General features: G+C 43.7%; 3 protein-coding genes across 7 annotated transcripts in view; all 3 read left to right on the top strand.

Moving 5' to 3' along the window:
- Window positions 1–41,759, top strand: part of TACC1 (transforming acidic coiled-coil containing protein 1) — a 68,102-nt gene extending 26,343 nt beyond the window's left edge. Inside the window, exons 3-13 of the mRNA XM_081333760.1 lie at window positions 1,408–2,494; window positions 13,951–14,011; window positions 15,487–15,694; window positions 20,887–20,945; window positions 23,782–23,922; window positions 28,979–29,055; window positions 30,387–30,430; window positions 32,202–32,362; window positions 34,294–34,400; window positions 35,666–35,786; window positions 38,426–41,759. Of these exons, the coding sequence (XP_081189886.1) occupies window positions 1,408–2,494; window positions 13,951–14,011; window positions 15,487–15,694; window positions 20,887–20,945; window positions 23,782–23,922; window positions 28,979–29,055; window positions 30,387–30,430; window positions 32,202–32,362; window positions 34,294–34,400; window positions 35,666–35,786; window positions 38,426–38,494 (2,135 nt within the window). The 3' untranslated portion in view covers window positions 38,495–41,759. The remainder of the gene's footprint in view (window positions 1–1,407; window positions 2,495–13,950; window positions 14,012–15,486; window positions 15,695–20,886; window positions 20,946–23,781; window positions 23,923–28,978; window positions 29,056–30,386; window positions 30,431–32,201; window positions 32,363–34,293; window positions 34,401–35,665; window positions 35,787–38,425) is intronic.
- A 7,022-nt stretch (window positions 41,760–48,781) lies between these two features.
- On the top strand, window positions 48,782–126,126 carry PLEKHA2 (pleckstrin homology domain containing A2). Of its 5 annotated transcripts, none has more exons than XM_081333735.1 (13): window positions 52,914–53,060; window positions 77,842–77,926; window positions 78,516–78,679; window positions 82,485–82,541; window positions 83,819–83,867; window positions 87,510–87,607; window positions 100,068–100,175; window positions 106,840–106,980; window positions 108,705–108,773; window positions 111,373–111,443; window positions 113,277–113,340; window positions 121,111–121,188; window positions 123,112–126,126. In XM_081333735.1, exons 3-13 carry the CDS (start codon window positions 78,539–78,541, stop codon window positions 123,478–123,480), a joined length of 1,245 nt encoding a protein of 414 aa, XP_081189861.1. In that variant the 5' UTR covers window positions 52,914–53,060; window positions 77,842–77,926; window positions 78,516–78,538; the 3' UTR covers window positions 123,481–126,126. The 5 variants fall into 5 exon arrangements, with proteins under 5 accessions (XP_081189862.1, XP_081189861.1, XP_081189859.1 ...); XM_081333734.1 differs by lacking the exons at window positions 52,914–53,060; window positions 77,842–77,926 and adding exons at window positions 69,790–69,947; window positions 70,706–70,798; XM_081333736.1 differs by lacking the exons at window positions 52,914–53,060; window positions 77,842–77,926 and adding an exon at window positions 48,782–49,049.
- On the top strand, window positions 124,678–139,099 carry HTRA4 (HtrA serine peptidase 4; the record flags this gene model as incomplete). The annotated part of the gene is made up of 10 exons (XM_081333423.1): window positions 124,678–124,749; window positions 130,197–130,800; window positions 132,159–132,258; window positions 133,325–133,529; window positions 133,790–133,984; window positions 135,253–135,285; window positions 135,660–135,774; window positions 135,944–136,001; window positions 137,771–137,866; window positions 138,934–139,099. 10 exons carry the CDS (start codon window positions 124,678–124,680, stop codon window positions 139,097–139,099), a joined length of 1,644 nt encoding a protein of 547 aa, XP_081189549.1.
- Between the last annotated feature and the right edge of the window lie 5,080 nt (window positions 139,100–144,179).

Raw genomic sequence — 144,179 nt, 5'->3', positions numbered from 1 at the left:
TTTGGGAATGTCACTAACTTGGCCGTCAGTCACTGCAAGAGCTTGGCAGTTGGTTACTAGACTATTGTTCTATCTCACAGATCATTCTAGATTTTGCTCTGAATTCTGTTTCCATCGTGTCTGAGAATTGTAGGGAAGGGTGCCTTTATTTTTCCACATCTGTAAGATCTCAGCCAACAATTTCCAAGAAGAGGAAGAAATACGTTCTTAGCTTGCCATTCGGGAGCCAAGCCCGATCTTCGGGATGAGATAAAAGAGTATAGAAAGGTGTGGGTATAAGAAGATTATAGTTACAGTAGGTTAGAAAAACACACTCTGAGATGGCACATTTCTATCTGAACTGTACTATTATGGCTCCCACATTTAATATTCCTCTTATAAAAGACTAATAATTCTTCATAATTATAATCATCATCATCTCTGCAAATCTGCAGAATCAAGAAGCAGGCTAGGCTGGAGTCTATTTCTCTGGCTTGGTAATATTTTTTTTAGTAGATAGATTTTTATAATCTTTTTATACATGAATTTTGTCTGTAGCTTAAAGTGTGACAACACAAAATACAGATTGCTGCAGCTCCAGTACAGTGTTGGATGAAAAAGGATTCTGTGTCAGAGGCCAGAGTTTAAAGATATGCCTTGTTTGAAAACTATTGATCCATACTCTAGAAAAAGCGTAACTGACCCAACACAAAAATGTGCGGGTTTTGATGTTACCCACTAGGGTTGGAAAACTTTGATTAAAATTGGCACCTTACATGGCAACTGTCAAGACTCTCTGTATAAATGGGGCAAAATTTCCTCCCCTGAATGTAACTGTGGTGTTCCTTGCCAGACACTGGGTCATACAATGGTTATCTGTCGTTTGAGAGCTTATACAAGAGGAAAAGCAGATTTTTCTCCAACTAACAAATGCCGTGCTTAATTAGATAAATGGCCTAGATATTAAATGTCTATGGAGATTCTCAGTCATCCAGGTCATGGTTGTCAAAAGATAACTGGACTTTCTTTGTTTTTCCTTGAAGAAACTTCATCCAAGGGTTCTGAACTTGAAGGAGCTTCTTGGATGAGAAGTGAAACATCCTCAAGGTAAAACAAAGTCCATTTGCCTTTTGAAAAAATACCTTTGGGCCTAGATATTAATATACAGAACACTTATACATATGAACCAACGTATTTTAAAATGTAATTTGTAGCTTAATGTATAACTTCTTGAATCTTTTATACCTTACAAAATTGACCACACATCTCCATCTTGCGTGTGAATTATTATTATGCGTTCTTTCCATACAGCTGTTATCCTTGTATTTTATGCCATATGCGAAATAAAATTCTGTTGATCTGCTGGGTTTTTTTTCCCTATAGGAAACATATTTTAATCACCTCTCTGTTTCTCTCTCCTCCATGCAGCATCTCTAGAAGATCAGTTTGTCTCCAAAGAGTTGGAGGAGACATCAGCTTTGGCAGAGGATGAATTACAGACTGACTCAGCAATCGTGCAAACCAGTGGTCCATTTATATCAAAAGCCCACCTTGGAATTGATCAGGCGTCATCCCTGTCTTCTTCTGCATTAGATGCTACATCATCTACGGAGGAGAATATTGGTTCAGGGAGACTCAATCCAGACCATACTTCAGACACACTATCCCAAGAGGAGCAAAGGGAAATTTTGAAGGAAAGCCAAGAGACTCCCGTTCAGGAATCTTCAGAGGTCAAGTCAAGCGTTGAGAACATTGCAAATAACAAAAGCAAGCTCCCAAGGGCAAAGCCAATTGCTCTTCAAAAGAAAATGGGGGGAGAGACTCCCGAGACTGAAGTGACCACAGATAGCCCCCCTATTCCCAAAGCTACCTACCGCTTTGATCCAGAGGAATACGATGAGACCGTGAACCCATTTACGATGGGAGGCTCCAAATGTCCAAACTCGCCCCCTGCATCTCAGCCAGGTGCTGAACTTCCAAATAGTGACCCTAAGCATCCCAGCTCAGCAGGAGCTGGAGATTGCAAGACCCGGGCCGTGAAACTAGAGTTTGATTTTGCCGAAGGAGTGGAAAACGTTGAGCCCAAGAAGCTTCCACCAAGAAAAATGGGAAAGAGGCCTAGTAGTAAGTTGTCTCCTAAGAGACAAAGAGGACCTACCACCCGGCCTGTTGTAGGTCCTGAGGATGGAGAGAAGACCATAGTTCCTGATGTTTCAGTGGCACCTCTTACTAAGGATACTGCGGACACCAGCCAGTGGGTTGATCCTGCCTTAAACCCTTTTGCGGGCAGTTCTTCTTTGCAGGATTCTCCCACACTCACAAAACGTTCCTATCATGTGGATATGGCAGATACTTTCAAGTCAAGCAGCAAGACCTTGTCCACTGTAGGAGCCGATTCTTGTCCTTCCGCAGAGAACAGTCTCAATGAGATCTTGGAGTCACAAGCCCGAGAGGCTGCGGGGGATGATTTGAAGACAAGCTTGGTCCCCCAGAGCTCCAGGTCACGGCTGATAACGTGAGTGATAGGGGGGTCTCAGCAGGGGAGGAAAGAGGAATACTTGAGGCTGGTGAGGATCTAAGTAGGATTTTATCTCCTCCAGGCTGCAAGTAACTCAACCATTGCAACTTATGGGGCTTGCTTGGAGCGTAAGGTTATTGTTGTGCACATGGACCAAGTCCTATGTGGGACAACAACCTTGCCCACTTTGTACCATTGTGATCTGTCCCCTCCCAAATATGTGTATATTCCCCAATCAACAAGCGTTGCCTTCTCTCGACATTCCGCACCAAGCAAAACTCTTTCGGCAGACTTGCGATCACAAATGAATCCCCAATTTCCATGGCTAAGCAAGGCAATTATTAAGTACGTTTTGCCCCATCATACCACAGTTAGTGAATCACTGCAGCTGTTAAGTTAGGAACACAGTTGCTAATGAATCTGACTTCCCCATTGCCAGAAGCTTGCAAAAGGTTGGCCTCATAATCCTGGGACACTGGGATACTTGCCAGTTGCCAAGCATCCAAATTTTGATCAAGTGATTATGGGGATGCTTCAATGGATGTGAATGTGGAAAACAGTCATAAGTCATTTTTTTCATGGCCGTTGTACCTTTGAATGGTCACTAAACAAATGATTGTAAATCAAGGACTACTTCCACTGAATAAATCTGCAGACAGTTTGATGCTGCAGTCAGTCTTAATATTTTGGGGTCAAAGTAAGGAGAAGCATGGAAGTGTAGAAGATCACTGAAGCCAAACCCCTTACTATAACAGCCCCCAGCTGCCCATTGGGAGCAATTCATCCCCAACCCTCCAAAAATGATTTGATTATATGATTTCGTTTGAAGGGGAAAGTATTGTACACACTGTAACTCTGTGGAGACTTTGCCAGATTAACTGTTCCAATGATCTCTTTCCCAACTCATCTAAGCCAAAAGATGAGAATTCTTCCAGGTTAAATAACTCTTTTCTCAAACATGGCAGAAACAGCTTGCGATAGAAAGAGCAGGACACTCAGAATAGGAACTCGTTTGTAAATACATCTTTTTTTTTCTTGCGGCTAAAGGGAACGTATTTTTATATAAATATATATAAAAGAGTTGCTTTTTAAAAAAGTCATAGTTTGGTTTGAGAAGGCATATGCCTCTTCAGCACAGGTTCTGAACGTGTCAATGGGGCAAATACCAAAGTGTGCCTGATGACATCATCACACAAATGCTGTGACTTAGGTATCTTTTACTCCACTATTTCTTCACCTCAGCAACTTTAAGAGGTCTGGACTCTTAAACTCCCAAAATTCAACACCTGCCTCTTTAAGGATGCTCAATTTGGTGCTGGCACAGAAAACAGGATGCAGATATAAGCAGATGCCTTCTATGCTGGCACACCTAGTCAACCACACAATAGCTTAGTGCTTTGTGCAAACTTTGTGCGGTTACTTGGTGATTCAGTGTTATATAAATCTGGGTTAACTGAATCACCTTGATTAAGTTAACCCTGGATAAGGATGACAACCATAGACTAATAATTCATCCAAGATTAAAACTTTTCCCCCCTGAAATCTCCATCCTGAGATAGTTCATGTGGCCATGAAAGGCAGATTCTGTGGAATTTTGGGGGTCCTCAGAGGTTGGTTATTTGCCTTCAAATGTTTCATTACTCAACTAGGTAACATCTTCAATGATTTGGGTTAATGAAACATCTGTTAGCAGCAGCCAAGTTCAGAGGGCACCAAGAACTCCACAGTTCACTCCTGAGCGGCAAATGTTATCTTCTATTGGAAGGCAGATTCTGGTATACTCCAAGATGACAAGCTTTTAAATATTACAACATTCACTTAACGTTGCCAGGAAACGCTTGGTTATTTTTGATTTTAGCTCTCCTAATAATCAAATATAGCAGTATTGAGGGGAGATCATGTTTCAAATACTGCATCCAGTTTTTGTCACCACGATGTAAAAAAGATGTTGAGACTCTAGAAAGAGTGCAGAGGAGAGCAACAAAGATGATCAAGGGACTGTGGGCTAAAACATATAAGGAACGGTTGCTGGAATTGGGTATGTGTAGTTTAACGAAGAGAAGAATGAGGGGTGACATAATAGCAGTGTTCCAACATCTCAGGGGTTGCCCCAAAGAAGAGGGAGTCAAGCTATTTTCCAAAGTGCCTGAAGGCAGGACAAGAAGCAATGGATGGAAACTAACCAAGGAGAGAAGCAATCTAGAACTCAGGAGAAACTTCCTGACAGTGAGAACAATCAATCAGTGGAACAATTTGTCTCCAGAAGTTGTGGGTTGCTCCAACACTGGAGGTTTTTAAGAAGAGATTGGACAGCCATTTGTCTGAAATGGTATAGGGTTTCCTGCCTGAGCAGGGGGTTGGACTAGATGACCTCCAAGGTCCCTTCCAACAACAACTACTTCTTCTTCTTCTTCTTCTTCTTCTTCTTCTTCTTCTTCTTCTTCTTCTTCTTCTTCTTCTTCTTTTTCTTTTTCTTCTTCTTCTTCTTCTTCTTCTTCTTCTTCTTCTTCTTCTTCTTATTATTATTATTATTATTATTATTATTATTATTATTATTATTATTATTATTATTATTATTATTAATCCAACCTCTTCCACAAAAGTCCAGTAAGTAACCAAATCAGCCATTGTCTCTCAGTCCAACCTGCCTGTTGTTGTTGCACAATTCATTGGAAGAAGGAATGCAATATACAAGGCCTTAAGCACCTGTAAAAAGTAAAGGTAAAGGTTCCCCCGCACATGCGTGCTAGTCGTTTCCAACTCTAGGGGCCGGTGCTCAACTCCGTTTCAAAGCCGAAGAGCTACCTTCCCACCGTAGTGGTCCCTATTGTTCTACTTGCATTTGTACGTGCTTTCGAACTGCTAGGTTGGCAGAAGCTGGGACGAGTGACAGGCACTCACTCTGTTATGCAGCACTCGGGATTCGACCCGCCAAACTGCCGACCTTCTGATCGACAAGCTCAGCGTCCTAACCCACTGAGCCACCGCGTCCCTTAGCACCTGTAGGAAAAGCAATATAAAACCACAGTGATTCGCTTAATAAACACTATGGAAAAAGGTCATAAAATTGAGTGCAGCCACATGATGCCATTAATAACCACACCACTTAACAAATTTTCCAATCCCTGTTGTAAGTCAAGGTCTACCTATAATGAAATATGGAATAACACTAAAGGAAGATAGACCGACATACAAGGCATACCTGCTATTTCCTTACTCTGATGTAGTTCTTCAAAATGATCCTGTATTTTTTTTTTGTCATTTCCCCAAACAGAACTTTCCTTTTCTTCATTTTGCACACACGATTTAGAATCTAAAACCCCGGATGGCAAACAGCAGGCGTTATTCTTGCCTTAACTGACTTTGGGCTCACCTTGAACATGGCTTGGTCTCAGCATATAAATCACGCTCAATCAAATTTTGCACTATACAAACTTGCACTAATCCCAACCTAACTCTATGCGGGTTTTAAAAGAAACGGTTCATCATTCCTTTGTCTTTGAGATGAGACTTTTTAAACCCATCCTCTCTGGGAGAGAAAGCAGCCCAAACCTGAGGAGTTTTATTACCTTTGTCACCCACACTTCATAAATTTATTTGCCGCCCAGTTCTTGGTTCAAGACAACTCTGAGCCAACATAAAACATACAAACGCTCAACGATTCTAAATATAAAAACAGATTAAAATTGCAAAAATTAAAACAAACAAAAACAAGGATTTGGAGGGGACAGGCAGAGGTGCCTTCTCCACCTTCAGCCAACAAACGGCTTCTCCTTCAGGACCCCATGCCAGGCTTTCAGAATTTCCTGAAGACTAAAAGAAAGAGGGTAGATGTTCCTAAGATCAGAAAAGGCTGTTCCAGTATTTAATGTTCTCTTGGATCCCACCAGCCAAAATTCCTTGGCTGATGGGATTTGCAGTACTGCACCCTCTGCCAGCATGAGTGGGGCAGGCCAATCTTGTTTTCCTGGTGTCTTATCTTAAAGTCAACAGAAATGCTGCTGTCTTGTTACTGTCATGCAGTGACTTCCCCCAGTTGCCATATTTTCTCCCATAAGATCTGCCACATCAGGAGGACAATTGCTGTAGCTGGCTCCAAAGCTATTTCAATCCTAGCAAAAGTGCAACGTGCCAGGCTTTCCACCTTGGTAATAGCTCATTAGTATAATTGTGCACTGTGCTTGCGCATGGCAGGAAAGCAGTATGAGCCACAGCTTCATTGCGTGTGCAAAATACGTGTGAAAGAGAGAAGGACTGTTGCTTCGTGCGACATACAGTATTAGGGAGAAATTCTTTTCAAAAAGAATTTACAGACTGAAGCACAGGGGTCTTCAAATTTGGCTGCTTTAAAACTTGTGGACTTGAATTCCCAGAATTCCTCAGCCAGCAATGCTGAGGAATTCTGGGAGTTGGAAGTCCACAAGTCTTAAAGCGGCCAAGTTTGGAGACCCCTGCTGAAGCAGCTAACCCTTCCTCAATAATCTGTTCTGCTCCATTGAGATTGGTGGTTTGGGCAAAACATGAGGCTTAAGGAGAAAAGTCACCAGATCAAGTGATTAGTATTCATCTGAATTTGTGCAGCTCAACTTTATTAACCCTAGCTAAGAAAGTCAATGTGTTCCCAAATTCCGTATTGAGCTGGATAGATGTGACATCATTGGCTTGCTGAAATTAAAACCTCTGGGGATTAAGAAGCTTTTGAACAGGGAATCAGCCAGGTACACCATGGAAGTCAAGCAAGTTGTAAGTGTAAGCCTAAAATGTACTTATAAATGTGGTGTAGGAATCTAAATTTCTGATACTCCCATGCTACACCTTTGCTCCGCGAGCTGCATTGGCTGCCGGTTGCTCTCCGGGTGAGGTTCAAGGTGTTAGTGATGACTTACAAAGCCCTACATGGCATGGGTCCGGATTACCTACGGCAACACCTGAGGCCGGCGTCAACTTCCCTCCGTCCAGTGCGCTCCCACAGAGAGGGACTCCTCAGGGTGCCTCCGATCAAGGAATGCCGATTGGTGGCCCCCAGGGGGAGGGCCTTCTCTGTGGGCGCGCCAGACCTTTGGAACCGCTTGCCGGTTGAGCTCCGAACGGCCCCCGACCTTCGCTCCTTTCGGCGCGATCTCAAAACCTTTCTTTTTGAACAAGCTGGCCTGGTCTGACGGGATGGGGTTGGGTTTTATAATCGGTTTTAACTTTTAATATGTATTAATTTATTACGGGCATTGTAGTTTAATTACTTTTTAATTTTTGTATCCTGGTTTTTATTATGTATTGCCCTGTTCACCGCCCTGAGTCCTTCGGGAGAAGGGCGGTATACAAATTAAATTATTAAATTAAATTAAAAGTGAGGGAACGGCGACACATTTTTGAGGTCCTTGGAAATGGGCAGATATTGGCATGTCACATTTGTAAGAATGGGACCACTTTAACATCTGAAAGATCATGAGAAGGTCTAACAAGTCACATCACTGATCCAGCTAGCTTGGTCTTGTCTACATCAGGAGTTAGGAATCCTCTGGTGTTCCAGGCACTGCTGAACTACAGTTCCCAACATCTCTGCTTATTGATTATGTTGGCTGGGACTGATGGACATTGAAGTTCAAAACATCTGGAAAGCTTCAGCTTACTTTCTTCTGGTCCAAACGGGTTGTTGCTTTCCAGAGATAAGAGCTTATGGATGCAACTGGGTACCTGTTACCCTTGAATAACCTCTCTATGTAGAGACCAGGGCTCTTCAAACTTGGCCCTTTTATGACTTGTGACTTCAACTCCCAGAATTCCTCAAGTTTGAAGACCCCTGGTGTAGACTATACGGAAAGGTCTGGTCTCATCTTCTGCCTCTATAATCAAAACTATGCCCCCAGTTCACTGGTCTGATTTTAAGATTTGCATAAATTATTCACACTGCACACTGCATTCAGGTTTGTATGCTTGCAGTTTGGGGATTGCTAATAAAATTGAGGCCAAGCTACCATACCAGAATCCTAAAGCTTTCAGTCATCTTAGCCGCTGGCATCTTCCGCATTTCCATTTCTACTTTCTGGGACCTCCTTGGCCTTTGAGCCAAGAGTTTTACAGCCATTAACAAGTGGCTTTGTGCTATTTACAATGAAAGCTGGGGTTCTCAGAGACTTTAATTCCATCTGATGTTCATGCAGAACTGCGACATTTAGATACGGCTCTTGTAATAAGCTGTGACACTTCTTTTGAGGTCTCTTCTCCTAGTCCTAAATATGTCACGTTCTCTTCCTAGCGCATTTTCAGAGGACCAATAAGCATTTATTCAATAGGATAATACTGTATATATCTGGATCTTTCATGTATATTTTCTCCTTCCCTTTCATCTCTCTCCCTCTGCTTGTCTTTGTTTATTTCTGGTGCCTCAGGACTACAGAACAAGTGAAATTTCTCTGTTTTCTGTTGTAAGTAATTTTCTCTCCCTTTCTTTTCTTTTCTTCATTCCTTTTCTGGAAGGTTTTGGTATTCTCTTTCTTTCTCATTCTCTCTCTCCTTTTCTCTGTTGCATGTTGCTTTTGGTTGTTTTTTTTTTGCCTCCTGGCTTAAAAAAATAAAAAGAGTGTGTTGTCCTTGGCCTCCATTTAAAAGGCACAATTTCATCTGGCAGCTTTGCTTCCCAGTGGAACACGTAGGGAGAGATGACTATGCTTGCTGTTGATGGCACTGCGGTCTTTGATAGCAGTAATAACGTTTGATTTGATCTGATTTGATCTGCTGTTGATGGCATGCTTATTTGCAGTGGATGTTTGTGCCTGCAAAATTATCCCAGCTTGTAGTGTGCCCTTGCAGTCTCCCAACTGAGGGTACATCTCTGGCAACCCAATTTCAGATTGCTGTCAAGAAAATAATATGGATGTGCCCGTGAGGTCAAGCTCAATTGACAAAAAAATGCAGTAGCTTTTTCAAGATGGGTGGTGGTGAATAGAAGAGGAGAGGAGAGGAGAGGAGTGGAGGAGAGAAAAGAATAGGATAGGATAGGATAGGATAGGATAGGATAGAATAAATAGAATAGAATAGAATAGAATAGAATAGAATAGAATAGAATAGAATAGAATAGAATAGAATAGAATAGAATAGAATAGAATAGAATAGAATAGAATAGAATAGAATAGCGTGATGGAATAGAGTGGAGTGGAGTGGAGTGGAGTGGAATAGAATAGAATAGAATAGAATAGAATAGAATAGAATAGAATAGAATAGAATAGAATAGAATAGAATAGAATAGAATAGAATAGAATAGAATATAGAATAGAATAGAATATGGAATGGATGGAATAGAATAGAATAGAATAGAATAGAATAGAATAGAATAGAATAGAATAGAATAGAATAGAATAGAATAGAATAGAAAATAGAATAGAGTAGAATAGAATAGAATAGAATAGAACAGAATTATAATAGAATAGAATTATAATAGAATAGAATAGAACAGAAGAATAGAATAGAATAGAACAGAATATAGAATAGAATAGAACAGAATATAGAATAGAATAGAATAGAATAGAACAGAATAGAATAGAATAGAATAGAATAGAATAGAATAGAATAGAATAGAATAGAATAGAATAGAATAGAATAGAATAGAATAGAATAGAATAGAATAGAATAGAATAGAATAGAATTCTTTATTGGCCAAACACAATTCTTTATATGCCAAGTGTGAGTGGGCACACCAGGAATTTGTCTCTGGTGCATAAGCTCTCAGTATACATACAAACAACAAAGTAATAGGTTATAGATCATAAATCATAGTTACAATCATTAATCATAAGATAGAAACAACAAGTGATAAATCATAACATACCAATAGGAGAAGATAGTAGGAAAGATGAGAAGATGAGAAGAATAATAGCTATACAGCCTACTACATGGGTAAATATCTTTAGGCATAAGACAGTGTTGTGATGGCATGGGGAAAAAAACTGTCTTTGTATCTAGTTGTTTTGGCATGCAATGCCCTATCGCTGTGTCCTGAGGGGAGGAGTTGAAACAGTTTATGTCCGGGATGTGAGGGGTCTGTAGATAATCAACAACCAATCTCGATCAGTCTTCAAAAAATAAGCAGGATCAGATTTGGTTTATTATTAGATAGGACACTCTAGAAAGTATTAGATAGGACACTCTAAACTTGGGAGTGGAGGATAGGACCCATGTTCCAGAGAAGGCAATAACAAGCAATTCCTGTAGTGCTGCTGAAAAAACCCTGCATAACTGTGTTCAGGTAACTACCACAGGTTTGGTCTGAAGCTCATTTAGCTGACCCTCAAAAATTTGCAGGATTGTCAACAGATCTTTAAATAGAACAAAGATCTAGATAATCTCCCAGGTGCAACACAAGATTGGGAGATTGGGGGCTCTTGGAATTGGGAGAAGGCAGATTCAGCCCATCCTTGTCTCTAGAGCCTGTGTTGCAATCACATGACTGGGGACACTGCAGCAGCTGTAAATGGAAGGACCAGCTGTAGGTCACTTTCCCCCCCCCCAGCAGTGTCATAGCTTTGAATGATTGCTAAATAAATGTTCATAAATTGAGAAACTGCCTCTATTCGGTCCTGGGAAAGAGGAAAGGGTGAGAGGGGGAAAAAAATCAAACTAACCCGGCTTTGATTTTGTTTGGCATAAGATGAAGAGAAACTGTGATAGTCTTTCAAGATGTTGTTATTCTACCCCACAATAAAAAGGCTTTCCTAGAGTCACTGCTCTACCTGTTTCTTCCCTGATCTCTAAGAGCTGACAGGTAATCAACAGAATGAGGAAATTCAGCGTGGGGTTCTCCGTTTGATTGGGAGCTGCCCAGAGTTGGTTGAAAGATGGACAGCTATATAAATGTTTTAAATCAATCAATCAAGCTGGTTGGCTTAATGTACTTGTGTTATGAGAAACAGAGAGCAGATAGGGTTGTGTGTTGTTTTTTTTAGAGCTGGGGCAAAAATTGCATTTCCGGATCTTGCTTATAGCATCTCCTGACTTCAGGGCAGGGCAAAGAATGGGTTGCCACCGCTGCTGCTTTTGAAAGTGAAAATACAGGGCCGGTGAGAGAAAGCAGCTTTTGCAAATTGTGACAACTGAAATGAGAACAATGCTGTGGGTTTGTACAGGAACTGTGTGTGTTGTGGGGGAGGCATTGCTAACTGAAAAAAGCTCTCTCTCTTTCATCTCTCATTCTTTTTTTAAAATAAGTGTCTCAGCTTTTCTGAGAACGTGGCAATAGAAGCAAACACATTTGCCTTAATTTTCCTTTGGGCGAAGAGTATGCTTGGATGTACGCATGTGTAGAATCATCCAAAACTCCAGGTTATTTTCTTCAGGTTAAAATTTAGAATTTTCTGTGTAAGCAGAATTCAGTTCCATGCCGGCTTTGCACCCTGTTTTATTAATTAAGTTAACCATCATTTTATTGCTTAGGCATTATTGCAGGGAAACCGGTTGCTTGTTTCGCTTTAAAGACCCTTGAAATGTGTGGCCAAAGGATTCAAATCAGGCTGTGGTGGTTTATTCACTCCTTTGTCTTAATTGGCTGCTTCTGCTGAGCACATTTGCTTGTAAAAGAATTCCCATTCAGCTCAAGGGGGGGTGATGGCTTCATTAGTCTGCCTGTAATGCTTGGATTGCAAGAAATCACACAAGCAATTAATTCTCAGGGGCCCCTTTGCAAATGGACTTGTGATTACAAGGTCATTCTGCTTGCACTCTGTGGCTGCACAGGGTGTGTTCCTTAGGTGGCCATAACATGAACCAGCAAGGGCTCTCAGGAAAAAAGCTAGCGAGCAGCTGAAGGCTGGACTTTGCTTTTAACTACCTTCCTCCTTTCCAATTAATTTGATGGAGATGAAGGATGGCAACTGGAATAATTTGTTCTATTTGTTCAGCATTTGCTGGTCTTTGATCTGCAACAGCAGGGGGAAGGAAGTAGGGTTTGATGCAGGCTAATTTTTGCAAAATCTTAGTACGTTTCTTTGTGTAGGTGAAAGAGGTTGAATTGTTTGACTAGGCCACTTCGGGGCTAGGGGTCACGTGCGGAATTTGGAGGATGTGAGCCTACGCTCAAAATGGCTGCTAGGGAATATCGCCAGTTGCAAAGCACCAACTTGTTACAGGTGATCCTCCAGGTACAGCCACAATAGAGCCCACAATTTCCATTGCTAAGCGGGACCTTTGTTAAGTGAATTTTGCTCCATTTAGCAACCTTGCTTGCCTGCAGTTGTTAAGCGAACCACTCCGGTTGTTACGTTAGTAACACGGTTGTTAAGTGAATCTTGCTGCCTCATTGACTTTGCTTGTCAGAAGGTCGAAAAAGGGGATCACATGTCCCCGGGACACTGCGACCGTCATAAATATGAACCAGTTGCCAAGCATCTGAATTTTGATCATGTGACCCTGGGGGATGCTGCAAGGGTCGTAAGTGTGAAAAATGGCCATAAATCACTTTTTTCAGTGCCGTTGTAACTTCAAACGGTCATTCAATGAACTGTTGAAAGTTGAAAACGACCTGTAGTTTGCTAACTGCCAGCCCCATTCTAGGTGATTCTCCTATAGGATCCATCATCCTATCTTGCTGGATGATGGATCCTAGGAAAGTATATGGTGTAGGGCAGGGGTGGGGAATCTTGGCTCTTTTATGATTTGTGGACTTCAACTCCCAGAATTCCTGAGTCAGCACATGTGCTGGCTCAGGAATTCTGGGAGTTGAAGTCCACAAGTCATAAAAGAACCAAGATTCCCCATGCCTGGTGTGTAGGGAACAAAAATACCCCCCCTCTCCTGGCTAAACATGTATTTGTCCATTGGGGCTGGACAACGCCCTTCTTCTTTTAAACCCTGGTGGGCTGTGTCCCAAACTGGGGAAAGTCTGTTTAGTTTGAGCCGCTATTTATGAACAAAAGTCTGGTATCAATTATGGCTCTTTTAGAAATCCTTATTTTAAAAGCATGACAGGTTGACTTGCTTTGAGGTAGACGGTAGTTAGATTGAAACCGGAGGCAGATGTTTTGGGTCTTCTTTTCCAGAGGGGATGAAGGAAGACTCTGGCTTAGCATTGCACCCAAGTCCCATTTATCCTGAACATACATTCAACCTATCTTCAAAAATGAGAAACGCGCATTCAGCATTTGCACCCACATGTATTCTGTTGGTGAACAGGTCTGAATATCCTATATTGGCAGTGTGTCATTTGCTTTGTAGAACTTGCTCAAAGGCCTTTTCGTATTGGTTATTTCAGACCAAGAAGGGCATTCAGCAAACGGGGGGGGGGGGAATGGCTAGTGACTTTCCTTCCCGGCTGAACATCAGCAAATTCAGGATTTGCCCTTTATTTTGCTTCAGTTCCCCCCCCCCCTCTGGCTGTGTGTGTGTCTCTTCTCCCTTGCTTGCTCTCCTCTTTCCATGAGAAAACCGGAACATCTGACCCTAACCGATACATGCTTTCTTTTTTACAGGAGTGGCTGCAAGGTGAGAAAGTATGAATCTCATCCCTTGGCCCTGGATGCTTGCTCTCAGGTAAAGGTGTTCAGTTGCTCCCCTTTAGAACATGACTGCACTTGTCTTGGAGGTGAAGAACCAAATTGTGGTGGCTAGTTGTGTGCAGGAGCAGCCAGGAACAAACTTGCCGGCCTCAGAGGTTGGCATCGTAAATCTTCCTGAAGACGAGATTGGGGGCATCCATCAGTGGCTGGTACGATGAGTTAGAGAGGCTGGGTTGAAAAACTTAAACAATTTTTTCCAAAACTTATTCCTTTATTACCTGAAGCTTCTTATTGGATAGATTTGTTGAACTTCAAGGTCTGGTTATTATAAGTCCCTTCCTTCAGCACCATTATAACTTTGAATTGTTGCTGAACAAATGATCATAACATGAGGTCTATCTGTATTGTGGAACAGTATAATTGAATGATAGAACATACTGATCTGGACAGTAGGTAGTCCTGTGTGATATGTCTACATCTATATCTGTAATTATATTGTTTGTTGCAATGTTACCTACACGTCTTTGCTGGGTTAGACGTTTGAAAACCATTAAAATAAATTGCAGATTGTTCAAACAGCATTCATTCATTCATTCATTTGTTCATTCAGTTTTTATTCCACCCATTTCCCCTACAGTGTGAGTCATTAAAGTGAGCATTAAAACTCAACAATCTAAAATGTTGAAAGAGCAAATAATTAAAACAGAGGTTCTTAAACTGAGAGAAATTATCAAGGAGATACTTGGGCATATCCTGGGGGTAATGGAGCAATTTGTAATTTCTTATTTGTGAGTTGAGGATCAAATGTGGGGTCGTTGTTGCCGAGATGGTTGTATAAAATAACAGAATCTTGGATTGTTGTTTGTGGGAATAATGACATTATTGGAGACCAAGAAAAGGGGTAACCGGGTCAAACAATTTAAGCCAGTTAAACCTGGCTTAAAAAGATTTTCAAAACCCCAAGCTTGAAAAGATGGCCAAGCATATGTGTATTCCCGTTCACCAGCCTTGTTGTAGGAGATGACCAGGCTGAATCTGAGGGAGGGGTCAAGTACATCATCAGCCCCAAATCCCTTCGTGCCCACAAGAGATTAAGTCCAGCCCACCTTGAATTCTGTTGATTAAATTTCTACACATTTGAACAGCCTCAGTTTCTGATTTCTGGTGCCTGACACTTGTTGGTTTCCTGTATCATGTAAACCAAAATTATGCCATTTGCAGCAGGAAAAAGAGTGGGGTAGAAACTACATCAACTCTTCCTTCCAACCCTTGCTGCAGCCAACAGGGACACCTCCAGATATGTGAACTTTTAAGCTCCACAGAATTCTCCAGCCAGTGGGGCTGTTGCAGAGAATTCTGGGAGTCCCACAGAGGGAAGGTGCTGGGGTTGAGGATGGCTGAGCTTCTGAGATACAGACTGTCTGTGTAATCAGGTTCTTATTGCGTTGCGCTGCTTATATAGTCAAGGTTTGATTGTTCTCTGTTTTAACTGCCCTCTTCTTTATACAGGGTGAAGAGGAAGCAGCACTTATTTCCAAAATCCCAGATCTTCCCAGTCAGGATGGACATGCTACCGATGAAGAAAAACTGGCTTCCACCGGTCAGAAGCCAACTGATTTGGAGGTAAAAGGTGAGCCCGAGGAAGACCTGGAGTATTTTGAGTGTTCCAATGTGCCCGTGTCTACCATAAATCATACGTTTTCATCCCCAGTAGAAGGTATGGAAGCTTCTCTCATTATTTTCTCTCTCTCTCTCTCTTGCATTAACAGTGTAGTTCTTTCCTCTGTCTGCCTTCCAAATTTGCCGAGTCACAATTCCCATCGCTGGTAGCACAGTCGTTGGCTGTCAGCAAGGAAGTCTGCAAGTTCTTGTCCAACACATCTGGAGGACAGATGCTGCGGGAGGCTACTGTATTTCAATAATGCTTGTATTCTGGAAGGGCTGTCAGTTGTTGAGTGAAAAACTTTCAGAGTCATCGGATGCCTTTTTAATAAAACAAATGTACAGGCTGGATTCACTGAATGCGTCTATTCCCGAAGCCTTTAAGTGGGTATAGATTCACTAAATTGTTAGATATTGGCATGTGAGCAGACACACACAAACACACACCTGGAAAACCTGCATCAATAATTAATATAGCTGTAAAGCCTAAAAAAAAAGACCCAAAGGTGCTTTTTTCAAGAGTCAACTGGACTTTCTTGCTTTTTTCTTTGAAGACGTTTCGTTTCTCATCCAAGAAGATTCTCCAGCTCTGACTGGAAGGAATGGAAGGATTTATACTCTTTGCAAACAGCTGGTGGAAAAACAAAAAAAGAAAATTCAGTTTACTTTAGAACAGGCGTGTCAAACTCGCGACATCACGTGACTTTTCCCCCATTGCCGGCAATGGGGTGGGTGCGGCTTCGTTGTGATGCATCCGGCCCGCGGGCCGGCAGTTTGACATGCCTGCTTTAGAACATGGAATAATTTTTTTTTAATTGAAAAGTTTTAGAATACATTTTGTCTTTACCAATCCCCCCCTCCCCCCGCCCCTCCCTATCCCTCCCTACCCCTCCCCACCATTCCCCCCTCCCCCCCCCCGACTTCCCAGAGCTAAGTACAAGGTATAAAAAACAAAGAACAATCATAAACCTCCATATGCTAACAACAATAAACTCTTAAATCTATCACTCTCTAGCTCACATAGGATAACTACAAACAATATTAATATTACTTATATATATAAAAAAAGAAAAAATAGAAAAGAAAGGAAGACTTATTCAAATGCTAAATGAAACTTTTTAGTCCCATATTTGTTCTGGATATAATCAATCCATTTTTTCCACTCCATAATATAACGTTCTTGCGAATGATCTTTCAAGTAAGCCGAGATCTTTGCCATTTCCGCCAGAACATGGAATAATTTTTATCAGTGGCTAGAAAAACGAATTAGAGAGAAAGGAATGTGATATGTAATTCTGAATATATATTAGTAAGAAGAATAGATTAACTAACACTGCCTATGATAATTAATCATATTTATTATTGTTATCAACTATTATACCTATTATTGTTATTTACATACATGTACCCGACAATATCCTGTTTGCCAAATATTGAAAATGTTCCTGGGGGATACCCCAGCCCCAACCCCAACCTTGAACCCAACCTCCCCTTGACCCCAACCCTAACCCTGATCCCACTCTATTCCCAACCCTATAAAAACTAATAAAATTTTCAAAAAAAGAAGAATGCAAATGATGCGAATCCTTCCATTCCCCACCGTCCACTCCGAGCCGAAGAAGCTTCTCGGATGAAAAGCGAAACGTCTTCAAAGGAAAAAATGAGAAAGTCCAGTTGACCCTTGAAAAAAGCACCTTTGGGTCTCTTTTATAGGTTTTACAGCTGTATTAATCATTGATGCAGGTTTTCCAGGTGTGTGTGTGTCTGTGTGTGCCTGCTCACATGCCAATATCTAACAATTTAGTGAATCTATACGCGGTGGCTCATTGGGTTAGGACGCTGAGCTTGTCGATCAGAAGGTCGGCAGTTTGGCGGGTCGAATCCCGAGTGCCGCGTAGCAGAGTGAGCGCCTGTTACTCGTCCCAGCTTCTGCCAACCTAGCAGTTCGAAAGCACGTAAAAATGCAAGTAGAAAAATAGGGACCACTACGGTGGGAAGGTAACAGCGTTCCGTGCGCCTTTGGCGTCTAGTCATGCCGGCCACATGACCACGGAGACGTCCTCGGACAAGCGCTGGCTCTTTGGCTTTGAAACGGAGATGAGCACCGGCCCCTAGAGTCGGAAACGACTAGCACGCATGTGCGGGGGAACCTTTACCTTTACCTTATACCCACTTATTTGAGGGAACACCTGCTGCCGGCATCAAACGCCCTTCGCCCAGTGCGCTCCCACAGGGAGGGTCTGCTCAGGGTTCCGCCGGTGAGAGATTGCCGGCGGGTGACACCCAGGGATAGGGCCTTCTCAGTGGGAGCGCCTGCCCTCTGGAACCAGCTGCCAGTAGAGCTGAGGACTGCTCCCGACCTCCGATCATTCCGCCGGGGCCTGAAGACCTGGCTCTTTGAGCTCTCGGGCCCAGGCTGAGGAGTAAATTTTAACTGGGGTTTTAATGTACAGGGTGAATTTAATGCTTTTTAAATTGGTTTTAACTTTTGTATGTTTTGATTTTTAATTCCCTGTAAACCGCCCTGAGTCCTCAGGGAAAGGGCGGTATACAAATGCAAATATTATTATTATTATTATTAAAGTCCAGCTGCCTCTTGAAAAAGCACCTTTGGGACAATTCTGACCTGGATGATTGAGAATCTCCTTGGCCACCCAGAAAAGAGACTTCAAAAATGAGCCAAGGAGAGTTTAATATTTAGTTCTTCTCCAGCAAGATTTCAGATTGCCTCCCCCCCCCGACCCAAATCCCAGCAGCCTTTTTCTGACCGTTCCCAAGAGAATGCCGTCAGTTGTAGAAAGTCTAGCAGTGAAGAAATAACTCTTGAGGGTCTCACGGTGTCATTCTGGTTCCTTACGCTTGACACAAAAGCAGGCATGCTTTTAGCGGAATGCAGTCCCATCTCCTTCCCGTGCAGGGCAGGCCGTTTGATGGCTGGTGGCTACAGCAGCAGTTCTGAGAGCCGGTTGTGTGCACTCTCACAAAAGTGTTCATTTGAGAAGCTGAAGCAGCAGCCCGAGACAAATACAGGCGGTCCTTGACTCACGACCGCAATTGAGCCCAACATTTCTGTGGTTAAACGAAACGTTGTTAAGTGAATTTTGCCCCACATTACGACCTTCCTTGCCACAGTTGTTAAACGAATCACTGCAACTGCGGTTGTTAAGTTAGTCACACAGTGGTTAAGTGAATCCGGCTTCCTCATTGACTTTGCTTGTCAAAAGTTCGCAAAAGGGGATCACGTGACCCCGGGACCCTGCAAACGGTCGTAAATAGGAACCAGCTGCCAAGCGTTTGAACTTTGATCACGCAAACCACAGGGAGGTTGCGGCAGTCATAAGTGTGAAAAGCAATCATAAGTCACTTTTTTTTTACTGTGGTTGTAATTTTGAACCATCACTAAATGAATGAGGACTACCTGTAGAACAGTTACTGTTCTTCCAAAGTGGGGCTCAGAAAGAGAGGGAGTGGGGCAACAGGACCTGATTTGGGGAAGAGTGGTAACCTCCGATAAAAGAATCCATGACACCAAGGTTGTGGCACGACAGTCGTAAGTGTGAGTCCATGCCATCGGTTCCTTTTCCCAAGGCCGTTGTAACTTTGAACCTTTGTGAAATGAACAGGTGTAAGTCAAGGCTTTCCTCTATCGTGGAAGAGGAGAATATTTTGCATTGGACTGGAATATCTTTGCTCTGAATGCAGCAGTTCAGTTCAAAGCCTCGGTCTCTCAAAGGTGCTTTTTCAAGAGGCAACTGGACATTCTTGTGTTTCTTTGAAGATGTTTCGCTTTTCGTCCAAGAAGCTTCATCCAAGAAGCAAAAGGTCTTCAAAGAAAAACAAATGTCCAGTTGTCTCTTGCAAAAGCACCTTTGAGAAACCATGACCTGGATGAGTAAGAATCTCCATAGATAAAGTATGGGACAAAGCTTTCTTGGAAGTAAAAGACTTCTGAAAAAGGAGATAAATCAAAGATAACAAAGGAGAATTCTTTGGCTGCATCCTGGCAGACTGCCTTGCATTCCTTGTGTTTATCCAGTTGATAGGAATAAAAGGAGTTATGCGGGGCAGCTCTGTTCAGTCAAGCTTGTCTGGGGTGAGGCTGGCATTCCTGTCAATCAAGGGGAGTAAACAGCTGCTGTGGACAGATCAGCAGGATGGGGCATCAAAGATCAATGGAGCAGCTGGGAGAATGGACAACGTGACAGTGATTTTTCCTGTAGGAACTGTCTGGCAGGATTGCACTCAGGGGGAGAGGCTCACTTACAATCTCTCCTTTTTTTTTTCTACACGTGTTGAAATTTGCAGAAAATTTGATTCAGGTTCCCATGGAATTATTATTATTATTATTGTTGTTGTTGTCGCTGCTGCTTGAGGCACAAACATCAATCAGTGGTGTCCTGCTGTTTTCTATCCCATCAGTTGTGATAATGATGTGCTTAGAAGGTTTTCTGGGTATGCCTCGTTGGTGTTTCTGTAGGATGGTGTCCCTAGGTCTCAGAATTGGGATCATTGTCTACGGTCCCCTACCTCCATCTCTTGGTTTAAGAAGAGTCTGCCCCAAACTCTACTGACTGTCACTTGGAGCATTCCAATCTTCATTCAGTGAAAATCCTCCTTGACTTTCATATTCCTCTCTTTCAAGTAGTGTCATAGAGTTGCACGTTGTAAGCCTCTTTATAAATCCAGTTATTTCACCAGGAATGTTGTGATTCAGGGTCAGCCTGTGGGCTCGGCAGTTGGGTCGGATGACACAGAGGAGGAGGGGGGTGTTGAAGAGCTTGCTGAGGGGGTTGGAGAGCTTGCTGATGAGAGCCCTCAGCCAGGCCCCTCCCACCTGGTCACGACAGAGACCCAGCTGTGTGAGCCTGACAGCGTGGATGAAGATGACCCACAGCTGGCCCTGTTCAAGGACGCCCGACGCAGGAGGCAGTCAATCAGGAGTAAACAGAGGAAGGCAATGGGGCACCTCGGAAGGAGGCAGAGAGAAGCCACACCCTGAACTGTATAAAAGGGGAATGCGTGGGAGGGCTGGTTTGCTGAAGGCAACCGCTTGAATAGCTCCTGTTTCTTGGTTCGTGTCTTGTTTGCTTTTGTATCCATAAATTTGGTAGGCTTAGTTCCAGCCTCTTGCCTTCTTGTAAAAGGGGTTGTCCCTGCCTTTTCTGCAGGGCCGGTAGCAGGCTGGTACAGAACAAGGAAGTACCTTGTTGTCATAATGTGTAATCTCCCTATGTTCTTTTGCTGTAGGTTACGAGAAGGAATCTTTGTGCAAATTGGAAGAGAAGAATAACTCCAGTGAGATCTCAGTAAGCACAAGTATTGTTCTTATCCTTCATGTCCAAAATTGTGGACCACTCTTTCTGCTAAATTCCTTTCCCAGGATCTATTTTTACTACATTTTCATCTTTGCCTAGAACAGCAGAATACGTTGTAGTTCAATCGCTGCCTTCACCTTAAATGAAAATATGTTATGGTGATGACGTAAATGTCACACATTATGTCAGTTGTGCAATAATGTCCTTAAATAATGATATACAGGTAGCTCTCAACATATGACCACAATTGAGCCCAAAATTTCTGTTGCTAAGTGAGACAGTTGTTAAGTGAGTTTTGTCCCATTTTACAACCTTTCTTGACACCCTTGTTAAGTGAATCGGTACACATGTTAAGTTGGTGACATGGTTGTTAAGTGAATCTGGCTTCCCCATTGACTCTGTTTGTCAGAAGGTCGCAAAAGGTGACCACGTGACCCCACGACACTGCAACCATCATAAATACAAGTCAGTTGCCAAGCATCTGAATTTGGATTCCCTGACCATGGGGACGCCGCAACAGCTGTATGTGAAAAACGGTCATAAGTCCCAAGGAGCCTTGGTGGAGCAGTGGGCTAATGCCTCCTTAAGTAACACCCAGCTGCCTGCAATTAGTGCAGGTTCGCATCCCACCAGGCTCAAGGTTGACTCAGCCTTCCATCCTTCCGAGGTAGGTAAAATGAGGACCCAGATTGTTGGGGGCAATTAAGCTGACTTTGTAATAATGCCGCTTGGGGTGTGTGTGAAAGCCCTAATAAGCAGGCATATACATAGAATGAAGGCTATTGCTAAGCACATTGGTTTGTGCTTAAATTGTAAGCCGCCCTGAGTCTTCGAAGAAGGGCGGGATATAAATGGGATTAAAATTAAAAAAAAATTAAAAAAATTTTTCAGTGCCATTGAAGCTGTGAACAGTCATTAAATGAGCTGTTGCAAGTCGAGAACTATCTGTATATCACAGGGGACTTTGATCTGCTGCATGCCAAGTCGAGGTCTGAAAAACTGAGAGTTTGCTATATAAGAAAACTAAATATAGTATAATAAGACCAATGCAGGATTTTGCAAAGGATGTGAACATTTTTTCGGGGGTGGGTGGGTTAATAGCCAGTATTCCCAAAATGTTTGTTTTAAACTAAAGTTCTTTCATTTCATCTCTCTCATTTGCGAAATAATAATCTGGAACGAGACATGAATTAAGATGTCCTACCTTAGCAGAGACCTCTGCTGACAGCTGAACTGTGCTGCAGCTAGATTAGAATAGAGATTTTGCTTATTCTTAGATGATTCATTCCTAGCCCTGTTGGAACGGAATGGAAAGCAGCGTGGGACAAAATTGATCTCTGAATAGCAAGCAACTTCACTGTTATTCTGATCCCTTTTGTCCCAGTCCACTTCCCCAGAGTTTCCAACAAAAGATTGCGTGTTTGTTCTTAAGATAAATAGAAGTACAAAATAGACTGAGAGATGAGAGACCTTAGAAAGGGTGCAGAGAAGAGCAACAAAGACGATTAGTGGACGAGCAGTTGCAGGAACTGGGGAATAATCTAAGGAAGAGAAGGACTAGATCAGGGGTAGGCAACCTCGGCTCTTTTATGACTCATGGACTTCAACTCCCAGAATTCCTGAGTCAGCATAGCTGACTCAGGAATTCTGGGAGTTGAAGTCCATGAGTCATAAAAGAGCCGAGGTTGCCTACCCCAGGACTAGATGATATAAAGCTGTCTTCTAATATTTGAGAGGCTGTCACAGAGAAGCAGGGGTTGGCCTAGTCTCCAAAGGAAGACAAGAAGTAAAGGCTGGAAGCTTATCAGAAAGAGAGATGCAACATAAGGTCAATTGTATCAATGAGAACAATTAATCAGTAGAGCGGCTTGCCTCCAGTTATGGGTGCTCCATTACCGGAGGTTTTTAAGTGGATATTAGACAGCCATTTATCTGAAATGGTTAGGGTCTCCTGCTCAAGCAGGGGGTTGGACTAGAAGATCTCCAAGATCCCATGCAACTCTGTTATTCTGTATTCTGCATAAATGGTCAGTTGGGTATGTAATGTTTAGTTTACGTGATATTTGAGAATCTTTTGAAAAACCAGAATCTTATTTTTTGCAAATGATGTGGTCTTTTAAAGGGATATATTCCGTTCATTTCACAAAAAGGGTGACAGTCCTATCAAGTCCTATCAAGTCCCAGTCCCAGTTATCCTACACAAAGATTCAGATCCAGAATTCTAAATTTGGAATTAACTATGTGACGTTTATACAGGTATAAATCCAAATAGCTGGAGGAGATGACCAGGCTGAGCCCAAGAGTGGGATCAAGCACGGTCATCTCCTACAAAAGCATCCCTATCCCTTCATAGCATTTCGCATCTTCAAAACCCCAATAGATAGATCAATGTTGAGTGCTAGAGTTGTCCTAATGGCAAATTTGGACCAACCCAACTCCAGAATTCAAGGTTATTGTTTGGACTCTTGGTTTGGGCATCACCAATTCAGGCAGAACCTGAGTCACAAAACAACATGATAGTAACTCTGTCTGTTATCAAAAGAGGAGACAGGTAGCAATCATGTCTCTCACACACAAAAGAAAAGGCCATCTAACCCATTGCATATCTCAGGTGGGAGAAAAAGCCACAAGAATTTGAGCAGTGATTGCATTATCAATAAGACAGTGACTAGATGTCTTTCCTGTGGCTTCCTAACTTCTCTACAGTAAAACACTATGACAGGAAGTTTTGTAGGTCTGTTTAACAGATGGTCTGGCAGGAGAAACTGGGTAGAACTCAGATAAGGGCTGGTTGTGTTCTATTGTGATTCAGTCTTTCTTCTCACAGAGTAATCCTGAACTATGTCCAATGGAAAAGGCTCCTGGAAGTACACCAGCCAGCACGAGAGAAGGGGCTGAAAGCCCCCTGGATGCCATTTGCCTCAGTGAATCTGACAAGACAGCAGTTCTGACCCTGATCAGAGAAGAGGTAACAGGCTGATGATGGGATGTGGTCTGGAGGTTAGCAATATGGGGGCTCTTCTGTGGGAGTGTGCCAAGTTTTCAAGAAGTGCTTGATCAACAGGCATTGGGACAAGCAAAGTGCCCCCTTTTAAAAAAGGAAAAACTCTTGCATTTTTCAGAGACTAACACAGCTTTTTTGAAGGTTATCCCACACGTACTGGGTTGCATCTATGAATGGACAGCATCCTTGCTTTGCTTCACTGCCCACAAAATGTTAGGGTTTTAATGTTTTTATATTTTGATTGTTTTAATTTGGGCAATAATTTAATTCTTTTTTTAACTTTTGTATTTCTATTTATATGCCCTGTGCACCGCCCTGAGTCCTTCGGGAGAAGGGCGGTATAAAAATTCAATAAAACTTAAACTTAAACTTAAAATCACAGGTGGCCTTTAATTGCAGGTTGGGACAACAATGGAGATGGGTTTAACCCAGGGGTAGGCAACCTCGGCTCTTTTATGACTCATGGACTTCAACTCCCAGAATTCCTGAGTCGAATTCTGGGAGTTGAAGTCCATGAATCATAAAAGAGCCGAGGTTGCCTACCCCTGGTTTAACCAAATCAATTTCAACCAGCTCACTAAATACTGTTAATTATTCCTGGTGACTTTAATGCCTCAGCTTTTTGAAGGGTATCTCTCAGGCGTGAAGAATCGGGACCACATATTGAGTTCCGGTTAAGCTGATTTATTGCTCATGCTTATACGTAAGAATCTAGTCAACTGTCAGCACTAAATCAGTGCTGGACCTGGATCGCTTGTGAGAATGCAATGATTCTAGGATGATTCCTCTCTTGACCTCACACTGTCTCTGCTATTCCTTCTCCTACAGTATCAAAGGCGGGAGAGAATTGCATGCAGCCCTAGGACTGGAATTGGGGTATATATGGCTCAGAACAGAATCTCTTTGGATTAGCAAGTCATCCATAGTTTTTGAATTGTTGAGCTGACAAATGTTTTTTTGGAATATTGTCAGAATTCTGTAGGATTGGGGGAGATCATACTTCTTACAACTATTCTAGAAACTTGACTTCCTGCCCTACCTTGCCCTATAGAATTAGGATTTTCTATCTGCCTGTTTCTTTATTTGGGGAGAAGTCCTCCTTAGAACTGGGACCAAAATTCAGTTCTATCCTTGAGGACTGAAGGCTGATGTCAAAATTAGCCAAAGATATGAAAACTATTAGCAGTTTGATAATAATGGAGCCTGGGCCTATCAGTTACCGTATATACTTGAGTATAAGCCGACTCGAGTATAAGCCGAGACCCCCAATTTCACCCCCCAAAACTGGAAAAAGTTATTGACTCGAGTATAAGCCGATCCGCCGTTCTGCAAGCCTGAATACACAGGAATACCCTGTGTGGCCGCGGCTCGTCGGCAGGTCTCCGTTCCTCCTGCCGACCTTTGGGGAGGTTTGGGCGCCTCCCCAAACCTCCCCAAACGTCGGCAGGTCTCCGTTCCTCCTGCCGACCTTTGGGGAGGTTTGGGCGCCTCCCCAAACCTCCCCAAACCTCGGCAGGTCTCCGTTCCTCCTGCCGACCTTTGGGGAGGTTTGGGCGCCTCCCCAAACCTCCCCAAACCTCGGCAAGTCTCCGTTCCTCCTGCCGACCTTTGGGGAGGTTTGGGCGCCTCCCCAAACCTCGGCAGGTCTCCGTTCCTCCGCGCAGACCTGCCGACCTTTGGGGAGGTTTGGGCGCCTCCCCAAACGTCCCCAAACCTCGGCAGGTCTCCGTTCCTGTTTGGGGAGGTTTGGGCGCCTCCCCAAACCTCCCCAAACCTCGGCAGGTCTCCGTTCCTCCGCGCAGACCTGCCGACGTTTGGGGAGGTTTGGGCGCCTCCCCAAACCTCCCCAAACCTCGGCAGGTCTCCGTTCCTGTTTGGGGAGGTTTGGGCGCCTCCCCAAACCTCCCCAAACCTCGGCAGGTCTCCGTTCCTCCGCGCAGACCTGCCGACCTTTGGGGAGGTTTGGGCGCCTCCCCAAACGTCCCCAAACCTCGGCAGGTCTCCGTTCCTGTTTGGGGAGGTTTGGGCGCCTCCCCAAACCTCCCCAAACCTCGGCAGGTCTCCGTTCCTCCGCGCAGACCTGCCGACCTTTGGGGAGGTTTGGGCGCCTCCCCAAACGTCCCCAAACCTCGGCAGGTCTCCGTTCCTGTTTGGGGAGGTTTGGGCGCCTCCCCAAACCTCCCCAAACCTCGGCAGGTCTCCGTTCCTCCGCGCAGACCTGCCGACCTTTGGGGAGGTTTGGGCGCCTCCCCAAACGTCCCCAAACCTCGGCAGGTCTCCGTTCCTGTTTGGGGAGGTTTGGGCGCCTCCCCAAACCTCCCCAAACCTCGGCAGGTCTCCGTTCCTCCGCGCAGACCTGCCGACCTTTGGGGAGGTTTGGGCGCCTCCCCAAACGTCCCCAAACCTCGGCAGGTCTCCGTTCCTGTTTGGGGAGGTTTGGGCGCCTCCCCAAACCTCCCCAAACCTCAGCAGGTCTCCGTTCCTCCGCGCAGACCTGCCGACCTTTGGGGAGGTTTGGGCGCCTCCCCAAACGTCCCCAAACCTCGGCAGGTCTCCGTTCCTGTTTGGGGAGGTTTGGGCGCCTCCCCAAACCTCCCCAAACCTCGGCAGGTCTCCGTTCCTCCGCGCAGACCTGCCGACGTTTGGGGAGGTTTGGGGAGGCGCCCAAACCTCCCCAAAGGTCGGCAGGAAGAACGGAGACCTGCCGAGGTTTGGGGAGGTTTGGGGAGGCGCCCAAACCTCCCCAAAGGTCGGCAGGTCTGCGCGGAGGAACGGAGACCTGCCGAGGTTTGGGGACGTTTGGGGAGGCGCCCAAACCTCCCCAAACAGGAACGGAGACCTGCCGAGGTTTGGGGACGTTTGGGGAGGCGCCCAAACCTCCCCAAAGGTCGGCAGGTCTGCGCGGAGGAACGGAGACCTGCCGAGGTTTGGGGAGGTTTGGGGAGGCGCCCAAACCTCCCCAAACAGGAACGGAGACCTGCCGAGGTTTGGGGACGTTTGGGGAGGCGCCCAAACCTCCCCAAAGGTCGGCAGGTCTGCGCGGAGGAACGGAGACCTGCCGAGGTTTGGGGAGGTTTGGGGAGGCGCCCAAACCTCCCCAAACAGGAACGGAGACCTGCCGAGGTTTGGGGACGTTTGGGGAGGCGCCCAAACCTCCCCAAAGGTCGGCAGGTCTGCGCGGAGGAACGGAGACCTGCCGAGGTTTGGGGAGGTTTGGGGAGGCGCCCAAACCTCCCCAAACAGGAACGGAGACCTGCCGAGGTTTGGGGACGTTTGGGGAGGCGCCCAAACCTCCCCAAAGGTCGGCAGGTCTGCGCGGAGGAACGGAGACCTGCCGAGGTTTGGGGAGGTTTGGGGAGGCGCCCAAACCTCCCCAAACAGGAACGGAGACCTGCCGAGGTTTGGGGACGTTTGGGGAGGCGCCCAAACCTCCCCAAAGGTCGGCAGGTCTGCGCGGAGGAACGGAGACCTGCCGAGGTTTGGGGAGGCGCCCAAACCTCCCCAAACAGGAACGGAGACCTGCCGAGGTTTGGGGAGGCGCCCAAACCTCCCCAAAGGTCGGCAGGTCTGCGCGGAGGAACGGAGACCTGCCGAGGTTTGGGGAGGTTTGGGGAGGCGCCCAAACCTCCCCAAACAGGAACGGAGACCTGCCGAGGTTTGGGGACGTTTGGGGAGGCGCCCAAACCTCCCCAAAGGTCGGCAGGTCTGCGCGGAGGAACGGAGACCTGCCGAGGTTTGGGGAGGTTTGGGGAGGCGCCCAAACCTCCCCAAACAGGAACGGAGACCTGCCGAGGTTTGGGGAGGCGCCCAAACCTCCCCAAAGGTCGGCAGGAGGAACGGAGACCTGCCGAGGTTTGGGGAGGCGCCCAAACCTCCCCAAAGGTCGGCAGGAGGAACGGAGACCTGGGGAGGTTTGGGGAGGCGCCCAAACCTCCCCAAAGGTCGGCAGGAGGAACGGAGACCTGCCGAGGTTTGGGGAGGCGCCCAAACCTCCCCAAAGGTCGGCAGGAGGAACGGAGACCTGCCGAGGTTTGGGGAGGCGCCCAAACCTCCCCAAAGGTCGGCAGGAGGAACGGAGACCTGCCGAGGTTTGGGGAGGCGCCCAAACCTCCCCAAAGGTCGGCAGGAGGAACGGAGACCTGCCGAGGTTTGGGGAGGTTTGGGGAGGCGCCCAAACCTCCCCAAAGGTCGGCAGGAGGAACGGAGACCTGCCGACGTTTGGGGAGGTTTGGGGAGGCGCCCAAACCTCCCCAAACGTCGGCAGGTCTGCGCGGAGGAACGGAGACCTGCCGAGGTTTGGGGAGGCGCCCAAACCTCCCCAAACGTCGGCAAGTCTCCGTTCCTCCGCGCCCTGCCTGCCTGCTTCTTTCCGCTGCGGAAAGAAGCAGGCAGGCAAGGCGCGGAGTTTGGGGAGGTGCGCGCGCACCTCCCCAAACCTCCCCAAACTTCGGCAGGTCTCGGACGGCGGTGGCTTGGGAGAGGTGCGGGCGATCCCGGAAGCACCAAAGCCTCGGCCGCGCACAAGTCCTCGGTAAGTTTTTTTTGTTGACTGGAGTATAAGCCGAAGTGGAATTTTTCAGCCCAAAAAGTGGGCTGAAAAATTCGGCTTATACTCAAGTATATACGGTACCTTCTAGTTTTAGCTGGGATGACTTATAGTGCGCTGATACTTTTAATTAAGAAAAGTCTTCTTGTAACCAGAAGGAACATCTCATCATCTGGCAGACCTTCCCTAAGCAGGTCTACCCATTACTTACAATACATCATATCTAGATCTTCTGGAAAGATAAAAATGGGTAGCCCGGCATTTTAGCAAAGAATGAATCTCTTTATGTCCAACTAAACATCAGACAGAATCCACAGATGTATTTGCAGGTGACAGAGCTGAACTACCACTATGCATCACTGCAGCATAATGTGGTATCTCCTCCTCCCCCCGATAGCTTTGCCACATTTCTTTCAGAGGCGAGAGGGCTGCCTTCTCAAAACTAATAGCTGCATTTTGTATTCATGTTCTTAGATTATCTCTAAGGAAATTGAAGCCAATGAATGGAAGAGGAAATATGAAGGAAGTCGACAGGAAGTTTTGGAAATGAGGTAAAAAGAACTCAACCATGCTAATTCCATCCAGTTTCACATTGTTTACAAGTGCGCAGCCATAGATCATTATGGAAACCTCGTATAGATTGGAAGACTCATTTATTGACCGAGTTAATAGAGACTATTCATCATATTAAGGAATTTGCAATATAGTCAATTGTTTTCAGGTGCTAGAATTCAGGAGCTAGGACCAAGTTCAAAAGTACTACAAGTTTATTACATGCTACGTATACACAAGAATCTGAACTACTAACTGTCAAGGTGAATTGCCACCAGATAAGAGTCAACAGACTTCAAGGAAGGAGATGGACTTTGGTCTCTATGGGAGCAAAGAGACACCAAACGTATGATACGTTTGACCCCGTTCTCGGGCTCAGCCTGGTCATCTCCTACGATTGCAATCAGTTACCTTAACCACAATTTAAAGGCTGCCATGGCTTTGACTGGTTCTTATAATCTGAGAACAAAAATACTGACTCTTCAGGATAACATACTATGAATTCAAGACATTGAGGCTGTTTTCTGCATGGATAAATATAAAGACAGTGAAGCAAGGAGTAAGATCTTCAGCTGAAGATCTTCAATCTGAGTGTTGATTGGGGTAGTGAAAATGGAGCATTCTGAAGGATGATCGGAACTAAAAACCCACCATATTTGGATAGCTTGTCAGATTGAGGAAGGCTGGGATAGATTTTTAAGTTGCTCAGTCACAGAACTAACTGGGGAGCTCTTAGTCTAACCTCCAAGCATAACTTTTGAAAATCCTGGATTGGCCACTAAGAGAGAAGATAGGGAGACCAAATTTTATTGGGAGAGCCTGGGCAGTCAGTGTGGCCTCCCTAACAAGATTCCTACAAGGAGCAAACTGAAGAAGCATGCACTTTTCTTTTGAAAGGAAGTGGTACAAAATTAGACAAATACAGTAAGTGAATCAAATCCACCAAATATTCCAGCCTGCTTTGACATCTTGATTTGAAAACCAAACCAATTGATAGTGAAGCAGGTGCCCTTTTAATAATCCTTAAGTACCTTTACATACATTTGATTATGGAAGCTATTTGCAAGGAAAAGACACCAAAAAGTGATATTTGACATTCCTTCTCCAATCTGGTGGCTTTCCAGATATGCTGGGTCAAAATGTCTAGTATTCTGAACTGGCATGTCCAGTCATCTAGCACCAGGGTGAAGTAACTTGCCTAAGTAGGAATATACTGGGGGGAAAAATTGCTGGAAAGAACAGCATGTCCAATGCATTCGGGTTTTATAGGAGGAAGAGAAAATTAATGACATTTCCATTACACATATCTTTACTTCTCTTTCCTCTTTAGGAAGATTGTGGCTGAATATGAGAAGACAATTGCACAGATGATAGGTAAGCAACTGCCAAATGCCAGACATTCACCTGAAAATTAGTGGAAGGAACAAATAAGGAGGCCAGCATGATCAGGTTCATGCCTGCAAACTTTCAGCCCAATAATTGTTTTAGAGCTTCTTCTTGTGCTTGCAGAGCAGAGATGTCAAACCGCCAGCCCGCAGGCTGGATGCGTGCGTCATGGCGAAACTGCTCCTATCCCATTACCAGCCATGGCAAAAAAAAGGTCACGATACGTTGTGACACATCACACAACGTTGTGAGTTTGACACCCCTGTTGTAAAGTTTCTTCTCTAATTTTCATAATGTGCAGAAAATGGAGAGAGACTGTTTATACTTGTGATGCCTTGCTTGTAAGTAGATTCTGTAAGTGGGCTACAAATTAGGAGACAGAGCTAAGAGTAGGAAATGATGGGGTGGAGAAATCTGCACCAATCAAAGATAGAGGGTTTTTTTCCCCCTTTAGGTATAATTTAAGAACCTTGCCTATGACTTGTGCATGACTCAGACTGCATATTACTAGCTTTTCAGTACTTGGCTTGCTCATATTTGCAACAGAAGACATATCATCTGCTCTGTCAATCTCTTACTTGTAATACAGGTGAAGTACTAAACATAGAGTCCAAGGAGATCCTGTAGTTTGGAACTCGGTTAAAACTTATCTTTATCCGCCACTCTTTATATGTTCCACTCAGATTGTGGAATTGAAGTGAAAGAAATTCCTAGCTTGCGGATCAGCAGCCTATGCCTCCAGCATCCCCTTTGCACCTCCTCTGAATGGATGGGGCTGAATATTTTGTATCCTTTTCTCCCTGTGATATGTTTGTGTGTGTTTGTGTTAATGGACAAAACCGCTACTTAATTCTTGCAAAGGCTGGAGGCACCAACTGCATTCCTTAGAATCTGAATTTCTTTGAACAAGCAAGCTGATTTTTCTTTTCCCCTGTTTTGAGGGTGGATTGATCGGTTGAGCATCATGGTGGCCTGGTATTGAAAATGTTTGACTCCCACTTGGAAAGTCGAGAGTTCAATTCTAGCTAGTGCCAGATATTTTTCTCTTAGGGCACAAAGGAAAAAATATGTGCTGCAAACTCCACATGGTGTCAGGAAGAGCACCGGGCCAGTAAACACTCAGCTCCACCCACTCCCTTGATCTACCTTGAATTAAGGGATTGGAGCAGGGCTCCCCAACCCACGGTCCATGGACCAGTACTGGGCCGCAGCATGCCAGCAACCGGTCCACACAAACAAGCAAAGTCCTATCCGCGAGATGCAGGCAGCAAACAAAACCACGCCGCCTTTGGTCCACGGAAAAACCTCTCTCCACAGAACCGGGCCCTGGTGCCCTAAAGGTTGGGGACCTCTGGATTAGATGGTTGTAAAAAGGGAGGAGTTTTTTTTAGGGTGGTTTGATGGGTAAAATCCTTCTTTTTGCCAGCATAGCCACCAGATGTGGTGGATTTCCCCTTCCAGAATTCGCAACAGTGGCCAAGTAGATATAGAAACGGGTCGCTGAAGTCCACACATCTGGAGAATACCCACGTTTGGAAGGCTAGCTTTAAACAGATACTTTGCCTCTTAAAAAAGCTCTCGATAGGAAAATACATCTAAAAACATTGATTCCGCTCACTCTAGTGGCATAACGTTCCCTGCAACCCATAAAGGAAAGCGCCTCCTGAAGCTGATTGTTCTTTTCTGGTCTACTTGATGTCTCTTAGCTAAAGGCCTGTTGAAGCAGCGCTATCATTCCCCTTTGCCTTTGATTTCACAGAGGACGAGCAGAGAACTAACATGGCATCCCAGAAGGGTCTCCAGCAGCTGACAATGGAGAAGGAACAAGCCTTGTCTGACCTGAATTCGGTGGAGAGATCTCTGTCCAACCTATTCAGGAGATATGAGAATCTGAAGGGAATCCTGGAAGGTTTCAAGAAGGTCCTTTCTTTATTTGGAAAATTCTCTCTTTTTTTTTCTCTATGGGCTTTCCTTCACTGAAGGCCAGGGATGCACAATTTAAGGGCTCCCAGTGTATTGGTTGCAACACTGGAAATCTACACCCCCAGCCAAAATATTGTTTTTGATGTGACCGAAACATGGTGTTCTGTTCCAGCCTACGACCGGCCCTGTTTGAATGTCAGGGACAACCCCTTTTTATAGTCAACAGGCTGGAAAAACCCAACCAAATTTATTTACAAAGAAATCAAAAGTTCAAACAAGAGTTAAACCAAAAGTTCAAACAAGAGTTAAACAGGAACAACAGACCAGGACTCTAGCAGAAGATCTTCAAACGGTTGCCTTCAGCAACCAGCACCTCCCACACCTTCCCCTTTTATCAGCAGTCCCAAGGCATGGGACTCATTGCTTTCTCCTCCTCTCACTGAGTTGCCTCCTTGCCTTCCTCTGTTCTGCTCTGCTGGATTGCCTCCGGCTCCTAGCGTCCCTGAATAGATCCAGCTGTGAATCATCTATGTCCAATACCTCGTGCTCACACAGCTGAGTCTGAGGAGGAGCATGACGGGAGGGGCCAGGCTGAGAGTCCTGCAGTGCATCAGAGCCTCCCTCTGATACCAAAGGCTCTCCAAACCCCTCCTCCTCCTCCTCTTCAGAATCATCAGACTCAGCTGCCGGTATCACAGGCTGACGCTGAATCACAACACATGGGGAGTACTCATGTTAGGTACTGTTGATGAATTTAATTGAATTTGAACTATATTTTAATTGCAGGAGATTAAATATGGGTTTTGTACCAGTCTTCTTTCTGTTTTATCCTGGCCCTGTATGTCTTCTGGAGGCTGCCCATATAAATGCTGTTCTCTAGAGTTTTCAAGTTGCTTCCATCTTCTTGATAGCAACAGCACCTAGACTTATATACTGCTTCATAGAGCTTTACAGCTCTCTCTAAGCAGTTTACAGAGTCAGCATATTGCCCTCTGGGTCCTCATTTTACCTCATGGAAGGTTGAGTCAACCTTGAGCCAGTCAGGAGCGAACTCCTGGCTGTTGGCAGAGTTAGCATGCAATACTGCATTCTAACTACTGCACTTGATGGAGAGGAATTGTGGCTTGGTCCTAAAACTTTGGTTTTGCTTGGTTACGTCTTCTGCTTTATCAACCAGGTGATGGGCAATGAGAAGCAACTCAACCGCAGAATTTCTACCTTTTAGAAGAATATCCCGCCCTTCTCCGAAGACTCAGGGCGGCTTACAAGCTTAGCAGTAGCCTTCATTCTATGTATATGCCTGCTTATTAGGGCTTTCACACACACCCCAAGAGGCATTATTACAAAGTCAGCTTAATTGCCCCCAACAATCACACCGTTGCTACCTGGAATAAGCAACGAAGAATAAACCAAGTTGGTTTCATCCACAGAATGTGTTATTCCAAAATAAATCACACTGTTGCTACCTGGAATAAGCAACGGTGTGATTTATTTTGGAATAACACATTCTGTGGATGAAACCAACTTGGTTTATTCATTGGGACCACATTTTGGTAACTCATGGATTCATGTGTGAACTGAGCCTGTCTGTTCTATCTTATCTCATATTGACTCTTCTAACAGATAAAAGTTTTGTTGCTTCTCATTGCCCATCACCTGGTTGATATAGCAAGGACTTCTAATGTCCCTCCAACCTTAAGGAAGAATGGCTATAGGTCTGGAAGGAAACATCTCTCTTTATAAGATCCCATTTTCTGTTTCCTGAATCATTGGTTAAGGGTCCTCAATTAGAATTTGCGAGAGGCAGGCTGGAATTCTGCCCCAACTCCAAAATGTAACTTGTTGGGCTTTTTGCAGTGGGTGAATCGAAGCATTGTGGTTTCTGAGCGATGGTTCCTAGTCAAGCCGAGCTTTCCTTTTTCTTCTAGAATGAAGAGGCTTTGAAGAAGTGCGCTCAGGATTATCTCAATCGCGTCAAGCAAGAGGAGCAGCGCTACCAGGCCTTGAAAATCCACGCAGAGGAGAAGTTAGACAAGTAAGGCCAATAATGGCACTTTCCCTGCTTCGTGCCAATCCATACAGGTAGTCCTCGACTTACAATGGTTTCCTTAGTGACCATTCAAAGTTGCAACAGCGCTGGAAAAAAAGGACTTATGACTGTTTTCCTCATTTACGATCACTGCAGCATCCCTGCGATCATGTGCTCACAATTTGAATGCTTGGCTACTGGCTCATATCTATGACAGTTGCAGTGTCCCAGAGGGTCATGTGATCCCCTTTTGGCAAGCAAAGTCAATGGGGAAGCCTGATTCACTTAACAACCAGGTTACTAACTTAGCAACTGAAGTGATTCACTTAACAACTACAGCAAGAAAGGTCGTGAAAGGGGCAAAACTCACTGAACTGTCTCACTTTGCAACAGAAATTTGTGGTCGTAAGTTGAAGACTACCCATAACAGAATGCCTCATACAAAAAAAGGAGCTGGGGAAGTTTCAGGCTTGGATGCTTTCCTACTCAACACAACACAACTGCTCCTCTCACATGACGCAAAAGAAGAAAAGGCCAGTGGTTTGATCTTACATGTGAACTGAGAATGGGATACAAGTAATCCTTGTCTTATGATCACGACTGAGGCCAGAACTTCTGTGGCTAAGTAATGTCATCCTTAAAGGAGTCACACCCAATTTTACAACCTTTTGTGCTGCGTTCGTTAAATGAACCTGACTTTCCCCCATTGACTTACTTGTCAGGAGCCAGCCGGGAAGGTCCTAAAGGTTGATTATGTGACCCCAGGATGCTGCAGTTGTTGTAAGTCCATGCTGATTGCCAAGTGCCGAAATTTTGGTCACTTGACTGTGAAAATGCTTGTGCAACAGTCATGAGTACAAGGACAAGTTGTAAGTCAGTTATTTTCAACACCGTTGTAACTTCAAAAGTTTGCCAAAGAAGATTACCTGTACAGTGGTACCTCGGTACATGTCGTTAATTGGTTCTTGGAGGCAGGATGAGTACCAAAAATGATGAGTACCAAACAAATTATTCTGATAAGGAATGATGTAGTGAGTCACAAGGTAACCAACACCAACATGTTCACAAAACAAACGATGAGTACTGGGAGAAAATTTTCATGTCACAATGCACTGAGTACCAAATTTGATGAGTTTCAAAGCAGTTGAGTAAGAAGAGACTGCTTTATTCAACAAATTACAGCATTTTTCTTTTCACACCCATCCTCTCTCTCTCCCTCTCTCTCCCTCTTCCTCTTTTTTTATTCCTGTGGCCCCTCCCCTTTATTCCAGAGCCAATGAAGAGATTGCTCAGGTGCGTACTAAGGCCAGAGCTGAGAGTGCAGCTCTCCATGCCGGACTTCGCAAAGAACAAATGAGGGTCGAGTCTCTTGAAAGGACCCTCCAGCAGAAGGTGATTCTCCAGCATCTCCTATCATCTCTTTCTAAACTTCACTTGCTTTCCCTGCTGGTGAAGATGTGTCTAAAGTTTACTCCACGTTTCTCCTGGAATTGGGTGAAAACAATGACCATTGCATTTCAGAATGTTCAGCCTTGATGTGACTGAATACCACCTCAAGACACACCTACGGGGTTGAATCACTCAAGTTTTTTTTCTTGTTGTTATTAGCTGGTGGGGTGCCTGTGTATTATTGTGTCCATCAAACAAATTAAAAGCTCGAAAGATTTCCAGGGCTCCCTGCCGAATTACCATGAGAAAATTCAATGGGGAAGCCAGCAGGAAATCAAAAGTTGCTCCTGCTGAATCAGAATTAGAATTCCTGCTTTTTTGCCCATCCTTGCTCAGTCAGTTTCTCTATTTATCTAAGGAAAGATCTCTGAAACAGTGACCCATGGAGGCTCAGGTTGTCATTATTTACTTAAAGCTTAAAAAACTCTTGCCCTGTAGCTCACTTACGAAGGAATGCAGTTGCGTTCATCACAAACTTTAGATGAGAGCTGCTTTAGTTTCTGAGTCACTGCTGGGTTGCTGTGTCTTTTTTGTCTACACTTCCTGTTTTAGTGTGTCACATGAATAAATACAGGTAGTCCTCAACTTAATAATGGTTCATTTAGTCACCATCCAAAGTTACAGCACTGAAAAAAAAGTGATTTGTGACCTTTTTGGATGCTTGCCGCTGTTGCAGCCTCCCAATGGTCCCGTGATTGAAATTCAGATATTTGGCAACTGGTTCATACTTATTTAATTTAATTTAATTTATTAATATTTCTATACCGCCCTTCTCCCGAAGGACTCAGGGCGGTGTACAGGGCAAGAATAAAACACAGAAATTTACAAAAAATAAAAGATAATTAAATACATGCCCGATTAAAAATACAGTTAATACATGGTAAAAATACAGTTAATACATGGTAAAAAACCCCCAATAAAAATAGTAAAAAACCCCACCAATCCCCCCTCAGGCCAGGCCGGCTTGCGAAAGGAGCGAAGATCGGGCACCATCCGGAGCTCAACCGGTAACTGGTTCCATAGCTCCGGGGCGCCCACAGAGAAGGATCTCCCCCTGGGGGCCACCAGTCGGCATTCTCTGACCGGTGGCACCCTGAGGAGGCCCTCTCTGTGGGAACGCACAGGGCGGAGGGAAGTAGACGCCGGCAGCAGGTGTTCCCTAAGGTACTCCGGACCCCTGCCATGTAGGGCTTTAAACACCATTACTAGCACCTTGAATCTCACCCGGAAGACAACTGGTAACCAATGCAGCTCACGGAGCAGAGGTGTGACATGGGAGTATCGGGAGACTCCCAACACAACTCTCGCGGCTGCATTCTGTACCAGTTGGAGCCTCCGGGTGGTCCTCAAGGGAAGCCCCATGTAGAGAGCGTTGCAGTAGTCTAGGCGAGAGGTCACGAGCGCGTGAGTGACCGTGCATAGATCATCCCGGCTTAGATAGGGCCGCAACTGGTGCACCAGGCGAACCTGGGCGAAAGCCCCCCTAGTCACAGCCACCATGTGATCTTCCAAGGTGAGCCGTGAATCTAGGAGGACTCCCAAGTTGCGAGCCCTATCTACGGGGGGTAATAATTCACTTATGACGGTTGTAGCGTCCCAGAATCACGTGATCAGCTCTTGCAAACTTCTGACAGGCAAAGTCAACGGAGAAGCCAGATTGCCTCAACAAACCATGTTTCTAATTTAAGAACTGCAGTGATTCCCATTAACAACTGTGGCAAGGAAGGTCATAAAATGGGGGCAAAACTCACATCACAAATGTTTCACTTGGCAACATAAATTGGTGTGTGTGTGGGGGGGTGTCAATTGTGGATGTAAGTTGAGAACAAACTGTACAGAGCAACCCAGCCTCTCTTTCAAATGCAGTCAATGTACATCGGGGCATAATTTAGTAACTGTAGAAAAGTGAGTATTTTAAAAGATCATATTCATGGGCCTAGGCCAGGGGTCTTTTATGACTCGTGGACTTCAACTCCCAGAATTCCCATGCTGGCTCAGGAATTCTGGGAGTTGAAGTCCACGAGTCATAAAAGAGCCAAGCTTGCCTACCCCTGGACTAGGCTGCAGAAGTCACACAACCGTCTACCCAAATGAAGGCTTTAAATCAAATATTTTATCAAACAGAAATGAAATTTGAATTTCAAAATACCAGATTATTCTCATCTGCACAGCTATGTCAATTCAAATTGAACACTGAGTTCCAGAAACAAATTGCAAATTAGACCAACCCCCCCTCCCTTACCCCTCCCCGCAATTCTCAAAGATGGAGACTGGACCTTCACAGATTTTTATCTTACAAGTTACTTCTTTCTATCTCATTCAATAGTGATGGCAGGAAGCAGGTTGCAGAACTAGTTCTGAGCTTTGAGCACACTCCCACCCCGTATAATAGTGCTAAATGTGGGACATGTACAATCTGGTTGCATTTTGTACGTGGAGGAGAACTAAGATCAAGGAGAATGGGTTGGACTGGATGTCATGCATTATGGGGATAATTCTAATTTGCATCATCAGAGAAGGTTGTAGGTAATCAGTACTTCACTTCTGGGCTTTTATTTATCCATTTTCATTTATTTTTGCAGAACCAGGAAATTGAAGAGCTGACCAAGATCTGTGATGAGCTAATTGCCAAGTTAGGAAAGACCGATTGAGGACCCAACGTCTATCATCCGGAGCACCATCTTGGTTTCTCCCTGTTGTCTGTCTGTCCCTTCCAGCAAGCATCTTGCCTTATTTTCTTTCCAGAAATAATCTTTTCCTCCTTCACGGCAGCAAGAAAAAGCACATGCTTCTGTTATCAAAGGACTACCATCTGCAAGAGAACTGATGATTGCCCGGTACTCATTTCCTGCTGTGTAAAACCTCCTTTGCCTATTCAGCATTTGCAGGCTCTCCTGACTGCATGAAGCCAACGGATAGAAGCAGGGACACAATGTTGTTAGCTTTGCACAGAAGAGTTTCTGCACTTGGTTGAGCCTTTGGCCCACAGAAGCTGCTGTATCAGTGCCTCAAGGACAGTCACCCACGGAGAGAGCAGTGTCGCAGATACTCCGGTGTGAAGGGCAGCTTAATTGAGTTACGTTCCCCTGCTTGCATGGCAGCAAGGAGACAAGTGGAATACGACTTCAGCTGCTTCTAAAAGCACAAGGGGCAAAGCCAAGGCAGATGCCTTTGTTCCTCGAGGGAAAAATGCCCAAATGAAAAGGGATTTGCATTCCTGGGAGCATGGCATCTTTGCAAATCACAGTCAGCCATGGAGAAACGGAACTCCTCCCTGTCTTGACCCCCACGCAGCTTGAGGCGCCTCGATTCATGGGTGTCCTGAGCTACGTAGCTCTGAAAATATAGGCCATGAGAAATCCATGAGCCCTAAAGGCAGCCTTCAGAGTCCTGCGTGGTCGCAAGATGTGAGGATTTCGAGTTGAGCAGTTCTCCCAGCCATAGCGGCGCCAGATTGGGGTGTTTGGGATGTTGGAGTCTGCCTCTCTGAAAAGCACTTGGGATGGGGGAAGTTAATATAAGGTGCCACGAGTCTCTTAAAGATACAGCCAGCTGGTTTGGGATTTGACATAGTGCACTTTAAGGCAACAGCAAGAGGGTAGGGGTCCACAATTCACCTGAAGAGAACATGCACAGGGTGAACGTAAATGAAGAAGAGCAACTGTTAGAAATCCCTAAATACAACACACAGAAACCCACACAGAGACTCAGCGCTCTCTCTCTCTCTCTCTCTCTCTCTCTCTCTCTCTCTCTCTCTCTCTCTCTCTCTCTGTCTCTCTGTCTCTGTCTCTCTCTCTCTCTCTGTCTCTCTGTCTCTGTCTCTCTCTGTCTCTCTGTCTCTCTGTCTCTCTCTCTCTCTCTCTCTCTCTCTCTCTCTGTCTCTCTGTCTCTCTCTCTCTCTCTCTGTCTCTCTCTCTCTCTCTCTCTCTCTGTCTCTCTCTCTCTCTCTCTCTGTCTCTCTCTCTCTCCCTCCCTCCCTCTCTCTCTCTCTCTCTCTCTCTCTCTCTCTCTCTCTCTCACACACACACACACACACACACACACACCATTCCTTGTGTTAGCAGCTTTCTCTGTCCAGACAAAGAGCAGGGAATGGAACGCAGCGGCGAGCAAGTGAAGAAATACACGTCAAACCTCCTTGCTCCTTCCCATGCCTTTTTTCTGATATAATTTCAAAAAGTAAAATCATTTGCAAAGAACATTCCCTGCTCCTCGTAGCTGAGATCATTAAAATGGATACCTGTCCAGGAACTGCAATTGTTCTGGCAAGTTTTACGATGACCACAAAAATGTCATCTGCCAAGTGTTCTTGCCTTCGGGCTCGAGACCTTTTCAAATTTTCCCCTTTTATGGTGAAACACCAGACCCTCGCGATTAATCCACTAAGGAACTCTCAGAATTGATATTCATAAAGGCCCCAAGTTGCCCCAATCTAGATCTTGGAGCTGCCGGTCCCAGAACTGAGATTCGTAATTGCAACACATCTACAAGGTGCCATTTGAGATGGCTGGTGTGAACATTTTGTTGTATCATGTTGGCATTGGCTTCTCGCCTACTGTGGCTGTATCAAGTAAACAACGGAAATTTTTCTCTGCCTGCGGATTCAAAGCTTGTGGTGACCAGGTGTTGAAATTCATAGCACAGGTCCTCTATGGCTATTCCACTTGGGCTGGATTTGTCATGAAGTCTTGCTGCAGAAAGGGAGTTTCAGATATCAACCCATTTTGTGGATTGTTGTCTTAGTCACGCATGGAGAGAAGCTACACTAGGGAACCATCCAAAGCCACCATGCATGGAGAGAAAAGCTCCATTTCTGAGATCTATCAAAATGGTCTATATCTCTATCTTGCAACTTCCAAACATGTTGTGAGGGGTTTAGGCTACTTTTGCCAAGCTGTTGCTCTCCAGAACTGTTGTGTGGCAACGTCCACTATTCCCAGCCAGCGCTGGCTGGAAATAATTGGAATTGTGATGCAACACATCTAGAGAGGACCCAGTGAGAAGCTTTTAGCCCTCAGAGATACAGAATGAAATCTCTCATCTGGCCAATAATATAAACCCCTCTATTTCTGAAGGGGATGTGCCATTCCTGAGTAGGAACTCTACTTTCAAGCATGTCTGAAACTTCTCTCTCATACTGATGTCTCATGAGATTATCTTTCAACTGAAAATTGTCGTCCTCTGCATTTTGCTATCACACATCATTGGTCCAAGTACTGTGCTGCTGCTTCCCAATGCGGTTGCTATCGTCGAACAGAGCCGAGATACAGTCAAAAGTTTATACCAGGCCAAATTCCTTGGACCCAGTGCTTTTGGGATCTTGGCATATTGGATTTGAATCTGGATCTAGGAACTTTTGTTGGCATCATCAGGCAATAGATTCTGCCCCGTGGAATAGCATTTGGAAGACTTGTCTTGCTATAATTTGGGGAGACCTGTTTTCAGTTCCCATAAAACAATGGTCGTACAAATGAGGTGTTGGTCACTTTAGCAGCTGTACTAGTGGCATCCTTCAGCTGACTCAGGGATGGAGATCTTGTGGCCTTCAAGAGGTTCAGTGGAGTTGCATCAACCTCAACCTGGCAGGAATGATGGGAACTGCCTGCACAGGTTGGCCACCTTTGACTATAAGAAACCTGAAAGCAAGCAATCCTGTGTCTTCTTCCGGAGCTCCGTGGTTTAACACCATCCTCCAGCTGTTGGCTGGGTGTTCAGTGTTTGCACTTTTGTCTGTGGTGTGATTTGTGTAGGTGTGTGTCTTCACATGCACACTGTGCCAAATGCTCTCTTGTTTTGTGCCTCTGAAGCATGCCACTAAAGGGTGGGCAAAGAAGATTCCTAAGGAATGGTATTATTAACTATAATATGGTTATTATAGTTTGTTCAGATATGAAAATTGTGTGTGCGCGCATGGGTGTGTCTGTGTACATTATATATATATATATATATACATATATATATATATATATATATATATATATATATATATATATATATATATATATATATATATATATATATATATATATATGATATAGTTCTATATAGTGCTGGGGTGTGAGTGTGTGATTGAAGTCTGTAGACCTGTTGCACCTCATTATAGCATTGTGTGGCAAAATGCTACTCAGACTGGCTGCTCATTCTCTCTGTAAAATCTCCTCCATCTACAGCCGTAGCTTCTGCCAATTTATCATGTTTCCAAAACAATTTGAAAGAAGAGCCCTGCTCTTAACAATTGCATGCTTAAAAGCGATATGATGCACTGCAGATCACCGACACGCTTCGAGCGGCTCATCCTATGTAGGTGTCCCGCGTGATCAGTTCTCAGCCAGAAAGAAGCTGCAGGCTTGTATGCAGCAAACACCCAGTTTGTTCCATAATCATTCACATTGACTGAAGTCACACACACACACCACACACACACCTTGCCCTGTTCTTGTTTTTGAGCTGTCTAAACACTTTACAGAGCTTTGGCCGCTTAAAGCACACAGCTGCAGCCTCATAACTTGCAAGAGAGATTATAGGTTTATGATCATCTTCACGATGAAGGGGTTAGTAGAAGAGGTTGCTATCTCTACCTGAAACACAAAACTCGAGATGGGAAAGGGAGATGTTTTGATGGCCTGTTCCACATCACCACCTTGGCCTCTTCCATGCCTCTGGGGATTGAGACTCAGCATTATGTAGCCTTCTAGGCTTTGCAGCCCAACATTATTGAAAGGTTGCTGTATTACAGAAGTCAATGCTAGAATCTGTTTTTTACATGGAAAAGGATTTGTGGAAGGCAGGATGGGTCTGTGACAGCTCGCCATAGCCAACTCATCGTGGGACAACTTACTGCAGGACAAGGGTTACATTAATTTCAAAACATTAAAATAACTTTTAAAATTATTTCAAATAATTCAACTGAATTGTTGAGTTGTCCCATGATGAGTTGGTCGTGGCGAGTTGTCCTTTGGTGAGTTGGCCGTGATGAGTTGGCTGAGGCAAATTGTCCCATTCCAGGGCAGGACATTCTCCAAAACCATCCACCATAAATCTACAATGCAGGTTGTATCACAAGGACACGCGACTCAGTGACATTACTGAGTCAGTCATATATCAAGGATCAACCCTAGCTTTGGGGGGAGGGGAGTCCAATTTCCTGTATTATTTCTTGATAGCTGATTATGGTTGGAGGATCCACTTGAATTCCAGATCACAATGAATGAGGTCTCTTTCTTTCTGGCTCTTAAGCATCTCTTCCTTTCTCTCTTCTTTCTTGCAATCGCCTTTTGCACAAAGGAGTTATGAAGCGAGTTACTGCTATCCGCCTGGGTACAAATGCTGAGAGCATTTGCCTGTGCCAAAGGTTTATTTGGCCAAGAGCGCTCTAGTGACTGATCCAAGGCACCTTGCAAGCTTTTATGGAGGGGGGGAGGTCCTTTGTACAGAAGGCATTCATAACTTGCCAGCTTTACCTATTTGATATACAGTATATGATAATATCCCTTTTCTAAGGTACATATTTGTAAGAGTTATCCTCCCACCCCCATAAGATAAATTGATCATAATATATTTTTTCCCCATCCTCCCCACTGCCTGAATAAAACCAATGTTCTTTCCACTTGGCTATGATACATAATTTGTATGTTATTTATTTCTAATACAGACATCTACAGATTTTGATACCTGTATATACGCACTTAAAACTGTATGGAAAAGCATAACATCTACATGAAACAAAACATGGTACACCTCTCCACAAGGCTGAATGCGCACTTCAATTTTATGTGCAACTGTTTATGGCAGATGCAGAAATGTGGATACCCTTTTGAGTTAAATGCTTGCAGAAACATCTTTCTACTCTTGCTTTTTAAAGTTATTTTTCCCCACTCTTTCTTGCAAAACTCTTCTGCTCAAAAATATTCCTGGATCATCTTCTGTACATTTTATAGTTAAGATCTCCTGAGATTACTAATAATATTCAAATGTGGGAGCTGTGAAGATTATTTCTAAAGGGTCCTTGCTTCTTATTAATGGTCTCCATCTGTAGACATCTTTGTTAAGATCTTTTGTAAACCTGGGCATATCTATTGAACTATGCAAAATGGATTTGGCCATGATGTTTTCTAAACCATGATTTATGACTTAGGACAGTGGCCCTCAGCCTTTTGGGCACCAGGGACCAGTGCCACAGAGAGAGGTTTTTCTGTGGATCAGAGGGCTTGTGGTTTTAGTTGCTGATGGGGCTGTGTTTATTTGTGTGGCCCAGTTGCTAGCCTGTCGTGGCCCAGTGCCAGTCCAGAGATCAGGGGTTGGGGACCCCTGACTTAGGGTATTACACAAACCCAATCACCTTTCTGTTCACCAAATCACAAGCATGACGAATGAAGCCCCTTCCTCATTTAAACCATAAAAATAATGACCAGAGCATTGCATTCTCCATTTAAGATAGAAGGATTAATTTTCAAGTGGAATACGTTTTAAGAACTGCAAATGATACAAGATCTGTACAAAAATTAGTCTCCATCTCTGATGATTCTTGAAATTTAATCCCTTTGGGCAGAAGACATATTCGACAATTCTATCTTATTGGCCACTAAAATGGTAAACAAGAAACTTTATAAGCCAGAAAAAAAGAAAAAGGTGGCCCTTGACTTACAAGCATTCATTTAGTGACCGAACATACAACAGGACTGCAAAAAATGCATTACGACCGCTTTTCACATGACCTTTGCAGCATCCCCATGATCCCCTAATCAAAATCTGGGCCCTTGGCAACCTTCAGAAACTTATGACAATTGCGCTGCCCTGGAGTCATGCGATCACCATTTGATACCCTCCCAACTCGCTTCCGATAAGGAGTCATTGGGGGAAAATAAAATTCACTTAACGACCATTTTATAATCGTGGCAAAAGAAGATTGTAAAATGGGACAGGCCTCCCTCAACAGCTGCCTTGCAGAGCAATGGAAACGTTGGACTTGTGAACCTAAGTCAAGAACCACATCTTCACATGCTGTGCCAAGATCGCCAAGGAAAACCCTTTGCCCGTCTAAATTCAGAACATTGATAATTAGGAAGCTCTCTGTCATGTTTGCTTCTCCCTGGAGATGTTAATAATCTCCCTTCATAATTCAGTCGTAAGCCAAGTTTAACACTGCAGATGTGAATCTTCTCTGGGGGCTTTTTTCAGGGAAAGGGACAGACCAGCCAGGGATTCAGCTGGACAACCGTGCGAGGGCTCTCTTTAGCCAAGAAAGAACATGCAAGCACATTCCACAGGGCAGGATCACCAATATGGAAACTAGATTTGGCCGTCAGGTTCCAAGCCTATCTCTGTTTGTAGGATAAAGAGATGCCATCAGGGTTTTTTCTTTCATTTCTCAGCAGCAAAACCCAGGCAAAAGGGATATCATAATCCAGGTCCCATCTACAGTTACTCTTTTAAAAAAAAACAAACATGTTATTTTCCAATTTGCACATTTCATTAAAAGATATTAAGGTGCGGGCTGCAGCCTGGAAAAAAAAAGTGCAGCCAGATGGTCCTGATGCTACCCAACTCCATAGGCTGGACACAGCTTTCCTACAAGCATTCACAATCTTTTGCAAGATCCGAGACTTCTGTGGCTTTGAAAGATGACTAGTTAGGGAGGCGAATGGAAATATACTGTGGGGTCGTGGTCAAGATGGCACTGAAGACTTATATACCACTTCACAGTGCTTTACAGCCCTCTCTTTAAGAGATTTTCAGAGTCAGCCTCTTGACCCCAACAATCTGGGTCCTCGTTTTACCGACCACAGAAGGATGGAAGGCCGAGCCAACCTTGAGCCAGTGAGAATCAAACTGCTGTCAGTCGGCAGAATTAGCCTGCAGTACTGCATCCTAACCACTGCACCACCATGGCTCTTGTGCAGCTGGTAAAATGTGAGGCAGCAGTTGCTAGAAACATTGGAACTTGACACAGCCCTAGTTGTCAAAGTGTTCAGTCTAGCATTCCTCTCAGCCATGGAAGCCTGTGTAGGACTTTGGACAGCCCCTCTCTGGCACCCTGACGTCACGGCTGGCTAAGATGTAGGATTATGAGTGGGGAGACCAGGTTCAAGTCAATTTTCAGTGGAAAAATATCATAGCACTCTTGAGGTTTAGGGGTGGAAGTTTGCATTATTTACTTGGGGGTGCCAGTTGGTGGCACCTGGTCAAAGGCAACCAGGGAAGAGAGAGACCATTTTCAACACTTGCTGGAATTAGAAAAGTCTTCCCAAGAACAACATGGTGATTTTTTTTCCAACCCGAGTTCTTCCTTGTTTTGCACCTGTAGGCAAAATTTTGTCAGACTGGGGACTCTACTATCTGCCTCGACAATATAGTCGGTGCACTGAGGGGTCCTCGGTGCTCTCCGATCTTGGTGGTTTTCTTGCAGATGTTTCATTACCCAAACTAGGGAACACCATGGGTGTTAGTACTAGGAAGAGGAAGAGCAGAAGGAAGGAGTACTCCAGTGTTCCTCTCAGCCGTGGTGGGAACCTTCGTAGGACTTTGGACCAACCCCTCCCAGTCTTCCTGCGATATCATGGCCGGCTCATTTCAACCCTGAGCTACAAATAGTCTCCTTCATTGGTATTCTGTGAACTGTTGGGGAGAGGCTGTCTTCGTTCTTTTTTCTCTTACAGGGTATCTGGGCTGAGTTGCCTCTTGCTCCTCTTGCACTCCTGCCTCTTGAGGATCCACCTCCTTACTGCCTATCATCCCTTTCTCTCTCTTTCTTTTTTGTTGTTGTCCCATTTCCACCCCCAAAACGGCCTGAAGGGGTGACATGTAAAATGAGCAACTGCAGCAAGTGACATCGCAAGTCACCACATCAAATAATGTCCGTTGTGTTAATACGCATCATAACATCCTAGATTACCTGATGCCAATGGCTTGTTCCTCCACTCTGCCTGACCTGGATCCAGGGCTCTTTGAAGTTAAAATACAGCTCTGCTGTGGCCACAACTGAAAGTGTTATATAGCCCTAGCACCGCCTGCTGAGGTACGCATTTATTTATTTTAAGTTAAATCCCATCTTTTATTATTTTTATCAATAACTCCAAGGTGGGAAACGTACTTAGTACTCTTTCTCCCTCTGTTCTTCCTTGCAACAACAATTCTAGGACAGAATGACTGGCCCAGAGTCATCCAGCCAGCTTTCCTGGCTAAGGCGGGACTAGAACTCACCGTCTCCTGGTGATTGGCCCAGAGTCACCCATGCCTAATGTGAAACGAATGAACTCAAGCTATTGTGCGAGCAGAGGCAACATAGAAAAATCATCTTTGTCACATTACATCAGCTCGGCTGGTCAGGCAGGGAAAGTATGTTGCAGGCCCCATCAGTTAAAGAATTCCAACTGGCAGGATCTAGGCCAAGGGTCTTCAAACCTGGCCCTTTTATGACTTGTGGACTTCAACTCCCAGAATTCCTCAGGCCTGGCTGAGGAATTCTGGGAGTTGAAGTCCACAAGTCATAAAAGGGCCAGGTTTGAAGACCCCTGATCTAGGAAGAGAGTCTTTCTCTGCTGTTTCCCCAGGGGTGAGACAGACCCCCACTCTATTCTCCTGGCCTTCTGGAAAGGAGTTAAGACATGCCCTTGCAGCCTTCTATGAGGAGCCCAGGAGAACATGCAGTCACGGGGCTGCTTAGTCTCCCAAAAACGCTCTCTTCGCTTTCTAACTGATTTCATTCAATCTCTCGCCTCTTCTTAAACTTTTTTTTTTTAAAAAATGTTGTTTCACTTTTATTATATACTGTTCTATATTTTAACAGGTTATTGTACAATGCCCAAAGTCCCACTGCTCTTTAAGGGAGATGGATGGTACAGAAATAAACAAGTAAATCAATAAAACACTTGAATTCATTTGCTGCAGAAGCCTGTACGAAGGATTGCTTGGCTTGGGCTCCATATCTGGAATGAATTTAGGCATTTTAGCTTGCATGGCATGCCACCTACAATGTCCTGGCATCCTCTAGGCAAGGGTGGGCACTGCCAGAAGAGCAGATGGCAGTCCTGAAAGACCTGCCCCCTTTTTAGGTGCACTGCCAAAGATTTCAATCCACATGTGCATGCACACACAAACATTTTTTGGGGAGCCTTATTTTCTTTTAAACAATGTAAATATGTCTGCCAGTGGTGGAAAGGAAAAAAAAATAGAGGGGAACAGATTACAGCTTGGGAAGAAAAGCATGATCTAACATTAAAGTTGACCAGAGCTTACTAGCCAAGGAAAAAGGAAGGAGATGGGAAAGTTCCTTTTCATGGTGTGTGTGTGTGTGTGTGTGTGTGTGTGTGTGTGCACCCATCTGTACATACATACTTTGTTTCAATGTTTCACTTTTCTCTATATCCCTACCATGATTTTTCAAGCTTAACAACTTTAAATTATGTGGATTCCCAGCACTCTGATCTTTATTCTTTACCATCATCTTGAAAAATATAAAGGGACTATGTTTACAATAACATTTTTTTTTAAAAAAAATGTTTATTAGGGCCCAAGAAATAATGCTATGTCTTTAAAGTATATAGAATATTAAGTTAGTAATAGATAACGTTGATTTCATACTTGTGGAAATCCACCCACTTAGATTTTTGGAATCATGCTGATAAAAATCATAACAATCCCTTCCTTCCTTCCTTCCTTCCTTCCTTCCTTCCTTCCTTCCTCCCTGAATTTAAATCTAACCAGCTGAAAGGAATCATCTTTCCTTTCTTTTCCTCCTTCCCTTCCTGAATTTCAGTCCAATCTGCTGAAAAAAAAATCAGGATAATCTTTCCTTTCCTTCCCTCTTCCTTTCCCCTTTCTTCCCTCCCTCTCTCCCTCCTCCCCTCTCTTCCGGAATTTCAGCCCCACTTCAAATCTTCTAGGCATGAATGACCTTGACTTCTGCCTGACCAATTCTGTTAGATCCAAGCCAAAGAGGACTGATGGTTGCGTAGCAACTTAGCAAATTGGATCACATGCTCAAGCCACAAAAGAGACTTATGCAAAGATGAGCAGAAAGTGCTGTGTTCAGAAGCATGAATAGTCAAAACCCCCAAAGCCGCAGAGCCTTCTTTTCTTCCTTTTTATTTTTTTTTATTTTTTTCCCCCCAAAAGGGTGGTCGTCTTCACAGGCAGCCGTTAGACGCACAGATCTCTGGCACAACGGCCCAGTGGCAAGCAGAGCTTCAAGCAAAGAGGCTGCGTGTGGTAAGAAGCAAACTAACTTTCCAAGCTCTATAAATAGTTCTGCAGCATAATAACGTGTGATCTCTTCCTATCTGATGTTTGCAAGGAAAATATGCTTTAAAGGTAGATCTCCGGCAGTCACAAGATCTGCAAAAGGCAGCCTGCTTTAGATTTTAAAAGTATGGAACATGACGGTTACTAAGGAGGAAAGCAGGAAGTGATTTCTGAAAAAGAAAAAGAAAAGAAATTCAAAGGGAATCCTAGAGAACTGAACTCAAGTAAGGAAGCTGCATCTCCTCTAATAGGGAAGGAGAGGGGGCTCTTTAGCAGAATAAACGGGGTGGGGGGGGGAGAAAGTTCCTGCAAGTTCTGACATTGCAGTTTCCCAAACGTAGTGGTTTTAGTTCGTTTCATAAACCATGGTTAAATAACTGATTCGCTGATGTGGGAATCCAGGCTGAAATTCTGTTCTGTGTCCTGAACCCCTGTTCACTGCCATTAGCCAAGAAACTGATCTTGAAAGAAAATTAGGACATAAACTAATGCAAACCACACAAGAATCAGAGAATGGCAGGGGAATATATCAAAACACCCAAAACAGTTCTGACAACAAAGGTGACACAAGTTATCTCACCCCTGTAGCTTACGACTTCTCCTGTCGCATGATATGCAGGCGTGCATGTCAAAACTGTTGCAAAAAATAAGGAAGGATGCAACACAAAGGGTACGTTTTTAGAGCATTGATAATACCAACCTCCACCCTACTTAAGGTAATTTCTTCTGCTGGCTGCCTACAGGGCAACCAGACTGGCAAAATCCAGGGGTACAAGAGTTGTCACTCAGGGGTCACATTCTGGACATCTTTTGGGGGGCAGAAAATGGCTTCATTTTTGCAATCTGTCTCTAAAAGCAAAGTTTCCAAAAATGAGATATATTATTCATGCATATTTTGCCCCGGAAGTTATCCTCTTCCAGCAGGATAGATTTTTTTTCCCCTGGCCTTTCCCCCCCCCCTTCTCCTTAATTTTGCTGAGTCTTCTTGGCATATTGCCCTCTTTGGGATGTGCTGTCAGGAAAGCCAGTCTCCTGCTGGAAAAAAAGACATAGCTTCATAGGCCAAATTTTGCCTAGGGATGATTCCTCTAGTAACTCAGTTCACACATGGTGTTAAACTAAGTTTGATATCAGCCACAACGGGTTGAACTACTAGACAGATAATGCTATGCCCTTGAGTTTGATAAATAAATAATGCCTGTGTGATAAGCTTTATTGTCTGAGTTAATACAAACAGAACTAAATGTGCCTTAATGTGTTCCATTATACAAAAATGAAAAATCCATAGGCACTCAGTTCAAGCCACAATGTCATATGCATTGTAATCTCATTGCACAAGTGACGTAAATCCCATAGTATACAATACATGTGGAGACTTTTAACCAGTGGTGGGATTCAGCCAGTTTGCACCAGTTTGGTAGAACTGGTAGCTAATTTTTTGTTGCCCAGGCCCAGAATGGACTTCCAGAAGTGGCATCCACACAGAGAACTGGTTGTTCACATATTTGAATCCCACCACTGCCTTTAATGCTAGGAAAAGTGGCTAATATTGATGGGATAATTCAAACTTAAATAAAACATTAGTTCTTCTGCCACAGTAAATGTCAAATGGCTTCTCCATTTTCCTGCCAACTTTTTAATTTCCTATCAAGTTTACTTAGCTATCTGTCAAATTGCTGTTTAAAAGTGGGTAAAGACCACCATTAATAATTAGGATCAAAATGCAATCTGCCCAGGATACTTCTATCACTTTGCAGATTTAAAAAGTAGTAAACAAATAAGCAAATACATAAATATTTCTTCTAACAGCATAGCCATCCCTTTTTCAGATATCCCCACAATGCAAAAAAAAGTATCTATAGATTTTTAGTTTTTCCATCAAATGTTTCCTGGAAATGTTGTGTTAAGAAATAATACGTGTCAGAAAATTCTGGGCTATTTTTCCAAGCATTTATGGGGAATAGGAAACTTTCTAAAAGGAAACTTGAACTCGCTCTTTCCAGGCTTAATCCTGCACCCCAATATCAGGACCACCAAGGCTCTTTTGCTCTTAAGTCAGAGACAATGTTTACACAACTCCCATTCTATTAAAAAAAATGATTTACGAGCCACCACAGCTCAGTGGAAACCAAACAAGCCTATTATGTCTCAATTTGTTGTCTAAACTGGATAATCTCATTAAGGCATTGGACATTACAGGAAGTCCTCGACTTACGACAGTGCCTTTAGTGACTGTTCGAACTTCCAAGGGCAGTGAAAAAAAGCGACATGACCATTTTCACAATGACGACCATTGCAGCATCCCGGTGATCAGAGGATGAAAATTCAGACGCTTAGCATCTGGTTCATATTTAAGACAGCCGCAGCATCCCGGGGTCGTGGGATTCCCCTTTTGTGGCCCTTCCAAGAAGCCAGATTCACTTAACAACCGTGTGACTCACTTAATGACCGCAGCCATTCACTGAACAACTGCGGGCCCCAAGTTTTCTGTGGCTAAGTAAGACAGTCCTTAAGTGGCTTTTGCCCCATTTGACGACCTTTCTTGTTAAGCCGAGGACTGCTCGTCAAAAGCCAGGCTCTGGAGCCTTCCTGCATTCAGGGTTTGTTTGTTTGTTTGTTTTTTTAAAAAAAATCTCGGTTGGCTGAAGGGAGCCTCGTGAAAGAAACAGGCAGCGGCGGCTGAGCTCCAGCAGGGCTGCGGCAGCGCCTCCGAAAGTTTCCCCAAGTTTGGGGGCTCCGGCGCGAGCCGCTCTTCCTGCCGCGGAAGGCAGGATGCTCCGGGCTGCCCACCGTCGGGGCGTCGGAGTAGGAGGCCGCCGGTCCAGACCCAGCCGTGGCACCCAGGCAGTGGCGTAGCGTGGGGGGTGCAGGGGGGGGGCCGGCCGCACCAGGCGCAACATCTGGGGGGGCGCATTAGATGCATTTTACTTTAATTACATCAGTATTTTCATAACAAACAATACATGTGCTTAGGGGGTAAGGGTTTCTTTAACTAATCTAGTGGAAGAGACTCGAGTGCTAAAATCCACGGGTTAGGGGGCGCAAATTACTTGCCTTGCCCCGGGGGCTGACAACCCAGGCTACGCCACTGCACCCAGGCAGGGGATGGCCGAGGCTCCGCGGGCGCTCCCTGCACTCACATCCGGGGCTGGCTCTGGCGAATGGGAAGCGCAACGAACCCGGAAAAATCATCAGAATAATAATAATAATAATAATAATAATAATAATAATACTAAAAAAGAAAAGAAAAGCCGCGGCGGCCAAGGCAGAGGGCGATCCTCGGGGCCGACGCGCAGAGCCGGCGCTCGGATCTGCCCGGCCATGTGCGCGCGGGGGAGGGAAGGGGGGGGTCCCGCCGGCTGGAGCCTCCACGCCAGCCCCAAAGCCCGCAGGGCGGTGAGTCCGGCCGCCCGCGCTCGGACGGTGGGGCTGGAAGAGACGCCCCCGGGGGCTGGGAGAGCCTCGCGCGGGGGAGGGTGCGTGGGGAGGTGGGCAGCAGCAGCAGCAGCAGCCGGGCCGGGCGCGGAAGGCGCGCGGCAGCCGGTGGGAGCGTCACGTTGGAGAGGGCGGTTGCCCTTTTCGGGGAGGGACCGAGTAGATGGCCTTTTCGGGAGGAGGAGGAGGAGGAGGAAGAAGAGGAGGAGGAGGAGGGATGGGGTTGTGCGTGCTTGCGCGCGCCCGAACACACCCACCCGCGTCGGGGGCCGGAGCTGCGGGCGCGCCGCTGGAGGATGTGAAGGTGGCGCAATGGGTCGGGAGCCGAGGAGGGCCCGGAGTGGAAGATGAGCGGCCGGCCTTCCCTCCCGGGGCTCCGGAGCGGCGGTGGGCGCGAGCGGAGCCGAGGCTTCTGCGCTCCGGGCCGAAGGGGGCGCTTCCTGCCGGCCTTTTATTAAACCGGACCAGCGGAGAAGTCGGTGAAAGTCCGTCCGGGAAAGCTCTCTCGCAGTTTGCAACCGAGGAAGTGGGCTTAGGATTGGGGCAAGTCTTGGCCAAGTTCCGCTTGAGCCTTTTCTCTTTTTTCGCTTCCCAGCGAAGTCTTTCTAGAAGGGGAGGCTAAACTGCGCCGAAAGAGAGAGAGAGAGAGAGAGAGAGAGAGAGAGAGAGAGAGAGAGAGAGAGACTTGCAACCCAACGAAGGCGCAGAAGCTGAAGGACTAATTGGGCTGGCCTGCCTTCTCTTTGACGCCACTTTTCCAACCCCGACCCCGTGGCACGTTTTTGGTGCTGGAGTCTTGCAAGGGGAACCGATCTGCAGTCCCGAAAACGGGGCCTTCAGATCCTTTTAGAGACAGGGAACTTCCAGCCCAAAGTTTTGCTCCGGAGCTGAACTCTCTGCCAATACCTGATTGCTTGCTTGGTGTATTCAGCCTCCCCCCCCCCCCCCGTCAAGGAGCATCGCAGTCAGAGCTGGCAAAAGCCTGGACTTGCCAATTCTCTAGGTCTAGGGAGAGATATCAGGTGCACAAGTTGCGAATGTGCTGGATTGTGAGGCAAAAGAGGCTATTCTGCTGGTTGTGTTTGTTTGCTTTTCTAAGTGAAACTCAGTATCCTTTCGAGTAGGCTCAATATATATTCTGTTTGATGTCAGAAATGTGTGTGTGTATATATGTATGTATGTATATGTATATGTGTGTGTACAAACACACACACACACACACACACACACACACATATATATATATATATATATATATATATATATATATATATATATATATATATATATATATATACACACACATACACATATATATATATATATACATATATATACACACACACACACACACACACACACACACACACATATATATATATATATATATATATATATATATATATATATATATATATATATATATATATATATATATATATATATATATATATATATATATATATATATATACATATATATATGAATGATATATAAAAATGTTGCCTTCAGGTTGCTCAGTGCAGCTTAATGGTGCACACTGGAATTTAAGCTGATTTGCAGTCTGATAAAAAAAAAGTGGGTCACAGAAGCAGTTCCCCTGCAAACATTTATATGATTAAAATAAGAAGTTGGTCCTCAAATGCAGCAGGCTTGAGCCAAGAAGTATAAAAAGTTTGATCTAAAAAGTTTAAATGTTTGTTTGGTCGTTGTTCTTCTGTTTAATCGGAGACTTGCCTGGACATGCAGTTTTTGGTTTTCGGTTTTTAGAAGTGGTTTGCCATTGTCTCCTTCTTAGGGCTGAGAGAAAGTGACTAGCTCAAGGTCACCCAGCTGGCTTTGTGCCTAAGACTAGAACTCACAGTCTTCCAGTTTGTAGCTGGTTGCTCTAACCACTATACCAAACTGGTTCTCAAACGGGGTTCTGTTAACCCAGTTGATGGGCTTCCTATATATTATGAGAAAGAAAATTTATATAAAATTTGTGTGTGTGTGTGTGTACATACACACGCATATACATATACACACATATACATACAAACACACACACACACACACACACACACACACACACACTGCCCAGATTCTGTTCAAGAAAAGGATATCCTCACCCCGTATGGATAGAGATCACAAAGTTCATACCTGTGTTGAGATTGGGGTTCCCGTACGTATCCCTTCTTTGCCTGCCATTTTTATTTCCAGCAGAAAGAACATCTCTTTGAGCCAATTCATCCTTGGTTTGTTCTTTTTTTTTTAACCTTTTGGCAAGGCAGTTTTTTTGGCAAGGAAGCTTCGAATACGTTTTGGGATTCCTGTCCAAGGGGATTTTAAAGCCCTCTTCATATTTTCCCTGCTCTCTGACTCAGCCTCTTGCACATTCTAGTTTATATTGCGAGAAGGAAAATTTGGACAAAGAGAAAGAGTTCCTTTTTGAGACAAAAAAGCCGCCAAGGAGCCATAAGGCCGGCGGTGTCGATGTGAATGTGTTTGAATCTGATGGAAGGTGCAAATGGGTGTTGCAGGTTCCGTTCCGCTCTCTTTCGAAGCTACAGGTATTCTGAAATGGCAAATTACAGATAGTCCTCAATTTACAGCCCTTCATTTAGTGACTGTTCAATCTTACAGTGGCACCGGGGAAAAAGCAATTTATGACCATTTTTCTCATTTATGACTGCTGCAGCCGCCCCTTGGTCACGTGATCACGATTCAAATGCTTGGCGACTGACTCACAGGTGTGGCGGTTGCGGCGTCCCAAGGTCACTGGATTCCCTTTTGCGACCTCCTGACTAGCAAAGTCAATGGGGGAAGCCAGATTCACTTCGCAACCGCAGGGCTTCACTTAACAACCGTGATGAAAAAGGTCGTAAAACGGGGCAAAACCCGTTTGACAACGGTCTCGCACCGCAACAGAAATCTTTGCCTAAGTTGTAGCTGTAAGTTGAGGACTAGCTGCATGTTTTTACGATCCATGGGGTGAGGGGCAGTTTGCTCTGGGCTTTGTCCTTGTTCTCTATCTGACAGTTTGTCCGCCTGCAACGCGACCCGATAGCACCAAAATAGAACAGTTGTACGGTACCTTGAAACTTGCCAGCCTTTAGCTGTCTGGCACTTCTTTCCTTTCTCTGAGAACCAAAATCAGGACGTGTGCAACCCCTCCCGTGTTATCTCCGGCTAGATTAGGGCGGAAAGAGAAGTGGCTGGCCAGTCTAGGGCTGCACACCGTGTGAATGCGAGGATTTTGAGTTTTGCTCGCCAAAACCTGGGCCAGTTTCGACTGCTAGTCTGATGGTTTGGCATCACTTTTTTTTTTTTAAAAAAAAGCGTGCTTCTCTTTTGCTCATCAGATTGAACGTAGTCCTCGAATTACAACAGTTCGTTTAGTGACCATTCAAAGCTACAGTGGCCCTGGAAAGTGTGGCTTAGGACCGTTTTTCACACTTACCTTGCAGCATCCCCACAATCATGTGATCAAAAGTCAGACGTTTGACAACTGACTCGTATTTATGACGGCTGCGCCATCTGATTCCCTTTTGCGACCTTCTGACAGGCAAAATCAATGGGGAAGCCAGGTTCGCTTTTGCAACCAGGTTGTTAAACTTTGACCAGCAATGATCCCTTTTACAACTATGGCAAGAAAGGTCATAGACTGCAGCAAAACTCACTGAACAAATGTCTCACTCAACAACCTAAATTTTGGGCTTAATTGTGATCGTAAGTTGAGGACCACCTGGTCTGTTGGCAGCCAAGAAGAGGAGGCAGGAACTTTGTTTAGGACAGGGGTGTCCAACCTGGACAATTTTAAGACTTGTAGACTTCAACTCCCAGAATTCCCCAGCCAGGCTGGGGAATTCTGGGAGTTGAAGTCTACAAGTCTTAAAATTGGCCAGGTTGGACACCCCTGTCCTAAACAAATCCACGCATGGTTGGCTGGGGAATTCTGGGATTTGAAATCCACAATTCCTAAAGTTGCCCAGCTTGGACACCCCTGGTTTAGTACATATCCGGAGGCAGCTTCAAAATGCCCATCACTTAACAATTTGCAAAGGACAGCAAGCCCAAACCCTGGGCTCAAGGCTGGCTTGTGCTTTTCTTCAAGGGTTTGCTTTTTATTTGCAGACATAAAAGTTCTTGAGAGAAGACTGTCCCACAATAATAAATTCCCGCCTCCTTGTCGCTTTGCAGCTGTTTTATCTGAGGCTGTAAGGAGAAACTCTTAAATCCTTCCAGGTAATTCAGTCAAGAAGCACAATCATGAATCCTAGCTGGGTCTGTATTGTAAGGTTCCATTAACAGAATCTTGCAAGGACGGAAAGTATTTCTGCCTTTTTTTTACTCTTTGGGCAACTAGAGAGTAGGTCCTAGATCTCCTCTCCTTCTGTGGGATGAGAGATCTTTCTTTCTGATTGCCCAGTTTGCAGCTCCCCCCCTCCATCTCCCCAAGATCATTCACACATACAATGAAATCCACATACTGGGTTTATTTGTATTTCAGATGACTGAAGGGGAGGGAAGTTTCCAACAAATCTTGAATGCTGAAGACTCAACTGGTGGAGTCAGCGCGTGCGGAACTTAGCAAAACTGGTTTTGAATGGGGCATATCTTAGATCACGATTTAATAATTTATATCCTGCTTTATCTCCAGAAGCTCAGGGCAGCCTAGATCACAGTCCTTCCTCCATTTTCCCCCAGTTCTAGGGAGTCCTCGACTTACGACTTACGATTGGGACCGAAATTTCCGTTGGTAAGCAAGGCAAGTTGCTAAATCGGTTTTGCCTGATTTTTAAGGCCATTTTTTTCCCCGTCGTGGCTGTTAAATGAATCATGCAGCCGTGAAGCAAATCTGGCTTCAGCATTGATTTTGCTTGTCAAAAATAAGGCTGGGATGGTCACCACGTGGTGATCATAGGGCCCTGAGACGATGCAACCGTCATAAATACATGCCAGTTGCCCGAATTTTAATCACATGGCTGTGGGGATAATGCAACAGTTCTTAAGTGTGACGACTGGTTGTAAATCATTTTATTCAGTGCCACTGTAATTCAAGCAGTCACTAAATAAAAGAACTTCGAGGCATTTTTTTCCTTAAAGAATCTTTTATTCGAGAAACAAAGTATCATACATAGTTGAAGCCAAAAACTGAATTCCTCCAACCTGGGCACAAAGTAGCAAAGCGCAATTCCCTCCTCCAATTAACAGTCATAAATCACATTCCCCAATTAACTTGAAGCGCAGGCTTTGTCCCCAGCTCTCCTGCCCGCCAAATTTCTATCAACTCTGGACCTAATAACCTTAGGTTCCCACAGCTGAGTTATTATTGTTATGACTAGCTGGACTCTCATCCACATTCCCCCTCCCAGCATCAACGAACTCTAAAAGCGATAGAGAAAAGATGGCTACATTTCCATCTGTTGTCAAAGGAAGAACATCCGATGTTAGCAGCGTTGACATAAGGACTGCCTTTGTGTTGTACCGAGAGTGAAAGGAACCAGCTCAAAGTCACCTGGGCAGCTTGTATGCCTAAGAGTGGATTAGAACAGGGGTCCCCAACCCCTAATCTGTGGACCGGTACCAGACCACGGCACACCAGCAACCAGTCCGCACAAACAAGCAAAGACCCATCCGTGGGATGCAGGCAGCACACAAAACCCCCTCTGGTCCATGGAAAAACCTCTCTCCACGGAACCGGTCCCTGGTGCCCAAAAGGTTGGGGACCTCTGGATTAGAACCTTTTCTTAACTATCATGCTACAATGGAAGCCAGAACAACCTTTATGCAAGCAGCGGTTAAAAATGAATGAATGTCTTTCCTTTCCGTCAGGTATTGTTAAGGGGTCTCTCATAGTCTCTTGTCTTTTTTTTTATGCTTTCCATTTTTTTCCCTTTTCAGTTCATTTTGCTTCTTTAGTTCAGCCTGACAGGTAGAAATTTGACATGTAAAACTTAGTTGCATCTCCAGGTTATGGGGGGAAAAAAACAACCCTTCCATTTTTAACGTTCTGCTGTTTAACTTGCTACTTATCTTGCACCTTGCTACTTATCTTGCACCTGTTGAAGGAACAAAAACCCTGGTACCCATATATAATCTATAAATGCTTATCTGCTGCCTTGGGAAAACTTCTTTTAAGGTTGATAGGTAAACAGGTCTGGGCACGGATAGCCAAGAAAGATAATAGTTGACTTTTCTTCTTTAGATGTTGCTGTGGGTGCTTTGCAGCCAAACGAAGGTTGCTTTTGCATCCACATGTTCCACTTTCCTTCCCACTTTTTTCTGTCCTGGGCAAAGGTTAGTCGGTTTCTACGTGTGCGTTGCAGGCGCCTTCCTCCTTTGCAATCGATAAGTCACCGTGTGGTTGAACATTAGGAGAGGAAGCTGAGCAGACTGAAGTCACTTAGGAACTTGGCTGCGTTCCCTAGGATGAAAGAGGATTAGTTGAACTGCTGCGTTCATCCAAAAGTCTTTTTTTTTTTTGTAGCTGGAGGTTTCACTGCTTTGCCAACAGAGTGAAACCGTCTTTTCCCATTTGGCAGAATGACAGTAACAGAGTGGGAAAGGGACCTTGAAGGTCTTCTAGTCCGACTCTGCTTAAGCAGGAGACCCTATACCAGGGGTAGGCAACCTTGGCTCTTTTATGACTCGTGGACTTCAACTCCCAGAATTCCTGAGCCAGCACAGCTGGCTCAGGAATTCTGGGAGTTGAAGTCCACGAGTCATAAAAGAACCAAGGTTGCCTACCCCTGCCCTATATCATTTCAGACAAATGGTTGTCCAATCTCTTCTTAAAAACCTCCAGTGTTGGAGCACCCACAACTTCTGGAGGCAAGCCGTTTTATTAATTGTTCTGTCAGGAAGTTTCTCCTTAGTTCTAGGCTGCTTCTCTCCTTGATGAGTTTCCATCCGCTGCTTCTTGTCCTGCCTTCTGGTGCTTTGGAGAACAGGTTGAGCCTTTCTTCTTTGTGGCACTGGATATTGATATTGGAACACTGCTGTCATGCCACCCCTGGTCCTTCTTTTCTTTAAACTAGACACTTCCTCCAACTGTTCTTCATATGTTTTAACCTCCAGTCCCCTGATCATCTTTGTGGTTCTTCTCTGCATTCTTTCTAGAGTCTCAACATCTGTTTTGTATCATGGTGACCAAACGTGGATGCAATATTCCAAGTGAGATCTTACCAAGGCATGCAGTTATGACCTACTGGACTGCACTGCTCCCCACCCGCGTGAATTCAGATGTTCAGACCCCAGGCCCGTCTCTCAGATTTCTGTCCCCCGCAAGGGCCAAAATAGATACTCCTTGGAGATCTGCAAGTGGGAGGTGGGTACTACCAGATGATCTCCACAACAATTTTCCTCTGTCCTCTTCTCCTCCTTTTCCCTTTAACTTTTTAAGGCCCAGGAATTCACCACGGGGCGGCAAAAGGAGAAACTGCAGAGTGTAGGGAAACAAAACAGTGACATTAACAATATATGCACATAGTCCTCAACTTACAAGCATTTGTTTAGTGACCCTTCAAGTTATAACGGCACTGGAAAAAAAATACTTACAAACTCACAGTTAAAACTGTCACTGCATCCCCGAGGTCATGTGATCAGAATTCAGGTACTTGGCAACCAGGATGTATTTGCAATGGTTGCAGTGTCCCAGGATCGTGGGATTGCCAGTTGTGAACTTCACACCGTTTCCCATAAGCAATGGAGTCAATGGAGAAAACTCGGATTTGCATAACAATTGTGTGATTCACTTAACTGTAGTGATTTGCTTAACAACCACCTCATAAAAGTTTTAAGTTTAAGTTTTAAGTCTTAACATTGTTTTATTGTTGGGCTATTATTAATTTAATTCTTTTTAATTCTATTTTTATCTTAATTTATATTGTCTTTTAAATATTGCCCTGTAAACCGCCCTGAGTCCTTCGGGAACAGGGCGGTATAGAAAACTAATTAAATAAATAAATAAAATAAAAGGGTCATAAAACTGGGTGTAACCTAATAGAGAGTCATAAAACTTAACAACTGCCTTGCTTAGCAACAGGAATTCTGGCTTTGTGATCATAAGTCAAGAATTACCTGTACAATATTTTCAAAAATCTCTGAAGTTGGAAAACGCATCCATTTGAAAGCATCTGTTCATTTAAAAACAGAAACAAACATGTGATTATTTCAAGACCATTTGCGAACAGACAGAGCAGAAACTAGTGAAGGGGTGTCAACGATAAGATTGATTGGTTATGCGCCATCGTATCAATGTCAGCTCTTAGCAACCAGTTAGATTTTCTCCGCAATGATCAATCTCCAACTGGTCTTTCAATTCTTCCATCCCTCATAGCAACTGTAATTCAGTCCCCATGTCTTTCTATGTTTGTCCTCTTTTTCTTTCCATCTTCCCCAGCATTATAGACTGTTTGAGAGAGTTAGGCCTTCTCATAGTATGTCCAGAATATGCACATTTCAACCTGGTCGTTTGTGTCTTGAGTGACATCTCTGAGCTGGTTTGTTCTATGGTCCATTGAGAACACATAGAACATACAATGACAGAGTTGGAAGGGATCTTGGAGGTCTTCTAGTCCAGTCTCCTGCTTGAGTATGAGATGCTATATATACCATTTCAGTCTCTTCTTATAAGCCTCCAGGGATGGAGCAACTACAACTTCTGGAGGCAAGCCGTTCCACTGGTTAATTTTCTCACTATCAGGAAATTTCTCCTTACTTCTAGGTTGCTTTTCTCCATGATTAGTTTCCATCCATTGTTTCTTGTCTTGTCCTTGGAGAATAGCTTGACCCCCCTCATCTTTGTGGCAACCCCTCAAATATTGGAACACTACTATCATGTCTCCCCTAGTCCTTCTTTTCATTAGCCTAGCCTTAGACAAACCCAATTCCTGCAACTACTGTAACGCTCTCTACATGGGGCTGCCCTTGAGGACCACTCGGAGGCTTCAACTGGTGCAGAATGCAGCCGCGCGAGTTGTGATGGGGGCTCCCCGATACTCCCACGTAACACCACTGCTCCGCAAGCTGCATTGGCTTCTGGTTGCCCTCCGGGTGAGATTCAAGGTGCTGGTGATGACCTATAAAGCCCTAAATGGCTTGGGTCTGGGATATCTGAGGGAACACCTGCTGCCGGCATCAAGCTCCCTTCGTCCTGTGTGCTCCCACAGGGAGGGTCTTCTCAGGGTGCCGTCGGCAAAGGATTGCTGGAGGGCGACACCCAGGGGGAGGGCCTTCTCTGTGGGCGCGTCTGCCCTTTGGAACCAGTTACCCGTAGAGCTCAGGACTGCCCCAGATTTTCGTTCGTTCCGCCGGGACCTGAAGACCTGGCTCTTTGAGCTTTCCGGCCAGGACTGAGAACTTTTAATTTTTAACCTATTGTAATTGGGGTTTTTAATTAGAGTTAAGGGTTTTAGATTTAATCAAGGATAATTTAATTTATTTTAATTTGTTATTAACTTTTGTATTGTTATATTGTCTTAATTGCCTTGTGAACCGCCCTGGGTCCTACAGGAGAAGGGCGGTATATAAGTTTAAATAATAATAATAATAATAACAACAACAACAACAACAACAACAACAACAACAACAACAACAATAATAATAATAATAATAATAATAATAATATGTTTGTAGGAATTGGTTATGTCCAGTCTAGGGGGGATATGATTTGAGGATCTTCTCAGCTGTCCAGTTTTTTTCATGAGTCTTCTCCAATATTCAAAAGCATCAATAATTTTTCTCTGCTGCTTCTTTGAATTCCAATTTTTGCTTCTATAAAATGTCACAGGAAAAAAAAATCATTGCCTTCATGGTTTGTAGTTATAGAGAAATCGCAGCATTTGAAGATCTTTCCAAAGACTTCATTGCTGCTCTATCAAATGCTGTGTGTCTATCTGGCATATTTCTTGACTGTTGGTTCCTTTGCTGTTGGTAGTCAATCCTAAAAGTCAGATTGTACCCACCACTTAAGAATAGTTGCTGTTCCTTTTCTCATGACTTTGATTTTCTTTGTGTATTATCCTATTTCCATGTTTTTAACTATGCTTCTTGAGTTTCATTACTAGAGCTTGCCGATCATTTGCATTTCCAGTTATCCCCCTAGAGAACCAGGCTGAAAACACATCCGAAGTTAGGAGGGCAGTAGATAAACGTACAAAATGGGAGCAGTGGGAGACTTGCCAGTTTGCAAAATGGCTACCAGGGTGGGCCCAGCCCATTAGAAAAGCATCCCTCCAGCGTGGTAAACCCTGTGCTATGCTCCATGATTCCAATGGAATTATTGGATTGGATGCAGTTACCCACTCCAGTGAACTGTGGGCATGTGGAGGTCAGAGATGTTGCTTCAAATAAAGAGAAAGTTTTGCTTTGCAGAATGCGTTTTTGCTAGAAGAATCTTTTCAAAGATGTATCTTGGGAACATTGTTCCCTGCCAGGATTTTGATCTTCAGAAAAATGGTTTTATATGGCAGGGTTCAGATTGTTTCTCGTAAGACTCTTGAATCCAATCCTCTCTCTCTCTTTTCTCTTTTTTTACTTTCTTGACTTCCTCCCCAGTAAACAGTGAGCACTCTGTCCCCAAGAAGCTTGCTTTGTTCTCTTTCGGTTGTCTAAGTCTCTCCATCTAGTATTTTATTTTCTTTTTAAAAAAATACTTCTGCAAAACTCTCCTTCTCCATTGCCTGCCGATTGCTATCTGTCTCTTGAGTATTGGATGTCATTGTTACCTGGGTCGGGAGTAATTGAGAATTGAATGCAGACAGATTGAATGGACTTTAGTCATTTAGCTATCACAAATAGTTGCACAAATGACAGTTGATGAATCTATTTGCCTGGGAAAGGAAGTACAATTTCTCTCTCTCTCTCCCCCCCCTCTCTCTCTGTGTTAATACATATATATATAGGAAGAAACAAATTCTATGTCAACCTCCATTTGCATCAAAATCATTTCAACATTTTAAAGAGAAGCCTCCTTGACTCTCTGCCCAAGCAAGCTGAATGTGGTTTTCAAAGTCCTTGATATTTTTTAGCTTATCTTCTGCTGTTGGCAGTGATGGTTTTACTGAGGGAGGGGAAGTGTTTGCAAGGATAAGTGCTGCTGGTTGGTAAAACAGTTGCAAAGTGGGTTGTGGGCTGTTTGCTTAGTATGTGGCAAGTAAAGTTGTGTGCCTGCACACTCATGTTTGTGCCATTAGGCACATACGCGCAGCAGGATTTCATAAAAAGGAAGTTACATTTGCAAAAGCAGTAATATCACAACGTTGTAAATCAACCAGCCAACCTTCCCCCCCTCCACACACACCCCCTTTCTCTCCGGATGGATGACCTAGCATGGTGCTTCTAATGCCTCAACACCTCTGCTTCTCTCTTACAAGGAAGTGAAGGCCAATTTTAGGGTTTTTTTTTCCTTTCTTATTGTACAGCAAATATAGTTTCTGTCTGAACATCGTTTATTCTTGTTCAACATGACTGGTCCAGTAGCCGTTAAAACTGAGGTTAAACAAACAAGCAGTGCTTTAAAGCAAGTTATGGAACTTTTGGAAGTATTAGGATTGACGCAAGGTTAAATGAATCTTTATGTCTGTGTGCGCTATATGCAATTTCTTAGGCGGGTGAAGACGAAAAAGGCATGAAAGTGGAAAATGAACTCTTAAGGAGAGAGGTTAATCTTGCAGGATTGCCAACTGATTAGGAAAGAAACAGCCTGGTTGTCATCAGTGCCCTTAATAACCTGGTCAGTTAGCATTTACAGACAGAGCCCCTATACAACAATGTAGAGACGTATGTTGGGCTTCAGCAGGGGTCTTCAAACTGGGCAACTTTAAGACTTGGGGACTTCAACTCCCAGAACCCATCCCTGGCTGGCTCAGGAATTCTGGGAGTTGAAGTCCCCAAGTCTTAAAGTTGCCCAGTTTGAAGACCCCCTGGGCTACAGAAGCCTCAGAAGTAGGTGGTGTCAGGTTGAGAGTAGGAAAGCATATTATGGTATCTTTAATTGTGGCTTGCAGATTGTGGGAAACACTGAACCGTGGCTGAGTTTACAGCACAAGTTAAGGCAAAGCCAGAGAAAACCATGTTAAAGTGCAGGAGGGCATAAACCAAGTAAATCATGCTAGATTCCATTGTCTAGCACTGTGACAAAAAAATTTGCAGAAAGTATTTTGAACCTCGGAAGTGCAATATATCGGCTGGTGGTTGTCCCTAAGGCTTTGTGGGAGGAAAGTGTGTGAGAAAGGGCTCATTTTCTGATATCGCACAGTTTGGTTGGCCTTGAATTTTAGGCTGATCTCCAGAATCCGGTGTCCTTCAGAAATGTTGAGATTTTAATTGCTCTTCACCCGAGTTGTCTGAAAGTTCACAGTGTTGCAGTTCCAAGAAGGCTGGAAAGTCCACTGGAGAGGAACTTACTCCAAGGCAGTGTTTCGCCACTTTGGTAGTTTAAGATGGGTGGACCTCAACTCCTAGAATTCCCCACCAGCAAAGCCAGAACCCATCTTAAAACAACCAAGGATGAATATCTGTGGAGACTCTTAGTCATCCAGGACATACTTGTCTCAAAAGTGCTTTTCCAAAAGGCAACTAGACTGTTTTTTTCTTGAGGAAGAAAAACAAAACGTTTCATTTCTCATCCAAGAAGTTTAATCAGTTGAAACTTCATCCAGGAAACTTCCATTCCCCCATCACCCGGTCTCAACTATCAGTACCTGTCCTCCCTTCCTCCCCCTCCCCCTCAGATCTGATGAAGTTTCTTGGCTGAGAAACGAAATGTTTTATTCTTCTTCCTCAAGGGAATGAAAACAGCCCAGTTGCCTTTTGAAAAAGCACCTTTGAGTACCAAGATTGAGAAACACAGCTCTCAGGCCAGACTCTGCTCCTACTCCTTGTTGAATGTCCATGGAGATTCTCAGTCATCCAGGTCATGGTTGTCCCAAAGGTGCTTTTTCACAAGGCAAGTGGACTTTCTTGTTTTTCTCTGAAAACGTTTCGCTTCTCATCCAAGAAGCTTCTTCAGCTTCTCGGATGGAGCTTCTTGGATGAGAAGCGAAACGTCTTCAAAGAAAAACAAGAAAGTCCACTTGCCTCATGGAAAAGCATCTTTACTCCTCGTTCGCACAAACATCAGCTCCAAAGAGCCCAATATTTGGCCACCAATGAGACACCAGATGTGGCTTGTGGTAGCTTCTCCATATTTGACTGGCCTCTTCAGCCACAAAAGAGAAATGTAATCTGTCACAAAAATCTGAATTGCTGAAGGAAGAACCCAACCCCATCATCTTCATGAAATCATTCCGATGCCCAAGGTACACTGCCTGTCCGAAGATTTAAAGGACATTTACATTTACTTACGTTTGTTTAGTGACTGAAGTTGCAGAGAGCACTGAAAAAAGTGACTTATGGTACTTTTTCACACTTAGGATGGTTGCAGCATCACATGATCAAAATTCAGAGGCTTGGCAACTCGGCAACTTACACTTGGCGTGTACTTATGACGGTCGCAGTGTCCCGGGATCATGTGATCCCCTTTGCGACAAGCAAAATCAATGGGGAAGTCAGATGCACTTAACAATCTTTCTACTAAATAACTGCAGCAATTCATTTAACATTTAAGGTGCTGGTGATGACCTATAAAGCCCTACATGGCTTGGGTCCGGGGTATCTGAGGGAACACCTGCTGCCAGCATCAAGTTCCCTTCGTCCAGTGCGCCCCCACAGGGAGGGCCTTCTCAGGGTGCCGCCGGTAAGATTGCCGGCGGGTAACACCCAGGGGGAGGGCCTTCTCAGTGGGGGCGCCCGCCCTTTGGAACCAGCTGCCAGTGGAGCTGAGGACTGCCCCCGACCTCCGTTCATTCCGCCGGGGCCTGAAGACCTGGCTCTTCGAGCTCTCTGGCCCAGGCTGAGAATTTTAATTTTAATTTTAATTTTAATTGGGGTTTTTTTTTTTACTTTTTTCAGGGACTGTTGTAATTATTTTTAATTGTTTTTAACTTTTGTATTTCTTGTTTTAAATTACCCTGTAAACCGCCCTGAGTCCTTCGGGAAAGGGCGGTATATAAATCCAATTAAATTAAAATTAAATTAAATTAACAGCGGTGGCAAGGAAGTTCATAAAACAGAGCTAAACTCACTTAAGGACTATCTTGCTTAGCAGTGGAAATTCTGGACTCAATTGTGCTTGCAAGTTGAGGACTGCCCCTATATGATAGCAAAACCCTTAAGCCAGTGGTGGCGAACCTATGGCACGCGTGTCAGAGGGGGCACTAAGAGTCCTCTCTGTAGGCACGCGTGCCGTCGCCCCAGTCCCGCCTCCACCCACGGCCTCCTCCTCACCAGCAGCCCCCCCAGAGGAGAGTCGGCCCCGGGTATGGCCGATGCGGACCAGCCCAGCCAAGGACATGGCAGCCAGACAGCGGTGACAAGACTCCGCCTTCGCATCCCGTTGTGCGCAGATGATGCTGCAGGGCACGGGAGGAGGGTGTGGCTGCCATGGCGCTGCAGGGCTGCCTGGGCGATCTGCGGTGGGCCGTGGAGGCGGTGCGTGGCCCTGTGGGCAGGGCAGGGGCTGTTTTTGGGCACTTGGTCTCTGAAAGGTCCACCACCACTGCCTTAAGCTCTTTAGAAGAGGGATAAGGTCATTGTGACCTCTTAGTGTAACTATCTGAAAAGGAGACCAGCAACATCACGCACAGCAAAATGTCACCGAGCAAATATCTTGCATTAAGGGAGGTTGTGTTATTTCTGCAACAAAACCATGGCACATATAACATCGGGGTGTGTGTGTGGGGGGGGTTTACACCATACCTGTGCTCCTCAGAAATGTTTTTAAATTTTGGCTTGGCAACATCTGGAAGGCAGTGCATCCCTCTGCTTATGGCTCCACCTTTTCATTTCTGCAATTAGCATTAATCTTGACTCGTTTGAGGTGACATAGCATGGTGTATTGAGCTCCCATGTGAATCCAGAGAATGAGTCAAATTCAGTCAGCAGGTTTGGTGTGTTATGTGAATAGAACCATTGATTTACTAGTTTTTTTTTTAACAACCAGAATAATCACTGTGGTTTTTGGGCAAAGGAGCATTCAACTATAAATTTATTCCGTAAAAAACCCAAAAACAACCCTATGCAAAATCAGGAGGGGAGAGGTCCCCAAGGGAGCATAATAAACCGTTTAGTGCAACTGGTTTGCATAACACACAGTGCTTCCCTTTTTAAAAAGAAAATGTCAAGCTCCACAGCTTCTTTTGCTGTTAACTTGTAAAAAAAAAGCTTCTTGACTAAAACATCAAGGAATAATATGGCATTTTATTCACTTACTGCCGGGGTCTTCCAACTTGGCCCTTTTATGACCCCTACACCAGGGATGGCTGGCTTGGGAATTCTGGGAGTTGAAGTCCACAAGTCGTAAAAGAACCAAGTTTCCCCACCCCTGCCCTATACCGTTCCTGACAAATGGCTGTTCAGTCTGTTCTTGAAAACCTCGAGTGGTGGGGCACCCACAACTCCCGGAGGCGTCCCACTATTTGTTCTCGCTATCAGAAAATTTGTCCTTACTTGCCGATCGGATCTCTGTTTAATGATCTTCACCACATTGTTTTTGTCCTGCCTCAGGTGCTTTGGGACAGCCCTTCAAGTACTGGAAACTTGCTATCATATCACCCTTGTTCCCACCCCCCCTTGCCCCGCCCCAAGCACAGAATCTCCCTTACGGGAGACTTAGGGCTACTCGCTCCCTCCGATCCCAAGAATCAATGGGGTTCAGAGATGAAGGTGCTAGGCTGGGCATGGGGATACCCATCATCTAGTCCCCACTCAACCGTGAAAGCTCCATGGTGGACTTTTGACCAGTTCCTCTCACTCCAACCAAGAGTTGACCTAGTGTAGTGAAGAAGGGGGTGGAATAAGAGGGGGATTCTGTCCCCACCCCCCCACCCTAGAACTGCAAGTGGGGACTTTGGATCGGTCCTTTTCTTTCAGCCTAGCCCAGGGCTCTTCAAACTTGGCCCTTTTATGACTTGTGGACTTCAACTCCCAGAATTCCTCAGCCTGGCTGAGGAATTCTGGGAGTTGAAGTCCACAAGTCATAAAAGGGCCAAGTTTGAAGACCCCTGAGCTAGCCTCTCGCGCTGGTTATTATACAGAAAAAGAGAATACACGTGAAGCTTTTTTATCAATTCATTACTTGCACCTCTGAAGCAGAAGCATGACATTTCAGGAAGACTTACGCAAGCTTTCCCCCACAGCCCCCCCATCACTTCTTTTACCTCCCCCTCCCCTGACAAATTAAGAGGCAGCGGTAAGCAGGAATCACAGTTTTCCATTTCTATAGGGTGCTGTGTGTGCTGCTTTTTCCACAGGAGGAGTGCAGTCTCCACCGTGCTTAACTGATGCCTTCTTGAGAGTTTCACTTCACACTCCATCATCACCTGAAAAAGAAAGTGCAGGCCCTGGAATCTACCCAAAATTGCTGGGTCTCTCAGTGTCAGCCCTGGGCATTTTTCCAAGAAGCTTCTGTTCTCCACGGCTGCTGAAATTGTAGTCTAAGGCATTAGAAGACATGTTAGTGACCAGGGCAAGTCTGGTGTCAATTGTATCTGGCCAAAAAAAGCCTTGAGTGTAAGATTTGTGCATTGCGCATGAAGTCTTAGGCATTGAACTGAGCCAGCCTGAGTTGTGGTTTCTTGCAATATGCACCACTAGCCAGTGCTGGTTTATTTGGCATATCATAGTTAAAACAAACCACAGCGTAATGAACTAAAAGAATATCGTGCAGAGGGATGCGGTATCTTGGATCAGTCGGGGCTACCCTTACGTCGGGCGCCTACTTGAGGCCTTTGTGGGTCAATCAATCCAGAGTCTTCATCAAGATCCCAGTCTCAGCCCACAAAGGATTGTCCTTGTCCCTCTAACCACCACCCAAAGCTCCTGAAGGAGATCTCCTTCCCCTTTGCAACATCTGGCACCGGAGAAGCTACATCACTAAGAAGTCAACCTGGCTTTTTTTTTTTCAAAGGGCTTTGCTGCGAAAGCTGGACATTAATGCTGAGGATGTCTACCCGAGCTTGTTTGCAGAGGAAAAAGGCGCTGTTAGCTCAGACTGAGCGTGTCCAGCTAGCTGAGGAGTTAGCACGTGCCCCAGAACCTTTTTGTGCATTCCAGAACATCCTGTGCTTAAGCTTCTGTGGTTGAAAGGTGGTTACCAGAGTCTCCACCCCCAACTCTGGTTACAGAAGGAAAGGCTGTCACTTTGTACTGCTGCCCTTGATAGCGAGCTGTCTGGGAGAACTTTGTTTTACCGTCATCTTTGGTTTTGTGAGCTTTTATCCGAGATGACACTCCAGGCTTGGGTCAGCTTTTGCTTTTGTCTGATCATATCTCAATTCAGAGACAGGCGAGGGTAATGGATTTAACTTGAATGCCCACTTTTCTTCAAGAGAGGCCAATGAAAAGGTCGGTCTCCTGAGCATGTTTCTTTCCACCTGCAGCTTGTGCAAATTGAACTCTCTAATTCAGGGGTCTTCAAACTTGGGAAAAGGGAAGAAAAGTTCCAGTTAGACCAGGGGTCCCCAAACTTGGCCACTTTAAGACTTGTGGACTTCCTGAGCATGCCTGGCTGAGGAATTCTGGGAGTTGAAGTCCACAAGTAATAAAAGGGCCAAGTTTGAAGGGCGCTTCTCTAATTGTTTTAAGAAGAAGTACAATAAACATACTTTTGTTTCTAAAGTTCTTGCTAGTAGTCAACAAAAGTGCTGTTGATTCACCAGCCTGGCTTTGAATCCTTTTTTTCAAATGTTATGGGGACTCGGGCATAAATTAAATATAAAGATGAGCATTTGGGGACTTGTCTTGGCACGGATTTCCAGCTGCTTCAGTGGAGTCCTCTCAGCCTGCAAAACGTCAGAAGAGAATGGCTTCATCTTTCTTTTAAAGCAGAGTTTTTCAAAGTTAAAGTCCACATGTCTTAAATTTGCATTTTTCACTCGCTGCTCCTATTGGATTTTCTCTGCTTGCCAAAGCAAGGGTAGATCTCCTGCTTTTGTGGTGTGTGCATTGATGTCTCAGTGTGGAGAATCTGCAAAGAGAAAGTAACTGTGATCTGGTTATTAGAATATTAGACTTCAGATCAGCTTGCCAGTTGGCTGCAAAGATTGCTGGTGGACTTTGAATCCATTGTGTGCTCTCTCTGTTTATCCTGGTTGCTCTTATAGATTTGTTGTGAAAAGGTGAGGGAAAAATAATCATCATCATCAACAACAACCAGATGTTCAGACTGCATGTTATTAGAGGTATCCCAGCAGAAGGTAAGCTGTTTCGAGTATTATTATTATTATGGTTTGTTGCACCAGCCAGATGTTTAGACAGGATTGGGCATTTTTATCCACCTATTGAGTCCTTTCCAAGGACCAGCGATAGGCAGATGGTGTTATTAGGTGGTGTTAAAGACACCATTGCAGGATATAAGCCGTCCCAAGTGCAGTTGGCTGGTGGTGATTTAGCCTACGACGGTGGTATTCAAGTGGTTGCTGTTGCTATGTTTAGATTTATTGGCCATCCAACTTCAGTGGACTCTGGGCAGTAGTTGCATGCCCATCCAGGCAACTCGTTGTTGTTGTTGTTGTTGTTAGCTGCGAAGTCGTATCCGACCCATCGCGACCCTATGGACAATATTCCTCCAGGCCTTCCTGTCCTCTACCATCTTCTGGAGTCCATTTAAGCTCACACCTACTGCTTCAGTGACTCCATCCAGCCACCTCATTCTCTGTCATCCCTTTCTTCTCTTGCCCTCAATCTTTCCCAGCATGAGGCTCTTCTCCAGTGAGTCCTTCCTTCTCATTAGGTGGCCAAAGTATTTGAGTTTCAACTTCAGGATCTGGCCTTCTAAAGTGCAGTCAGGGTTGATCTCCTCTAGGACTGACCGGTTTGATCGCCTTGCAGTCCAAGGGACTCACAGGAGTCTTCTCCAGCACCATAGCTCAAAGGCCTCAATTCTTTGGCGCTCGGCCTTTCTTATGGTCCAACTTTCACTGCCATACATTGCAACTGGGAAGACCATAGCCTTGACTATACGCACTTTTGTTGACAGGGTGATGTCTCTGCTTTTTAGTGTGCTGTCTAGATTTGTCATGGCTTTCCTCCCGAGGAGCAAGCGTCTTTTAATTTCTTGGCTACAGTCTCCATCTGCAGTGATCTTGGAGCCCAGGAAAATAAAATCTGCCACTACCTCCATTTCTTCCCCATCTATTTGCCAGGAATTGAGAGGGCCGGATGCCATGATCTTAGTTTTCTTAATGTTTAGTTTCAACCCATGTTTAGTTTCAACTCCTTGTTAGAATAGGATAATCACTTTTGGATGAGAGAACCTGGGAAATGGGGGTGTGGCCCCTCTATACCTGGATGTTTTAGATAGGATATTGAAAGGAATGCTACCAGATACAATGCCAACATTTACTGATAGAGTGGACAGTCCATGTGGGCAGAACACCGTGCTCTTATTTTGGTAGCAGAGACATCAGTAGTCTTAAAGTAGAACTGGATAAGATGGATCTTTCTCTGAGGTGTTCTGCTAGTCTTAAGGCATCATTTTGGGGGTTATATTTTAGACTAGCTGCGATGCATCTTTCCTTCCTTCCTTCCTTCCTTCCTTCCTTCCTTCCTTCCTTCCTTCCTTCCTTCCTTCCTTCCTTCCTTCCTTCCTTTCTTTCTTTCTTTCTTTCTTTCTTTCTTTCTTTCTTTCTTTCTTTCTTTCTTTCTTTCTCTGAATGATGTACACAATGTTGATATTATACTCAGTATAGCTCAACCTCAGCAATTTTAAGACGTTTACACTCTCAACTCCCAAAATTTCCCAGTCAGCCTGCTGGCTAGGGAATTCTGGCAGCTGAAAGTTGCCCAGGTTTAGAAACACTGTTATAAAGATTAAAAACAATACCTTTAATGACAGTTCAGTGGAGTTTTGTGCCATAGATGACTTTGCTTTTGTGGGAACATTTGTGGCTTGGCCCTTCAGCAAGAATACGGACGAACATGGTCCGAGCTTTGTCAGGATTCCCAGCCCTGATGACTGACTAGGGCTTTGTATCCAGCTGACCCTCAAGAGTCCCTCACTTCCTCCCCTTGGTCCTGTCTTGTCTGTTCTCACTGCCAGATGTGAAACCGAGAAGGAATCTTTTAGTACCTACCACGTCTGTCAGACAGAAGCTACTTCCTTCCTTTCCCATAACATATTACCAGATTAACTAACTTTAGAGAAAACAAAAGAGAAACTTCTTATTTATAGTTTGCAAAGGTTGTCTTTTGCAAAAGGTGCAGTTTTAATTTCCTTTTAATTGTACACCGCCCAAGGCCGTTTTGTGCGAGAGGGCAGCCACGAAAACATGATTAATAAAGAAATAAATGAAATACTTGAGCATCTTTAATCTCATGGTTGTAAAGCTCTGTATGTGGGTGCTTCCTCTGAGGTAAACTCAGATGCAGCTGTGGCTTGAAAGCACTCTCTCTCTCTCTCTCCCATCTTCTCAGTCTAAGGGCTTAATAAATATTTATATTATATTGTGATGACAGAACTAGAGATAATGAAGCTAGCCTAATAATGGCAGAGCCAGCTCGTTAAAGGGCACAGGGAGTTGCCTCCTACAAAGTCAAACCATTGCTCCATCTGACTCAGTATTGTCTATAGGCAGTGAGAATTATTATCCGACATATATAACAAACCTATCCATAAGTGTATGCTGGAATGACTCATGTATACAAATACTGTAAAAAAAAAACCTTCATCCTGATTACTAGGAAGGTATTGGAAATACAACTTCTTAATTTGCTCTTGAAGAACTGGCAGCCTGAACTTTTTCGCTTCAAATAACTCTGAATTACTTTAAGAAATAACACAGTGTTGTAAGTGCACAGCTTACAACAGTTTGCCTGGTGACTGTTCAAAAGTTACAACGGCACTGAAAAAAGTGACTTATGACCTTTTTTCACACTTAACAACCGTTGCAGCACACACACACACACACACACACACACACACACACACCCCATGGTCGCATGATTTACATTCGGATGCTTACAACTGACTCACATTTATGACGGATGCAGTGTCCCGGGGTCACGTGATCCCCTTTTGTGATACTTTCTGACAAGCAAAATCCATGGGAAAGCCAGATTCACTTAACAGTGCTGCGACTAATTTAACAACTACGGTGATTCACTTAACAACTGTGGCAAGAAAAGTCGTTAAACGGGGCAAACCTCACTTAACAAATTTCCCCCTTTAGCAACATAGAGTTTGAGGTCAAATGTGGTCGTACGTTGAGGACTGTCCATATGCCTTTTGCCTCCCTTTTGTCCTGTTCTCGTGAATGCTCTAGTTCATTGCCATTCTGTTTAAATTTTTTGGTCTTTAACAGTTTTTGTTGCCCAGCTAAGTTCTGTTTGTACTTTAATCTAAATTTCCTCAGAATTCATGTATGACCAAAGATTGACAGTGCAGTTGATTTATCAATAGTATGTATAAAGGGGTAGAAGCTTGGTGTTCTTTCTGAGTGACCCCGATATTACAGAGACCAGGATAAAACTTGAGCAAACTTCACTTTGTGATCTGTAATGTCTTGCAATATGCTCAGATATTAGAATGAACCGAAAAACATAGCGAGTTGATGCAGACTTTCATTTGACTTTGATCTGTTACCCCAGAAGCTCACCACTGCAGAACACAAAAACAGTCAGCGACCAATGCAGCAACTAGGGAATGGTGCCTTGTATTTCTCTTGAAAGAATATAAATTAATTGTGCCTGCATTTGCATTTGTATTAGCATATTGTGCATTTTCTGCCCACTGTTTGGGAAAGTGGCAGTGCTAATTCTGCTTTCTGGATTACTGAGCCAGTGTGAAAAAAAGATTTCCTTGAGATACTCCTGACATGGAAAGGGAAAACGAAAAAAACAAAAGAAAACCCCAGCTATTGTACAATTTAGAAAAACAAAAGTGACTGTTTACATTTCCCCTGAGTTTTAGGGGTAGTCTAATAATATTTTTTTTTCAACAATTTCCTTTTGAAAGGGGAAATTCTCCGATTTTTGTTAGGGCCTTGCCCTCTGACTACCAATGGGCCGGAGGAGAAAATTACGTAGGGTTTGCGTTGGGAAACTACCAGCCAGGCAAGGAGAAGGGATCAAGTGGGGAATTAATCTTGAGTCACTGCATAGCCGCAAGATGGGCCCCTCTACGTACCCCAGGGAAAGACAAGCAGTCTAGGGAGATTCTTGTATTATAAGTAGAATACAGTAGTCAATTTGAACCCTTCGTGTGTGGATCCGATTGCCTGTGCCTGGCAGTTTGGGAAGGGTAAAAGAAAATGAACCCTTGTCATGGAGGTGGGTTTGAACCCAAAGGTAGCAAGGCTTTCCCCACTGCTTGTGGGCTGCTGGTTTTATTATACAAACTATTTCGGCTTGCCCTTCAGTCAAAAGAGAATAGATGAAAGTGCCACCTGAATAAACATTAAATGCAGGTCCTGGTGGCACAGTGGTTAGAATGCAGTATTGCAGGCTAACTCACTGCTCACTGTCAGGAGTTCAATTCTGACCGACTCAAGGTTGACTCAGCCTTCCATCCTTACGAGGTCAGTAAAATGAGAGGACCCCGGGTTATTGAGGGCAATATGCTGACTCTGTCAACCACTTAGAGAGGGCTGTTAAGCACTATGAAGCAATATATAAGTCTAAGTGCTATTGCTATTGCCTAGACCAGCGGTCCCCAACCTTTTGGGCACCAGGGACCGGTTCCGTGGAGAGAGGTTTTTCCATGGACCGGAAGGTGCATGGTTTTGTGTGTTGCCTGAATCTCGTGGATGTGCCTCTGCTTATTTGTGCAGACTGGTTGCTGGCATGCTGCGGCCCAGTACCAGTCCACAGACCAGGGGTTGGGGACCCCTGGCCTAGACAGCCATATTAGCTCAATCAACCCTAACGATCAGTGGGGTGACACATCCAGATCAGCCTCACATCCATTAGGAATAACTTCAGTACAGTAAGCCATCTTCTAAAGCCATTTCTAAAGGAAGGAAAACAAAAGGTAAATTACAAAGTAATTTTAAAATGCCTGGAGGAATATGCTGTCAGCTGACAGCACAAAATTTGTAGCATTGACCTGAGCTACACTGGCATGGAATGAACCCTCTTGTCATCCAGGGGCCATCCCAGAGAAGATGTCTGATGGTGAAATCTCCTGGCAAGACCACATCTACCAGAGTCTCCTCTGAAGGCTGTATGTCAGGTTATAGTAGGAAGGTACAAAGAGACACACCTTCTGGAATTGTGTCCAGGCCATGTAACAACACTTCAAAGGGCGAGAGCTCAGATGTGAGCAGGCAACCAGTGAAGCTGTGTCAGACTCTGGTAAAATTTCCACCTGGTTGCCCTGGTTAAAGATCTTCCGGTTTTGCTGAGCCTTCTCCATGAATCATCTTGATAGGCATTTTAATCTGCAATGCATCATAGGCTGTTTCCTCTATCAGGGTCAAAATCTGCAAGGGGGCATGACATCATGGTCACAGTCTCACTCACTGTGTACACAGACACGGGGTGGGACTCTCGACTGTGATGTTGCATTCGTCATCTGGCAAATTTCGAGAAATTTTGCATCTCCCAAGCCTTCCTGTCCTGCAGATTTGTGGGGGACCACAGTTCGTGGTATTTTCCAGGCACACAGTGTCTCCATCACGCCGAGTCACTGGTACTCATTTTCTTCTGCGAAAGGCCTGTGTGATTTAGCCTGAGTAAAATCTTTAGCAGAACATTCTTTGCAGTAGTAGATCATTGAAAGTATTTGTTCTTCAATCTTTCCTAGGAAATAGCTGTGCAAATATAAGAATGTGAAGGGCGCTCTTCTCCACAAGTGCCTTCCAAAAGCCTCAGACTGCAATTTGCAAAGTTCCCAGCCATCATAATGGCTGGGGAAGACTTGTGTCAGGGCTGAGTTGAGTAGTCCCCATTTTTAATTGAGCAGTCCCCATTTTCAATTTTCATTTTGGCTAGGAATCCATGGGGTTACCTTGGACAAACCACTTTCTCAGTAATACTGCTTCAGAAAACCATCTAACATTATCTGGGATTTACACCACATGATGCACTTATCACAAGATTTAAGAAACTTGCACAAATGTTAGGAGAGTTAGAATAAGATCACTGATTCCTCACATTTCTCCAAAGAGTTGAAGGTAAGGCAACATTAAGTTGTCCTCAGTGACCTGTGGCTTAAAGGCTGAAAGTTACTGTTGTATTGTATTGACCTGACTCAATCAAGTAGATCAGATAGAACAGTTAAGGCAAGATACTTTTGAGTGATTTATGCAATTTTGTAGTCGGGGAAAGCTTGTCCTCCTTACTAGCATTTTAGTACAACAGTAGCTGGATGTTAGAAGTTCCTAATAAGCAACTAGGTGGTGATCTACTCAAGACTAACCAGGGAACCTTGTTCGGAGCAATGATTTAATTGTGGACCTTGTCCAAATTTTAACACACTAACCATACCCTCTATTTAGTTAGACAAGTTTGGCAACTGATTAAGTCTCTCCTTGAACTCCACAATCATCTTCTCCTCCTCCAACTTCAGAGTTCACTTTTTTTTTAGACCAGCCAGGTGTGGTCATTGGTTTGTGACAGGAATTGACCAACCAGCTTGTTGCCCAAGTCTAACATCATGGGCTGAGTGAAAAATGGCTGGCCCAATGTCACTCTCTCTCTCTCCCAAACGTTAGTGGGTATACAGCACAGCACACACGTTTTACAGAATAAATGGAAAAATGGCTGCCATGATGAGCATAGTCAAAACATTGATGTGCCAGGAGATAAACTAGTGAGGTTCCCTAACACCAAATATTTTTGCTGTGATCTATAGTAGTTATTTAGAACAAATGAAAACACTTTCCAACAAACACTATGTTGTGGTAACCTAGACGTTGGCATTTTGCTTTGTGGCATGCCAGCTTCCCTTTATTTTATTAAAGGAAGCTTAGAAAAGAAAGCAATGCAAAAAAAAATGTTTGGGTGCTGAGGGAGGCTCTCAAAAGGCTGCTATCTGCAGGGAGCACGCAATATATCCATTTTTAATCCCTTCTCGGCAGGTTAAGGGCACTTTTGAGAATATGGATTAAACTCATCACATGCCTGGCTCAAAATGCAGATTATTGTTACTTCCTCTGCTCCTGTTGTTTATTTTCTTTAAAAGTTATTCAGACAGTTTCTAGAATGTATCTCCTTGTCTGCCTATAACATAGATTTTAAAAAAAACCAAAGCTAATAATTGAAATTCCTTCAAAAGCTAATGGGGTTTTTTCCATCATAGCCGCACTCCAAATAGACAGGGACTCCACTCTGCAAAATTTCACGGGTCAAGAATTCTGAGACTGCTTTCCAGCCTGGGAAAAGTTGTAAGCCAAGTTTTAATTGATCTCCCATTTTGTTTTTGCTTTTTAAACAGCAAGCAACAATAGCAGCACAAAAAGGGCAAACAGTGCGTATTTCTTTCAGGGTGGTAGGAATATTGACAGTCATGTGCCTGAATTAAAATATTGTAGTCTGTTTATAGCCTTGTAGCCATAATCTGATTTAATTTGTCTTCCTCTGTGCTATTCCTGCATACATGAACACTTTTAGAGAAGCTGAATATGAGGGCTGTTGTCTGAAGTTGACATGGCGATAAGGCCTACAGAACCATCTTGCAAACTACTTTGTGGACTTCCTTTTCTTTCCATTTTTTTTTCTTTGAGTGCCAAGCAAGGAACGAGGAACAAAATGATTTTGCTTATTCATGGTTTGTTAAATAGCCCCCCAGTCAGCTGGATTCCTCTAACCACTAAGCTCAGCCTGAAAAAGCCACATTATTTTGTAACACAACGCGTAAAGCTATCCTTTATGACCACAGACCTGCTCAGGAGTATTTTGAAGAACCGGTAGCGTGCAAGGTGCCTTGGTGTGCAGAAGCCCTGGCCCTCACTCTGCGTGTGCCTCTCTTTGCAGAGGGATGCTAACAGTGCCTCGGAATGCCTTATGTAGACCGTCAGAATCGAATTTGCGGATTCCTGGACATTGAAGATAATGAAACCTGTGGAAAGTTCCTGCGCCGATATTTTATTCTGGATACCAAAATCAACAGTCTTTTGTGGTACATGGACAATCCTCAGGTGAGTCCCTCCCTATAAGCACTTTGTTCGCAAAAACCCTCATTTAAGAGCATTAAGGGGATAGGTTAGATGGACGCAGATGTTTTTTCAACTTTCTCATGGAACTAAGGTCCAGTTACAAAATGATATTCCTGTAGACTCATAAAAGCAATTAATGCTTGTGGTTTAAAAAATATAAATGATTTTCTGTGCAAAATGTCTTCTCCCCCCCAATTTTTTTTTTGCCAAAAGATGAAATTGCACTTTAATCTTTAAAATCTTCAGAATTAACGTGTGTTCCTGTCCACTGTTCCTGAAGCAGTCTGGAAAATTGTCATAAGATACATTTGTTTGTTTAATTGCATAACTATAGAATCAACATAAAAGACAATCATTATGTCAACCATTGAATTAGATTTGGATTTAATGGACATTTGGATTTAACAGACACCTTTTCAAATGGTCGATAAACAGAGAGTCTCTTTGAATCCTAACCTCTAATTATGCTTAAATAGATCCATGCTTAATAAAATATATCTACAATGTTTATAGGACCTTCAGATATGTGTCAAAGTTCATAACTTTTTTTTATCTTTGACAGGGATATTTATGCATGTGTAACCATATTGATAATCTAGGTATGCAATTTATAAGCCAGAAAAGAGAAGTAAACCTAAAGCTTATCACTTAACTTCTATATACATACAGTGAAGCCTTAATTTTATGGACCATTTGAAAAGGTGTCTGTTAAATCCAAATGTCCATTAAATCCAAATTGATGTAATTGGCATGATTTGTCCCTTGCTGTAATTTGGTTATTAACATAATGATATCAGTTGAGTCCATTTACTTCATACTTCATAATGCAAAATTATACAAGTGATGCAATTATATTGATTGTATTCTTATGCAAATGGACAAACAACTGTATCTTTTTATTATTTTCCAGACTATCAGAAAAATTAGACAGGAGCATACATCAATTCTGAAGATTTTAAAAGTTAAAGTACAATTGAAACCATAGGTTTTCTGTTGGGACTAATGGACAGACAACTAGAAGAAAGTCATGTAACTTTCTTTTATATATGACAACTGCAGTGAAATAAATTACATGCTCAAAAGTGGAAAAAATGCCATAAATAAATAAAAAAATAGAAGTTTCTGATTTCTTTTGCAGCAAATATAAATGCTATTATAAAGTTATCTCTTATTTTATGATTACAAAAAAACCCTTTTTTCTACTTATTTTTTTTTCTAATAATCAAAACTACAAGTTACAAGTACATTTTTTTCTGTTTCATGCAAAAAGTCTGTGAGGGCTTTGCCATTGGCCATAAATAATTATCTTTTCTCTAATCAAGGAAACCAATTTAGCCTTCTTTGCAAGTTCCATCATCTTCACCAACCATTCCTCTATTGTGGCTAGTATCAAACCTTTTCACTTTTGAACATATACTAACCTTGCTGCAGCTGTCATGTATTTTTTTAAAAAAACAACCAATATATTGTGGGAGTCTATTAAGGCCAAAAAAGAAGTCTCTAGTTTCAATTGTTCATTAGTCTGTAAAATTTTCTGAATTGTTATATTGACTTATTGTATGTCCAAAAATTATTGGCTTTTTTTTTAACACATCCACCATAGATGATAAAATGTCCCTTCATTGTAATCCCACATTCCTAATGAGAAAATTCGAGCCAGTGTGTTTTTCTGACTCATCTCATAACTTTGTCTGTCTGAGCATCTTGGCAAGAAAACCACAGCAAATATTTTTTATCTAAGAAGCCATGCCGGTCCCTTCCCAGAAGGAACTGAATTAAGGTTATTTGTTAAACTTAAAAAAAAAGAGGACGCCAGAGTGCCATCTGCAGTATTTGCCAGCTTTTAGTTACTAAAAGTAAGCCTCAACTTACAACCCCAAGTGAGCCTAAAATTTCCATTGCTAAGCAAGACAGTTAAGTGGGTTTCGTCTCATTTTACAATCTTTCTTAACATTAGCAATTAGGCTTATATACTTTCTTAACATTAGCAATTAGGCTTATATACTGCTTCACCGTGCTTTATAGCCCCCTCTAAGCGGGTTATGTTGTTAGTTGCAAAGTCGTGTCCAACCCATCGCGACCCCATGGGCAACGTTCCTCCAGGCCTTCCTGTCCTCTACCATCTTCTGGAGTCCATTTAGGCTCACGCCTACTGCTTCAGTGACTCCATCCAGCCACCTCATTCTCTGTCGTCCCCTTCTTCTATTGCCCTCAACCTTTCCCAACATTAGGCTCTTCTCCAGTGAGTCCTTCCTTCTCATTAGGTGGCCAAAGTATTTGAGTTTCAACTTCAGGATCTGGCCTTCTAAAGAGTGGTCAGGGTTGATCTCCTCTAGGACTGACCGGTTTGATCGCCTTGCAATCCAAGGGACTCACAGGAGTCTTCTCCAGCACCATAGCGGGTTACAGAGCCAGCCTATTGCCCATAACAATCTGGGTCCTCATTTTACCGACCTCAGAAGGATGGAAGGCTGAGTCAGCCTTGAGCTGGTCAGGATCAAACTCCTGGCAGTCGACAGAGTTAGCCTGCAATACCACATTCTAACCACTGCGCCACCACAGCTCATGTCACAGTTGTTAAATGAATCACTGCAGTTCAGTTAGGAACACAGTTGTTAAGTGAATTTGGCTTCCCCATTTACTTAGCTTGTCAGAAGGTCACAGAAGGGGATCACATGACCCTGCAAACCGTCATAAGTACACGCCAGTTGCCAAGAATCTGAATTTGGATCACATGACCCTGGGGATGCTACAATGGTTGTAAGTGTGAAAAATGATCATAAGTCCCTTTTTTAGTGCTGTTGTAACTTTAAACAGTCACTAAATGAACTCTGTATCTCAGAGAGGCCTGGTAACCTAAGCATTTGGTGTCAGGGGCGGGGGAAATCTGGAATGAACAAAACTGTTCTTGTATTTGCAAAAGCTGAACTTGGAAAATTGTGACCAACCCCAGAGTTCTCCATAAAGTGTCTTCAGGAAGAAGGGTGATAATTTTAAACCTGTTCCAGAAAATAGCTTATACTGCTATTCTCAGAATTCTCAACTATAGCAACCAATGCAGTGGGGAAAAAATGAGAATTGTCTAAATTGGTGTTTCTCAATGTTGACAACTTTAAGATAGCTGAAATTCCAGAATCCCAGAATTCCCAAGGCAGTTGAAGTCCACCCAATTTAAAGTTGTCAAGGGTTGAAAAACACTGGGCTAAAGAATTTAACCTTAGTGGTAATAGCACTCTATTTTTTCTACTCATTTTTCCCTGCTGATTAGCTTCGGAAGGGACGTTTTATCTTGGGGGAGTTAAAAGTGCACACTGCAATCCTCTGAAAGAAATAGTTAAAGTGATTATCGGGGGTTGGGGGAGAGGGAGTGAAAAAAAATCCAAGGGCTGTGTACCTAAGTCCAGAGTTGCGATGATATTCTTGGAAGACTATCAATGGCCAGAACAAGGTATGACTCTAGAGCAGATAATTTCACATGACTACAATTACTTAGCATGGTGGCACTGCAGATAAAATGTGGGATAGATCTTTTAACAGTCACCCTCCACTTCTTGAAAAAGGTGAAGTGTGAACAATGAATACAGAAGGTCAAACTCCAGGGAGTGTAGACTTTCCATTGTGTTTATGCTGATGAGAAAGCATCACTGCATCTGTGTCACTGCCAAGAAAAACTGTTGTGTTTTCAGAAAGAGTTGAGCTTGATTTGAAAGAAACTCTCACTTCCAAATAAGCAAAGGGAGAACTCCACTCATATGATGGACTGTTGCTTAATTGGCTTTTGTTTCAGAATCTGGCTGTAGGCTCAAAAGCAGTAGGATCTCTACAACTGACCTACATCTCTAAGGTAAGGCTAAAACAGAGTTTTGTGCTCCCCCCCACCCCCAGGCACCTATTGTTAGTCCTGGTGATTTCCCTGAGTTTCTGGTCCTCATAATTCTTGTTCTTGTTTTTTTAAGGGCTCCACTTTTTTGCCTCATAATCAAAGAAACATATAACTTAGTATGTAGAAAGCTTGGACAGGGTTGACAGGTGACATGTCTCATGAGCACAGGTCCTTTCATTTCTGACATGGAGCTGAGTAAGCATTAAGCAGCAATAGGGAAAGTGGATACGTTTCTTAAAAAAACCTATTTGTTGGAAAAGGTGATTATTGGTTACATTAAACTAATCTTTATCCAGCTGATGAACAACTTGACTACCTCAAGTTGAGGTTCCTCATCAGCTGGATGGCTAAGGATTAGCCTATGGTAGTTAAAGCTAAAAAATAAATAAATAGCCAACATGCATTAATTTATTGAAATTGATTTTTGGGATTTATTTCCTGCCATGAACTCTGTGGAGGGGATAAAAAGAATGAGCAAATAAGTTAAGGATAAGAAGAAGTGGAGGAGAAGGAAGCCCTAGGTCAGGGGTAGGCAACCTCGGCTCTTTTATGACTCATGGACTTCAACTCCCAGAATTCTGGGAGTTGAAGTCCATGAGTCATAAAAGAGCCGAGGTTGCCTACCCCTGTCCTAGGTCATTAGGCCTGTTCTTGGGACTGAGCTAATTACCTCACCAGCTCTCTCACCTCATTGCTCTGTAACTGGCTTTAATTATAGTCTGAACTCTTCCTTAAATTAGTGGCAGTAAGTTTGGCTGCCCTCTCTAGGTGCAACAGGACTGGGACATTCATGTTGGCAGGAGAGAGAATGTTGCGTTCCCAAATTCATAAAGAGTCTGTCTCTGTCAGGGCAGGACTACTTGTTAAATTCCAGTTAAGCTGATTTATTGTAGTTAACTAATAGTCAGCACTAAATTGGTGCTAGATAAGAGTTAACAGAATTCTAGAAGGATTGGACTGTGGGAACCTAATGACTCCAGGCTAATTCCTCTCTTGACTCCACCCCCAGGCTTTGCCTATCCTTCTCCTACAGCAGGAGTGTCAAACTCGCTGCGCCACGTGACGTGTTGTGACATATCGTGACTTTTTCCCCCTTGCCGGAGCTGGGGTGGGCACGGCTTCCGCATGATGCATCGTGCAGTTTGACACCCCTGTCCTACAGTCTCTTTTCTAAAACCAACAATAAAACAATTCAGGCAACCACATCAGCAGCCCATTTCCATTTGCTTTCTTTGCAGGTCAGCATGGCTACCCCCAAGCAAAAGCCGAAAACACCGTTCTGTTTTGGTAAGCCTTAATTGGGGGGGAGCATTCTCTTTCATTGGAGGGGGGGCACATTTATCTTTTGGTCCCCCTATCAAAGAATTGATTTGGGGGAAGATTTTTCAAGGGTGAAAGGGATGATTGGAGCTAACAGGTTGCTTTTTGTCCCATAGACCCCTCCTGAGAGGCAAATGTGGCTGAGTTTGGGGTGGCTAGCTTTAAGGGATGATAATCTGTATGAGTGCCTCTAGCCTACAGCATGTCTTTTCTCCTGAAGCCCCCCCCTCCCTCCCCCCTCCCCAATAAAATGATTAGATCTGAATGTTCAGCCCTTACTCTGCTCTTGGAGAGCTGCAGATGAGATCCTTTGAGGCTATGTGTAGGGCATGGACCCTGAGTCCTCTATCCTTAATGTCAGTCATTATAGGGAGGATGAAGATTGGAGAACATCTTTGTGGCACCCTTTGGAGCAGAGCTTTGGCTTCCACAGGCAAAGATGTGATAAAAAGCACATAATTGTTTCCTGGCAGGTATTGTGTACAATTCAAAACACAACTTGCTCTTTAAATCCAGAGCACTGAACAGTCCTAACATGTAGGTGGAAAGTGGACAAGTCAATTCACTTCTTACTTAGGAAGCAACATTGGGTGATGTTGGTGGCTTTTCAGCTGCACCAGCTTGGGAATCAAATGGAGATTTGAACATTCTTGGAGTAGAGAGTTCTTTGCAAGAAGGGAGAGAAAGGGTAAAAAGGTAGTCTTTAAGTTGAGTTCAATTCTTGGGGGCCTTATGGAGACATCTTTACAGATTTTTTTTCTCCGAGAGTAATGTGGAAGTGGTTCACCATCTCCTTTTAAGACAATTACACATACACACTGCAATCTAGCTTGGTGCATGGGATTTCCCTGTGGCTTCCTACCCAAGTGTTAAACTGGTGTGACCCTACCTACTTTCATGAGACCAGCCAAGGTCAGTAAGTTGTTGCCACCTAGCTGGGCTCACAAGTGGAGGCTTACGGATATCATTTTGACCTTATGGTAGAACTGTGGTCAATCTCTTCCAAACAAGGTCTTCATCCTTGTGGCATAATTTAGAGGTGGATTTCCACTAGCTTAGCCTAGCTTTGCATAGGACAGAAAGAAGAAATCAAAACCTAAGAAGAAAGAAGTGTTTCATCAGAGCCTCAAGGCCTCCTGTTCTCCTACGTTAAGGAGAAGTGGCTGAGATGGATTAGACAGTAGGATTGAAGTAAACATCTTCAGACAGGAAGCCCTGGGGAATTAGGGAGGAAGTGACAGAACCACACGAGATGGAACTGGTTGACTGCCTTTCTCCTTCCCAGGCAATGTATTATTTTATTACTCTTGATTTCTTTCTTTTTCCACCTCTTTAAGCTTTGAACAATTTATTTATTTATAAAATGTATAGGCTGCCCATCTTATCTCAAGGCAACTCTGGGTGGCTTACCATCGTAAAATAATCAAAACTTTATAAACTAAAAACATAAATATGCGAATACAAAACCCAAAACACTTTGGCCCAATTAAAAGATGGGGAGGACAGGAGCAGGATGGTGGGGAGGTGGGATCTGTTATCAATCGATCAAACACCTTCGCTATGACGCTCCCCAAGCCAACTGGCAAAAACCCAAGCAAAGTGGCAAAACCAATTATGATATACCCACGTGCATGGCAATATCAGCACCTGAGGTGGGAGGTGAGGGTGATCTAGAAGTCAGCCTGTTAGAGAAAGCTGCCAGGTTTTCAGAAGCACTCGCTGCTCCATCCCCACCTTCCAAACAAAGGCTGAGTAATGTCCAGGCTTACTCAGGAGCTGCAGATGGGGACACTGACTTGTAGAAAAGGTCAGTGGGAAATCAGATAAGTGGTGGAACAGAATGGTTGAGGAGTAAACCTTACCGTGTTTTGCTTTTGTCAAGGGCAAGGAAAACACGGCTTGTTTTCAGACTCTCTGGGGTAAGCACCCAGTTCTAATAGCAAGAGCCATGTCTAAATGAAATTGCACTTGGACAGAAATAATGCCTTTTGGAACTAAGGAAGTTCCTCTGGAAAGTTGGCCCACCAATCAAAGGAATAGGAATAGGAATAGGAATAGGAATAGGAATAGGAAAAGGAAAAGGAAAAGGAATAGGAATAGAATAGAATAGAATAGAATAGAATAGAATAGAATAGAATAGAATAGAATAGAATAGAATAGAATAGAATAGAATAGAATAGAATAGAATAGAATAGAATAGAATAGAATAGGAGCTGGAAGGGACCTTGGAGGTCTTCTAGTCCAGCCCCCTGCTCAAGCAGGAGAACCTATACCATTTCAGACAAGTGACTGTCCAGTCTCTTCTTAAAAACCTCCAGTGATGGAGCGCCCATGATCTCTGAAGGCAAGCTGTTCCACTGGTTGATTGTCCTCACTATTAGGAACTTTCTCCTTAATTCCAGGTTGCTTCTCTCTTTGATCAGTTTCCAACCATTGTTTCTTCTCCTGCCCGCTGGTGTTTTGGAGAATAATGTGATCCCCCTCTTCTTTGTGGCAGCCTCTCAAACACTGGAATACTGCTATCATGTCGTCCCTATTTCTTTTTTTTTCTTTAGACTAGCCAAACCCAAGGAAATGTAGAGCTTGCTACATAATAGTAAAGCAGGGGTGTATCAAGGTTACACTTTTCTGCTTAGAGATCGCCCCACTTTGGTTCACCTAGCCCCCTTTCCTTAATTGGGCAGCCACTCTATAGCACATCTCCCTGGTAGAAACTTTTTCTCAGCTGATGTGCTGCCCCCACCTGTTTTAAATTGAAACCATCTTTCCCCCTAATTCCAGGGACAGGAGAAACATGGAAATCTGCCTCCGTCTTTCCCTGCATGGAAACAAATGGTTTTGTGTGAGTAGCTGAGCAATGAGTAGGAATGAAGGAAATAAGGATTGTTCCTAAATGAGGTGGTCAACAAGCTTATAGAATATTAATTTAATATTCATTAACTATGAAATATTAAGAATATCAGTATGCATTAATTGTATTAATGCAAAGGTTGGCATTCCCCCAATATATTTCACAGGCAAAGCTTAATGAAAAAGTCAACCTGGCGTGTTCAGTGGAAGTACAAATCGAATGCACCTGATTTATCATTTTCCCAGGCATAAAATAATCACTCTTGCAGGCATTTCCTGCAGTTAAAAATCAGAGAAGATCCTTGCACTTAGTTTGAGGCATACAAGTGGAGACTGCATGTAGTTCTCAAAAGGCTTGGTTGCTGTCTGAAAAAAATTGAGATTATTAAGATGTCTTTTTTATATGGCACGAGACAAGTATTAAATGTGTAACTCATTTGTTGCTTTAAGTAGCTGGGCACAATAGTTCTCTCCTCTGAAGAACTTTGCTGTTGAATCTCTGCAGCAAAATTTGGGAAAACTCACGGGGATATAAAAAAGGGGGTCTTTGAACTCATCCTCTGGACTTCCTGGAGTGGTGGACCAGGGAACAGTATCTTTTTAGAGAAATTGAAACTGGTTCATGGAGCAGGGAATGAGGAGTGGGAAACTCAAAAAGAATAAGGCTCCTTCTAGAAGCTGGGAATTTGCTACGGAGGACAACTATGTGCCCTGTTTGAAGGGTTGCACAGCTCTTGACAATGACCTTTGTCTCTGCAGTTATCAACGCCTTGTCTCAGCGCTATGTCTTGCAAGCAAATGACCAAAAAGATCTCCAGGACTGGGTGGAAGCATTGAATACTGCCAGCAAGATTACGGTAGGTCTTCTCTCTTCTCATTAGCTGGTAGTCTTCACTATAGGTCCTCAGAGAAGGAAGGCAACAATTCATTTTATCGGGATGAAGGTTGTATCTTAATGCTGGTCTCCTTGTGTATTCTTTTCAGGAATTGGATCAGCTTTGTGCCATGAATGGGGATGCAGGTGAAGTTAGGAGGAAGCGGGAGTATAAATTACCAAAGAGGGTGAGGGCTTAGATAATTAGCCCAATCAAGGCATCAAAGCCAACTATTAACCCTAATTTAGAGTCCAATCGTGGTTGAAACTTCCATATAGATAAACCACTGCTTAGAACTGTCCATCTTGTCTCTTTTCCATCTGTTTAGTATTTTCCTTGGCATCCTGGTTTTGGGGCAGAATCCCCAACTTCCTTTAGGACTACACCTGCCCCTTGCCTCTGCATAGGTGATTCAGCTCCCTTGGAGTTGATTGCAAGCCAGTGGTTTATTGGGGAGAAGTAGGGATGCGGTGGCTCAGTGGGTTAGGACGCTGAGCTTGTCGATCAGAAGGTCGGCAGTTTGGTGGGTCAAATCCCGAGTGCCGCATAACAGAGTGAGCGCCTGTTACTCGTCCCAGCTTCTGCCAACCTAGCAGTTCGAAAGCACCTAAAAATGCAAGTAGAAAAATAGGGACCACTACGGTGGGAAGGTAACAGCGTTCCGTGCGCCTTTGGCGTCTAGTCATGCCGGCCACATGACCACAGAGACATCCTCGGACACGGGCTGGCTCTTTGGCTTTGAAACGGAGATGAGCACCGGCCCCTAGAGTTGGAAATGACTAGCACGCATGTGCCAGGGAACCTTTACCTTTACCTTAGGATTTAAAATTCTTCCCCTGAAGCATGGAAGGAACTGGCTGAAATAATAGCATTTTCTTCCAGATGAGAACACCTCATCAAACAACCACAATCACCACATCATTCTTGGTTCCTTAATACGGATACTGTCCACTGGCCCACCCTGCTACATCTGGTGCTTGGCTTTTGCTAACCCCCTGTTGCAAACCTGGAAGGATTTAAGGCCATATTCTTCCATGGCCTCGTTTTGAGGAGCTCTGGTTGTCCTGCCTCTTTCCTAAGAGAGAGCTGTTGTGTGTTTTGCTGCTGTGGTTGCCATGACTGGTCTTCCCCAATGCTGTACAAGTAAATGAGGAAGAAGAATCAGGAGAGGACCCCCCGGGATGTGAGAATTAAAGGACTTCCCAGTGAAAATTTAATTGGGCCATCACCCTGCCTAGTTGGGCGGTGCGGTGGCTCCATGGCTATGATGTTGAGCTTGTCAGCTGGAAAGCCGGCAGCCCAGGTTCGAGACCTGAGCACCACGCGACAGGGTGATTATCCCATCCTCACTCCAGCTCCTGCCAACCTAGCAGTTCAAAAGCAGGCAAATGCGAGTAGATAAATAGGTACCACTTTGGCGGGAAGGTAACAGCGCTCTGTGATGTCATGCTGGCCACATGACCGAGGAAATGTCTTCAGACAGTGCTGGCTCAACGGCCTTGAAACAGAGATGAGCACGGCTCCCTCTAGTCAGTAACAGTCAGCAGAGTAAAATCTGCAGGGACTCCTTTACCTTTATTTTTTTACCTGCCTTGTTAGCTAGATTGTATTAAGGTGTGTGCATATCCAGGTGAGACTGTCTTCCATAGTTTATATTCACGTGCTTCTTACCACTTCAGAACAGAAAACTATAAAATGCACGCAGATCAGTCACACTATCTAATTTGATTCTTTTTTTTATTGAAATATAAATCGATGGGGGGGACAACACCCCCTCCCTAGCATTCCACTTAAGGACTAAGAGTGGTCTGACCTAAAAGGATTATGTAGTACATTTCTAGCTTTGGGGTAGCCTCTGCTGGTTTTTGTTGCATTTAAAATCTGTGTCATAGAATGGTGGCAAAGCCCAAACACAGACAAGTCAGGCCAGCAGATTGGAAGAGCCCCCCCCCACCCCCCCCACCCCCCCAAAAAGTCTCTGCTTATCTGGACTAGCTTCTTCACCACATGGTAGATGGCAGACAATTTTATCCTGCACCTCCAAAGAGCATCTTTCAAATACAGAAAAGTTTTTGCAGCCTCAGTATACGTCTGTCTGATTTTATCCCTCCTGCTTAATTTTGTAACACATCTCAGCCGCTTGTGAAACAAGAAGTTAGACTGTCACAGGTTTACTTCCCCTTTCTGCAGGTGAGACTTCCCTTTGAATTAGCCAAGCTTGACTTTTCACAATTGAAACCAGAAGGGCAGAGAGATGAATCGGAGAGATGTTTGGCTAGTCAAGCCAAAACAGAACCGATACATGCATTGACTGGGCTTATACAGCACAGGAAGTCATCATGCTCACCACCCATACATTTTATCTGATGCTCCGCTAACCATTTATGGAGGGCACAGATGTTATCCTTAGCTTGCCATTGGCCAGCCACAAGGACAGCTGCTGGCCAGCTTATTTGTTGTTCTGCAGCAAAAGTGGTGTTCTCCAACTTCTGCAATGCTTTATTTTGTTGAATGTAGGGTCTCCACCCAGTTGACTGGCGGATGCTGTTGCAGTCATGTTCCCACTCACCACCACCCGCCATTTCTGGTTAGCCATAGATGCTCTTGAGGACCATTTCATACAAGGTTTTGGGGCTGCTTGTCCCCCTTCAGAAAGAACTTGGTCATATAAAGTCTGATTATGTTTTGTTTTGCAAGGGATGTCTCCAGTCTCCACACTTGCAGTTCTGCATATTTTGTGGGATATTTGGGGGTAGTCTTGCAATAGTGAACCATTTTGAGGTATTGGGGAGCTGGAATTGGAGCCCTATCAGTTTTGGTTACTAGCCCAAGTGACAGGAAGAATAGCAAAACTGTCTTATCAGTCTTTTGTAAGACTGGAAAATTTCTCTCCAAAAAATAGTCCAGCTGATAGGTTGGTGGCCTGGAGGATAGCCAAGAACTTCACCCCACACCCCTCTTCTGTCTCACTAGCCTGTCAGCTTGGTATTTGGTGGAAGAAATTTACAGTCTTATAGGAAGCTGGTAGACAGCATTCTTCTTGTCCCCTAGACCAGGGGTAGGCAACCTCGGCTCTTTTATGACTCATGGACTTCAACTCCCAGAATTCCTGAGCCAGCTATGCTGAGGGGAAAGGGAGAGGTTTCCAAGCTGAACCATGCTGGCTCAGGATTTCTGGGAGTTGAAGTCCATGAGTCATAAAAGAGCCGAGGTTGCCTACCCCTGCCCTAGACTATAGAACAGTGATGGCAAACCTTCTAGAGACCAAGTGCCCAAACTGCAACCCCAAACCCAGTTTTTTTTTTTATTGAAAAGTTTTAACATACAATTTTTCTTTAAAACCCCCCCTTCCCCTCCCTTCACCCTCCCCCCCTACCCCCCCCTCCCCCACCCTTCTCCCTCCCCCCCTTCCTCCCCCCCCTCCCCCCTCCCCCCCCCCGGACTTCCCAGAGCTAAATACAAGGTATATATAAAAAAAACAATCATAAACAACCATATATTAACAACCATAAGCTCTAAAATCTATCACTCTCTAGCTTATATAGGATAAAACAAACCTTAATAATATTAAATATATATATATATAAAAAACTAATATAGAAAAAGAAGCAAAGAAAAAAACCTTATTCAAATATAAAACTTCTTAACCCTATCCTTATTCTGGATAAACTCAGACCATTCTCACCCTTCCATAATATAGCGTTCCTGCAAGTAATCTTACAAATAGGCCAAAATCTTCAGCATTTCAACCAAATCAGAAACCTCTAAAACCCACTACAGGTTCCCCATACATAAAAATATATTACATCTTCCTCACCGCATCTCCAGCATTTAGGCTAATGATTCAAATACATACTTAGCTTTTTAAATTCTAAATACCATCTATAAAACATTTTGTAAAAATTTCTTAAATTTCAAACTTGTTTAAATTTTACATTCCTCACCCAAATCTTTTCCCACCTCCCACTACTTGGCTATAAGTACGTTGTGAAAGTTCCATAGACTTCTGCTGTTCTTGTTCTTTTATCTTCTTTGATCATTTTAAAGCAGCACGCGTCACCCTTTGTTCTCTAAGATCATCCAAAAGTGTTATAACTTGATCTCCTCCAGCAACATTCTCCTCTGTCTGTCCATCTTCAGCCTCTTGATGTTCTCCTTCTCCAGATCCCTTTGCAACTTCCAGAAGTGTTAATGGAGTTACTTTTAAAACATTATTATAAAAATCACTCGCTTGCGCCACAGTAACCAGACGATACCTTTTACCTTCATACGTCACCATAAGCCCAGCTGGAATCTCCCATCTAAACCTTATATCTCGTTGCTTGAGCTCTTGCACAAGAAATGTAAAATCCTTCCTTCTCCTTAGAATCTTTAAAGGAATTTCTTTTAGAACCAGAACTTCTTGACCAGCAATCACGACTTTAGTGTCATAGGCAACTTGTATAACTTCATCTCTAATTTCCCTTTTTGCAAAATAAACCACCACATCTCTAGGCAACTTTCTCTGTCTAGCAATCCATGAGTTCACACGAAACACTTTATCCATGCCTTCTTTTATTTCGGATGCTGGCTGATTCAATACCACTTCAAGAGCCTCAGAAACCAGCTGCTTTAGATCTTCCTTAATATTCTCCTTTAAACCTCTGATTCTAATAGCAAACTGCATCTGGAAATACTGGGCAAGACTCAATTCTCTATCCATTTTATCTCTTAAATCTTCATTCTCCAGTACTTTTGCTTCTAATATGGCATTCTTTTGAGTCAAATCTTCCACTTTTTCATCCAAATCTTCCACACATTCAGCCACTTTATACACTGAAGTCAAAATGTCTGCCTTCATCACCCTGGACTTCTGTTCCATCCTCTCCTCCATTCTCTCCTCCAACTTCTTCAATTTCTCCTCCATCTGTGCAAATTTCTCACCCATTGATTGATTAATTGATTCCAGAAGTTTATCCAAAGCATCTCGTAAATCCTTCAGTGTCAATACATCAGGAGGATGCAACGCCTGTAATGATGATTGTTGCACCGGAGAAGATCCACCACTCCGAAGAGTTTTAGGGGGAGGTTTAGCCGCCATCTTTAAGTTTCAATTGTGACGCAGTTTCGCTTAAAGTTTAAAAAAAATCCATCAAGCTCGAGAGTAAAATAAAATAATCCTCTTCACCTTTTTCTCTTGTACCGCTCTGCCTGCTTCTTTTAATCCATAGTCCTTCCTTCAGGCAGGGGTGGTCGCAGACGCCTGGCTCTGCTCCATAAAGTCAGGAGCAGAGACGCTGGCCAGCTGGGAGCAACCCAGGCTACGGGGGAGTTCAATCTTTCAGCCGCCCAAGCTACAAGCTCAGGCGGCCTCAGAGAACTCTACCCCTACCTGGGGCCTCACCCCCTCCTCTTCTCCCGAGGAGGGGGCTTCAAATTCGCCCGAACAGCTGATCGGCGCTGTTTCGGGCGAATAAACAACAGCTGAGCCGCGGGCAGCCCGGGAGGGCTGTCTCCGTCGCCGCGGAGCCACCGGAAGTCCAACCCCAAACCCAGTTTTGTATCGTTGGGTGCCAGGTGGGCGTGGCCCATTGGGTGGGTGTGGCCCATTGGGGGGGCATGGCTGCAGTGGTAATGGTGGACTGGGTGAGACTAAAAAGTTCAATCAATCAATTCCAACTTTGCGAGATCTTTTTTTTTCTGTGAGAAGTTGAAAGTGATTGATTGAATGAACTTTTTTTTTTTTGCACACGGCGGCAGAGGCCTAAAGTGAAAAGGTTTTATAAAACCCAACTGAAGGCCTAGGACTGGGGCGATGGTGCGTGTGCCCACAGAGAGGGCTCTGCGTGCCACCAGTGGCATGCGTGCCATAGGTTCACCACCAAGGCTATAGAAGATTAGTAGATCTGCTTTCAGAAGTAGTTCAAGAAGTAGCCCAAGTGAAGTAGCACCTCTACCCCAGGGACTGATCACTTGAGCAACTTCAAACTATTGGATGTCTCTATCCCAGCATCCACTGTTATTCAAACATACCCATCTACACTTGCCCAGGTCCATCCAAACAAGCAGGTCTTCTGCTGCGAATCAGCACTGAAGAACGCATTCTCTACCTCACTTCTCTTTCCTCGCACATTTTGTAGGGACAAAAGCCCCATTGTGCTTCATTGTAAAGGTAGAACAGAAGAGTATAATAAACATTTAGATTATTTTGCATGACGAAGAGAAAGAAGCAGTTGGAAGTGTCTCCATCCCATGTTGAACTTGATTGCCAGGACAATGAAAATATTTATCTTTTCCCCTAAAACATGGCTAGTTTGCAACAATCGTTGTCCTAAAATACAATGACAACCACTAATGTGCAACCAACTTCACCCATTGCTCTAAGACGCTTTATTTAAACATATTTTATTATATTCAGTTTATTATATTTATTTTTATTATTCAGAATGGCTGGCTTTGTGCACCACACCCAGCTACAATTACACGTCATCTAGCATGTGCTAACCTCTAAGGCCAGATGGTAGTAACCAGTGTGGCTTTGCATAGAGAAGGCAATGGGATCAGGTATTCCAGTTGCTGAAGATCACAGCACCAAGCATTCCTTAATGCTTAGCTTGTGGCCTCCACTGATGCACTGTAAAAAAAAGGAGATGGAAGAATGAGACAGAATTGTAGGTGGGTCTGGCAGGTTGATTCTTTTTTTTTCTTTTTTCTTTTTTTACTGTGAATCACTTCCCATCACTGCTTTTGTACCAGATTTTCAGCTGGCTTTGAACTTAACTGGTGCATGGATGCTTCAGTGGTTTGAGAATGCTACATGCTGGATCAGATGCAGAAGAAAGGATCTAGGCTTTTTGGGTGTTAGCCTAGTTAAAAAGCCAGTTTTACCAGCCTGGCCCTTTGCCTTTCCAAGAGGAAGAATCCGCCCAGCATCAGACACCCAACTTAGCCATGAATTGGTGCTATCAGATGGGGAAAAACAAGCAAGCAAGAGCTGCGTTCACGGAAAGGCCAACTGCTGTTAGATGTAGCTGTGAAATTGAATATAGAAGGCCATGGTGCTTTGGTCTCCATAGCTCCTGGGGGGCTCCTGTCTTTCTGCCCTACTGCAAGGGCAGGAATCTACAAGGGAAAAAGGGAAGCATGCAGGATAACAACTCAGTCATTTAGGAAGGTTGGCAACAGTTGCCAAGCATAAATATATGAGGTTGACTGCGGGATATCCTCCAAAAAAGTTTGGACATTTGTTTTAATAAACTAAAGTTTTTAGTCCCCAAGGGGAAAAAATATATAATAATAACAGGAAGCTTAGCTTCAAGTTACTGAAGACGGAATAAGATGCTCGCTTTAGAAGACTGGGTAATTTATGAATCTTGGCTGTGATGTCTGCCTTAACACAGGACTGGCTTATGATCTCGCACTGAATCAGGCAGTATTAAGTCTACTGAAAGCTTTCATCCTTGGATGGATTATGGTATAAAGGCTTTGGAACATGCTAGCACCACTGGCAAGTTAAAATATACTTTAAAAAGAAAACTCAGATATACATGCCTCCTAGCAGAGTTGGGCTCCCATTTCCATCATCCCCAGTTTGCAGAGCTTTGGCACCAGTCATCTTGTTGCAGCTCCATCACTGGAGGGACAGATGGGAGCTATAGTCCAATAAATCGAGCAGATTCGAAGTAACTGCAGTATTTCTGCGGTATCTTTTTTTGTTGTTGTTGTTTTCTGAAGCAGAAGCCACATTAATTAATTGCATCAGAACCCAAAACAGCCTGATGGAACTCCAGAGACATTTATTTATTTATTATGGCACAAGCTGTTTGGGATTACACTTCTGTTATTTCCTTCTTCAGCTGAGGACATTGACTGAGGCTTTTTACATTCTGTTTATTTGTAACGGGGCCGCTAAATTTGACAAGGCAAATTTATGACAACATGGTGATTTCGGAGTTATAAAACAGCTTGCGCTGAGGGAATAGGAAAAAAAAACATTCTCAAAGGAAGGAGAAGAGAAGGTGCTGAGAGATAATATTGACCTTAATATGAAGATGAGGCATCAGATTAGCCCTCTGAGACTGGATTTGTCTTGAGTGACTTCAGAACTCTTTGAAGTTTGTTCCTATGTCAGTCTGATGACCAGAGAAATTTTATTCCCTCCATCTGCCAGCAAAGCAGAAGAGTTTCATAGCCTCTGTGATGCATGCAGAAGATTTCTTCATAACTTAAGAATTATAAATGGCCTGCAAGCAAGTGAAGTAACACTTTACAAAGCCTTAGTATGGCCACACTTGGAATAGTGCATCCAGTTCTGATCACCACAATATAAAAAAGATGTTGAGACTCTGGAAAGAGGGCAGAGAAGAACAACAAAGATGATTAAGGGGTGGAGGCTAAAACATGAAGAACGGATGCAGGCATTGGGTATGTCTAATGAAAAGAAGGACTAAAGGAGACGTGATAGCAGTGTTTCAATATTTGAGGGCCTCCTACAAAAACGAGGGGATCAAACTATTTTCCAATAGCACTGAAAAGCAAGATGAGAAACAATGGATGGAAAGTAACTAAGGAGAGAAGCAACCTAGAACTAAGGAGAAACTTCCTGACAGTGATAGCAATCAACCAATGGAATAGCTTGCCTTCCAAAGCTGTGGGTGCTCCATCACTGGAGGCTTTCAGAAAGAGACTGGACAACCATTTGTCTGAAATGGTATAGGGTCTTGAGCTGGACTAGAAGACCTCCACGGTCCCTTCCAACTCTGTTATTCTAGGTTATTCTATGTTCGAGTAAAGACTGAATTCTTTTTTTTTTATTGAAAAGTTTTAGAGTACATTTTATCTTTAACCATCCCCCCTCCCCCCACCCCTACCTAACCCTCCCTATCCCTCCCCCCCATTCCCCCCTCCCCCTCCCCGACTTCCCAGAGCTAAGTACAAGGTATAAAAACAAAGAACAATCATAAACATCCATATGCTAACAACAATAAACTATTAATTCTATCGCCCTCTAGCTCATATAAAATGACTACAAGCAATATTAATATTACATATAAAAAGAAAAAGAAAAGAAAAAAGAAAGGAAAACTTATTCAAATGCTAAATGAAACTTTTTAGTCCCATATTTGTTCTGGATATAATCAATCCACTTTTTCCACTCCATAATATAACGTTCTTGCGAATGGTCTTTCAAATAAGCCGAAATCTTTGCCATTTCCGCCAGGTCAGAAACTTTTAGAGTCCATTCTTCTATAGTCGGCAGTTCCTCCTTTTTCCAATATTGACCTATTAAGAGTCTTGCTGCTGTAATTAAGTTCAACATCAACTTAGTGTCCACAACAGTTGCATCTGTAATTATGCCCAACAAAAACAATTGCGGACAAAACTTTATCCTTTGCTTAAAGATCTTCTGCATATTCCACCAAATTTTTATCCAAAAAGCCTTAACCTTTTTACAGGTCCACCATATATGAAAATACGTTGCATCTTCGCCACCACACCTCCAACATTTTGGCTGATAGTTCGGATACATACTTGCAAGCTTTTTAGGATCTAAATGCCATCTATAAAACATTTTATAAAAGTTCTCTCTTAGGTTTTGGGCTTGCGTGAATTTTACGTTCCTCACCCAGATCTTTTCCCACGTGTCCATTGTAATAACTTCTTGAATATTCTGGGCCCATTTTATCATACAATCTTTAACAAGTTCTGTTTCTGAGTCAATTTCTATCAATGCAAGATATATCCGTTTGATATGTGCTGGACCCTGATTTCTAATTTGCTTTATCAAATTTTCATCAGTCATTGCAAAACCAATTTTCTGATCTTCTTTCCACCTGGCCCGTAACTGAGTATATTGAAACCAAGTTTGAACAATCTTCTCATCTCGCAAGAGGTTGTACGGCTTGAAACACCAGACATTTCTTTCCAAGCTTAAAATCTCTTTATACGTAGTCACATCATGTTTGAAGCCAACATTTATGTTTTCTATTGCGTGTTTTGGAATTGCCCACAACGGCATCTTGTAATCTAGCTTATGTCTATACTTCTTCCAAACTCTCAACAATGCCTGTCTTAAAATATGCACTTTAAACACATTATCTACCTTCTTATCATACAACAAATATGCATGCCAGCCAAATAACAAGTCATGGCCCTCAAGATTTAATAATCTCTCTTGTGTCAAATTAATCCAATCACTTATTCCTGATAACGCAGCAGCTTCATAATATAATTTACGATTAGGCATTTTAAGACCACCTCTTTCACGAGTATCCTGCATAATCTTAAGTTTAACTCGTGGCCTTTTCCCTGCCCAAACAAATTTATTGATACCCCGTTGCCATTCTTCCAAATTAGAATCTTTTTTAAGGACCGGTATCATTTGAAATAAAAATAAAAATTTAGGCAGGACATTCATTTTCACTGCTGCAATTCTTCCCAGCAAAGACAATTGCAGTTTTTCCCAGCTCTCCAATTCTTTTTGAATTTTTCCCCATAACTTTTCATAGTTATTTTTATATAACTTTGTATTAGAGGGTGACAAAAACACCCCCAAATATTTGACCCTTTTAACAATCTCAAATCCAGTTAATCCTTCTAAAAGGGCCTTTTGCGATACTGTCATATTTTTGGCCAAAATTTTAGTTTTTTGTGCATTAACCTTAAATCCAGAAACCTTCCCATATTGCATTATCTCCATCAGGTCCACAACAGAGTTTTCTGGCTGGGTCACCGTAACAACCAGATCGTCTGCAAACGCTCTCAGTCTATAATCCTGATCTCTAATTTGAATACCCTTAATTCTTTCCGAATTCCGTATTTTTACCAATAATATCTCCAATGTTAAAACAAATAATAAAGGTGATAACGGACACCCTTGTCTTGTGCCCTTCTCAATATTACATACTTCAGTCAAACTATTGTTAACTATTATTCGGGCAGTTTGTTTTTGATATAATGCCCTAATTGGTTGCAAAAATTTATCCCCAAAATTCATTTTATCTAAAACTTTCATCAAAAATTGCCAATTCAACTGATCAAAAGCTTTTTCAGCATCTAGAAAAATTAGCGCCGCAGGGATCTGGTTGTTCCTTTCCAAAAACTCCACCACATCAACTATATGCCTCACATTATTTTTCATTTGTCTACCACTAATAAACCCGGTTTGATCCCCATGAATCACGAGTAAAGACTGAATTCTTAAAATGCTAAGGTATCGCAAGAAATTCAAGCTGCATGAAACAGTTGCAGAATCCAAATAAAGGAATGAGGATATAAAAGAATTCCCTTGGAAGGATTTGGGGCTTAAAAAATTTTGATAACTTTGGATACTGCAAATTACACCGATGGCCACTGTACAAATCCTCCTAGTCCCACCTTTATAGATGAGCAAAATGCTTAGATCGTCTTTCAAAGAAATATAATGCTCTTTTAGCAGGCAAACCAGTGTTACTTCTTGCTTGTGATGTGTGCGAGTTTTTCAGCAGTAGAAGAGAAAGGCCCTGGGAATCTGAATTAAGCGTCTAGCTGCATTTTCATGGTTCCTTCTATTTCAGAGGATTTACAATGACTCTAGCTGGTTTCAGACATCTCTAGCAACTGGTACAGCACAGTCACTGAGAAAGCAGGACCATTGGAAGGTCACAGGAAGATGTTTGCAGATTTTGAGTTGCCACTGATTAGTTTTGGGCATCTGATGTAAATGTCAGGTGCAATAATCCAGGAGCCAGGATAGAGTTCAAAAATAGAATAGGATAGAATGGAATGGAACAGAACAGAACAGAACAGAATAGAATAATACAGTTGGAAGGGATCTTGAAGGTCTTCTAGTCCAACTCCCTGTTCAGGTAGGAAACCCTATACCAGGGGTAGGCAACCTCGTCTCTTTTATGACTCATGGACTTCAACTCCCAGAATTCCTGAGCCAGCCATGCTGGCTCAGGAATTCTGGGAGTTGAAGTCCATGAGTCATAAAAGAGCCAAGGTTGCCTACCCCTGCCCTATACCATTTCAGACAAATGGTTGCCCAGTCTCTTCTTAAAAACTTCCAGTGTTGGAGCATTCACAACTGCTGGAGGCAAGTCGTTCCACTGATTAATTGTTCTCACTAACAGGAAATTTCTCTTTAATTCTAAGTTGCTTCTCTTCTTGATTAGCTTCCTGTTGTGATTCCGTGTCAGCCTCTGTTGGAGCACCCACAACTTCTGAAAGCAAGTTGTTCCACTGATTAATTGTTCTGTCAGGAAATTCCTCCTTAATTCTAGGTTGGCTCTATCCTTGATTAGTTTCCATCCATTGCTAATGGTCAAGGCAAATTGGTGCTAAATAAGAATCAATGGGATTCACAGAGGCCTGGACTTAGGTCTCTTGTAGATGTATAGTGACTCCAGACTGATGACATGTTGACCCCACCCTTGAGCTCAGCCTGGTCATCTACAGTAATTTATCTTATTTACTCCATTAGGTGCCGAAGCATGGAAGTTTATCACTAGCCACAGAAGCAGGAAGACACCCATATAAGACTGAGATCATTGGAGGAGTTGTTGTGCAGACACCCATCTCAGTCAACCAGGTAAGAAAGAATCAGACAGACCACTTGCTGTGAAAGAACAAGGCAGAGATGGTTTGCAGCTTCTGATAGAGAGTGTTGTGATTCTGTGCCAGCCAGTGGACCCGGCAGCTGAGTCTGGGGAATCAGAGGAGGAGGGGCCTGGAGAGCCATCAGAGTCGGAGGAAGGCTCTGATGAGCTCCAGGATTTACAATCTGATGAAGAGCCTGGCCCCTCCACTCGTGCTCAGGCTGAGACCCAGCTGTGCTGGGAAGCTGAGTCAGACTCTGAGGACTCACAGCTGGAAGACATCATAGACGCTTGCAAACGCCAATAGGCAACAAGAGTAGGACAGAGGGATGCAATGGGGTGGCTCTAAGGGAGGAGGAGAAGGCATTGAGAAGCCACACCTTGGGGCTGCATAATAAAAAGGGAAGGCGTGGGTGGTGCTGGTTGCTGAAGGCAACCGTTTGCAAAGGACTCAAGTTTCATGGAATCATGTTCTGTTTGCCTTGCCTGTGAACAATTCTCTGTTTGAATTGTGTTTAGTTTGCCTTTGCTTTTGGGACATTTTGCAGGTCTGTAAATAATAATAAAAGGGGTTTGTTTTTCCTGCATTTCCAGCCTACTTGTTAAAAGAGGGGTTTGTCCTTGTGAGTTAACAAGGACTCACATTGGCTGGGACAGAACAGAGACATTCAGTAGAGACTTAGGGGACTCTCCTCTATGTTCTTTTGTTGAGCAGGGCTGGGAAAGACCTTTTCTCGAGCCTGTAAGTGGCCTTTTCATGGCTGCATTATTTGGTATGTAGACATGACCTTGGGAGACCAGAGAAAGAGATGCTGCCTCAGGATTGATTAGATAAAAGGGGAGTTATCCCAGAGCTGAATAATGGGCAGTGAAAGAAACTTAGAAAGGATCTGCACTAACTTGCCAGGTGGTAAAAAGCGAAGCTGAGAGATTTGCACTTTCAGGCTTGTGAGATGCTGTCAGCCTCCCAAGTAGGCCAGACAGGAAAAATGACAAAATAATTCTATTTTATTGTAAGGCTACATTAACAAAATCTCACAACCTTCTTCTCATTTTTGTCTTCCTGTCCATCTGATTCTGGCCTGCTCTTTTTCCTTCCTTCCTTCCTTCCTTCCTTCCTTCCTTCCTTCCTTCCTTCCTTCCTTCCTTCCTTCCTTCCTTCCTTCCTTCCTCCCTTCCTCCCTCCCTCCCTCCTACTTTCCATCCTCTTTTTTTTCTCCCTCCCTCCATATTTCTATCCCTTCTTTCCTTCTGCCCATCCAAAGTTGAAGGCACCATCCTATACCTGGATTACTTTGCGTCATAAATCCTCCGAGGAAGTTTCCCAAGCAAATCATCTTCATGGCAGCTTCCCCACAGGCTGTCTCCAGAGTGTCCATGGGGCATGCATGAAAAAAAAAATCAAGATGGTTGATTGTTTTGTGCAATGAAATTCCCCTCCTCTTTTTAAAATATCTACTTTTTTTCCCATATACCAGCCAACCTCGTCTTTCTCCCTACTTGCCAGCTTAATTTTCTCCTACCAGTCCTTCCTTTTCATCTCTGTTTTGGAAACTTCAGTTCCTGCCAGGCTGTCTGTGAGCATCTGCATTTGATGCTACATTTGCCTTGTCCTTTAAAAAGGACCAGTGTCATCATCTTGGGCTGCTAGATGGTGGCTAAGTGTGTGCACCTGTGTTTGGCTCTTTCCACTGTCTGGAGCGTAGGCCTAAGTTGGCTAAGACAGAAGGGTTTTTGTTATGGATCCTCCAAGGCCGGGGAGTGTGACGTCTTGACGAAGGGAGCCAGCTACACAGTGGTTCACACAGGGGTGCATTGTGTCTGTCTCTTGGGATCTGTAGAGCTGGAATTATTAAAAAGCATGAAGCAGGCACTTTGGTAATTTATGCAAGGAAGAAAACCCCACTTGCTCCTAGACCAAAGCTGTACCCTGAAGTGTCAATCCTCCCCCCGCTTTAAGAAAAAACTAGATTTATTTATTTATTTTATTTATTTATTTATTTGGATTTATATACCGCCCTTTCCCGAAGGACTCAGGGCAGTTTACAGGGTGTTTAAAAAAAAAGATCAATACTAAAATTAAAAACAATTAAAAAGATTAAATCAGTCCCTGAGAGAAAAATAAAAAACCCCAGTTAAAATTAAAATTCTCAGCCTGGGCCAGAGAGCTCGAAGAGCCAGGTCTTCAGGTCCCGGCGGAATGAACGGAGGTCGGGGGCAGTCCTAAGCTCCATGGGCAGCTGGTTCCAGAGGGCAGGCAAACGACTTGTTCCTATTAATCCCCACCCCCCAGTTTTTGGAACCTAATCCAGGGGTTTTCTCTGCCTTCTCCATTCCCCTTGCATTCTTATTTTGCCTCTTCCTCATGCTCTTTCTTTTCTGTAATTGCTGATCCTTATTCTTTCGGGAAAAATATTCTGCCCCAACTTCAAAACAAGGGGGAAAACCCCCACAAGAATGAGGTCTCTGTTCTCTTGGGCTTTTGTTTTTGTATAAAAAAACCCAAAAACTGGGATGTAGCCAATAATGTTAGTCTCTCTTTTCCAAGTGATACATGATTCTGCAAACTTGGAAATAGGGAGAAATTGCATATTTATCCTTAGCAGTAACATGATTAATTCTTGAAGGTGTGGAGAAAGAGGTATGCAGAAGTTGCTTCCGCTCTGATTTAACCCAATTCTGGCTACAGATTTCAGCGGATTTTGCAACTCTGAAGGAACTAATAGGTTCTTTGCTTCCTAGAAAAAAAAAGAGGTTTTCAGGAAGGTAATTCTGCAGCCAGAAATCACAACAACTGCTTTCTTTCCATTGAACAGCAGAATACATTCAACCATATATCTATTCTGCTGAAAAATATCAATTTATACAAGCCATAAGGCTCGGTATACTGTTTTGTACACTGCCTTGGAAAGCAATTCACTTTTAATGTTATATAATATAGGACAAAGTGCTGATACAATTAATTGCTCTTAATCCAGTATCCAGCCATTTTCATCTATTAATAATCATTAGAATATAGATTTGAGATGTATATAATATATAATCCACCTTTAGTTTCTACATGGATTTTAATCTAGTGAGTTCACAGCCTTTCGTCTATGATTGTGTCTAGCTACTTTTACCATTGTTTATAGATTAGATCATTATTCTTATTGTGATGGACTTGCCCTCTAGTGTAAGGGGGGGAATAAATAGGTGGTCTAGTTTGGAGTCATCCCATAGCAGGAAGAGGCAGTGGCCAGACTCTTGAAGACTTTATATCCCATTTCCCAAAATATTGCAGTCAGTCTGGTGAGATTCTTGTAAATAGGTGATCAACAATAAAGAAACTACTTAGACATATTCACGGGTTTGCTCTGCTTCTTTGTGCCTGATATTTATAGTTTTATATTATCTCAGCTGACTGATGACCATAATAAGGATTTTGGAGATGAGATGAACTGAATTCGTTTTAAAGCTGTAGCGGGCATTCCAGAGTTTTAAAGCCATTGTGCCTAATTAAATGCAGGTCTCATTTTAATATTAATCATTCCTTTTGGGGCATTTTTAAAAAAATTCTGACAAGGATTGGGCCTTCTCCTAAAGGTCGCAGAAGGACAATAGTTGACAAAAAAGAAAAGAAATGGAAAAGAAAAGTTAAGATGGAGAGGAGATGTCAAAAATGGAGGAGGTCTCAGAAAAAAGAGAACAAGTGACAATAGGCAGCTTTGGCTTGAAGTTGGTCTACTATTCAGTCCCATAATTACTCTGGGTATGTTGTGTGATCTCCAGCAGATTGCCATATTGCTGTTTTTCTCAATCTTGGCAAATTTAAGATGGACTTCATCTCCCAGAGTTCCCCAGCCAATATGCCAGCTGGGGAATTCTGGATGTTGAAGTCCAGCCATCTTAAAGCTGCCAAGACGAAGAAACACTGCTATAAGGGAAGCAAAGCTGTCCACAGTGGCAGGTTGAAAAAAAGACAAAATGGCTGCTGAAAGTATTCCCTGGAAGTCCTTCCATTTTGTTTACATCACGTGTTGCAAAGGGAGGTCGTGTTTTGATCTTGTGGTTGTGGCCACCATCCTCACTTTCTGACATTCCCCATGATTCCTCCTAATGGAAAAGTGGTTTTAGATAGGAAGAAATAAAAGTTAGCCTTTTTCTAAGTCAAGGAGGCACATTGTGTGGCTTTCTTCACTTGACACTTCAAAAAGGTTTGGAAGGGAGGAGATCACGAAGAGGGTAGGGCCGGGAAGAAAGCTATATTAAATAAAGTTTAATTAAAATATATCAAGTAATTAAATAGATTAAATAGAGCAACTGTGGTGATTCCTCGTGTATTTCAGCATTTCCTCTTTTACGGTATTAAAAAGGAGCATTGGGTGGCTACCTTTGTAAAGACTGTAGGAGCCTCACCCAACTTTTTCAGGAATGACAGCAACTTGGGATTGGCAGTTGCACTGAAGAAGTATGTTTTCTTGGAATAATTTAGTGAACTTGGATTAATTTAATGAGCATGATGGTGTTTATTCATGGAGCTGTGGTTGAAAAAAAACTGCAGGGGGTTCCTTGAAAACCTGGCAACTTTAAGTAGAAAAGATGTAGATTAAATTAATTGGCAGTCTTTGGGCAACCAGGTGTGTGTGGAACTAAATTTAAGAGCAGGCTCTGCATGGGAACCTTGGCTAAATATATGTGAATCAGGGGCAGAAAGCTCCCGAATTGCCTCTGGCTCCCCAATGCCCATATCATGCCCACTTGTCAGGCGCAAAGGATCAGGGCTATTTGTTAAGTTGCAGTAAAGGTAAAGGTTGCCTCGCACATGCGTGCTAGTCGTTTCCAACTCTAGGGGCCAGTGCTCATCTCCGTTTCAAAGCCGAAGAGCCAGCGCTTGTCCGAGGACGTCTCCGTGGTCATGTGGCCGGCATGACTAGACGCCAAAGGTGCACGGAACGCTGTTACCTTCCCACCGCAGTGGTCCCTATTTTTCTACTTGCATTTTTACATCCTTTCGAACTGCTAGGTTGGCAGAAGCTGGGATGAGTAACAGGCGCTCACTCTGCTACACGGCACTCGGGATTCGACCTGACAAACTGCCGATCTTCTGATCAACAAGCTTGCAGTACACAAGATTTATTCAAGCCTACAAACAAGAATCTAGTCAACTAAAATTCAATACTAAATTGGTACTGGATAAGGGTCAGCGGAAGCAAGAAAGGTTGGACTTGAATAGTTTATGGCAAGTTAAGACTCTAAAGTCCGCTCCCATTTTTGGCTGCTCTGTTACACCTCATTTGCTTATTCCTGTCCTGATATCTGATATAGGCAGAAAGCTGTGATAGCTAGTCGAACACAAATGCAATAGAAATCTTAAGAGAACTTTTAAAAAAGAAAGAAAGAAAAAGTTGGCATCTAAGTAACACCAAAGCACTAATAAAAATGATGATAATGGCCGTAGATACTTTGGTTATTTTTTATTACTGATATTTTGATAATGTAATGCTATGTTATAGCCAAATAGTGTAATGTTCCCAATCACTGATTTTGGCATTGACGTGTTAAGAGATGTATGAAATTACAGCACACTGAGCACAGTGTCTCTGCCATTTCATGTTACTCCACTACAATATTGGTAATTTCTACTTAAAATGACTATTGTTAGGTTGATTTTAAAACAATGAGAAGATGAAGATATTTAAAAAGGAGAAAGGAGGAAGGGAAAGGAGAGGAGAGATTATCCATCAGTGTTGGTTGAGAAGGAGTCAAGAGGTCTCCGAGTGTCAGGGTCAAGCCCAAAGACCACACGGTGAAATCCAGTCGAATTCAATACGTTATTTGCTTACATACAATAGACAGAATCTTGCCAGATTAAAGTTATAACCTTCTAACCTAATAAATACTGTATACCCTAGGAGATTCTAGAGTGTTTATTACCCTGAATCTCTTCCCCTCCCTTCCCCATCTAGCTTGGGACTACACAGTCTCTTAACCCAGAATGTACTGCCTCTTCCTTGGGAAACCACAGTGATCTTGCTGGGAATCCCCCCCCCCTTCTTCTCCAGGTGCACATTCCATCACACAGACTGATCAAGCCATAACAGTGTTGAATGCAAACCTTTTTCTATGTCTTGATGTGGCATACAGTCCAAATGGGGCAGAGGTTACGCCACTGTGGTTATCAAATAGATTCTAGTAGTAAAAAAAAAAGAAGCGCAAATACCCTTAGTTATTTTGTCTTCTTCTTCTTGTTACTTCGTTGTACTTAGGTAAATTAAAAATAGCTGAGATATTGGGGAAAGCTGACAGGAGCAGGAGAGGTCAATTCACTTTACAAAAGTCTACAAAGGAAACATGAGAAATATGCAATAAGAGTTTGGTTAAGCTTTCTCCCCACCTCCCCCAAAAAAGAGAGAGTTCTGCTATCACAAATAGAGGAATTTAGGCAGTGATGCAAATAGATTTTCTGGATATTGCCCAATTTCTGCTAGTGTATTTTTACAACTCCATTTCACCTACCAAATTTTCATTTATAGTCTAACTCAAGGGTTCTCAAACTTGGCCACTTTAAGACTTGTGGAATTCTGGGAGTTGAAGTCCACAAGTCTTAAAGTGGCCAAGTTTGAGGACCCCTGGTCTAACTGGAAGTTTTCTTCCCTTTTCCTTTTTCTCTCGCAGAATGGAGGAGATGGCTCTGAAGGCCACGAGCTTTCATCTCACCCTTTGTTGAAGCGGTCCCAGAGTTACAACCCCGGTACCAAAACACCAGTGGGACCTCTAGTCCTCAAGAGCGGTTACTGTGTCAAGCAGGGGAACGTAGTAAGTGTCTTTTTGACTTGTCTTTGGTGACTGTCGTGGCCGTTATCTCGCTGGATAGTTTTTCGATGAGGAGATAATTTCACGGGAAAGATTCTGAAAGGAAAGAGAAAATGAAAATACAAGTAGTTCTTGACTTACAACCACAATTGATTGAACCCAAATTTTCGTTGCTAAGCGAGACATTTGTTAAGTGAGTTTTGTCCCATTTTATAACCTGTTTTTTCCACAGTTGTTAAATGAACCACTGCAGTTGTTAATCAGTAATACAGCTGTTAACTGAATCTGGCTTCCCCATTGACTTTGTTTGTCAGACGTTCGCAATAGATCAGGGGTGTCAAACTGCCGGCCCGCGGGCCAGATGCCTCAGGTGGAAGCCACGCCCACCCCGTTGCCGGCAATGGCAAAACAGTGCCAATATGTCGCGCGATGTCACGTTACGTCGCGCGATGTCACGTGACGTCGCAAGTTTGACATGTCTGCAGTAGATGATCACGGGACATTGCAACTGTCATAAATATGAGCTGGTTGCCAAGCATCCAGTATTATGATCATGTGATCCGGGGGATGCTGCCTCTGTCGTGTGAAGTCAGTGCCATGGTAACTTTGAACAGTCACTAAACAAATGGTTGTAAGTCAAGGAGAAAGGAAGAAGAAAGCAGAAAGGGAAAGACAATCAAGAAGAGAGGGTTTTTGTTTTTTTACTCCAGCAGAAGATCAAAATGCTATGTGGGAATGGACTTGAAAGACAGGAGGAAGAGCTGCAGACTGGAAAACTGGAATGTGAACGATATCTCAGTCCATAGGAGGAGGGAGGGCATGGGAAGTGTTTCAGAAGATGCTCTGGCTAGGTGTTTTTTTTGTTTTTTGGAAAATAAAAGGAAAGGAGAGGAGAATTCCAGAATTTTAGACTTCCATGATTCGTTTAATATAACTTTACAATTAAAGACAGTACTCCTGGCTATGCTTCTTATCTGGCTACCTTGAAGAGATAAGGAAGACAAAGGGAAAAAGGCATCCCCCATCTGCAGGTGTTTGTGGATTTGAGCTCGCCCTCACTTGGTTACAGGGTGGCTGCAGGGTGTGGTCATAAAGCAGGACAAGAAGCAACGGATAGAAACTTGTCAAGGAGAGAAGCAACCTAGAACTAAGGAGAAACTTCCTGACAGAACAATTAACCAGTGGAACAACCTGCCTCCAGAAGCTGTTAATGCTCCAACACTGGAAGTTTTTAAGAAGAGACTGGACAGCCATTTGCCTGAAATAGTATACGGTTTCCTGCCTGAGCAGCGGGTTGAACTAGATGACCTCCAAGGTCCCTTCCAACTATTATTATTATTATTAAGATGCCTTTTCCAAAAGGCAACTGGACTTCCTTTTTTTTCTTTGAAAACGTTTGGTTCCCATCCAAGAAGCTTCTTCAGTTCACTTCTTGGATGAGAAGCGAAACGTTTACAAAGAACAAAGAAACTCCAGTTGCCTTTTGGAAAAAGCACCTTTGGGAAAACCTTGATCTGGATGACTGAGAATCTCCGTAGACACTTAAGATGGCAGTCATCACACTGCAGCTGAAGCTGGACCTTCAGTCACGCGACACAAATATAAAAAAACCAATGCAGGTTCTTAACAGCCATTAATAGCATCTGCTCAGAATGTCCTCCATGTTACATGGAGTATTTGGAAGAACGATTTAAAGGCTTTTAAAAGGGATTCTTTTTGCCTTTCAGAGAAAGAGCTGGAAACGCCGTTACTTCATGCTGGATGAAACTTCTGTCAATTATTTCAAATGCGAGCAGGTAAACAATCCAGACCTTTCAATGCTGTGATTTGGTCTCATTTTCTCTCTTCCCTGATGGCTGCAGTTTCTCTTCTTTGGAACCAAGAAGAGATGTTCTCCATGCTCCTCTAATACATTTCATTTTGATATCAAAGAAGGATATTTGTCCTAGGTCTGTAGTGGTGAAATCAGATTAGGACAGATAGGGGTTAAAAGTGTTGCTGATGCCTACGAAGTTTTTAAGGTTCTTCAAGAACTTATGATCAGATCTTGTGTTGTTTTACAGCAGGGGTTCTCAACCTGTGGTCCGCAGACCCCTGGGGGGGCCGTGATGTCATCAGGGGGGGTCCACGAAGGCTTGAAGAAATGTTATGATTTAAATCTCGAGTTAAATCTTGGTGGTCTGTGGCCATGGTCTGTGACCATGCAAGGTATTTTCTTCCGTGGTGAAGAAAACATTTAGAGAAAAAAGTAATATAATATTTGGAAGAGATTATTCTACACGCTCTTTCTCTAGCAGTGATTAGGTTCATAAAGGATGCAAAGACACAGCTGCTTAATTGTGGTTTGGTGATTCAGCAATAATCGGCTGGATTCCCATAACTTGCTAAGCCATAAGCCATTGTTAGTAACCCCTGCAGGTGGATTTGTGCAACAGACTGAATCAAAACCAAGAAAGCCGCCCGCTTAGCATAATGTAAGAACTAGGTCTGCAAGAGAATACTAAACTAGTCTTAAATTAATCCATCGGACTAGTGCAAGAAACACTTAAAAACAACAAATACCAAAACTGAAACACATTGTTCATTGTTAAAAAAAATGCAAATGTTATGTTTGAAAGTTGTAATTGAAGACAGTTAGCAAAAAGCCATGCTTCTCTGTTGCACAGAACTAACAAAGATTCATTTTCTGATCTGATAGGGGGTTTTTTTCCTCCCACATTTTGGGGACCAGAATGTAGTTCATCTGTTATTTGTGATGAAATTAATTTTAATCCCCCCAAAATTATTGCATTTCCACAGATGTATCATTCCACAGTTGTATCTTTGCTAAAGCAAACAATAGATACTACTAATAATTTATTAGGTATGTATTAAACCTGTATACTGCTTGACCTGCTCTCATAAAAATAATTTTGTTAAAATTATTAAAAACATTCATACTGTTGTTTTGTGGAAAAAAGCCTTTAATAAAAATAACTTTCCACAGAGTAAACACAATACAAATGGCTTAGGCCCGGGATATTTGCAGGACCGTCTGCTACCAGGAACGACCTCCCATCGCCCGGTGCACTCACACAGGGAGGGCCTCCTCAGGGTGCCGTCGGCTAGACAATGTCGACTGGCGACCCCCAGCCTCTGTGGGAGCGCCGGCCCTGTGAAATCAACTTCCCCTTGAGCTCTGGATGGCCCCGGATCTCCGGTCCTTTCGTTGCGTCCTTAAAACATTTCTCTTCCATCAGGCTGACCTGGACTGACGATAGGGATTTTTAAGTAGAATATTTTTAATATTTTACCATTTTATCATTGGGGCTTGTTAGTTTAATCTTTTTTAACATTTGTATTATTGTGTTTTATTGTTGTTAGCCGCCCTGAGTCCTTCGGGAGATAGGGCGGCATATAAGTCCCAAAAATAAATAAATAAATAAATAAGTGAAAAATAAGAGAAATAGAGAAAGATAATAGAAAATTGAAAAAAGAACAAAAAAGAAAGAATAATAAAGAGTGACTTTCAATCTTCCTAAGAGCAGTTATAAGAAGTGTGCTTGCTGCCTGACTCTTAATGTCTCTGGATAGCTGATAACAATCAAAGAAATTACATTAAAATCAATAAAAGATTAAAGGTAAAGTTAGATAAAGATTATGTGCATGTCCCCACTTTTACTTAAATCTTGGAAGTAGAAGCCAGATACTGCAGGCCTTTTATGTGGTCGGATGCAAAAAGGAATTCCAAACTCAGAGAAGACCTGCTGTAAAATTCCAGCAGGGGACATTGAAAATTCACTTGTGCAATAGCTCAGTTGCCTCCCCTTTTATCACAAATGTGTCTGTCAGCTGCCATCTTAACGCTTGCTTGTGCTTCGCTACCCTGGGGTGACAGTCTGCCATGAACTTCCGGGAGGATGGGTGGGAGGGTAAATGCTTGAGGGTAAATGAAAGTAACTGCTGTATCTCCCCAAGAAGCTGCCTCAAGGTAACCTGGCTGGGAGAAGAAGGCAGCTGCATACCAACCTACGCTTGAACTGACTGTTCTGAAAACATCTTGCTTGAACCTGTTTGGTCATTGGGAGGGAGGGGAAGCAGGGATGGGAGGCAGTTAAGGGAGGACAAAGTTGAACTTAAGGATTTTGGCATGCGATTCTCAGTTCTGGCTATGCATTACAGCAAAACACTTTGTCAGATACCTGCATCAGCGAATAGTGGCATACCAAAATGATACAGCAAACATCAACAACCTTTGTCCAAAGAGTGTTGCGTGGACTAGAAATTTGCTTGAATATTGTGTCACTTATAAATTTTATTCTCGGCTTTCTATCTACCTTCCAACCCACACACGGTATCTGCTCTCATCTTTTGGCTAATTTTGCACTGCCCTGTTGGTTTTGCTTATCTTGTCAGGATAAAGAGCCCTTGCGGTCAATCCTCCTGAAGGATGTGCTGAAGACTCACGAATGTCTCGTCAAATCTGGGTAGGAGTATTCTTGATATTTGGGCATTTCATCTTTAGCCTTGGCATTTGTTCTGCCAAATAGCTTTCAGGATGGGCCGGTATTTAGAGACAGGGGATGTTCTGCTTTGGTTTGTGTGCGTTCCATCATCTCAGAGCGACCATGACATCAACTGATTTCACCGGGGCAAAAACGGTACTCCAATTATGTTGCTATTGGCGGACAGATGAAACTGAGGATGCTATTCTGCAAAATAGTTTTGGGGAAAGGTGGGAGATATTTTCAAGGTAATTCTGTGGAGTGCTTTTTTTTTTTAGTATAGTGCAGGGGTAGGCAACTTTGGCTCTCTTATGACTCGTGGACTACAATTCCCAGCATGGCTCAGCTTGGAAACCTCTCCCTTTCCCTTCAGCATGGCTGGCTCAGGAATTCTGGGAGTTGAAGTCCACGAGTCATAAAAGAGCCAAGGTTGCCTACCCCTGGTATAGTGGTACTTTGGTACTCAGTGTTAATTTGTTCCGGGAGGCATAAAGAGTACCAAAAATGATGAATACGAAAGAAATGTTTCCCATACGGAATAATGTACAGGTAATCTTTGATTTATGACTACAATTGAGCCCAATATTTATATTGCTAAGAGAAACATTTGTTAAGTGAATTTTGCCCCATTTTACAACCTTTCTTGCCACAGTTGTTAAGGGAATCACTGTAGTTGTTAAGTTAGTGACACGGTTGTTAAGTGAATCTGGCTTCCCCATTAATTTGGCTTGTCAGAAGGTCACAAAAGGGGATCTCATGACTCCAGGACACTGCAACCGTCATAAGTATGAACCAGTTGCCAAGCCTCCAAATTCTGATCACGTGACCAGTGGCCGTAAGCGTGAAAAACGGCATGTCCCTTTTTTCAGTACCATTGTAACCTTGGATAGTCACTAAATGAACCATAAGCTCAGGACTACCTGTAGTGAGTCCCAAGGCAACCGACACCGACAAGTTCTAGCTTGTGCATTGAGCACCAAACAAACGATGACTACCGGGACAAAATATTCACGTCAAAATGAGTTGAGTACCAAATTCAATGAGTCTCAAAGCAGTTGAGTACCGAAGTAGCTTCAGGAAGGGCAAGGAAAAAAGAAACTTCCATTTTGTGGCCAAAGAGGTGTCATGAAGGTGATGTCACCAGAAGTCAGGCTTGTCTTGAAGGAGACTTTACTTGTCAGTCTTTGTATGGTACCTGAACTTATTGGATACGGAGGTGATCCAATACAGCAGGGGTGTCAAACTCAATTTCATTGAGGGCCGCATCAGCATTGCGGTTGCCCTCAGGGGGCCGGGTGGGTGTGGCCTGGGTGGGCATGGCCTACTGGGTGGGCGTGGCTAGAGTGCATATGGCCTACTGGGTGGGCGTGGCCAGCTCTACATCGTTCGCATCAAGGGTGCCTATGGGGGCCTGGGCAGGAGTGGGACAGATCTGAGGGTCTCTGGCAGAAGGAGGGTCTTTGGGCCAGGGCCAAGGCAGTGGGGGCCATTCCCTCACTGTTTCCAGGATGGCTTCGCGGGCCACATGAAACCACTTCGCGGGCCGGATCTGGCCCCCAGGCCTTGTGTTTGACATGTCTGCAATACAGTGTGCCTCATTAAGGCATTCCACGTTGCTTCTGAGACCTATTCAGCTGAAGCATCATCCCAGCGAGAGCCTCAGAAACAACACCCATCAAAGCCACCGATTCTAATTTCAGTTAATATTAATATTGCATTACTTCTTTAGAGAAACTGGCATTCAGAAAAACATTCCTGGTACGTGCAGTTAATGTTAAGGTTAATGCTTCTTTTTTGTTGTTGTTGTTTTTCAAGTGATCTTCTAATGAGGGATAATCTCTTTGAAATTATAACAAGCTACCGGACCTTCTATATCCAGGTAAAATATATTTATTACGATATATGAAACGCGGTCTTGCAAATTTCCATTGTTTGGAAGTTGTTTACAGTAAGACTTCTTCCAAAGAATTTTATAGATTGTGAAACTTCCAGATGTTGCTGAACTCTAACTTTCAGCATGGCCAGTGATGATGGGTGCTGGGATTTGTAGTTTAACAATTAGAGAAGGGTACATATTTCCTCGTTTTGAACTGAAGCTTGTGATCACTCAAATATATTTGACCATACGTGAAAAGTATCTGAATGGAAACCTGAAGTCAGCCAAAGAAATTGAGATTAGAAGAATTATAAGGGCCTCTCAACTCTTCTTTCTGATTTTTCTTTCTTTCTGCCTGGATTAGCTAATCCTTATGTTTCTTCTAACATCGCAGTTCTGTGAGGTTTATGACTATTTTCTTGTTGATTTTCCATGAGAGCCGAAGTAATTGTCAATAACTCCTGCAATGACTCCTGATATTGGTTATCCCACTGTCCATTTTATTTGCTCATACTTTTCCCTTCTGAAAGTGAAGAAGGTATGTTAGCCCTACTGGAGTAGCTTCGTGGTTTGTGTCCTGGTTAGGTGTTCTGAGCTGTGTTGTACTCTTCTTCCAGTTTTTTTAAAATCTTTTTAAAATCTATTTCTTCATAACTGCATTTTACGCCTACAACATTTTCTCTACTCTCACTTGATTGGCATGTTCAGGTACAGAAAGGAGAACTACAGGGAACATGGTCAAGAACTATTTTCCATGGCCATAGTACATAGCACCAAAAATAATGGTTACAACTTTACACTATCTAATTAAAAGAAAAACCTCTTGGCAATAATATTTGTACAACAGATGTATCTATGGACACCAGTTTTCCATCTCTGAGGCTCGCAAGAAGAAGCTGGACAGTCATCACTCATAAATTATTTCAGTGGTTCCCTGCACATTGCAGAGGATTGAACTTGAAAGTCCTTGTGGTTCTTTCAGCTCTATAATTCTCCTTCAGGAAGGTAGAAAATCAATCAAACAAACAAAACAAAAAAACCCAGATATTCACAAATAGTATACGCAAATGCACTAGCCAGCTAATTACAAGGTTGTCCTCTCACCATTTAGAGTTCAAATAATAACCACTTCCTGAAGAGCAGGAAGTTGAAGGCATCCCACGTTCAGAAGGCAAGATGTTTTAAATGTGGGTCTAAGAAGGAACACCACTGGGCTTCCAGCTTTTTTCCAGGGATCAGGGTCTGGTTTCTATATGCCTTCTTCTGTTCACTGAAGCCAGGATGCCTTGCATATTGGAAGACCATCCATAGCACTTCCTAACAGGTTTTCCTTGTCGGAATGTTTCAGAACTTCTCACAAGGCTGGTAAATCTTCCCGTGTTTAAAAATGGATTCCTGGTGGAGAAGGCAGTGGTTTTTTTTTTAATTTAGTTTGCGAGGCCCTCAGTTTAGCTTTTTGTCAGTTGAAGGCATTCTTCCCCTGCCAAACTGGTTGCTTTGTTGACAGGCTGTCAAGCAGAAAGGGTAAATGAGGTGAGACTTAATACACAGTCCATTTTAGCCTAGGGGGAGATGAAGTGCGAGAATCCAGCTATTGCCACAGTTTCACTTCTTCATTTCATCACATTCGTAATGAAAGTTATTTGTCCAGGGGTAGAACAGAGCCATAAACACGGGAATTTGTGTAGGATTGCAGCAAGAGAGCTTTCCCCAGATAAGGGAATAGAAATGCTTTTCAAGTGTGTTGGGACAACATTTAGCAAGCGTCAGATATTAGGAAACTTAAGAGTTGTGTGCAACTGAGAGAATGCACTTTACAGGCACTAGAAATGAGGGGTCCTTGGTGATCTCTGAGCTTGGTTGTTTTCTTGCAGGTGTTTCATTACTCAAACTAGGTAACATACCCAAACTAGTTTGGGTAAGGAAACATCTGCAAGAAAACGAGCAGAGCCTTGGTGGAGCAGTGGGCTAATGCCTCCTTAAGTAACACCAGCTGCCTGCAATTAGTGCAGGTTCGCATCCCACCAGGCTCAAGGTTGACTCAGCCTTCCATCCTTCCGAGGTAGGAAAAATGAGGACCCAGATTGTTGGGGGCAATTAAGCTGACTTTGTAATAATGCCACTTGGGGGGGTGGGGGGGTGAAAGCCCTAATAAGCAGGCATATACATAGAATGAAGGCTACTGCTAAGCTTGTAAGCCGCCCTGAGTCTTCGGAGAAGGGCGGGATATAAATGGAATTAAAATAAAATAAAATAAATAAGCTCAGAGAGCACCAAGCACCCCTCATTTCAGCCCTGAGCTACAAATATTCTCCTTTATTGAGACTCTAGAAATGTTCTCAAAAATTAATACAAACCTCTCAAGATAATCCCACATAAGGTACTTGTCTAGAAGAATTCTGAAGAGATGCGATATCTTCCCGTCAAGAATATCTTGCATTCTTTTTAAGTACCACCGCCTGAAATTCATAGAATCACAGGGCTGGAAGGTACCCCAGAGGTCTTCTAGTCTGACCCCCTGCCTTAGGGCAGGAGTCCTTATTCCATCCCAAACAAATGGTTGTCCACTTTTTTCTTGAAAACCATCAGTGCCCAAAAGCATACTCTCCCAACGTTTATCACATGAAAAGTCAAAATAATCGTGAATATCTGAATTGCAATCGATGGCTGTCCAAGATCTGTGACAGCTGAAGTCATCTTTTGAAATTCGCAGACGGCAGACAGGTTTGTTTTGAATTAATTTGAGCTAATTCAACGCCTGTCTCCCTAAGACACTTTTGGAATTTGGACAATGTTTTTCAGCCGTACTCAAAATAAAAGCCTTCTGGGAAAGAGGGCTGCATATTTGCACAGTGACTGACATGGGAAACACAACTAAGTTATAATGCCCAATTAAGCAGAATGCAACTGCCATCCCTCTGGCCCCCTCCACTTCCCCATTCCTCTGTACTTTTGGAGCGATGAGCAAATCCTCAGCCTTCAACCGTTGAGTGTTCTTTTCTAAGATAGCTTTAAAGGCTTTTTGCAAATTGAGTTGATGACAGTGAATCGAACAGAATAACAGAGTTGGAAGGGACCTTGTGGGTCAGGGGTCTTCAAACTTGGCCCTTTTATGACGCGCGCCTGGCTGAGGAATTCTGGGAGTTGAAGTCCACAAGTCATAAAAGGGCCAGGTTTGAAGACCCCTGTTGTAGGTCATCTAGTCCAACCCTCCGCCCAAGCAGGAGACACTCTACACCATTTCTGACAGATGGTAGTCCAGACATGTCAAACACAAGGCCTGGGGGCTGGATCCGGCCCGCGAAGTGGTTTCATGCGGCCCGCAAAACCATCCTGGAAACAGTGAGGGAACGGCCCCCACTGCCTTGGCCCTGGCCCAGAGACCCTCCTCCTGCCAGAGACCCTCAGATCTGTCCCACTCCTGCCCAGGCCCCCGTAGGCACCCTTGATGCGAATGATGTAGAGCTGGCCATGCCCACCCAGTAGGCCATACGCACTCTAGCCACGCCCACCCAGTAGGCCACGCCCACCCAGGCCATACCCACTCGGTCCCCTGAGGGCAATCGCAATGCTGATGCAGCCCTCAATGAAATTGAGTTTGACACCCCTGCTCTACACCATTTCTGACAGATGGTAGCCCAGTCTCTTCTTGAAAGCTTCCAGTGATGAAGCTCCTACAGCTTCTGATGTGTTGTAGCTAATAGTGTGTTTTTCCACACGTCATTTTCTCTCCCTTTGGATTCGAAGAATGGGTTAGAAACATAGGAGGTCAAGGTGGGGCAGAGTCAAACAGCAAAGGTGTTGTCCAGGTGTAACTTTGGTGCCCATGGATGCTTCGTTGAAGGTCTGAGCTTAGGGGTAAGGGTAGGAGTATGCTAGGATTAGGAATAAAAATAAGAATTAACAGAGTTGGAAAGGACCTTGAAGGTCTTCTAGTCCAACCCCCTGCTCAGGCAGGAGACCTATACCATTTCAGATAAATGGCTGTCCAATCTCTTCTTAAAAACCTCCAATGATGGAGCACCCACAACTCCTGAGGGCATTTCCTTCAGAAATTTCCACTGTCAGGAAATTTCTCCTTAGTTCTAGGTTGGATCTGTCTTTGGTAAGTTTCCATCCATTACTTCTTGCCCTACCCTCAGGTGTTTTGGAGAATAGGTTGACCCCCTTCTACTTTGTGGCAGCCCCGTAAATATTGGAAGACTGCTATCATGTCACCCATAGTCCTTTTCTTGTGATATGTGGACTTATAATCATGCAAAACCTGTAGCTTGAAGAGGCCCCAGAAAGCTTTGCCTATTTTTCTCAAACAGCACAGAAAATCTCCTCACTGGCTATTTTCTTTCATTTGCACTCTCCGTGGCTGCTTTAAATAGTAGGAAATTCAGGTGGAGGTCAGCGACCTTCAGTCTTTTGCAATGACTCAGCTCAAAATCTGTGGAGGGCAAACTTAGTGTGCAGGACACAGATAAGTGTGCACGGGAATTGGTGTACCTATAGGAATGTGAATTTGTATGTGAATGATTTGGAAGGGAAGAGCAGAATCAATGGGGTAAGTGGTAGATGATTTTAAGAATGACATTTGCAATGGAGATTGCTGGGTTGCTTTGCACCTGTCCAGCAGTTATGCTTGGTTGTGTTTTGTTTACTGGGTAAGCAACTGTGTGGGGAGCAGTTGTGCAAGAGAGCGTGGCTCCCATCTATTTGAGGAAAACGGTGGTTCTGCAAGAGTGTGCATTTTGGCTAGTCTATATTCCTGTGGTCTTCAGCTACGTGAGCCTTGAGTTCTTTTAGATTAAAACAGTGCTCTCCAAACTTAGCAACTTTAATACTTGTGGGCTTCAAATCCCAGAATTCTTCAGCCAGCCATGGATTTGAAGCCCACAAGTCTTCCATTTGCCAAGTTTGGAGACCCCTGAATTAAAGTATAGGGTAGAGTCACCAACTGAAGGAGAGGAAGCCCTGATAGGGGTAGTTAAAAGACATTTCAGCTTAGAGTCTGGGGGAAGAAATCTTTGAGGTCAAACCCTTAGGTTCCATCTGATCTTCCCAAGTCTGGAGAGTCTGTGCAGTTTAGAGAGATTCTTGTGAGCTGGTGATCAACAATAAAAAACCCCTCTGACCCATTCTCAAGGCTATTCTGGTTGCTTGCACCTGAGAAAGTACGAGATAATGGACACCCCATCTGACCTGCTCTCTGGACCTATGTTTCCCTTAGCTGAGCACCAAAGGATCCTACTCCAATTTGCCAGGCTCACCTGCTGGTGCCCATCTTTTTAAGGTAGGGATGGACAAGCTTCAGTCTTGCATGTAGCTCTCCATCCCCTTTTCCAGGGTCCCTGTAATTAGTTAAGCAAGCAACATCCTTTTTCCTGACTTAAGATATCCATGGAAGCCAGAAAATTGAGATGAAGATGGTAGCCTCTCCACTGTCCATGGATGGTCTTGAGACAGTTGACAACAAATTTGTCCAACAAATGAGTTGTGGCTTTCAGGGTAGGAAAGATGGGCTGTTCCTAGTCTGGCTTAATCTTGTCTCCTTGTTGCAGCAATTGCCTAAAACTTTAACCTGAGTATGGCATTCTCAGCCAATGGAGTCAAAGACATTTCCTATACATCTGGAAAGCAACAGCTGGGGGAGGAAGAACCAGAGTAGGAATAGTTCCTTTCCCTGAATGTTTTAGTTGTGATTACACTGTCTTTTTTCTTTTTTATTTGTCCTTTCCAGTCTAGTGTGTACATATTTATTTTCTGGGTACGAACGCAATTAATTTAAATGCAACTAGCCAGTTATAAGCCACCCATAAGGTTTTCCGTTGACCTTGTATGGTGCATAGTCCTAGTGCTGGAGTGGTTTTAATGTAATGTGTGCTTACGGCCAAATGCAGTACTGTAAATCAATACAATATAATACGCTTCAGCATTCAATCTTCGCAATATCAGCCACTATCAAAAGAAAACAGTAAAGTAATAAAAACAAGACATTTCCTAATGTTAGCACAACCATTAATATTGGCATCACGCAATTACAGCCAAAGATCTAGTAGCTTCGTAAATGACTTGCAAAAGTTGTATTTTAAGGGCTTTTTAAAACTTCAGGATATCGCATTCCAGCTATTAATCCAGGCAGAGTTCATCCAGAGGGCAGAACAAGAGGTTCCATTCATAGTCTGTTAGATCAGGGATCCCCAACCCCTGGTCCGTGGACCGGTACCGGACCGCGTCATGCCAACAACCGGTCCGCACAAACAAGCAAAGCCCCATCCTTGGGATGCAGGCAGCACACAAACACGCACTCTCTGGTCTGTGGAAAAACCTCTCCACAGAACCAATCAATGGTGCCCAAAAGATTAGGGACCTCTGTGTTAGATTAGCCAGTTCTACTTTTTTTTAAAAAAATGTATTAATCAAAATCTAGGAAGATCTGCATTTTTACTTAAGTGGGATTCATATACAGTACATGCATCACATTTAGTTCCAGATCTCATATCTGCCCTCTGGTGGATCTTTTCATAGTGGCCAAAACTTAAAGAAGACATTGAAAATTCAGGCAAAAATGCTTTAGAAAGGGCCTTTCCTCACTTCTATCCGCCTGTTAGGTTCCTTAAGAGATGCCACATTTGATCAGAAGTCAACAATTCAAGTTTATAAAAAGCTTAAATCTGAACTATGGAATCTCGAGGGCAGGCTTGCTGAAATCCATCCCAGCGTCCTAACCACACATACTCTTGACCCATTAGGTCTCCAATCCTGACAATTCCTAACAATTCCTAATTGTTAGGTTGTAAGACCTAATTAAGGGACGCGGTGGCTCAGTGGGTTAGGACGCTGAGCTTGTCGATCAGATGGTCGGCAGTTTGGCGGGTCAAATCCCGAGTGCCGCGTAGCAGAGTGAGCGCCTGTTACTCGTCCCAGCTTCTGCCAACCTAGCAGTTCGAAAGCATGTAAAAATGCAAGTAGAAAAATAGGGACCACTACGGTGGGAAGGTAACAGCGTTCCGTGCGCCTTTGGCGTCTAGTCATGCCGGCCACATGACCACGGAGACGTCCTCGGACAAGCGCTGGCTCTTCGGCTTTGAAACGGAGATGAGCACCGGCCCCTAGAGTCGGAAACGACTAGCACGCACGTGCGGGGGAACCTTTACCTTTACCTTTACCTTTAAGACCTAATTAGGAGTTGTTAGGAACTGTCAGGGTTGGGGACCTAATGGGTGAAGAGTATGGTGACTTGTGTGGTTAGGACACGGGGATGGATTTTAGCCAGCTTGTGTTCGAGACCCGAGTGCTGCTGTGGGGCGGGCTTGAGCTCCCATCCTTCACTCCAGTGCTGTCGGGAACATGAAAAGAGCCCTCAACTGGATGTCCCCAGGGCAATGGTGATGTCACTGTCTAATTCAGGGGCCCCCAACCCCCAGTGCGTGGACCGGTACAGGGCCGCAGCATGCCAGCAGCCGGTCTGCACAAACAAGCAAAGCCCCATCCGTGGGATGCAGGCAACACACAAAACCACGCCACCTCCAGTCCGCGGAAAAACCTTTCTCCATGGAACCGGTCCTTGGTGCCCAAAAGGTTGGGGAACTCTAGTTTAATCCTTTCAACCCGGATGTGCCTTGGTGCTTCGGACACAAGCAGAGAACTTAATGGGTCTAGGTGTAAAGGAATGTGAAACAGACTTTTTCTGATTTAAAAAAGAAACTAATTGATCAGAAAATATCCATGAATTTAACTTCACAGTGCTCTGGATGGTATCTTTTTGCTTTTCTTTTCCGATAGGCCTACAGCCCTGAAGACATGAAAAGTTGGATCAAAGAAATTTCGGGTGCGGTGCAGGCATTAAAGAGCTGTCCCAGAGTAGGTCAAATTCTTTCCACTTGGACTATGGCATCGGTTCACTTTTTTTGTTTTGCTTCTTTGAAGCAGAGGTCATCTGTTTTCATAATGTCAAGCAAACATTTGAAAAAGAGCTCATTTCCAGAAGAGTTTTCTCCAGCCATCTGAATAAATAAATACATACCGTAAATAACAAGATCACAAATGGACTGCAGGGAACGACAGGGAAAATTGGAGGTGTGGGTCATTAAGCTATCTGCAGCTTTGGGCCATTATCATGAGACATTTGGCCAAACTTTAGAGTTAGGTAACTTTTTGTCAAACAATCCAAGCTCCAAAAATCTTTTAACTCTCTTTCCCATTCCCCAGATTTTGAGATTTGTCTCTGTTCGTTTTAAGCTGAGGAGTCGATGGCATGGGTGAAGTATCTTAGCAAATGATTTAAGTCTAACTCTCAGCAGCCTCAGCCCTATGATGAAGAATGAGGGAGTTGTAGGACATCAACTCATATCTCCCAGTTATATCTACACACCCCACCACAGTGGGGAGGCAGGGAATGCTATGAGTCCCCTGTCCTAAAGAGGTCCATCTAGTGCAGGGGTAGGCAACCTTGGCTCTTTTATGACTCATGGACTTCAACTCCCAGAATTCCTGAGTCAGCACAGCTGACTCAGGAATTCTGGGAGTTGAAGTCCATGAGTCACAAAAGAGCCGAGGTTGCCTACCCCTGATCTAGTGGGAGCAAGAAGAAGGATCTTCTCTGTGGTGGCCCTCTCCCTGTGGAACATCATCCCTGCAGAGATAAGGTTGCCTTCCATCTTGACATTCTTACACAGAGGCCTCAAGACCTGGTGCTGCCAACAGTCTTGGGTACAGTATGGAACCCATTAAGTGGCTTGTTTGATTGTTGTCACCAAGGGATGGAGAGTTATTGGTTTTTGTATTGGGGCTCTACTCTTGCAAGTTGCCCAGAGTCACCAAGAGTGAGTTGGATGGCCATATACATTTTCTTAAATAAATAAATAAAATGAACAAGCTCAGGGAATGTCCCAGCTTCCCTCATCCTGACATGTCTCCTTATAATCCAGCTAGCATTTCAAGCACCCTGTTCTAGGTACCCGACACCTGCAGTTACAGTCACTGGATAACAATGAATGATGAGATTCTAAGGAAGGAGAATTTGATGCTCAGCAGTGTGTGGTCGTGTGGAACCTGACATCAAGGCTTTGCTTGTAACCATCATGGAAATGAGAGCTTATTCATAAAGTTTGGTAATGGCAACCCTAACATCTAGTTGTCAGGTGAAGATCTCACGCTTCTCCTGTCATGCTAAGGTGCCGTGAGGTCCAGGACCCTGTCCATCCTGCACAAGCAGAGCACGCAGCATGCCCTGGGACCACTACAGAGTGTGAAGGGTTGCATAGGCAGAGGCCACACCTCAGAGCTGCTTGGTTAGCATTCAGTCCCACTTGTGTCTCTGGTACGATGGCTTGAGAGCTGCCCTCCAAAACAGCAACGAGCCCCAGTGGAGGGACTCACCTGTGGATGGTGGTTCTTTAGAAGCCGAAGTGGTGGGTTGTGCTCAGTCTTTTGCTCCTGTGTGTCAGGAGGGTGTGGGATGTGCAAGTTGCAGAATGGGCTGGATCAGCAGGACCCAGAATAGGCTACGTCATCAGGACTTGGCATGGGCTGAGGCTCCTGAAGCTGGGGAGGCCTGCAGGGACCTCAGGAGATCCAACGAAGGTGGTTAGACCAGTAATAGAGAAAGGAGGCAAAAAATATTATAAAGATCACTTCGACAGCTGCAATTTTGAAGACTGGCTGTAAGTTCATTTTCTTAGCATCGTTGTAATTTTGAATGGTTGCTGAACCATAAGGACATAACCCAAAGACTACCTGTATTGATTCTTAGCTGCCACTGATCTTCTGGTTTTTGCCTTGCAGGAAATGCCTTTGGTGAGATCAGTGTCAATGGATAAACGAGGAAGTCCCACCTTGTCCAGCTCTACCACATCATCCATTGCATGGCTGAAGCAGCGAGGAGAGGAGTCCAGGGTTGGTCACAAAGGTCCCTCCACTTCTTGCTGGCTGCCATGGATGCCTGTGCCACAGATGGAGGAGAAGCAACAGCCGGCCTCCAAGGAACAGGCTGAAGAGCTGAGCAACTCTGGGTTTGCCCCTTTGTCTGCTGAACGAGATGCTGGAGAGACCCAGGTCAGGCGTGTCCGACATAGATCAGAACCCCAGAACTTTAAAGAGCACCGCTTTCTGATTGACTTGGAGGATGAAAACATCCGAACCTCAGATGTGTGATTGTGCAGCAAGGTGGATGTTGCCAGGAAACAGGCATTTTAAGGATGGGATGTTCTGGATGAACACTAGTTAGCTTGCACCAGCTCCAAACGGAACAGATACTGCAATGCAACAAATTTAAAGCTGAGAAGAATCTACACTTACATGGGGATTGCATGTTCTGCTGGAGTCTTCTCCAGATCAAGCACAATTCACAGGGTGCCAGAATATTCAAGATGATCCTGTTTCAAGTTTGTTGAGGATGCAGAACCATACAAAGGGTTCTCACATTCACCACGAGAAGCTGTTCATTCCACCATCATTGCTTCCTGTCTAGTGAAGGGAAGCCCACATTGTTCAGTTGGAGGCCTTGATAAACCTGACGCTTTCCTCTCTTGTTTGTGCAAAAAGGCTTTACTAGAATTACCTGGAGCGTACAGCAACTTAGTATATCTACCCTTCCTGTTCTGGTAGCAACAACAGTGGGGTTTTGCTTGATCAGTGGATGAACTGAAGGCAGTTCACCTTGTTTAATGTCCAAATCTTAGGCTAGGAAGAGAGCTTGGAATTCCTCCCCGCCCCCCTTCTTTCCTTTCTCTTAAGGATGAAAGTCTCAGATGAGAACATGAGGCTCCGGTAGTTACCTGAGTTACAAGCTAGCCAAGATTTTGAGCTCTCCATAATATAATTGTATGTAGCAGGCAGCTTGGCTACCAAAAGCAAAATGGTAAAGTGAAAACCATCCCTCAACAAATTCTAAGAAAATTCAACAGCAGTCTGGTAATATGGTATACATTAAAATCTCTGCCGAAGAAAGGAATTTTCAAGAAATTGGAGAGAGGAAACAGAGCAAGGACATCCTCATTGAAACAGCATCTTTTTCAGTTCTTCTCAGAGGCCTGTGAGACTGTGGGGAAAAAAATAATAATGGAGATACCAAAAAGGTTTTTTCCGTAGTGAATATCAAATGGTACTTTAGTACTGAGCAATGAGGTTGTCGTATGCTGGGCCATACTAAGTAATTGTTTTAATGACTGCCCGAGATTGATGAAGGTTCCAAATTGGGGTCTTTCCTGGTAACCTTTGGATCCTGGGGACCTGGGAGGGGGTGCAAGCAGGGGGGTGATATCCCCTGACACTTTGATCTATTGTGACAGTAGTGGAGATGAACATCTTGCAAGGTGCAGGAAGATGTAGATCCCACTTAGCCTTTGCAAGATGGCTTCTTCCTCCTTTGGAATTTCCAAGGACAGCTGGGTTGGAGGGCAGAAGAAATTCAATTCAGAAAAGGTGGGAGTCAGGAATACCTGGCTGTCACACAAAGGAGGAGAAAGGATGATCAACAGGACAACAGAATTGAAGAACCAACCCTTCCAAAACCAAGTCCAGCTTCTTGCTTTGTTCTCATGTTACGTCTTTCCCAAACTGGGACCTTACAAGCTGTAGCTACCATGCTTTCATTTGGGGAAAGCTACGGTAAACGAAGATGAGGTCCTAGTCTGCACTAAGTCAGCAGGTAGAAGGTAGTTCTGAATGATGAGTAGAAGGGGGAGGAAAAAACTTCTACGTAGATCTATTTCCATTCTTCAATGTTTCCTGCTACTGGTGAGAATCCCAATGTCGTCATCTTACTCTCCTTTAAAAAAACAGAACTTCAGGAGACATTGCAAGCACAGCAGTGGCGGTACAGATTTGCAACTGAAAATGCACAGTGCTTATCTTGACTTCCAATAGTTGGCAGGAAGCATACTTTGCAGCAGATGCGAAGGAACCACGCTCCCGTTTTGAGCCATAGGCTTACGGTTAAATCCTGTGTCCAAGTGTGCCAAGACTACTCTCTTGCAGAATATGTGTGAAATGTCTGTGAGATCAAGATTCTCAGGTGTGCATCTTTTTGTACTTCAGTTAATTCAGGAACATAAGAGGGTTTTTTTTTTAAAAAAAAAACACAAACAACAACACAGTATGATCTCTCCCATTGAGCCAGTTGGGTATTTTGCTGTTGCTTCCAGATTTATGCCAAGCATTTGGCAAAATAATATTTGCCTGAGATGCGATGCTATAGGTGAATTTGACTCCCCTAACCATCGTGGATATTGCAAGGGAAGAATAGTGGGTGAAATAATCAACATTATTCTTACCTCCTCAAAGGAAAAAAAAAAGGAAAATGAAAACTTTAGTTGCAGCCTGTGTAATTTAGAGAATTTGAATAATTTGCATCTTTTTTCCCCCCTTTCTGATATCATTGAATTCTTGCGATGGGCATAACTTGGTCCACAGCCTTGTGTGGAGGCTGCTTATTCAGACTTGGAAGTAAGCTGCAAAACTCAGTTCAGAGATCACACTGCTCTTTGGTTTTATCATTCATAATACAGAGGCAAGGAAGGGGGGAAAAAACAGGGTAATCATTATGTTGTGGGCCACCTGTTTTTTTGACACCCGCTGGAAGGCGTGCTTTTTACTTGTTAATGAGTCCTGTGACGTTAAATGGGGTTTGTTCCCAAATAAATAGACCCACAATTGCAGCTTTCATCCACTTCTTTGCTCTGGAGATTTTTTAAGCCATTGTTAATACATAAAATTAGGAGCAGAATTTTGCGCTGTCTCTCTTTTTTCTTCTTCTTTTCATGTTGGATTTCACGGAAAATTAAATATTGTGTCCTGGTATGGGTAGTCCTCAACTTATGACCACAACTCTGCCCTAAATTTTTATTGCTAAGCGAGACAGTTGCTAAGTGAGATTTGCCCCATTTTTATGACCTTTCTTGCCACTGTTGTTAAGTGAATCGCTGCAGTTGTTAAGTTAGTAACCTGGTTGTTAAGTGACTCTTGTCTTCCCCATTGACTTGGCTTGTCAGAAGGCAGCAAAAGGGGATTGCCTGACCCCAGGACACTGCAACCATCATAAGTACATGCCAGTCGCCGAGCATCCAAATTTTAATCACATGACCACGGGGATATTGCAACGGTTACCAGTGTGGAAAAAAAATGGTCTTGTCACTTTTTTCCAGTGCTGTTATAACTTCAAACACTCACTGAGTGAACCGTTGTAAGGTGAGGACTACCTGGACTGCATTCAGCACTCTTTTATACTGCCCTCGACTTACGACTACCATTGGTGACCAGAATTCCCACTGCTAAGCCAAGTGGGTGTTAAAGCAAGTCGGGCGTGGTTTTGCAACCTTTTCTGCCATAACTGTTAAGCGAATCTGTGCAGTTGTTCAGTAAATCAAAATAGCAGAATAATAAAGTTGGAAGGGACCTTGGAGATCATCTAGTCCAACCCTCTGCTCAAGCAGGAGACCCTGTACCATGTCAGACAAATGGCTGCCCAGTCTCTTCTTAAAAACCTCCAGTGTTGGAGCATTCACAGCTTCTGGAGACAAGGAGTTCCACTGGTTAGTTGAAATTCAAATTCAGCTAGAGTTGCAGATTCCCCCCACCCGCCGAGATCCATTCCCTTCCCATCCTGCTGCTGATGTAGGAGACTAAAAACTCACATCCCTCCAGCCCAATCTCCCCCCTCCTCCTCCTCCTCCTCCACCACCACCACCCAGAAATGCAGAGGGGGGGGGGAGAGAGACTCAAATCACTTGGCTTGGCCACTAAGCAAATCCAGATTCTCCCATTGACTTTGCTTGCCAGAAGCCTCCTGGGCAGATGGCAAATGGCAATCACGTGCCCCCCGCTTCCCCCGGGGGCACTGCAACCATTGTAAATACATGCTGGTTGCTCTGCCCCCAAATTTCGATCACATGACCCTGGGGATGCGGCAACCTTTGTCAATGTGAGGACCGGTCATAAGTCACTTCAGTGTGGTTGAAACTTTGAATGTTCCCTAAAAGAAAGTTTGTAACTTGACTATCTGTACAGCGTTTTCATCACCGTGGATGGTCCAGGATCAATCTGTGTCTTGGGCTTCCCCAAGAAAGGGTTTTTTTAAGAGCTACTGTACTTTTCAATGGCATCTGGGCCGTCCCTCAAAATTAGACTGACTGTGGGACTTTGCATCCCAACTCTTTGCTCTTCGGTTGAAAAAGTGAGGGGGTTTTTCCTGCTTCTGGAGGAAGGGCTATCTCTTTCTGTGGAAAGGAAGTAAGAAAGTTGTATGAAAAAAGGGGGTCAATCAAAATCCCAATTCCCAAGGCCTTAAGAGCAAGATGGGGGATTCCATCATAAAAAGTCATATCCAGAATTCTGTATAAAATTAAGGGGTATCCATGGGAGGGCCCAAAAGTCAAGATGGCCACAACCACTTTTGACTTTGGTTGGCTGGGGGATTCTGGGAGCTGAAGTTGTTGAGGTTGAGAAATACTGGCTTAGTCAAGTAGGGTGAGAGAGAAAAATATCCAAGCTGGTTTTCTTGGGTTTTCCACTTCAAATAAATTGCACACACGAAAAAAGAAAGCAATTGTGCTATTTTGCACACTGCTCAGGGACAGTTCTGCTAATAATTCTCAGTTTTAATTCCAGTCCTGCAGAAAAAGTTATTTTGTTCCTTGAATGAAATTTGTCAACAGATCTGTTTTACCCACTGGAGTATTTGGTAATACGTCCATGGAGGTTTTCCCCTTAATAAAATGTTTGAACTTTTCAATATGTATTTCTTCCCAGCTATTGAGCGATTTAAACTGCCCCTTTTTAATTTTAGCTACAAAAATGAATTCATATTTTCCAGCATGGCAACAGCAAAATGACATAAGCTTTGTGGGACCAATACAGGATAAGTTGTTTATTTGAAGGATAAAACTTCTATCGCCACAAACATGTTCTTCTACCTGCATTTTTTCTCCCTCATCTGCTAGCAAAGGAGCATGCAATCCTTGGCCAAAATTGGATTAATTTTAAATATTTATTTCCTGCTCTGCTGTGAGCCCATCAGAAATAGTAAGTAGCGAATGTGTGATCATTGAGGTCATATTAAATCCATGGTTTGTTGAATTGTTACTTATTGAATAAAGTTTAATAGCCTGGATTCAACCAGGTAAGTATTTAAATACAATAATGATCCTGTACTGGAGGTCTAATTCTAAAGCCGTTTCTAAATTAGAGGCATCTGGCAGAGAAAGTGAGGAGAGATTAATAAAGATCAGTGCAGCGTCCCTTTTTTGCATGCATTGCAAAAAAAATATTAATATTAAAATATTAATAGGAAAGGTGGTGAAAAAAAAAATCTAGAAGGCAATAAGAATCTACTGTTAATGTCCAAAAACTACACGGGGCGTATTCATATAATCACCACCAGTGGAGCTTGGCTGAAAGCATTTTAATTCTGTTTACAGGTAGGCTGCTATGGGAAGAGATGTTTTGCCAACTTCTGTTTAATTTTCTTTATTAAGAAAATTTATATGGCTGCCCAACTCACTCACAGGTTGGCTTATAGAAATAAAAAAAATGCAATAAGTCTCCACCCTTCTGGTGTCAACAATCAAACCAATCACTTTCATGGGCTCCATATCACCCTGAGCTCTCCAGCGGTAAGGCCATCTCTTCAGGGCCTTTTGTAAGAATATCAAAGTGGGGGCCAATCTAAGTTCCACAGGGAGGGAGCCACCCTCCCCCAACGAGAAGGTCCTCCTCCTTGATCCCACCAGAGGGCCTAAGTTTTTCTTCTCCAAACCTATCAAGGGATCTTAAGAGATCAGATTTGCAGATGACACTAAACTGGCTGGAATGGCCAACACCCCAGAAGACAAGCTGAGGATTCCAAAAGATCTTGACAAACTTGAGCAATGGGCCCTATCCCAACAAAATGAGTTTTAATGTGGAGAAAAGCAAAGTTTTACATTTAGGCAGGAAAAATCAAAGACCTGAGTACAGATTAGGTGAGACCTGGCTCAAAAACAGTAACTCTGAAAGGGACGTTGGAGCCCTAGTGGACGATCGCTTTGAGTCAGCAATGGGCAGCAGCAGCCACCAAATAAGCTAATACAATCCTAGGTTGTATAAGCAAAAGCATAGAATCAAGATCACGCGAGGTATTAGTACCGCTTTATAAAACCCTAGTAAGATCACACCTGGAATACTGCAACCAATTTTGGTCACCATACTACAAAAAAGATGTTGAGACCTTGAACAAGGGTTCAGAGAAGAGCAACTAAGAAGATCAAAGGCCTGGAGACTAAAACATATGAAGAATAGCTGCAGGACTTGGTTTTGGCTAGTCTAAAGAAAAGAAGAAACAGGGGCAACATGATGGCAGTATGCCAGTATTTGAGGGGCTGCCACAAAGATGAGGGGGTCAAACTATTCTCCAAAGCATCAGAAGGCAGGACAAGAAACAATGGTTGGGAACTGACCAAAGAGAGAAGCAACCTGGAATTAAGGAGAAACTTCCTGACATTGAGAACAATCAACCAGTGGAACAGCTTGCCTCCAGAAATCGTGGGTGCTCCATTGCTGGAGATTTTAAGAAGAGACTGGACAGTCACTTGTCTGAAATGGTATCAGTTCTGCTGCTTGATCAGGGGGCTGGACTATAAGACCTTCAAGGTCCCTTCCAGCTCTATTCTATTCTAAGTTCGGAAAAAGGCCCCTGAACGTGGTGTCTGGGAGGAGAGGGCGAGAAGGGGCTTAGGAGATTCAAAGGTAGCAACCTAAACTCCTGATCCAGCGCCACAGCTCTGATTCCATCCTGACGTTCGTCCGCGCTCGTCTGTGCTTTGCTTGGTCTCTGAGAAAGAACTTTGCGCGCCGAGCTTCGAGTTTGATCCACCATCCTCTGCCCTGACTACAAGGCGACTGGAGGGGGGCGGCGGGTGGGTAGCGCCAGCCGCCCACGGGCCTCCGCCCCCTTGGCCGGCCCGACCCCTCTGGCTTCCCCGCTTAAAGCCTGCGAGCCGTCGGCGCGGCCACCTAGTCTGGTTCCTGCAGCCACGGCCGCTCCGTCCATCGCCATGGCGCACCGGTCGCCGCTCTTGCTTCTCCTCCTCCTCCTCCTCCTCCTCCTGCCGGCCTTGCTGGCCGCTCCTTCCAGCCCGTTGCCGCCCTGCCCAGCGGAGTGCCAGGCGATGCGCTGCCCGCCGCGCTCCGCGCAAGCCTGCCTGGCCGTCGGGGGCCAGCTCCAGATGGACCGCTGCGGCTGCTGCTGGGACTGCGCGCCTGGCGAGGGTCAGCCGTGCGCGCCAGGCGGCCTCTGCGCCCGGGGCTTCTTCTGCCACAGGCGGCCGGACAGCCCCGGACCGGGCACCTGTTCATGCGTGGAGGGGCCCCTGGGGGTCTGCGGCAGCGATGGGCGCACCTACAGCAGCCTTTGCCAGCTGCGCGCCCGCAACCATCAGCCCAGCTCAGGCTACCAGCCGCCCGTCGTCCCCGTCCATAAAGGAAACTGCGGAGAAGCAGGTGGGTGCCGGGTCCTCGGAGGGGAGCGGGCGGGGTGGAGGGTAGAGGAGAAGACTGGGGCTGCCCTTCCTACTTGGCTAGAAACTTGGCTAGAAACCTGGTTTACCCAGGCAGGAATGCTGGAATCTGTTCCTGGATACCTTAAACTGGCCAAGCATAAAAGGAATTTGCAGAAGTGAAACACCCCCACCCCAATTCCACACCGTTTCTCTTGGAAAGAGAAACTAGCCCTTTTGGAGACAGTCAAGCTCCCACCCCCACCCACCCCCACACACATATACACATTTACACATGCAAATGGCCAGACACAGGTCGAAATGGGAGCTGGGAAAGTGGTGAGGACTGGCTTGGGAGAACCACTTTTTAAAGTGTGAACCACTTAACGCACGAATGGAGTGACGGGCTTGATGATGCCAGCGCCCTGCTTTGCACATTGTGTTAAGCCTTCGCATATTGCTTCAGTAGGATTGAATGAATAAAGCTGAATCTTTGTAGCTCAGGGTTAGAATGAAGGGGTCCTTAAGTGTTTTCGGAGCTTGTTTTCTTGCAAATGTTTCATTAGCCAAATAGACAGCATCTAACAAGCACAGATGGTGTTATCTAGATTGGATAATGGAAAGTCTGCAAGAAAACAGCCAAGCTCAGAGAGCATCAAGGACCCCTCGGGACTGAATGAAGCACAAGTGGCATTCTTCAAATTCATATTATATGAATCACAGTACCTGGATTAATTGACTCAGGCAAAGTAGTCCATTGCCTTACAATCATACCATGTTATACCAATCCTAGTGAAGGAGCAGTTAAATTAGTCTGAAAACCAACTCAGAGAGCCAAAGCAGATTCACACAATGTGATAAGCCTGAAGGAAAGCAAACCACTATCCTATTAGCTGTGTTTCTCAACTAAGCTGTAATTTCTACATTTGCTTTTCGCCCATTCACTACATTCTGTACTGAAGGAGCCCAGCAAATTGTGATTTATTTAGCTAACTGGGATTAAGAAAACATGCAGTAGTTGAGCCAGGAAGGAGCTGTATGTACTATGTTATCTGGTCTGTGGTCTTCCTGTCTTGGGATGCAATAAAGAATATTGCTGTCTATTCCCCAGCGATGATGTGAACTAGAGTCCTGTCTATCTCTGTGGATGACACCAGTTTATGAAAAGAGGTGTGTGGAAACTCCTTATATTACATCAACCTGTTGTTCATCCAACTAAATCTAATTTGGTGGTATTGTTTTCCATGCAATGGTTTTCTAAGGGGATTTGGGGCTCAGTAACCCCAAGTCCTCATGTGTTCTAGCATTGCGTCTCACTGGCTTAACATGCATCAATGAACTGGGGGAGACATTGTCCTACAGGTGCTGTGGATCTCAACAGCCCAAGGAATAAATTTAACTTTATTGCTGACGTGGTTGAAAAAATTGCTCCATCTGTGGTTCACCTGGAACTCTTTCGCAGGTAAGAGAAACTGTTTGTATGTTCTTGAGCAAGTTCTCTCTAGAATCAGGGGTAGGCAACCTTGGCTCTTTTATGACTCGTGGGCTTCAGCTCTCAGAATTCCTGAGCCAGCCAGAAGTACACACAAGTTCCTGAAGTTAAGAATAATGCCCTAATAGTTCAAATATGGCTTCACTTTAGAGTGGAGTGGAGTGGAGTGGAATAGAATAGAATAGAATAGAATAGAATAGAATAGAATAGAATAGAATAGAATAGAATAGAATAGAATAGAATAGAATAGAATAGAATAGAATAGAATAGAATAGAATAGAATAGGAAATGGAAATGGAAATGGAAATGGAAATGGAAATGGAATAGAAATGGAATAGAAATGGAATAGAATAGAATAGAAATAGAATACAAGAATATTTTATTTGGCCAAGTGATTAATCAAAAGTGGTTAACACTTTTGATCTCACACCAACTTTCCAGCAAAAAAACACTAGTTCAGATCCCAATTTTACTTTTCTTCCTGAGCTTCAGACAAAGTGTGAGCCTTTTTAAAATAAAATGTGTTTTTAAATGTATTTAAAAGCTGCTCATTCGTGGTGTACCCATCACTGGGCTCAATGCATTACAAATAAAGTCAAGATTTGAAGGAAACTCCTGTCAACCTGCTTTTCAGATTAAGTGAGAGTTGTGTAGATGATATGACATTTACTAACCAAGCAAATGTAGCTGTTTTTTTTCTTGTTTGTGTTGAACCGCTCCAGAAAGCTGCTGGATTTCTGCCTTTCTGTCTTGTTCAGAAGACAGAATATTACAACTGACTTATAGTTTGACTGCTTCTAAACTGTTCCCTAGAAAGAAAGTCCCGCTAACCATGGTCTAGATTTCAGAGTTTTGGCATTTGAGATTGTGTTTCTCATCTTCTTGGCATCTTTGAATGAGCGGATATTAATTTCCAGAAATTCCCAGGCCACTGATCTTAAATTGCTGGGGTTGAGAAATACACTGCCTTAAATTCTAAACTTGGCAATAATGGATTTCTTATGCTGCTTTTTTTTTTACTATCTTCCTGGGTCAGGGCGCCCTACACAAAGAAAGAAGTCTTGGTCTCCAGTGGCTCAGGCTTCATTGTATCTGAAGATGGGTTAATCCTCACGAATGCCCATGTTCTCAGCAAGAAGCAGAGAATCAAAGTCGAGCTCAAAACTGGCCATCAGTTGGATGCCCAAATCAAAGACGTTGACCATAAGCTGGACATTGCTCTGATCAAAATAGACACCCAGGTGAGTACAGCCTTCTCGTTCCAATAGGGCAAAATCTCTGTCTTGCATGTTGACTAGTTGGGAAGGCACCTTATTGTACATGATTCAAATAGAAAGAGAGTAACGTTTGAGAGAAAGACTCACAACTGTATTTGCCTTTTTAACACCCACGAGGAACAATGCTGACCTTTTTGCATATTCACTGATGGCTGATCCTTCAAGACTAGGAAAAATGGCTGCCTCCAAAGTCTGAGGTTTGAACGTTATTCTCCCCGTGCCAGGTAGCCCTCCCAGTGCTCCTGTTGGGCAGATCCTCAGATCTTCGTCCTGGGGAGTTTGTGGTGGCTCTGGGGAGTCCTTTCTCCTTGCAAAACACAGTGACGACTGGAATCGTCAGCAGTACCCAAAGAGATGGCCGAGAGCTTGGGATGAAGGACTCCGACATGGAATATATACAGACAGATGCCATTATCAATGTAAGAGATAATGTGTTGAAGTGGATCTACCTCAATTTGAGGCAAAGTATGGGGTTATTACCCCTTGTCAGGTAGTTGACACCAAAACTTCTTCCCTGCCCCCTTCTCCCTCTTCCACAATTTCGATTAGTTTCATGTCTGCCTTCTCTTAGAGCTAGCAGTGGAGTGGAAGGGGTGGACTAAAGGGCCTCTGGCCACCCATTTATATATTGAAACGTATGTGGATTTGAACTTCAGTTGGTAAATTCCAGAGCATCCCACTCTTGCCTCAGAAATTTGGGAGCATCCTAAAGGTTGCATATCCCAGAGACAAACCCTTGTTCCATTCAGTAGAGTTCTTCTTTTATAATAAAGATATCTAGTCCAGTGATGGCAAACCTTGCAGAGACCGAGTGTCCAAACTGCAACCCAAAACCCACTTATGTATTGTTGGGTGCCGGGTGGGCGTGGCCCATTGGGTTGGCGTGGCCCATTGGGTGGGCGTGGCTGTGGTGGTAACGGCAGACTGGGTGGGACTAAAATGTTCAATCAATCCCAACTTTTTGAGATCTTTTTTTTCCTGCGAGAAGTTGAAATTGATTGATTGATTGAACTTTTTTTTTTTGCACACGGCGGTGGAGGCCTAAAGCGAAAAGGTTTTATAAAACCCAGCTGAAGGCCTAGGACTGGGGCGACGGCACGCATGCCCACAGAGAGGGTTCTGTGTGCCACCTGTGGCACCCATGCCATAGGTTCACCACCACGGATCTAGACAATACCTGGCAGCAGAAATAAAACCTATAGAATGATAAGGTTGGAAGGGGCTTTGAAGGTCGTCTAGTTCAACCCCTGCTGAAGCAGGAGATCCTGCAACATTCAGGACAAATGTTTATCCAATCTCTTCTTGACAACCTCCAGTGTTGGAGCACCCACAACATCTGGAGGCAAGCAATTCTACTGACTGATCATTCTCACTGCCAGGAAATTCCTCCTTAGTTCTAGATGGATCTCTCTTTGATAATCTTCCACCTGTTACTTCTCGTCCTGCCCTCAGGAGCTTTGGAGAAGAAATCGACTCTCTCTTCTCTGTGCCAGCCCCTCAGATAAGGGAAAGCTGCTGTTGATCTTCTTTTGGTTAAACTAGACATACCTAAGTCCTTCAATTGTTCAATGCACAGTTTAGCCTACAGAACACAGGACATAGAATAATAGAGATGGACTTTGGAGCTTTTGGAAAAAATAGTTTTCCATGATACGATCACTTCCTTCCTTCTTTTTCTCCTTCACAGTATGGAAATTCAGGAGGGCCATTGCTGAACTTGGTAAGGACTGTTTATTTTTTTTCTTTGTCTTTACTAAACCCCAACAATCTTCCCTTTTGTTGTGGACTTATTACATTTTGTTCATGGAGTACAAGTCACAATTATTTGCATTCACACGACCACAAAAAAAACAAAACCCCAAACCAAGCAAGTCAGAGTGTAACTCAGAATGCGTGAATCCGTCAGCGAATGCTTAAACCAGAATGAGTGATAAAATGTGAATTGGGAGACATGTAATCATGACAGCCTAAAATGTCAGAGGTCTTTTTTGTTTGGTCTTGTGCAGGGCTGTGGACTATGGGCTATTTATTTTTCAGGGTTTGTAAGCTTGGGCTTGAATCTTTCTTTTCACTTTCGCCTGCTCCTCTCCACAGGATGGTGAAGTCATTGGAATGAATACTCTGAAGGTTACAGCTGGCATCTCTTTTGCCATCCCCTCCGACCGGATCCGCCGCTTTCTGGAAGAAACTCACAACCGACAGGTGAAAGGTAGCATGTCCGGAAATTGCTCAAGTGACTCTTGGACCCAGCCAGTACAATGAAGGGCAGTGACCTCATCATGGAAGAACATTCCATTCATTTGTTAGCTAACCCGTATCTTTTCATCTTTTTTAATTTGGCCTTCGGAGTATGCTTTTAACTTCCTGCTTCTCTCTAGGCAGAACCACTCCCAAGAAGAAGTATCTGGGACTCCGCATGGTCCCCCTTTCTTTCAAGTAAGTCATTCCTCTACCCTTCTTTTTCCTCACACAAGCTTTATTATCCATCTCTCCCCGCCCCCTCTCTTTGTCATCTATCTCTATTTATCATCTTTTTTCTGGTATGTGTAAATCTCTCTATCATCTTATCTGTCTGTCTGTCTGTCTGTCAACAACAACAACAACAACAATAATAATAATAATAATAATAATAATAATAATAATAATAATAATATAATAATAATAATATAATAATAATAATAATATAATAATAATAATAATAATAATAATAATAATAATAATAATAATAATAATAAGAAGAAGAAGAAGAAGAAGAAGAAGAAGAAGAAGAAGAAGAAGTAGTAGTAGTTGGAAGGGACCTTGGAGGTCATCTAGTCCAACCCCCTGCTCAGGCAGGAAACCCTATACCATTTCGGACAAATGGCTGTCCAGTCTCTTCTTAAAAACTTCCAGTGTTGGAGCATTCACAACTTCTGGAGGCAGGTTGTTCCACTGGTTAATTGTTCTAACTGTCAGGAAGTTTCTCCCTAGTTCTAGGTTGCTTCTCTCCTTGATTAGTTTCCATCCATTGCTTCTTGTCCTGCTTTCAGGCACTTTGGAGAATAGCTTGACTCCCTCTTCTTTGTGGCAGCCCCTGAGATATTGGAACATTGCTATCTATCTATCCTTATCATCTGTCATCTTTTTTCTGGTATATCTAAATCACTCTATCATCTTATCTGTCTGTCTATCTATCTATCTATCTTCTATCATCTGTCATCTTTTTTCTGGTATATCTAAATCTATCATCTATCTATCTTCTATCAATCTATCATCTGTCATCTCTTTTCTGGTATATTTAAATCTCTCTCTCTCTGTCTATCTATCTATCTTCTATCTATCTCATCTGTCATATCTGTTATCTTTCTGTCATATCTGTCTCTGTGTCTGTCTCTATCTGCCTCTCTCTCCTTCTCTCTCTCTGGCCATCTCACACAAGCGACTTACAAGATTAAAAACCAACCAACCCCTGAAACATCTAAGAATGAGTTCTAACTACCAACCATTCATAGTAGCAGAGTTCATCTCCCCTGGCCCAAGTGTCTGAGGGAACAGCCAAGCATTCAATAACTTGCAAAAGGCTAAGAGGGTTGGGGTCATCTTAATCTTCCTGACAGTGAGAACAATGAAACAGTGGAACATCTTGCCTTCAGAAATCGTGGGCGCTCCATCACTGGAGGCTTTTAAGAAGAGAGTAGACAGTCACTTGTCTAAGATGGTATAGGATCTCCTGCTTGAGCGGGGGGCTGGACTAGAAGACCTCCAAGGTCCCTTCCAGCTCTCTTCTCTTCTCTTCTCTTCTCTTCTCTTCTCTTCTCTTCTCTTCTCTTCTCTTCTCTTCTCTTCTCTTCTCTTCTCTTCTCTTCTATTCTATTCTATTCTATTCTATTCTATTCTATTCTATTCTATTCTATTCTAGTGGTAGGGATTTCATTTCACATTCAACGGTTGCGGCCATATTGCTTTGTATCTGTTGGTTTGAAAATGACCACTCAAATCACTTCTTGCTAGCTTCTCAGGAAATTAGAAGGATGTCACACCTGTTATTTGATCTTTAGGCCTTCCCCACCTAGCACCTTCCAGGTGTGCTCACCTTTGAGGTCACTAACTAGGATGGGAATTGTAACCTAATATATGTCTAGAAGAATTTACTAGTGGCATAACCTGAGATATCTTAAGAGAGTTTGGAGCTGCTGCTGCTGGAGCTGTTATTCTCTCTCTCCTAGTCTCATCCATGAGCTGAGACGGCAGAATCGAGATTTTCCCAACCTGAGGTCCGGTGTCTATGTTTATGAAGTGATAGCAGGAACAGCTGCTGCAAGGTAAAAGATGAATGCTTGCTTGCTTCCTAAACTTTCAATAGAAGAGAATATATGTTCACCTGTGAGGTCCTTGGTGGTCTCTGAGCTTGCTTGGTTGCTTGCAGATGTGTCATTACTGGACTAGATAATATCAGGCTGATGTTGATGTTGATGATCACAGTGAAGTTACCTAGTCAGATAATGAAACATCTGCAAGCAAACAACCAAGCTCAGAGAGCACCAAGGACCTCACAGGTGAACATATATTCTCTTCTATTGAAAATTTTGGAACTCCACATTCTAAAACTTAATCTATTTCCTCTCTATGTTCTTTTTGGCTAAAAAAAAGAACAGTCAAGGGAGTAAACTTTATCTTGGAACATGGTATAAATCCAAACTTCACAAAGTCTCCTTCAGAAGTCTCTCTTTTGACTGGATTCACACATTATACTAAGCCAACAATTTATTTTGCTTGATTTTGGTTTAACACAGTATTTATTTATGCGTTTTCAACTACTCTTTCTGCCTTAGTGTGCCTTAGTCCAAACCCAACCAACTGAATTTACTGAACCAACCTTATTTCAGCAAGCCAGGAATTATCATGACAGGTGAACTCAGCCACCTTTCACTGAGTTATCCACAGCACTTCTTCCTGAGTCAGATGTGATCAACTCAAACACGCTGCAGTGCACCATTTTACTTTTGCCTCCACCATGTTGCATTTGTTGTGTTCCTCTTTAGTTTGAGGAGATCTTTTTGGTGCTCTTCAGTCTCCTCTCAACCATGTTTCAACATCGCTTTTCCACAAAGATCTCCCATGTTGTTACGTTCTAAGTTTCCTATGGGTCTCTCCTGATCAGATAGGGAGGAAGAAAGCTGAGGTTTCCATTGGCGCCACAGTTCCTAAAATTTTGCTTCCAAAACTCTAGCTTCTCTACAAAGCATGTGTGTTGCTTGATCAAGAACCTGACCTGAAATGGCCCTAATGTCAGGTACGATGGGGGTACCTGTCACTTGCCCTGACGATGGATTTTACCGATACATTTATTTGGTTTAAATATGCACTCACTTCCTGGTTTGGGTTGCAGTGCTGGCCTGAAAGATGGAGATGTCATCATAGCGATAAATGGAAAACCGGTCACCTCAACCCGTGATGTGACAGAGGCTGTTCGAAACAACCGTTCCCTGGCAGTAGCAGTGAGACGAGGAAATGAAGACATCATTCTGACAGTAACTCCAGACGAAATTGATTAAATTTGACCTTCTAACCCAACGGGTGTTGGAATCTTCAGTTGCTGTCAATAAGAAAAGCTTAGGAAAAATCTATACTTTACAGATAGTTCTTTTTTCCTGAATGTGTATAGCAGGGGTCTTCAAACATGGCTCTTTTATGACTTGTGGACTTCAACTCCCAGAATTCCTCAGCCAGGCACACATTTGAAGACCCCTGCTATATATAAATTGATCCACGCACACATTTAACAGAATAACAATAGTAGAGATGGAAAGAACCTCGGAAGTCTTCTAATCCAGGAGACCCAATACTATTACAGACAAATGGTTGTCCAGTCTCTTCCTAAAATCCTCCAGTGATGGAGCACCCACAACTTCTAGAGGCAAGTTGTTAACTTCTGGATGTTAATTTTTCTCACTGTCTTTAATTCAAATTGGATTTCTCTTTGATAAGTTTCCATGCGTTTCTTCCTGTCTTTTACATACAAGGAATGGAATAACACACTTAGAAAATGAAGTCCACTAGACTTGCTTGTCATTTCATTCCTTTTGCCCAAATGAAGCAGAATTGAAAAATATCTATCTTATTGACGGAAGGTCCTACAAAATCTTTTCTTTTAAGTCCCTAGAATATGGCAGCAACCTCTAGGGACAGTCATCAAAACATTCCCATCTTTATGGGCCCTACACAGAGAAAGATTTTATTGTTCAAGTCTGAAATTAAAAGGCAAAACTTTCTATGGGATCTGAATATTGAACATGTAGGAAGCAAACTAAATGTGCTAAACCACAGATAGGTTTTACTCTCCTCCTTTGCCTTTTTAAATGTCCCATCCATCACCGACCTTCAGTCAACGTTGTCAATCTCTGGAAATGTCTCCATAGAAATGCTATACCCCTGTCGGTGATGGTATAATCCAGGGTAAGGCAACCTTGGCTGGCTCTGGAATTCTGGGACTTGAAGTCCATGAGTCATAAAAGAGCCAAGGTTGTTGTTGTTGTTGTTAGTTGCGAAGTCATGTCCGACCCATCGCGACCCCATGGACAACGTTCCTTCTGCCCTTCCTGTCCTCTACCATCTTCTGGAGTCCATTTAGGCTCACGCCTACTGCTTCAGTGACTCCATCCAGCCATCTCATTCTCTGTCGTCCCCTTCTTCTCTTGCCCTCAACCTTTCCCAGCATTAGGCTCTTCTCCAGTGAGTCCTTCCTTCTCATTAGGTGGCCAAAGTATTTGAGTTTTAGCTTCAGGATCTGGCCTTCTAAAGAGCAGTCAGGGTTGATCTCCTCTAGGACTGTCCGGTTTGATCACCTTGCAGTCCAAGGGACTCGCAGAAGTCTTCTCCAGCACCATTGCTCAAAGGCCTCAATTCTTTGGCGCTCAGCCTTTCTTATGGTCCAACTTTCACTGCCATACATTGCAACTGGGAAGACCAGGTTAGTCCTTGGCTACCTGATCTGTGGGACAGTGGAGGGAGGGAGAGCAGCTCAGCCAGACCCAGCCCAGCCCAATTTATTCAAGTTCATAATAAATCAGATGCTGAACACCAGAACGAGAGCACAGAGATGTCTGTAGGGCATAATTTTAAAAAAAAGGTCAAGATGGCATGCACAAGGATACATTTCAAGCTGAAATTGCTTTTTAAATCCCTATTCAGGTCAGCCAGGAAAAGCAGTAAAGGTAAAGTCCTCCACTTATAAGCATTTGTCTAATGACTGTTTAAAGTTACAACAGCACTGAAAAAGTGGCCACAGGTCCTTGCTCTTATAGCCATTACAGCATCTCCCTGGTCACATGATCAAAAATCCACTGCTTGGCAACTGGCATGTGTTTATGATGGTAGACAAGATACAAGATACACTTACCATTGAAAGACGTGTCTAATGAACTTTTGTTGGAGGCCAAACTCCCAAATACATGGACAGAGGCAAACTTTAATACCAAAAGAAGACTCAGATTTGACACAGATAAAAAAAATTACAGACCGATATCGCTACTAAATCTGGATTATAAATTTTTTATCTCAATAATAGTGGAAACTGAAAAGATTTCTAACTGAATTTATACAGCCAGATCAAAATGGATTTCTACCAAAGAGACAAATTAAAAATAACTTAAGAGTTCTAATGGACATATTGGAATATTATGAAATGCGTCCAGGGTGATAGGCATTTGTGACCTTCCCGGACAGCTTCTGACAAACAAAGTCCATGTAGAAAGTGGGATTCACTTTACAATTATGCAATTCAGCAACTGCAGTGGTTAGCTGAACAATGATGGCAAAAACAAGTTGCAAAATCTGCCGCCTTGGTTAGCAAAGGAGATTCTGACCTCTATTGATGCCTTAAGTCGAGGACTACGGTATCTGTAAGTCCTGTATATTTTATCCATTGCATTTTTCCCCCACTGAGCTTGCAGTGCACATATCATCCACTGGGGGGGCTGGAAAAATAATATATAATAATATGTGTTGTGAAAATGTAATGTGCTAATTGCATAAATCAATTCTCAAAATTGTCTGTTAATATATATATTTTTTTTACATATTACTCTTTAGTGAGGTCATACAATGTAATTTAGCCATGGATGGGAGGGAGGGAGGGAAGTACATTCTGTGTGTTGAAAACATTTTCCTATTTCCCTATTGAGAACATTCCCCCGCAGGCCCACAATGCTGAGTACCCCAATCAGCCACTAGGGGCAATATGATTCATAACATTACATTGATATTCACCATTAAGTGGCCCAGTAGGTTGGGACGCTGAGCTTGTCGATCAGAAGGTCGGCAGTTTGGCGGGTCAAATCCCGAGTGCCGCGTAGCAGAGTGAGCGCCTGTTACTCGTCCCAGCTTCTGCCAACCTAGCAGTTCGAAAGCACGTAAAAATGCAAGTAGAAAAATAGGGACCACTACGGTGGGAAGGTAACAGCGTTCCGTGCGCCTCTGGCGTCTAGTCATGCCGGCCACATGACCACGGAGATGTCCTCGGACAAACGCTGGTTCTTCGGCTTTGAAACGGAGATGAGCACCGGCCCCTAGAGTTGGAAACAACTAGCACGCATGTGCAGGGGAGCCTTTACCTTTACCTTTACCCATGTCAGGTACAGGTGATTTGCAGGTGATGTCAGTGCAAAACATTGCACTAAAGCCTACACTGGGTGTGCAAATGAGCCACCTTGGGTAGTATTTCCTATATAATTCAATTAAACTGCCATTTTCAAATTAACATAGGGGAATTTAGTTGAATACTGTCCCCTGGTGGCTTCCTGAGGTATTACAAATGCAGTAGGGGAAATAAGACAAAATGGAATCTGTCGGACAATATCCCATGGTGACGTATCACAGGTACAATGGGGAAAATAGGCCAACATAATATCTATTCCACAACATTCCAGAAATGGGCTGCAGTACCAAGGAAAGCCAACAGGACGCTATGTCCATTATCCATAATGCATTTTCCTATATTCTGCCTTAAGCACCCTACAGTTGCTTCAGTGTCTTGGAAATTTACAGAAGCACTTGTAATTATATTTTAACTTTCCTTTAGATGGAAAGATTTACCTGGAAACCAACTGGAGTCAAGATGAGTTGTAGCAATACTATTCAGCTCGTTTCACCCCACATTCTTAGCCCTTGTGTCCCTACTGAGCCTCAGGAAGGCAGTAATACTGCTATGGAAAGTTGGTATTCCCATATTTTCCCTATGGGGTCTACAATACCCAAAGCATCCACAAGGAGCAGTATGTCCTGCATGCTGAACAGATTGTCAAATTTGCCACCTTGAGAGCACAAGTTATCCTTCTCAGCAGCCTGCACCCAGATAAGCAGAGATTAAGAGCAGAAAAACAACCCAGCAGAAAACAATATCCTAATCGATGTTGTGGGGTGTGGTACAGAGTCACAGGAGGGAGGTGGTCTTTCCCAAAGAGCAAAGAAACAAGTCGTCGTGGAATCCTTGGTATGCAGGAAGAGAGCTAAGGCTCTCCTCCCTAACATTTCACAGCTTATATCCAGGGCTTTTTTTCTTATAGAATGCTCAGAATGGAGTTCCGGCACCTTTTTTGGATGGGACCTTCTGGGTAGGCAAGGCAGGTTGTATGACATGTGTGAGTTCTGGCACCTTTTTCTTTTACAAAAAAAGCACTGCTTATATCTAATAGTTATTCAGAATTGTGCTTTAGTCTGGCAAGATCCCTGTCTGTAGGCGAGCAAAAATAAAGAACGAAGTAACTCCTCGTGTAGTCCTTGGTTCCTTGTGCCTAACTCCAAGGAACTAACAGAGAAAAGCATACCCCCACCCACATTGGCAAGGCCCACTGCTGTGTATAAACAGAGAGCAAACCCCACGTTTACTAGCACAGATAACATTACCTAGTCTAGCACAGATAACATTACCTAGTTGGGTAATGAAATGTCTACAAGCAACAATCAAGCTGAAAGAACAGCAAGGACTCCATATTTCAACTCTGAGCTATGTACATTCCTTTCTATTGAAATCAGTGGAATTCTATTGGAATCATATTATGATTTCAATGGGGAAACTAAGGCAATGTAGTGGAATATATAGAAAATACTGCCTCCTAGAGGCTCAATGACTTGTTGCAGCTCAGTTGCGGCCCTATCTGGACCAAGATGCCCTACGCACAGTTACCCATGCACTCGTTACCTCCCGCCTAGACTACTGCAATGCTCTCTACATGGGGCTGCCCTTGAGGACCACTCAGAGGCTTCAGCTGGTGCAGAATGCAGCTGCGCGAGTTGTGATGGGAGTCCCCCGATACTCCCGTGTAACACCTCTTCTCCGCGAGCTGCATTGGCTTCCAGTTGCCCTCCAGGTGAGATTCAAGGTGCTGGTGATGACCTATAAAGCCCTAAATGGCTTGGGTCTGGATTATCTGAGGGAACACCTGCTGCCGGCATCAACTCCCCATCGTCCTGTGCGCTCCCACAGGGAGGGCCTTCTCAGGGTACTGCCGGTGAAGGATTGTCGGCAGGTGACTCCCAGAGGGAGGGCCTTCTCTGTGGGTGCCCCTGCCCTTTGGAACCAACTTCCTATGGAACTTAGGACTGCCTCAGACCTCCGTTCATTTCGCCGGGACCTAA

The sequence above is a fragment of the Vipera berus genome (assembly GCF_964194415.1).
Source record: "Vipera berus genome assembly, chromosome: 8".
NCBI lineage: Eukaryota > Metazoa > Chordata > Lepidosauria > Squamata > Viperidae > Vipera > Vipera berus.
Note: the sequence above shows the minus strand (reverse complement) of the source record. Positions and strands in the feature narration are given on the sequence as shown.

Excerpts from the sequence above, each read along its gene's own strand:
- PLEKHA2 (XM_081333736.1), top strand. The coding sequence starts at position 78,539 with ATGCCTTATGTAGACCGTCAGAATCGAATTTGCGGATTCCTGGACATT. Across the intron at positions 100,176-106,839 it reads CACCCATCTCAGTCAACCAG|AATGGAGGAGATGGCTCTGA; the intron begins GTAAGAAAGAAT and ends TTTCTCTCGCAG. Across the intron at positions 108,774-111,372 it reads ATTATTTCAAATGCGAGCAG|GATAAAGAGCCCTTGCGGTC; the intron begins GTAAACAATCCA and ends TTATCTTGTCAG.